This window comes from Acomys russatus, chromosome 14, assembly GCF_903995435.1.
Source record: "Acomys russatus chromosome 14, mAcoRus1.1, whole genome shotgun sequence".
Classification (NCBI taxonomy): domain Eukaryota; kingdom Metazoa; phylum Chordata; class Mammalia; order Rodentia; family Muridae; genus Acomys; species Acomys russatus.
Genome location: NC_067150.1, coordinates 17,999,498 through 18,143,676, shown reverse-complemented (window position 1 = coordinate 18,143,676; position 144,179 = coordinate 17,999,498). Strand labels below are relative to the sequence as shown.

The window sequence follows — 144,179 nt, the reverse complement described above, 5'->3', positions numbered from 1 at the left end:
TTTCTTCCTTTTTATTTTGGTTCTTTAAAGGCTTCTATCTCCAGATTTTCAGCATTTATAGTATCCTAATGTCAGGAGCCATAAGACCTTGCCTGACCTGCCCCAGTGGCTGAGAGGCCCTGCTGGCTGAAAGCCACAGCTGTCTGCATACTTGAGATAATTATTCTGCCTGGCAACCACAAAAGATGCAGCCTGACCTTGAGAAAGAGAACATTCGGTGTATCGCGACTTCTGAATAATCGCCCCACTCCACACCTGCTGTCCTTGGGCCTGGCCCAGAAGATTTTGTAACTTTCCACTGCATTCCTTCCTACCCCCCGCCCTCCCAGAAGCTTATTTTAAATTTGGATACCCCCTTACAATAAACGGCCCTCGACCAGCAACGTTTCCCTGGGCCCCTGTCTCTCTCTCGCCCAATTCTTTATTCACAGGTCGCGACCCTCCTCGCCACTCCACGAATAACTGAACCCGCGTGTCGGGGACATCCTAAAGGCTTTTCTTGATAGCCTCTTAAAATATACTTATTAGCTACAATAAAGTGGGCCCTTTCATGTGTCTCTGTGGAGTCACGAGGAAATGAAGAACTTAAAGCCCTTTTAGCCCTCTTCCCTAACTGAGAATGACATCTGGCATGACTAACCTTCAACAGCCCCTCAATTAGCCCTGGAATCAGCCAAGAGGCACGTCTGTGGACAGGTTTGTGAAGGCATTTTCAGGAAGGATTGCTGGATGAGGAAAGACCCTCTCCAAGAATAGGTGGCACCTTCTGGTGGCAATCCAGAAATAAAGGGGTTAAAGGGAAAAGAAAGGCTGTTTGCTTGCCCGCCTTCTCTTCTGGTTGAGTGAATCTGTCTAAAGGCTAATCTCAGAATCCAGAATCCAGCCTCTTCAAGTTCTAATAAGACAAAACTATCTGTCATTATGTGAAAGTCTTCCATGCCTTCAGAACCAGATTTATATTGTGGAGGGGTTCTTCTTCCTGAGTTGGTGTTACTAGATTCTCAACTGTTCCAGCCAACAGCCATTATTGAACTTACCACTTTCTATTGGTTGTAATCTATTCTGCTAAATCCCCAATTTCCTTTCTCTTCTAGTAGCTATAACTAGGATAACTTGGGACTTTAAGTTCACATTGTCTTTATTAATAATTACATTATTTATTGGCAGTATATTAAAATTATGTTATTGGCTCTATTCTATATGAAAGGTCCTAAGAGGAGGCATGCTCAAAGAAGTGTGTGTGTGTGTGTGTGTGTGTGTGTGTGTGTGTGTGTATGTGTGTGTTTTGGTTCATTGGTATGTCCAGGCACGTATGTGGAGGCCAGAGAACCACTTGTTGGAACTGGTTCTGTGCTATTTCAATGTGGATTCTGGGGCCAAGCTTAGGCTATCAGGATTGGCAGCAGGTGCCTTTACCCACTGAGCCATCCAAGTGGCCCTGAAAATATCTTAGTGATTTTATGACTGTGTTATAGTTTTGTTCAACTCAATAAAGAACTCGTTTCCCTTAAGACGTATGGTAGCATTTCTTCTAAAATCATAGAGAAGTTCTATTTTCATTTGCACTCAGTATATTAAAGAACAAAAGTTCAAATCTGAGAGAGGCTATTTTTTCCTCTCTAGGTAACTGTTTTCTCCTTCAAAGGACCAACTTTTATTATTGCTATCCTCTGATATCTGACATGTTGAAATTCCATTTTCCTGGAAAAGGATTCAAACTTCTCTTCAACTGGGGTGGAGTTTACTGAATTCCTTCTTTGTTTTGCTTTGCTTTGTGTTCAGCTCTCTGCTCTCTGCTACCCATCGATCTTGCATGCTGTGACTCTGGAATTGTTTTCAATCTGTTGTGGTTTTATTTGTGACTGTATCCTTTATCATCTACTTCCCTCTAAGTGCTGGTCCAGAAATTTCAGCACAGATTTTATCACCTTCTTGGCACTTTTCATTTTCCAACTTTCTAGTCATGGCTTGAATACTGCTTTTATTTTTTTTTTAATTTGCAATCACATTTATTTTCTGAATGTGTTTTCCTACTGTTGAGTAATAGTTGCTAAAAGCATTCTGTAACTTCTGGAATCTCACTAAAAATGTTCATTACAAAAGCAGAAATTTGTCCAGTTCCTTAGCTCTATTTCTGTTCCTTTGAGATGCTGAATCTTTTCACTAGATAGCTCTGGTTTTTATTGTCAAGTAGAGGAATATCAAGGAATGCCATAGCTATAGTGGCAATTCTACTCTGTGTTCCATGGACCGTAGTGGCAGCTGACAGAGATTTTTTGTCCTGTCACTCCTGCTCTATATGATAGGAAAGAAAACATATAAAACAAGCCCAAGTCTTAACTTTTTTGTGGAATCTAGAACCTTCAACCCTGGTATATCCCTGATATCAAAGTATCTTAACCAGGGTTTCTATTGTGATAAAACGCCATGACCAAGAGAAACTTGGAGAGAAAGTACATACTACAGCATATAGTCATCCAGGGAAGTCAGGGCGGGTACCTCAGGCAGACCCCAAGGCAGGACCCTGAGGCATGACCCTGAGGCAGGATCCCGAGGCAGGACTCCAAGGCATAACCCTGAGGCAGGACCCTGAGGCAGGACCCCAAAGCAGGACCCTGAGGCAAGGCCCTGAGGCAAGACGCCGAGGCATGACCCTGAGGCAGGGCCCTGAGGTAGGACCCTGAGGCAGGAACCTGAGAAGAGGCCATGCAGGCTGCTTACAGGCTTGTTCCTTGTGGCTTATCCAGCCTGCTTTCTTATACACTCCCATGGGCACCTATCCAGTGCTGCCACCACTCTCTGTGGGATGAACCCGCCTACATTAATCACTTAATCAAGAAAATTGCCCATGGGATTGCCCAAAGGCCAATCTTGTTCTGCAAATTCCCTCAATTAATGTTCTTTCTTCCCAAATGACTCTAGCCTGTGTCTAGTTAATGTAAAAGTTAACAGCATACAAGCTCAAGAGGTTTTAAACACTTGCCTGTATTCCACATTCCTTTCCTCTCCTTTAGGATGCTGCTATGGTTTGTGCCACTAATTCTCCACCACCACTGTCCCTTCTTAAAAAGAAAAATGTGGTATTTACTGTCCCTTTAGACCAACCAGTTTATGCTTGATATGTTTCCAAACTGGAATATTACCATTTATATGACTCTAGAATCTATATTACATTTTCCTGGTCACTTTAATGGAAATGAGTTAGAAATCAGAGTATAATAAAGATAATTACATTTTTATCCAAGTGAAGCTGCCAGGACTCTTTGCACTACTGTTGGCCCATAAGAATTGTTATCTCTCTATAACCAAAGGCATCTCATGCATGATACTTTTGCAGGATTCTTTGTGAGTCAGTCTTTTGCCACTATGGGGATTGATATATATACACATTACCTTGGTGTGGGAAGTTGGTTCATCTCTGGTGAGTGTCTTCTCAGCCATGGCAATGGTTTAGCAGGTGTTCATATAAAGCCAGAGAGAGGCAAGGGGTAAAGAGAGGATCATGATCTTCTGATAATTTTCTGATGAAAATAGCAGGGGTTCACAAGGTACATCTTCATCCTGTACTGCTTGATTTTATTGTCAACTTGTCCCAGGATAGAGTTATCTGGAAGAGGAACCTCAGCTGAGAAAACACCTCCATCAGATGGACTGTAGGCAAGCCTATAGAGGATTTTTTTTTATTAACAATTGACTTGGGAAGGTCCAACCAACTTTAGGTGGTACCACCCCTGGGAAAATGGTCCTAAGGAAGCAAACTGGGTAAGCCATTAGGCAGCACTTCTCCATGGCTTTGGCTTCAGTTCCTGTTTCCAAATTCCCTCTTGGAGTTCCTGCCTTGACCTCCCTTACTCATTGTCTTAGTCAAGGTTTCTATTGTTGCGATGGAAACACCATGACCAAAAAGCAAGCTGGGGAGGAAAGGGTTTATTTGGCTTATAGTTCCATATCATGGTCCGTCAGTGGAGGAAGTCAGGACAGGAACTCAAGCAGGGTTGGAAGCTGGAGGAAGGAACTGACCAGAGGCTATGGAGGGGTGCTGCCTACTAGCTTGATTCTCATTGCTTGCTCAACTTCCTTTCTTATAAAACCCAGGGCTACCAGTTTAGGGATGGCACCACCCACAATGGGCAGGGCCTTTCCCAGTTGATCACTGAGAAAATTCCCTACAGCTGGATCTCATGGAGATATTTCCTCAACAGGCTCTCATAACTCCAACTTATGTCAAGTTGACACAAAGCCAGCTAGCACTGTGGACTACTATTTATTATCTGGAAACATAGGATGGGATAAACCCCTCCATCCCCAAGTTGTTTTTTGTCATTGTGCTAATCACAGCAATGGGAACCCTAACTAAGGCTGTCCTATTTAAGGTATGCTTGCAGTTGAGCTAAGGGGCTCCCACTATGCCCTGTCTGTTAATAGTGCTATCACTTTAAAGGGGACCAGGCTCTCCCTACATATGGAGCTTTGGGGAGTGAGAAGGGAGATCTAACCCTTTCAAACCGCAGCAGTGGGAGTGAACTGCTGTGCCACCATGACGGCGTGACTCCATGTCTCATTCTCCTTGTATTATTTGAATTGTATTTTTGTAGCTCCTCACATGTGTTCATCTGTCAGCTCTCGGCTCCTGCTTTCATGACAAATAAGATAATTGTATTTTCTTGCTGACTTCCAAGCTGTTTAGCAGAAGTGCCAATCAGCCTCTGCACAGGCTTGCTTTTATAATTAGTTTGGAGTAGCTACCCATGCCAGTGGCATCTCAGTGTCTTCCCAAAGTGCTGTGCCATTCCCATGAGCCCAAGCTCAGCATGTTGTAAGTCCTATTTAACAGTCCCAGCTGTTGAATAATCCTGTTAAAAGTATTAGCAAATCAGTAGGATGTCCTCACATCTATCCCAATCTCCTGGTAAATGAAGACTTTCGTGGGACATGCCTTTTGGGCTAGTGTCCAATTATAAGTGAGTATATACCATGTGAGTCTTTCTGCTTCTGGGTTAACTCACTCATTATGATCACTTCTAGTCCCATCCATTTGTCCACAAATTTCAGGATTTCCTTGTTTTTAATAGGTGAGTAGTATTCCATAGTGTAAATATACAACAGTTTCTTTATTCATTTTTCAGCTGAGGGACAATTTAGGCTATTTCCAGGTTCTGGCTATTATGAATAAGGCTGCTATGAACATGGTTGGGCATATGTCCTTATTGTGTGGTGGAGCATTTTAGATTGGGATAGATGTGAGGATATCCTACTGAGACTCTAGGTAAGAGAAATATAGGAGATGGGGAAATAGAAGGAACCAGAGGGTCCTAGAAGCCTACAAGAAGAACATCATGATGAGTGGATCAGGGCCCAGGAGAGTGTGCTCAAACTATTGCACTAACCAAGGACAATACAAGTAGTAAACATTGAACCTCTACTCTGATCTACCCAATGGACAGGACATTCTCCATAGTTATGTGGAGAGTGGGGACTGACTCTGACATGAACTCTGGTGCTCCATATTTGACCACCTCCCCTCAGTGAGGAGGCCTGGTGGCACTCAAAGAAAGAATAAGCAGGCTAGCAAGATGAGACTTGATATCCTATGACCATATAGTGGGGGAGGAGGTCCCCCTCCATCCTAGACCTAGGGGAGGGGAATAAGGTGAAAAGGTGAGGGATGGAGGAATGGGAGGATACAAGTGATGGGATAACAATTTAGTTGTAATCTGAATAAATTAATAAAATTAAAATAAAAAAAAACGTATTAGCGAATCTTGCCTTTTACCCAGAATACCCTTCCTCTAGCCCAAACTGAAAAATCTTAAGACAAATAATTTCACTTGTTATTTTCTTCTCACCATTTGGAAAACTGTGAGTCAGACAGACCTCACCTTAGACAAAGAGGCTGTCTAGGCCAGGTATCTTTCATCTCTCAGAAGGATTGAACAGTAGTGAAGCGGGCGGGGGGGGGGGGGGGGGGCAGGGGGGGGGGGGGGGAGGGGAGTGGGCAGGGCTCGACAATGAGGAGGATAGACTTCTGCTGTCTTGATCCTTGGTTTCCATGGTTTGGTAGCGTCATTTGACTAAATAGGTTGAGGACAGTCAGGCTTCTTAGCAATGTGACCAAAGCCAGTTTAAACCACTGTTTGAAGTACAGTATTGCCTGTCTGTCTGTGTTGTAGTGCCCTAGGGGACTCGTTGAGCTTGTCCCCAGAGGACCAAGGAGAGACTGGAAGCTGACATTTTCAAGGCCTTCCCCACCTCGGGCAGGGCCTCCTGTCTTCTGAAGTAATTTCAACCTGTGGGGAGAGTTTTCTTTCCACATCTTGCAATGTGTGGCATAGGGGGCTCAAGTCATTTGTGCAAGGTCGCAAAGCTAGAAAGTACTCCAGTCAGGACCTGAATTTTAATTTCCCAGGTGTGTGAGCCTGTATTGCTTTTCTCTCAATTCTGTTTCATCACATTAACCCGAAGGCCAGCAAGCTATGGCCCTTAGGCCACATCTGGCCTGCTGTCTGAGACAAACACATTCAAGGTCACTCATCCCATTTATATATATATAAACTCAATGGCAAAACGAGTAGCTGCAGCCGAGAATGTATGGTTCTCAGCCTAGAAGTTCACCAGTTTCTGCATCCCTACACTGGGGCATGGGCCAATATGCTGGCCACACTTCACTGTGCACATAAAACCTTGTCATAGCTCAGGTAGGAGTAGAGAAGGTCGTTAGTGATGCGCACAATCCAAAGCCATGTTGCTCCCCCAGAGACCATCCTTCATGTAGATGTACACAGGGTAGAACAATTTGTACATGACATGCCCAGTTTTCCCTGAGGTTCCTGGGGCCCAGAGGAAAAAAAAAGACTGCTTCTAGTTAGCTTCAGGGCCAGCTAACTACAACATATATGGGTTCTGCTTCATTGTGTAGGGAGTGTTGATGACAGGAAAGAATTCCTAGGCTGGTATACAATTGTTGGATGTCCTGCGAAGGCCAGAGTGGCTCCAACTTGCCCTTTCAGTTAAATGTGGTCCCAGCCCCCCAGATGTTCAGCTGTGATTCACAACCCCAGCTACACATGGTGAGTCAGTGGAGAAGACTAAAAGCATTTGAGCACCCCCGAGAACTTCATGCCTAAGGCTGTTATCCTTATATTTAGCAGCTCATGAAGAACCTTTCAGAGTGAATATGCTAGAATATCTGTGCATGGGAGTCAGACGACAAGATTTCAGAAATCTTCCACATGGTTCCATTACACACTCGAAACTCTAAGTCACTGGTCCAGGCTGAGGTGTGGAATTCAAAGCTGAGGGATTTGATGTTTGTCCTTTACTTTCAAATATTTCACAAAAACATTATATACAAAAAAATGACATAACTTCAGACCACATATACACTCTCGTGTACACACACACACACACACACACACACACACACACACACACACACACACGCACACATCTCCCCCTGCAAAATCGCAAACATATCAGTCTCACTTTCATATTACTGACACTAATCCTGAAAACTGCCTAAGTGAGCTTTAGTTTGGCTCACCATGAGGGGATGGAGATTGGAACAGATCCGCTCATACCATGTTGGCCAGGAAGCAAAGAAGAGATTGCCGACGCTAGCTGTCTGACTTTCCTTCCCTGATTTCTCCCACTGGCCTAGGGGATGATGCCATCCACACTCAGGGCAAGTCTTCCTGCCTTTATCCCGCTCAGAATCCCTCAACGGGACAATCAGAATTTACCATTGCCTGGGTGAGTCCAGGCACAGGTGAGTCCTCCTTCACACACTCTTTCCTCTTGCCCCTGAATCTGGGTCAAGCGTGTGTGAGAATAAATTTTTATTAAACTTGTAACTTTTCTGTAAATTTAGAATCATCTCATAAACCAGAGTTTAAAACACAAATTAATAAACACTTGGTTAAAATAGTGACTGTGTTTGGAAATAGTTTAGGCGAATAATTATTATGTGCTCAACGTAAAGCCCAGCTGTAAAGGACGAAGTGGGTCTGGACTGCAAAGCTGTTTCTCCAGGCTCCTTTCCGGCACGTGCACACCCTTGACCACTAGTTGAGTTCCTGTTGTAGACTCTGCACTGCCCCCATGTGGCCAGGCATGGGCATGTTGCGTGCAGAGAACGATGTGCTAAAAAAGTGATGGGAGATCCCGGGGCTGTTTTAAATGCTTTTACTTCTCACTGTGTCCAAAGACTTTTTGCTTCCTTTTCTGCCCAGTTTGTCTCTGTGCTTTGGTCACTGTGGACAGTAATAACACCAGGCTTGACAATCCTGATTGCCTCAGCTCCTGTGCACCCATGTGGACCCGCTGACTACTTCTGCATGCCCAACCTCCTAACACCCATCAGTGGTGTTAGCTCCAAAACCATGGAGTTTCATCCGGCTATGAGTCTCGCTGCTTCTTCCCAAATTTCTCATTGCCGAATCCTTGCTTTATCTCTTCCTGTAGCTCAGAGTCCTGGTTCACTGCTTGCTGGGGATGGACTTCGAAGCAGCTGAATTCAAATTTCTCTTTCTGTAACTCCATCATGGGTACTCTAATCTACAGACGCATGCAGATGAAAGGAGCCTATATGGGAAGTGCCCGTCCATACAATTTGCCCAGCTTTCTTCAGAATTGCCTCTTCTTATTGGTCAGCCTTCTGATTTGGTATAGCGAGCCTCTGCAGAGTAGGAGGTCAGACATGATGCCCACCTGTCCTGTGAGTCTGACTGCCTCACTTTTTCCTAGTGTACCAAAGGATGAATACAGATTGCACCCACACAAATAAGGCAAAGCATGCACACCCATACACAGTGTTAACCTCACTTACTTAAGGTGAATTCTAAAACCCAATACCCTTTCATCACATAGAAAGGGAAGAAATTGAATGTTTTCCAGTGGAGTGCTAATTGACATCAGAGCCAAGACCAGCACCCGTAGCTTCCCTTCGACTCCCTACCACAGCATCTGAGGCAGTACACATCTTTACTAGAATGACTAGGGAGCATTTATATTTCACTTACGAAATAGCTGAGCTGACAGCAGATCTAAGTATTATCTAACAAATTAGTTTTGTTAATTAGAATTCAACTCAGAATGAAGTTGTACATTTTTACAGACTTTCTCGTGAGTCCATTATTAATTTCCTGAATCCATTGTTTCCTTATTCGATATAGTGCTTTTGTTTTTTCTAACGATCTGTAAGTAGCAAGCTCATTTCACAGTTGGTAGAAGCCGAAGCTCCCCCCGACAAACCCTGCCAGCAGAGTTGCTATGGTGATAAATGGTTTAAGAAAGTCTCATTTATTTGAAAATATATTTAGAAATAATTGAGCCCCTTGAGAGCAAATTGTCCTGAATTCCCTCTGTGGCAGTGGTTGGTATGTTTCCTTCCAGTGGTGGTTGATAAGTTTCCTTCACGGGACCAACAGCCTCAGAAGGAAAAGTCTCCTAATTGCTATAGCTGAGCTGTTCATATACACATCTCTTCTTTGCTGTGGTTAAGTCTTAGCCTGGCAGGACTGGTCCCAGGCCAGTAACTCTGACTTCACTACACCGTCTATGATTACGAATAGTCTCGAGTGATGAATTCTGTTGCCTGTAGTGATCATGGATTGGAATTTGATGTTGATTACACAAAATGGAGTTAAGACAGACATGGATGCCAGAGGCTTAATGCAACAAACTCTGGTAAATGCGAGACAAAAACTTAACATTATTCCAAAGAAGGAGCCCCCAAGACAGTTTGTTTGACTCAGCGATTGTCTGGCCATTCTTGCACATATCCCGAGCTAGTTCTTATTCAGGTCTCATTAACGTAGAGTTAAAATGAATACCAGAACCATTTGACACTGTGAGTAATGATTTCTTACACTGTTTCGGGACAATGGTTGCAGTGTTATCAGTTTCAAGCTTATCATAAACTTGCCTGGAAAGCACAACTATTATTATATGCTTTACAGGCGAGGAAGCTAAGTTTCAAAACAGTGGGCGATGTGCCCAACATCATAGAAATTGGTACTTGGGCTGTCAATCAAACGTGTACCATGTGGCCCTGCCTTTACATGGTTAGGGGCTGGCTAGGTTCTCTCATTCATATTCTTATAACGTGAGCAGACACCTGAACTTCATTACATCATAAAACAGGTTCTTCATCCTTAACGAACACAGAGAACCAGTAACAGCCTTGATGCCTTGAGGCTCTTAGTGATACTTTGTCAGGATAGTTTGGCATTGGTCTTGATGGTTGCTCTCTGACTAATTTCTATTATTTGTCTTACTTTACTTATCCTTCCATTCTAAAGTGACATCTTATGTGACAGGACCATTGAGTGCTGGCTTGTGTCACCAGGCATCAGGCAGCACAGCCCAGAGTTCGAAGATGTGCTCTGGAACCAGGCTGCTGTGGACAGTCCAGTGTCTGAGGAAAGTGCTTCAGTCTCCACACTGAACTGGGCATGATAATACTGCCTACCTCAGAGGGATGCTCCTTACTCTGAGGATGGAAAGCTGTTAGAAAGTGAAGCCAATGAACCCAGAGTTATGACTTATTTACTCTACAGTGAACTGGTGTCATTCAGCAAATTCAAACGCCATAAGGAAACGAATAGAAACCTTGAGGCCAACATAACCTCTGCTCTTGGCTTCCGATCATGTGACCCTCTTAGGGATTTACTTGTCACCTTCTTACTCCTATTTGAGATCATCTTAACTGTCACATGATTCATGTGCCCCAAGTTGGGCTTTGAGTTTCCCTTAAGCTGTGTATTTACCGCTCTCTCCCTGTTTTAAGAAATGGCATCACTGGTTTTACTCAAGACAGAAATTTGGGGTTGGCTTTGATTCCTCTCTTTTGCTTAGAGTAGAGCTAGAATGTTCTTCTCACCAAGAGCAGGCCATTATCACCTTGAGCCTGACCTACGCTGTAGTCACATGACACTATACCTATATGATAGTGCAGTCCAGGTTGTAGCGCCACAGCTGCTTTCTCTGCCTTTTCTCACTTTCACCAACTGTGCTATTTAAACAGAAATGGGCATATTAGAAACATGAAAGGATTTAAAGCCATTTGGCTCCTTGCTAAGCATCAAATGAAATGTGCTTTTTCCATGTTGGCCTGTGAGGCTTCCACATGGTCAGGCCACCCTCATCTTTCCAATCCCAGTTCCTGCCCTTCTCTTCTGAGGGCATGGAAGTGCAGTCATATGGGCTCCTGCATTGCAATAAATGTCAGTGTTCATTCCTATAGTGGTATCAGCCAGGATGCTGAGATAGGTATATTGCAAGTTCAAGGCTAACCTGACCACAAGACTTTGTATAAAAAAAAAATCAGAGTACCAGAATCCCATTTTTTTTAGATCCTCTTTTTCTTTCTTTCTTGTGCCAGCTACTGTTTCCCAACCATTTCATTCTGTTACATTGTCACACATGGCCACCTGGCTTCTCCTTCACTTACCACAGTGAGGCTCCCCACGCAGACTGTAGGGGCTAAGGCACCATTCTTCAGCAATATCTGTGACTGAACTGTCGGTAGCTTCTGGCTGCCCCTCCTCCCCCAAGGGGGCTTCATACTCTTTCCTTCTCCTAGGGTAAAGCCCTTCCAGAATTCATAGCTTGCTCTGTGTGGAAGCCTTTCTTGACTCATAAACCCCAGGCCCTCCTCCGCCTCCTCCACATGGAGGAGGATGATTTGTTTGCACTGGAATGAAGGTGTAACTCGGTGACAAAGTCCTCTAAATACGCTTGACAGTGACATGCTCTTTTTGGGGGGGGCGGGGGCAAGAGAGTGTCGCGTTAGTATGAGATGGACCATGTTACCTCCCTCTACTGAGTTGCTCAGGGAAATGTATTTCAAAATGAAGACGCCATCTAGAGAGTTATTTTTTTTTTTATGTTTTATTTATTCTTATTTTATGTGCATTGGCATTTTGCCTGCATGTATGTCTGAGCACCAACACCAACCTGCTTTAGTCATGGGCATGAAGAAGTAGAACTATTGTTCCTTTATGTCGCTAGGATTTGAGGGTCTTTGTTTCTTTAGCATACAGTACATAACTTATGCAAATAAATGGTATCTGAGGTTGTTACCCACATCAGCCTATCTATTACATTAGGCTAAGCATCCTGCTTGTTAGGAGACTTTTGAGCATCCTTTCACTTTCTTTTTATGGACACAGTACCTGCATCCATTCCAGGAAGCTTATTGTTATTTCACATCTAGCCTGACTCTTCTCCAAAGATGCTGTGTACGTATGTGCTTCCAGAGCTTTAGCTGCATCTCATTGCACGGCACCTGCACTTATATATGGCAACAATAACAACTGGATCTTCCTTCTGCTGGCCGTAAAGCAAATCTCAGAAATGAAGAAGAAAGCTGAAATGATCATTGGGAACTATAACCTCAATGTTCCTGAACATTTCCAAATTTGTACTGAGATGTGGCCAGCCTGCTGTTATTTGACTGCCAGCAGCGATAACTCTACGTGACAACTAAAAGAAACCGAGGTACCTAATTGCAGGCTCTAAAAGCTGCTCATGATTTCAAGATGCCAATCATTTTTTTCCTGGCCAGAACTCTTAGAAGGGATCTTTCTTTCAAATGCGTAACAATTTATGCTAGCACCTGGTCCTCTACTTAGTTGAGCATAGAACCTTCTACAAATGTTTCCCTGTGGCTCATAAAGACGTTCCTCTTCAGGATTGAGTCTCCTAAGCCTTTTTTCTATGTAAACATTGCTCAAGAGTCTAATAAGGCAAATAAAGAAGTGGCAAGCCACTTTCTTTTCCTCCTACATAATTTAATGAAAGTCGTTTCTTTTAAGTCGTCCTGGAAGTTGATTTTAGATTTATTCAAGATTTAATAAAAATTGGGAAAGTACTTCGTTTCAGCACTGTACTGGTGTGGTGGTATTTTCCAGACATTCTCAATGCAATGTAGCCACAAGCTCACCGAGTGACAATCAAGGTCATGGCTATGAGAGTGAAAGATCTCTAAGGGGACCACACTCTCAATGGTGGGTTCATTGCCCTCTAACTCTGTTTCACTGGCCTGGCTCACACTAGCTACAGGTGGGCAAGGCCCACCTGGGCCAATGGGCAAGGCTTTACAACTGCACAGCAGGGGCAGGCAGAACAGTGCTTGCCATATCACCTTCCCAGATACACCCAAGTTATATTGGAAGCACTCACTTTAATACCCTACATCAGACCCACAGAATTCCAGGCTGCAGGGACCACAGCAGGAATCTGTCATCTTACAGGATTCCTGCTGTTCTGTTGCATGGGTTGGCAGCCATCCAGGGACAGTGAGTTACTGGAAACAGTGTTGGGGCTGGAGAAAAACAGTTTCCCACTCCGGTCCTATTACGTTGGAGATATGTATGTTTGAGACATTATTCAGTCTCTCTGGTCAACTTTTCTTGGGACAACACCATCAACTCCATTAAGTTGTAGGAATGCACAGCTTGAACCATAGCATACATGATGTCAAATGCATGGTTCTTGGCATTGTGGTTGCTTGATAATTCAAATACAGACATTCGTTCAACATTTTTAATTCAACTAATATTACTTATTAGTAATACTGGGACAACTCATAACAATTATACCACACCAAATGTTGTTCACCATAATCGTCATATTGATCACTACATGTTGCGTGTTATTGTATTTACTTTGCAAAATGGAACAAAGGTACAGATAATTTTAAAATCTTACTCAAAGAAGTGAGCACTGAAGCTGAAATCAACCCTGTGTGTGAGAGCCTGCCAGCCACCATTACACACAGTGCTCTCTGGTCCCTGCACTGTGACAATCACAGTTAAGAAGCGGACAACAAAGGAAACCAGGGCTTTCAAAGAATAAAGAGGGAGAAGGAAATCCTGAAAGACTCAGGAGATAAAGTACCGAAATCTATAACCGATGTAAAACCTGCCACCTCCTCCAATTCTCACTATTCTTTGCATTACAGTTTTAAAAGAATGAAAAATAGTTACCATAGTAGTCTCATGGCATATACAAATCTCAAAATATAAGGGAACTTTCAAATATATTCTATTACATGTTCAGGTGCATCTGGTTACAGCTTCCTTAACTAGATATCTTTTAGATGAAGTGTCTCCTTGGGTAGCACTTCCGTCTTTAGAAATCATGGAATTTTAAGATGCTAGATAGTAGAGATCTTCATTTTGACAAGCGAGGAAAGTGACCTTCATGCACAGGAAGACAGGGGAAGATTCAGTGTCGGCATCACAAGGTTTACCTGTAAGAACTTTATGCTTGACTTGATTGTGGTGCAAAATGTCAACCAGAAAGATAGGGAGGCAGAACATTAAAGTGGACTTAGCATGGCAGACATTGGGACAAGAAATATATATATGAACTTGACATGGCTCAAGGACAGAGGGTAAATTTGGGGAGGAGTAAGACTGGGAAAAGAAGAGAGGTGCACAAGGAAAATTCTAAGGCCCTTTTCAATTTAACTTTTAATGTTTTGAAAATTTCATGTCTGAGAACTGTATTTACATCATTTCTACCACTCCCTCTTCCTTCTCCAACTCCTCCCATATCTCCTCCCTCCCTCCCTCTTGAATGTATGACCTCTTCTTCATTAATTACTATTATTACACATGTGTACATGTGCGCATACACACAGACAGCCTGATGAATCCATTTAATGTTGCCTTTATGTATCTCGGACAAACCACTTGTGATTGTATACCCTTATCAGAGGCTCCTTCCCAGAAAATATTGCTTTTCTATTTCTAAGCAACTGTTACTTGCCTGCAGTTCTTCATTACAGTCTTTGTCTGTTACCAAAAGAAACACTTCTGATACGGGGTGAGAAATACACTTATGTAGGCACATAAGGATAAGATTCAGGGTGGAATCAGGGTTGGGCTTTGGGAGATTTTCTCTCTTCACGTTGGCATGTGAACTGGTGTCATGTTTAGGTATTGTCCAGGTTATCAAATGTTTAAGATTTCACAGCTGAAGTTTCCCTGTCCTATACAGAAAACATCATTTTACAGCAGATACCCTGGTCCTCTGACTTTACAATCATTCTACCCCATCTACAGTGTGTTTTTCCTGGGCCTTAGGTATAGGCTTTGCATTGTTTGTAGACGTCTCAATTGGCATTAGGTACACCAAGGTCTGTAGTTTGACATATTAGGTCTGTAGTGATCTCTGTCCTGGTTTCGTTTCTATTATTGTGATAAACACCATAACCAAAATAAAATGGGGAGGGAGGTGAGTGTTTATTTGGCTCACAGGTTATAGTCTGTCATCAAAGGAAGCCAAGGCAGGAGGAGCTTAAGGCAGGGAAACGGAGGGAGAACTGAAGCAGAGACCATGAAGGAACGCTGCTTACTGGCTTGCTAGCTCACCTTTTTTATAGAACCCTGAACCACCTGGCCAGAGGTGGTGCTGTCCACAGTAGGTTGGGTCCTCCCTCATGTTCCACAACCACATTCATGGGAAATCTGATGGAGTTAGTTCCTCAACTGCTACTGCTTCTTCTTCCCAGATGCCTCTAGTTTGTGTCAAATCTACAAAGACCAAACCAGAACAGTGGTTCTCTGCTGCGAAAAGCTTTCGTTTTATGTTGTTCTTCCTGTTTGGTGAGGGGTGAAAGGTGCACTTCTCCATGTGTATAAGGCTAAGTATCTAGAATGCAGTTAGGTATTATACTGTTTTAGGGCAGGTGGCAGTGGTAGGTCTACTCTGGGTCTGTGACCTCACTAGGCATAAATTTCTTCCTATTGAAAGGGCTTAAGATCCATGGGAGAAGTATTGGTTAAGCCTAAGATATAATGTCACTATTGCACATGTGGGGACATCTTACTATGCTGTCACTGTTGTGGGTACAGCTGGGTAGGGCAACTGATTTCTTTTTCTCTCACATGGCAGCTTGCATCAAATGCTTCAGAGAGAGGCTTCCACATCCATTCCAAGTCATTACTTCCACGTCTCATGTAAAAAGCATGCCATGTCTCCAGCAACAGGGCCTCACCTTCAGGTTCCGGAGCAACCAAAGTTAAAAGCAATAACCTGTATTATTTGAGAAGCATCTTCAGTTTTCCTGACAAGCAACTCAAATGGAGATTTTTTCATGCCTGGCATTGGGGTTTTTGTTAGGGAGTATTGCCACACTACATGATATCTCTCTCTCTCTCTCTCTCTCTCTCACACACACACACACACACACACACACACACACACTCACTCACAATATGCATTTTAAGTAAACATAAAAGTTTCCATGTGGCTCCTGATGTTATAGTCCTTCTTCCTTCCAGATCCTTCTAGGTTGCTCTCCCTCCCCCGTTCCCAGTCAAATCCCCTAATTTTCCCTTCATAGCCCCTGTGTTCTACCATTCCCATCTCTAGGGCTTCTTCTCTGTCCTGTGACCACAGTCCCTTTTGATTTTCCTGGATTCTGAGGTAACTCCAGGTTTTAGATGTGTGTAATATCCTATGGTGACTGAGAGAAGCATTTGAGTCTCAGTGGGCTATGCTCCTGTTCAAAGTCAAAGGCAGTGCTGTGATTTGACTAGATAGATGCAGAGTGTGGGGAAGAGAGTCAACAGGGGAGCTCCACAACATAAGCCGAGACCACAGAATATGGAAAGTAATATGCAGGCTTGAATAATTATAACAATATTTAAGAAGATACTCTGTAGTCAGTGAGTCGGTAGGAGGAGTCACTGGTTCCTAACTCAATGAGGAGGCAGGGTCTGGATAATTGGGGTGCTCTACACAAAGCTAGGGGTGCGAGACCTCATCTAGTGCAGAATCCTGCATGGCAGGAATTGATGCTGAACTATCTGGAGGGATTTTGAGAAGTAAGTTCTGAAGGACAGACCTGACGTTTCCATTGGTTTTCCCAGATCACATGTGTATGCCACAGTGAAGTGCTTCCTTCATGCCTTCCACCTGAATGAGATGGCCAGCCCTCCCTGGCTCAAACATGGTAGATATGAACAGAACTGAGGTACCTGGTCCAACCCCAAAGCACTACATCAGCTTTGGAATGGAATGAGTGCCTGTCTCCCCAAGACCAAGTTCTCAAAGGAGACCATGTCAAACAGTTACTGCAAAAGCATTCTGTTAATGTCAGCTTCAGAAAACAGTAGTAAATTTATCCACTCCCAATGATCACAAAGAACCTGCAAGCACAGAAAAGAAACATTTACTCTCCCGAATAGGTCCCCGAGAAGGGTTTGATAGAAGTCACATCTGTTTGGAGGTTTTCAATGCTTAAAAAAAAAAGTAGGCAGAAAAGAATATTCTGGCAGAGAAAAAAAAATTATTCAAAATCCAGAGGCCAAGCAGTGAGCCCTGATTGGTTTTGTCTGGGCAACTTTCTTTCTCTGTCACATGTTCTGTTTTGGAAATAATTTACAACAGTGTCTCAATCCACTGCATTTAACTTTTATTACAATGTTTTGATTTTCATGTTAACAACTTTTAATGGTGATAAAAAGGGAAGATGTGTGTGTGTGTGTGTGTGTGTGTGTGTGTGTGTGTGTGTGTGTGTTGCATGGTAAGTGACTGAACCTAACCACTGTCCCTATGGCGCCTTTCCCCATGACTCAATGTTTTTTACAAATTACTTGCATAACAGCTGTTTGCTACGAGTTTGGGGAACTTGAGAAACTTATTTAACCTCTCTGCCCTCCAATTTTTCCATCTAGGAAATGACAGATAATGGTACCTTTGCTTCAGGCTCATTGTTAAATTTGGATACTGCAACACAAATGAAGAACATTGTAGATTGTACTCTTTACCAAGACCAGAACCATTATTAGTCTTCTGATTATAATTATTATTGAGGACCAAGGGAAAATAAATCAAAAGGAGCTGTGTAGGACATGTTATGGACGGCCAAGTTATAAGCAGATGAAGCAACAGGAGCTAGCCTTCCAAGTGGGCTGAGCCCACGGCCTCTCAGACTCTCAGTTGTCCGGGGGCATAATCCGGCAAATGTTTTTGTCAAGGATAAAAGTACCACAAAAGACAAAAGGCAGAAAATTACCTCCATCACCCAAATACGCAGGCTACTCTGCACTGGATATTTGTACATCATCTCATTTAAGCCCAGAATAATTCCACAAAGAGATGCCCCATTTGCAGATAGGCAAACCAAAGGCCCAGAATGTCCAAAGCTGAAGCCTCTAACCCCATCCTTCTCTGTGACGTGATTGTGGGCCTTTGGAGGTGGTTCTCATACTGGGCCTCGGGGTAAGCAGGGTTCGGGAGTCTCTCTAGATTTCCTACTGGGTCTAGACTTATTGGCTCTAGATCTATTAAAGTTGCATCCAATAAGAGAAATAGAATATGATGGCGGTGTTATCAAAGGACAATGGGGGAAGACGGCTATGTACAAGGACTCCAGAGTTGGTGCACAGGGTTTCGGTGAGTGGAGAAAGAGAAGATGAAAGGTCGGTTCAAAAGGGCAGGGATGAGGAGGAGCAGAGTAGAAAAGAAGGCTCACATTTGGGGAATGCTTAGGCATAGAGAGGGTGTTCTCTCGAGGGGAGAGACAGAGCGTGGATTCGTTATGAGGGTCAGCCTATAAGGAGTTTCTCTTTTAGTCCCTAACCTTTAAACATTGCAATACATGCAGGCCATTGGCAGAATGGCCCAGAAACAAATAGCTAGTCACACAGGTCTTTATCCTCTATGAAACACAAAGAGGACACCTGGGAGCAAAGGGTAGTTCTTGAGTACCTGGGAATGGGCATTTCTTCAGTTATCCGGCTTCGTTCCCATGATCTCCCACTGAAGAAGAAAAAGAAAGTCAGGCTCAGAGGGTTTACACAGTCTGCCTTGCTACAAAATCACCATGGTGGGCCATGGGCATGAAAAGAATCGTCACGTATCATATTATGCAAATGAGTTCTACTTACCGATCCTTAAGTTAAGAAATGAACACTGATGGGCTTTTGAGTGGACATTTCAGGAGCCGTCCTGTGTCGCTGTGCTCTCTCGGTACGTAGATATTTACCATTTGAACTCCTGATCCCTGTTCCTTAACTCTTGGTCCCATGATCCTTTTTTGTATCCAGCTTTGGTTCCTCTGGATTTGCCGCTGGGGCTGGTCTCCTTGATACCCAGGAAGCATCAGAGTTTCCTCTCAAGCACTGCCTCCGCTCTAAGAGGAGCACTGTGTCTGGTCCTGCTGCAGAGAGCCCTGACATCCAGTTCTCACTGACCCGAGACACCGGGCCTGCTGTTGGAAGGGACAGCCAAGTTTGACAGTGATAACCCAGCTGGTTTGGATCTGAGAACTGCTGATGGCAAGCTCCCATCTGCTCTGAATTCTCTTCCTAGTCTCATTTAAATTCTTCTTTGCCTGCTGTGATTCTAGTGTTAGGGCCTGACCCATCTTTTTCTTCTCAAGGCATAATTTGTCTTACTTCTGAGATTCTCCCCGGGGAACAATCAGGTCTTGTCCCGTCTCTGCTTCTGGCTCAAAGCATCCATCTCAGTGCCACAGTTGCTTGTGAGATCACCCTGACTCACACTCTCAACTAGGGCAAGGTCCTGGAGAGAAACAAGTGTAGAGATGGGAAGAGCCGAGCCTGAAAAGAAGAAACATTTCTCTCCCACCCCCATTTCTTTTAAATACCTGAAGATATGGGGGCTCAGGTCAGAAAGAACATTTTACTTATGGTTTAGCACTGGAGAGAACACTGCAAAGTTATTTTCTATCTAAAGGCTCTAAAATGAAGTACATTTGGGGCTCTCTTTTCTTTTTTCATAAGGTGACATTGATTGTAATTGGAAAACAAGACATGAGAGAAGCATTACTTCCGAGTAACTTTAAATTACTTTAAGAGTTGAAGACAGTGTGTTGCAAATCTCTTGATTCTAGAAATTCAAGCCGTGTAGATTATACTCCTGATTTTTGGCTACAAGGATGCAGGATGGGAAGTGGGAATAATCGTAACCACTCTGGTAGCTAACACAAGCTGAATGGGCACTATATCTCGTTGATACGTTACTTATAACGACCCAATGAATCCCCTTCCTGTTTCTGAAAGGGTTTTGAAGCTTTGATGGAGAACAAACAACTGAGCATAAATAGGAGGCATTTACTATGGAAAGCTCTTGCCCACACAGAATGGCCCTCTTGACATGAAATGCCTTCAAATATTAACTAATGTTGAGAACTGAGCCTTCAGCCATATAGGCTAATGCGCGCGCGCGCACACACACACACACACTCACAAAGTTAATTGGATTGGAAGTGCTGATTCAGGCTAAATGAAAGGAAGTAAATAAATAATAACAAAATACATTATACACAAACTGATGAGTATGTCAGAATCACAATTTATCAATTTGCAGCAAGAAACTGCTGTCAAACAAAATAGAATGTTGTGTCTGCCTGACCAGTATATTCCAGTTTTCTAGTCAACTTTGCGGGGTAAGTCACAGGATCATTATGAGGCTTTGGTGAGCTGGGGGAGCTGGACTGTTAGCCCAGCACACTGATTTCCAGACTGGGCACTTCCTTCTAGTCTGCCAAATCCTACCACCTCAGCTCTCAGTGTGCTTCACTCAGTTTTGGACCACTCTGATGATTTAAATATAAATGCTCATGTTAATTCCATCTCTCCCAACTAGGCTGTTATCTAATTCTGCAGTGCCTACAAACTAAGAATATGCTTAGTGTAAGAAATAATTAAAAATTCAAAATAATATTTTATGATGTAAAAATGGCAGGAGATTTATATGTCATTGCTCATAAACAGCCCTAAGGGATTGCAGCTATGTCTGTTAATTAGGGTTGCCTGCAGCTTTTTTGGAGTTACTGAGGCAATGAGGCAAACCAAGAGTTGTACCAGATGGTGCCTTGCAGCCAAGCTACTGACCTTTTCTGCAATCCATTATTTTGATTTTATCATCTATCTTTTTTAGAATAATTTTATTTCTCTTAATTTCTAGAGAGAGCTACATAGTGAAGTCTACCTCCATGCAAGTTTCCTCATTTTATGGGCATAACATTTTGATGAAAATCTAGAGACAGAATATAAATTCCTTTCATCACAGAGGTATAGGAGGTGTCATTGATTGAATAGCCATTATGTGCTATGAGTCTCTTATTCAGCCCTTAGAATTACTCTGTGTGTTGTTTCATTAGAGCTGTCTTAAGGATGAGGAGAGTATGCCTCAGAAGTTGTGATTTTTCTTGGGTTTACACTAATTATTAGGAGAGCTGGTACTTATGCCACGCTGCCTAACTCCAGCACCTACATTTGTCCCCTTCCCTACTAGGAAGCCTTCTAAAATTAACTAAGCCAAAAAGGTATTAGGGAGGTATAATCTTTTTATGGTGAATTAAAAATAATATCATGCTTGATTTGATCCTCTTTGTTTAGTTACCCATTGTTTAGTATTATACTTCCATAGAAATTCAGGCACAGAGCCAAGTATATTTTAGAACCTCTCACAAGATCAAGCTAGTCAAAACTCTAGCAAGGCTAAGGGAGGAGTCGCAAGAGCCCCACCCCTAGCTAAGGCACTACTGACAATTGATAGCTTCTTGGAGGGGCAGAGTCAATTCTCATTGAGGGTGTGGCTCCCTCCCTACTGAAGAATAACCACATTCAGGTGGGTGACCTCACACCCATGAATGAGTATATGAACAGCTCAAATTGGACTTGGTGGGTTGTTTACAAAGAATAAAAAAAAAGGGAACATATATAGAGACCAAACCAATGCCATTTTGTGTCCAGGGCCTGAGAACTTGACCCCACCAAAGTTTCCAGGGAGAGCCACAAATGTACAGCTAACAACCATTCCTAGGAGCTTACACCTGGGGCCAACCAATCAAAGCTACAAGTCACAGTGACCAGAACAAATGAAAATTCCCTCCTGTGGTCTGGCCCTGGTCCCCCAGCTAATCAACTTACAGGGCAACATTTCTGTACCCTCCTGACCTATTATGTATCAACAAGGCTTGGAAGCGGCTTAGAACCCCCCCTTACAGTTTTCCTTTAAAAACCCTGTTCCCCTAGCACTAGAGGCCACCATCTTCCCTCCTCATCAGGGAGCTGATGGTACAGGCTATGAGCTTGACTAATAAACAAAACCCTGTGTGGTTTGCATCCACCTGATTCCTGGTGATCTTTGGAGGTTCACAACTTGGGCAGTACACACAAGGTCAGAGGGGCAGAGAAGTAAGGGATAGCGGTAGGAAGAGTTAAGGGGAGGAATGGAGTATAAATATGATCAAAATGCATTCTCTAAAATTCTCAAACAGTAAGATATTATAAAACAGCTAAGTGATAACAAGCAATGCATGTGTGGTGGAAACTGGAAACATCACAGCCTGGCTAGATGACACAGGTGGGTTCAGGTAAGTCAATTGCTACTACCTGGGGAGTCAGGATCAGAGTTTCTAGGTTTTGGGGCTTCTAGCAGATGTTATGGGGCTAACTTTTATTCTCTACTGAACTATTTACATTTAAAACACACCTCTTTGTAGAGCAACTGTGAGACACGAGGAGCTGGCTGTGACCTCCGGAGTATGACCTCTGGAATCCAGTACCTCCTGCTCCAAAAGCCACATACTGTCTGCACATACAGGCATGACAAGATCCTACAGCTACACAGGTGGGTCCTCCGTTCCCTCTAGAGACATCCAAGGACACAGGTACTAGAAGTCAGATGTGAGGTTATAATTTCAAGCAGCTTTGTTGGGACTGAACTTCACCATCAACCTAACAGGCTTCTGGGCCCCATCGGGGTGCCATTGCCAGGTTAAAATATTTTCTGCCATTTAACATTCGTCCACCAGTTTTGACATGTCCAACCTAATCAGGCTTGTATTCTCTACTGACTTCTCCAGCCTGTTTGGTGCCCACCAAATTGGGAAGTGGTTAAGCTTACTCTGGCTTACATGCTCCCGTTTCTATATCTTGAATTTCTACAAGGTGCCTGCTAGAGTCCATCCTAGAACACAAGCAAGCAGCACTCTGCCTTGTCTGGAAGCCACGGAAGAAGTCCAATTGCTCAGTTCCCCGCTCAGTTACTTCAAATGTTTTAACAAAAAAAATAGTAAAGCCGTTTGAGCTGGAACAAATCTATTTGTTATACCTATTGAGGCAGAATTCAAAATAACTTTAAACCTTGGCCCAAATTTACTTAAAATTTCATTCCTCGTGGAACTCTACCAGGACGACTTTCAAGAAGAGATGTTTCAAAGCTCCATGTGCGGATCTAGAAAGCTCTGTCCAAATCTCTTCCCTAGTTCCCAAATAGTAGCTCCCTTCCCTTCGGGCTATCTCTGAGATGGGATGGAACAGCCACAAAACATTGCCTGCCCACGCTGGGGTGTGCACATTCCTTGCTGACCCTTTGAGTGCAGCTCACTCAGCTACGATTTCTGGCTTCCTGGTGAGGAATCAGTATTCCCCGAATAGTCATGTAGTAAAGTGAGTTCCAAACTTTCTTTATTACAGTCATCTGTGAATCACAAGCTGAAGTCAAAGGCTATCTCAGTTCTCATTAGATTTGTTTGCATAAGTGACTAGAGTTGCTTATAAGTGACTATAATAAAATTTCTACATTAGTTATTCTTTATAATGCAGATTTCTAACATATAAAAACTGTCCTAAACGTATGGAACACAACCAGATGGGAAAAATTAAACTGAATTTAAAACTCAAATTTCTTAAAAAAAAAAAAAAAAAAAGGTTTTCTCTAGAAATGGGATAACATTTATTTTGGGAGGAAACACATATTGCCCATGCATTAGCAAAACTGTGGCAATTGTCATACAGAATACCGACAGAGGTCAGTGATTGGAATACTATTGCGCATATTTCAATAGCTCAAATATTTGAAGATGGATGGGGAAAGGTAAGGCCCAAGATGCACTGTGTTTGGGAATATGGTTCTATACCTGGTCCTCACACAATAGCTCTACTGTAGAGTCACGTGTAAGAGATGTGACTCCTTGCAACGCATACATTTCCCTTCCTTATGGTTACTGACTGCAAGGTAGGAATGGGACACAATGGATATAGTTCAGCTCAAAAGTCTAGTAGACAAGGATTTCAAGGGTGCTGTCCCAGTGCACTTTGACTACCTCCCACAACTCTGCCCTCCTCTCTCTTTCACAGGAGCCTAAGCCTCCTTCAGGACGAGCAACAAGAACACTGCCAGAGATGAAATCATGGGTGGTGCCTGCAGCCAGCCAATAGAACATACTGGAAACCTGCGAGTCATTCTTTGACACCTCCCTGTCCTCGGCCACTTATATCCAGCTCAACAACTCCAGAACTCATTACCTTCCCTTCATTTCCTGACACCCTGCCCCTCTCCACTTTTAGTCAGCTATGAGCACCTTCCATTAAACGACGGTCACAGTCCAACACTTGTTCTCCCACATTCCTCCTTCTTATACCCTAACTGAAAGGGTCACACACAAGCTAAGCATTTCTAAAACCTGCATCTCTATGGTGTATCCTCGCCAGTGTCTCTGGGCTTCCAGAAAACAGAGTGTAGGGCCTTTGTTTACATGGAAAACATTTCTTCTAGACCTTGACCTTAACCTACAGAATGCATTCTCTCTCTCTCTCTCTCTCTCTCCAGAATGACAGGCAAACATGAAACAACATGGCCTCAGCACCTCTGCCCTCTGTTCGGGCCCCTCCTTAATCACCTACAGTGCTCTCCATCTCATGTCCTCTTACAGCCTCCGTTCTTCATTGATAAGATGAAACAATATAAAATTAATCATTCAGAATAAATTAAGATAACATGTGTGATACAAGTGACAGGTGCCTGAACAGACATGGATGAGCTTTTCTTATAAAAAAAAATTTCTTTTTTAGTAGTAGTAGTTGGTGGGTGGGTTTTTGGAGGTGCCAATAATAAGAAGGGGACCAAACTGCCTGAATGCAAATCTGGATCTTTCCTTATGAACTTTCTGAAGTTACATACCTCCCACTGCCTGTTTTCTTGCCTATAGAATGGCATGAGAAGTGGAGAATTTCACCTTAAAACACTGAGGACTATATGAGTGAACACAAGGAAACTCCTTAGGTCAGCACCCAGCACATGGTGTTAGCGTTCTCTCGGTGTAGATTATTTTCCATAAAAAACGGGCTCCTCACAACACTGCAAACTGACATGGAATGAGTCCCAGGATTTAGCTTTGCAGGTTTCTCAGACATGGACTATTAAGGCATTATTAGGATGTGACATTCCAGCAGTTGCAAATTTACCTGCAGCACAGCTATCTTCTGGTTGTTGGAGGAAGTCGAACAAAGACTAATGACCATTTTACCAAATAATGTTTCAGGTTGCTTTTGTTTCTTTATCAAACAAGTTAATCACATTGAACTACAGCACACACACACTGAACTACAGCACACACGCATGCACACACACATACACACACACACACACACCGAACTACAACACACACACTGAACTACAGCACATATGCTGAACTATAGCACACGTATGGCCAAAAAGCTATACCAGATCCCCTCCTATAGAAAGTGAAGCTTGCCTTTACATTTTCCTGCCACTGTCCTGTCTCCTTCAAGATGAAGAATGTGAGCCTCATCAGAAGGGATTTTCACCAGCTCTCCCCCGAGACTGAGAATGCTACCCTCTGCCAGTGATGACTCAAAATCTGCTGAGTTCCAAATGTTTTATCTCACCAAGTATAAGCCCACTTATAAATGGTTATTTCTTCTGAGTAATTTATTTTTATCAGATAAAAATAAGAACAAAGTATAAATGGGACTGTGTCCTATTACAATACACTCTAAGAGGGCACTTTGGCGATGGGTAGTGGTAAGAATGACAAAATACCTATTGTTTATGGAGTGCTTAGTATGTGCAGGGTGCTGCTTATAAATAAAATCTAATTCTTTATAACCCATGTTACATACTTTATTCAATAGAAGATGGAAATAAATCTGCAATAGCTTAAATCATTGACTTAAAGTCATGATTCTGAACTGTTCTTTCAGATCTTGTGTAAAAAAACCAACAAAGCAAGCTTCTGATAGGATTTACAGAGAGCTATGAATGGGCTCATCAGCCTGTGTGAGACTACTTGCAAACCGCCATGAGACTCAGACTTAGGGTCAGGATCTAGTACCCACATGGGGGTGTTAGCTAATGTTTTCCTCTTTTCTTCCTACTAGGCATGACATTCCTCTGCAGGGTGATAACAGGGACATGGATGTCAGTAGTATGTATCTTCTCTTGCTCGTGTCTTTTCATTTCCCCAGACTGTGCCGTAGAATAGGCTCCCAAGAAAACATCGTTATATGGCCTTAGCTGTGACATAAGCCCAAAGTCATGTCCTAGACATCAGTAAATCAAATGATATTGGTACTGACAAGAAAAGTCATAGTAGAAAAAAGTCAATTAAATTAAAAAAATTTTTTTTTGTGCTTAATAGATCTCATTTGAATTCTTTCTTCTACAAAGCAAATGGTTGAAACTCTAAAGTTGAGACTCACAAGGCTTTGAGCTGCTCTTCACAGGCAGCTTCCCCGTGCCTGCTCTCCACTGCTACCATCGTCAGAACTTCAAATGCCATCACAGAAATGAGTATCCAAATCACCTTCTGTGCTTAGCTCTGTTTTCCCCCATGAATCTGTTTGTGTCAAGGGAATAAAATTATTCACGAAAAGAGGGGGGCTTTGAATTCTGTGTTGACTCACTTACTGGCCCAGAAGTTCCACTGATTAAATTTTACTCACACACGGCCAAACTAGACTTGAATAGAAGCTAAAACCAGAAGCCCTCTACGGAAAACCTTCCTGTAGCCACCCTTTCTTCTGGGTAAAATGTTAGCAACAACCCACCTGTATCTCAGGTGCAAAGCTGGTGCTAATTGTCACGATGGGCCACATCTTTGAGGATAGCTTGGATCACTGGTGACTTTGTACAGGCAGCCTCACTCGATGGATACAGAGGAGCAGTCACAATAATGAGCCACTCTGGAAGTGCTGATAGAAGAATTGCTGAACTAATGAGTTTACTTTAAAAGACTGCATTGGTCCCAGACTTTATTAATATGTGAATACGTAACTGTGTATGTAATGCCTAAGTGTGATTCAACAAAAGTTAACTTCTTCACTGAGGCTGCACCCAACATCTGAGGCTCACTGTTGACTTCAGTGTGTGGTCAGCTTCCCATGATTCTTTGGAATGACAGTCACATTTGTGAATGATGGCAGTCTGAAAGCATACATGTAAACACTGTTTCAGAGCTTAAGTGTCTTAGTCACCATTAGGGCAACTTCAGATTTTTGGCTCTGGTCACTTATTGTTTGTGCCATGACTGGACTCTGTGAAAATCCAAATAAGCCCTGCACAGCAGTCTCCTGACATGCAGGAAGTAGCATGGGCTTTCCTCTAGGCTGTGGCTGTGGAGATTTCATTTTGTCCTTTAATTCTTGCCATGTAAAATGCCCTCTGCTAGTCATTTAATCTTGAAAACTAACAAACCCTGCAGGCTAAAGTTTACTCAGGTATAAAAAACAGATTAACTGATAGTGACCTCTTAGATTTGTTGGTGAGACTAAGTGAGAATCATGTGTCCAGGCACCAGGAAATGGCCACACACCTAATAAATTCTAGCTATTATTATCATACCATGTGACAAATTCAAAGAAGAAAATTGTGAGCTGAAGAAAATTATAGGTACATTGTAATAATTAGATAATACCACCCCCCTGAATTTATAAAAACAAGGTCTTGTAATAAAGGGTTTTGTATGAACCACAAACAGACAATTTGGTGAAACAGTATTAATATTGTCTAGGAGTGAAGTATATTATTGTAATTATTTCTTTTGTTTATTTTTCATTTCACTAGTCATTTTTGTTCTTTACAATTTCAATACATGTACACTATATATTCTAGTCACCCCCAAACTCATTCTATTTCCTTCCCACCCTTAATAGCACCCCTCCTCCCTACATATTTCTATCCTATATTTACTAGTTAGGGTTTGTATGATGTGCCACAGAGTTTAACTAGGGTTGAAACTAACTGTAAGAGTCTGGTGGGCTCACCAGTGAACATACAGCCGGACACTACACCTTTACTTTGCTCAGAATCTGTTTAGCAATAGATCAGCACTAAGTGGAGGCATCCCATGAGTCTTTTGCCCCTTTATATCTGACTGTTAGCAGGGCCAGACTTCTATGGACCTTGTACTAGCAGGTGCAAAGTAGTAAAAGACAGCTGCCATGTGTCTTTGCATTTGCTACTATTCACTGCAAAAGAGGCTTCTCTGATTGAGAGTGAGAGTGGCCTTTTCCTGTGAGTATAGACACACATATTTAGGCTGTAGTTTGATGCTATGTTTACCAGGGTCTATGACATCTTTGCCTAAAAGTTTTGGAGAAGGCTTTCAGCACGAGACACAGATTTCCTGATATGCAGCAATTTCTGCGCCCAATTAGAGAGTAGTTGGTTATTCCTATAGCAGTCATAACACTATTGCAACAATGAACACATCTCTCCTGGTGAATAGCATTGTAATTCAAATAGCTCACTGTTGGGTTAGACCATCATCACTACTTCTACACAACAGCAGCCGGTTTAGCGTCATCTGGTCATGAGTGCAAGTGAGCCAGCAGAGAGGAATCTTCCAGCCTACGGTGTGTCCATAGCAACAAGGTCTTATCAACTAGTTCTGATGGGTTAACAGGAGGGATGGAAAGAGCATGTATTTTTGGAGGGGTCTTTTGGCTAATGAATCCTATGAAAGAGCTCTTAGCTTGTCACTGGAGTTTTTGCTTAGTGATCTGTTACTTCTAGGACCAGTATTTTTTGGGTCTGGCAAGATATCTTCCTTAAAACTCTTTTATGTTTTCTTTCTTTTTAAAATTTTATTTAATTAATTTATTCAGATTACATCTCAATTGTTATCCCATCACTTGTATCCTTCTGTTCTTCCCTCCTTCCCTCTTTCACCCTATTCCTCTCCCCTATGTCTGGGACCTAGGGGGACATCCACTCCCACGATATGATCATAGGCTATCAAGTCTCATCTTGGTAGCCTGCTTATCCTTTCTCTTAATGCCACCAGGCCTCCCCACCAAGGGGAAGTGGTCAAATATGGGGCATTAGAGCTCATGTCAGAGTCAGTTCCCACTCTCCACTCAACTGTGGAGAATATCCTGTCAAGATCTAAGTAGGGGTTCAATGTTTACTACATGTGCTGTCTTTGGTAGGTGCAGTAGTTTGAGCAGAACCCTTGGGCCCAGATATGCCTGTCATGATGTTTTCACTGGTTACCGATAGGAGGTTACTGAATGATTTTCTTATTGCCTGCTTTTACTCTGAATCCCCTGTTCCCTTGACTTATAAACTTTAGTGCCTTGTATTTTGTGCTTTTCGATATTAAATGCTATTTTAGCACTGGCATTTAGCACACATTCCTGGGACACATCTGGCAGGTGTATCCATCCAGAAGCCAGAATATCTTCCTGAGTTGAAAATCAGTTAGCAACATGTGCTCTAAGAACATATTTACTTTGTTTTTCTCTCCTCTGCTCCCCGCCCCCCCCCCCCCCCCCCAGCCCTTTTTTTCCCTAGTGGAATGAAAAATAATCTTAGAAGGTGAAGGCCTACTTGATTGACTGGTGTGGTTGTTTGACTAACAATGAGCACAAAGGCTCACATATTTGAACACTGAGTCATCAAGGAGTGTCTCACTGAAGGTGGGCATTGATGTTTCACAAGCCCACACCAGGCCTAATGTCTCTCTCCTGGCTGGCAGATCAGGATGCTTCTCCAGTGCCATGCATGCTGCCATTTCCCTGCCGTGATGATGCATGAACCTCTGAATCTGTATGAAAGCCCCCAATTAAAGGTTTTCTTTTATAAGAACAGTTGAGTGGAGAGTGGGATATGACTTCCTCACGTACTCTGGTGCCTCATATTTGACCATGTCCCCTGGAGGGGGAGACCTGGTGGCACTCAGAGGAAGGACAGCAGGTTGCCAAGAAGAGACTTGATACCCTATGAGCATATACAGGGCGAGGTAATCCCCCTCAGGAACAGTCATAGGGGAGGGGAATAATGGGAAAATGGGAGGGAGGGAAGAATGGGAGGATACAAGGGATGGGATAACCATTGAGATGTAACAAGAATAAATTAATAAAAAAAATTTTAAAAAAAGAAGATAAAAAAAAAGAGTTGCCTTGAACACGGTGTCTCTGCACAGTCATAGAATACTAGCTAAGACAGAATATTCTCCACAGTTGAGTGGAGAGTGTGATATGACTTTCTCACGTACTATGGTGCCTCACATATGACCATGTCCCCTGGAGGGGGAGACCTGGTGGCACTCAGAGGAAGGACAGCAGGTAGCCAAGAAGAGACTTGATACCCTATGAGAATATATAGGGGGAGGAGGTCCCCCTCAGGAACAGTCATAGGGGAGGGGAATAATGGGAAAATGGGCGGGGGGAGGAATGGGAGGATACAAGGAATGGGATAAACATTGAGATGTAACAAGAATAAATTAATAAAAAAAAAGAAAAAGAAAAAAAAAGAATTTATATTAGAAGAAAAAAAAAAAAAAAAAAAAAAGACAACTGGCATTTCTACAACCCAGTAGTCTATATGGCCTAATTGGAGGAAATCTGCGATTCAAATAATAACATACCCATGTTGAGGATATTTTCATGTAGCACATCTGTAGACCAGCCACCCCTTTCTTTGTTCTTTTTTGAAACTGTCATAGTTCAGTAGAAATCCCATGAGCCAGGAAGATTAGATAGTTTTGTCCACTACTGCATCCCTCATGTCTAAATTGTACTTCAGACAGTAAATACATCTTCAGAGAACGAATAGGTGGACATTTTTGTGAGTTTCCTGTGGAGTCTTGTTGTAAGCCCTTGGGTATCCAAGTTCTTTATTGCTACAGGTCACATTGTCCATGAATATTTGAATAGAATTTTCTCAGATGGCCATAGCATCAAAGTAGAAGATAAAAAATAAAGCCCTTAAGCTTTCTCAGGCCAGGAGTGCTGAGAAGGTCGTACTTTCCTCATTCTCCTTCCAAACGTTTCTGACTTGCCTTTCATTTTCTATACACCTTTTTTCTACACCATTTCCTCATCTTAAACTGAATGTCCAAATGCTACTTAGTGTCCTTAACCTCAAGGACATACTTAGCAAATATAATAGGGTTTAGAGTAATAGAGTTGGACTGCACCCCCAAATCATACAGCAAACTCTAAGCACATAGTAGAAACTCCTATCTTAGAGGGCTTTCATCGTTGTCACCAATGTTCAGGCCTCCTGTTAATATTCTGGATCCTTTTTTGTCCTTAAATATCTATTCTCTTTTTTCCAGTTTGCCTCTCTTTTCCCCAACTCCTATATTTTTCGCCTATGGCTTGACCAAAGCATATCAGCCACCTACATGAGACTCTTAGCAGGGTCATCATTATCACTCAATCTTAGTGCTTCACAAAGAGGCCAGTTTACTCCAAGAACAATTCTACAATGGGCTAGGAAAGAAGCTCTCCCCTTCCCTGATTTTTTTCCCAAAAGCCTGCAATATCTTCTGTTGTCTTGGCAGTTTTGTTTGTTAGCATTTCCTTCTTGATTTCCTGCTGTCTGTTTTAATACTTTCTCAACATGGTTAAAGTCATAGCTAATGATCTTCATTTGTTTCTGTCAAAAGAGCCACTTGATATTTCCATGCCTACCTGTCTACAGTCCTGCTTTGTTTCATATCCACCTGGCCAGTGAGGTAGTCCAAACTGGAAGTGTTTTCCAAGGTCCCACTGTTGGAATTTCTTATGTGATCTTAGGTTCCCTTCTTGGACAGTTAGTCAAAGTCCACTAGATGCCTTCTCTAGTTTTCCTAGACAAATTTCATCCTGCTGCTAAGACTGGTTCTCTCCAACTTAGGAAACAAAACCTCCCAGTGATGTCAGTAATGTTTTTCTCACCTACAATCCTCATTTGTTATTGGTTTTTTTCTCTAGAGTACGGCTAATCCTAGTAGTTGAGATGTCATTTTCTTCTGCTAGACTGTGTTGGGGATGCTGAGCACAGGCCCTGTTCTCCCCTGAGAATAAACAACTTACTGACTTACTGACAACGGTCCTCTCACTGGGGTGGAAGCCCACCCCATGGAAAGAATTCATATCTGCTCAAGTCACCAAGGCTGGAGGAGTCATAGGCCCTGAGGGAAACCTGCTGATGTTCTGCTGTGGGTACACTTTCCGACTCTCCTCTTACCTGCAGACTAGTGCTTCTCTCGACCTTGGTCAGGGAATCATTTTGTAGTGGGTTGCAATGAATTCAGAAACTTATACCAAGTCAAGGGGATAAAAATAAATGTCAATTGAGTGCTCTACCCTAAAAATCGATGTTACCACTCCATGGCCCAGGGATCATTGATGAACAGTGGGTATAAAGACTGTAAGAGCAGGAAAATGGGAAAAAGTGCTGCCAACACTGTCTTCTTGACATGACATGGATTCCACACCTATGAGCTCAGTGACAGCAGTAGTGGTTTATATGCATAAGATCTGCACAAGATGGGGTCTGGTGACATTCTACCATGGACAAGAGGGGAGCTCAAAACTCCCCAGCTCCACTGAGCTGAAGGTTTTAATGGTTGCTGAAAGAAGAGGAGTGATGCTTCTCGGTGTAGCCTCTCGTAACTTGTACTTACAGAAGTAAAACAATAATCCCACACACACCCATGCAAGCAACCTTAATTAAACGCAGCGAGTACCACATTCACCCAAAGACGTGAAAGTAGCATGGGGATTGTTGGTTAGAATGGGAGGGTCTTCAGAGAAGACAATAGGGTGGATGTAATAAAAATACATTATGTATGTATAAATTTGTCAAATAATAATATTTTAAAAGTGACCACCCGTATCTACGCATCAATGCCTGGCAGACTTAGCCCTTGCCCTTCTGTTTATCTGATGCCTGTTCATAAACCAAAGAAATATTACCACTGAGATACATAATAGCAAGAACAAAGTTGTGTAATTAATTCATTTATCAAACATTTACCGTGAACTGTGGTCTGCAGTTCAATGGGGTAAGCAAGTACTGTGTGAGATTCACACCAAAAATAGATATAAATTCTGATTCTGGTAATTTCATGACACAGTAGAGGATAAAATGTGCATGGAAAGACAACAGAAACCCCAATTGTGTGGTTATAGAGATGTTAGGCAGGTGCGGATGAAGTATGCAGACACTAACTAAAAGATTGTGAATCTTCTCAATGGCCTCTCCTCACCGTGGCCACTTAATTGGAGCTTAAGCTTTGTGTGAGTCATTCCCTCTGCCTAACTATGTGATTAAGAAAACAAACACCTCTCATTAATGTTTCTGAGTCGTTCCACTCTTCTGACTGCCAAGCTCTATAAGCATGGAAGATAGAAGGAGCCTTTGAACTGCCTTTAAAAAATCCCTGGGTACAAACCTGGCATTTGATATATGTGACAGACCCTCGACTGGCATTGTTACACAGTAATTAACCCCTCTAACTTCTTCCAAGCCATCTATGTTATGAGGGCAGTAGAATTATTGTGACTAAGCTTAATTTTAAAAAGGCACCATGCATTTGAAATTAGGCACATTTTAATTCAACTAAAGAAAAAAATACACCAGGAAGAAAATTTCTACCTTGACGATATGAAAGTGAGTGTACTTGGAATGGCTTCTTTTGGATACATTTTTCTGCATCTCTCATCAAGGATAATTTTGTGTTGTGTGTATAATTTTTTTTTTACAGAGATGAAGGAAATATCTATCCTTCTAATAATATCCAGGGTACACGATGTTTTGCTCTGTTTGGGCTTTAGATGGAGACCCATCTATTTCAGGGTAGGATTGCTTTTGTGAAAAGCCCTGAACACAGAAACTCAACCAAACAAGAAGTATTTGGCAGATACTAATGTAAACACAGATAAGAAAAATGGAGGTTTTTTTTTTTTCTACCTGAAGCCCGTATTCTGGCTCTACAACACACTCATGTTCCTGATGACTAAAACCTTTTCATATAAAAACTGTCTTGTACTGATCAATCAATCAGCTTTCTTGGGAGAGGACAGGGGATTGTTAGCAAGCACCATGGTGGAGCCTTATACATTTACAAGCAGTTAAATTTGTACTCAGTTTTAGCCAAATCATTCATCATCCTTCATGACTAGAAAGAGTATCAAACAGTTTTTGGGTTTGTCTTAATTTGATTTCAGCATTCCAAGCCAGAGAGTGGTTTTTTTATTCTGAATGTGCCAAAGAAATTTAATAAAAAAAAAATTTAATAATTTGCCAATGGCTCATTCAAATATTCAATAAAGAAACTTTATCCTTATTGTTAATTTTATTTTTGACCATTTTCTTTTATATTAAAATCCTAACTGAAGACAGAGAGTAATGGACTATCATTATCTTTCAAATAACATGTGATCCATCCACAGACAAGTAAATTATCCATCCTTCTTTTTCTTCGCATTCCTCTTTACTGTTCTCTAAAACCAGATGCTGCTCAGTCTTATGTGACTACCTTTCTACCATTCTGGACTAAATGTGTATTAAAACTCCCATTTCTCTTGGTTTTCAGCCTAAGCCATATTACCTGCTGAGGCCTCCACAACATGGTTCAGGCAGGCACAAAATGGGCAGTTATCACCAGTGTGTGTGTTTGTGTGTGTGTGTATGGATATGTTTATGTGTGTGGATATGTGGATATGCATATTTGAGTGTATGTGTGTGTATGTGTATGTTTGCGTGCATATGTATCTGTGTGTTGTGTGTTTCTGTTTGTATGTGTGTGTATGTGTATGGATGTGTGTGTGCATGTGCGTGCATGCACACGTGTGTTTACAGCTCTTTTTTAATGTACATTTTAACTCTCAAATTGACCCCCAGGCTCATATTTTAAATGTTTGTTCCCCGAATAATGATACTGTCTCGTGACCTTATAAAACTTACAGGAAGTTGGGTCTCGTTGGTAGGAGTGGATTTCTAGGGGCATGAATGTGAGGTCTGTGCTCAGCCCTTACAGCCCACCTTGCCTCTGCTTCTTGTCCACTGTGCTGTGAATGCTGGCCATGCATACACACATGCCCATGAATTAGGCTGCTCCTCCCTGCCTCCTCAGCTGTGATGGGCAGTAACCCAGGAAACGCATGAGCCAAAGAACACTTTGCCTCCATTAAGTTTTTTTCTGTTGGGTATTGTGGTTACAGTGAGAGAAAAAAAAAGTAGCGAATAGATCAACTTACACAAATGGACTAAGGGTGCTCTTTCTGTAGTGGTAGCATGCTGGTAAAGAGGGGAGGGGGCATTTTCTGCCCAGACCACTAGTATAAATTGCAAAAAACAAACAAACAAACAAACAAAAAAACTTAAAACAAAAATTTAAGAGCACAGAAATTGATGCAAGGTAGGCAAAAACTTGAAGTTTATTCCAAGTAACCAATGCTTGAATATGACTGTCCTGCCCTTGCCCCATTTATCACAGTGAAAACCCAAATTTTATATGAAACAGAGAAATTGGGTTTCATAAATGCTACAACTTTAATATAGAAAAATTACATTTTGTCAATGCTAGGCACCATGAAAAGTAAGTTACTGTCATAAACCTGGATATATCTTCAGGGATTAAATGTAGCTTTGTTTCAACTGGGGGTGGTAGCGCATGTCCTTAACCCAGTGCTTGGGAGGCACAGGCAGATGGATCTCTGAGTTTGAGGCCAGCCTGGATCTATAAAGAGAGCTCCGGGACAGCCAGGGGTACATTTCAGTACCTTTCCTGCATATAGTGCAGAGAAGGGACTTCATGGTATCACTATGTACATAAGAAGAAGGAGAGACAATTTGGTTTCTTGAAACATTTATTAAATTAAATTTTCTAGTAGCATCTTCCATTCACTAGCCACATTTCCCTGTTGAGTACAGTAAAGCGAGTGATGACATGAACGTCTGATACACTAGAAAACAGTACTCAGTTAAACCTTTACATTCTGTTTATGTGATTAAACATTTGATCATACCCTACCTTCCTACAGGATGACTGGTGAGTCAGGAGGTGCGGATTACACTGTCAGAGGTATTACTAACTTGATAATGCTTCCCTTGTATACAAACATCAGAGCCATAGTTTTGAGGGTACAACTGGTCACGCAAGTTGACTCAGGTTCTTCTCAACATGGCTTATGACGTCATGGGAAATATGGGCAAATCGCCCCTCCACAGAGGATGCTTTCTTAGCCTGCTTTCATCACATCAGACTTATTCAGCACTGACCAACACAGTCAATCAGATACATCTTAATATGAGCAAACGGAGGGATAGAAATAAGTGTACATGAATAAACAGGGAGCTAGATGCATTACAGTGGGAAATGCAGGTGGGTGGTTCTGGCTGAAACTCTCCTGCAGCTCACTCTTTCACAGTGGTGTGCTGAGTCTGACCTGAGGGGGCTTCCTGGACACCCTGTTGATTCTTCCCTGAGAGGTATTACTGAGGCTGCTGAGCTTGAAACAGAACAAACTTACTCTGCAGCGCACCCCTCTGCCCCAGCATTCCTCCTTAGAGGCAACATCGCTGTAAAGAAGTATCATCACTCTTGTGTGGGGGATTTCTATAAACCATTTGGGCAAAAGCATGCATGCCCACTCTCACGCTTGTACTCTGCCCCATCACAATTCCTATACAGCTGGTAGCTGCAGATGCTGGTACACCAATGGTGTGCCATGCCTTGAGATACAGCTGCTGCTTGGGAGAGAAATGGTGTGTTTGTGGGTCTCATAAACACATCAGGAATGCTTTGTTGTTGGAAGATGCCTGTTCCATATAGAGATAAGACGGAGTCCTTGGAGAGTCATTTCTTTCCTATTTCTTCTGACTTTATAGTTTGGATCTCAGTGAACAGATCCAGGTTCCCAGATGTTATGGCAGACAGAGTAACAGCTGCTGCTAAAAAGGAGGTCCCCTAAGTGGGGCCAGGAGAACTGCAGGTAAGGGATTAGAAACCAAACTGTTCAGTTCATCATTCAGGACTGGCACTGTGACTGTGTTCTCATTGGCCACTGACATCTTGGTAGGGCCATCAAGTCCCAAAGACCAACTGTGGACTCTGCGGCTTTGTTCAGGCAGGCATTTTTCTTAGCCTCAAATGATTGATCATCTTTCCTCTGCAGCTTTTCAGCTGTCAGTGGTTTTACAGTCGTCTCCATCACTCTTTCTTTTTTCCCTCCCCCAGCCTTTTCTTCATCTGTAATAGCTTCAGCATTTTCACCATAGTATTTCTACTTATGTATCTTTGATGAAAAATTCTGGTCCTCAGAAGTTCTCTGGGAGATTGGCTTCAGGAAGTTAGTCTTGTTTTAGTATTCCTCATGTCTTGCGTGCATGGAATCTGTTCTTGTGTCTGTTGGTATAAGAGCCCCCAATATCAGCATATCTGATGCAAATAAACACATCAGTATTCTAGGAAGCCCATCAGGGAACTTTGGCATCTCAGGAGGCATAGAAACTTGTCATTTCCCCTCAGCAGTTTTTTGTTGTTGTTGTTGTTGGAGGATGTTTTTGTGCACTGTATATTCATTTAAATGCTGGTTTCTGTACCCAGAGATTTGATTGCAGGCCAGACTTTGGCACTGTAAGTATTATGAAGCATTTTCTGACTCAGTATTCTGTAAACATTGCTCTCCATCACCTTCATATTTAGGAAATAAAGAGCTGAATAGCCAATAGCTGGGAAAGAGGAAAAGGCCTAGAGAGAGAGAGAGAGTGCTTACTTCTCCGGAGACTGTGGGAGTCGCCGTCAGGTCGTGGATAAAGGAGGAGGTACCAGAACAAGACTAAGATGGCAGGCCACACTTTGGGAAGTAGGCAAGGCCAATATGGTCTTGTTAGAATAGCTCAGAATCTTCCCAGCTATTGTACCTAAAACTTATAATCAATACATATATGTCTCCGTGTCATTATTCAGAGCAAGGGCAGGCATACAGTTACACAGTTTGGGCCAGATGGGCTAATGTAGCTTCTGATAGCCAGGATGCAGGTGGATGGATCTGATGGGGCTAGGCAGGCAAGGGTACTGCGAAAGCAATGAATAGACTGAGCCCAAGAAGTGCTAAGGGAGGAGGGTAATGGGGAGGTGACTGGAACCAGAGGAAGAACAGCGGTGGCCCCAGCACTTAGGTAACAGGAAGATTTTGAAAATGAGAGACAAAATGCTTATTAAAGAACAGATAATCAATGTTGTATGGATACCCGGCCAGCTGGTAAGCTGAATAAATCTGAGGTACCCAGGGATGCTTGTCGTCCTGGAGAGACACCAGATGTGGCATTTGTCTTAAATGTGCCCTTCCTATTTAGAATAGCAATTTTTTTTACGGTTGACAATATGAAGGGCAATGTAACAACATGAATGAATAGGCCCCGTGTGCCATTGGTGGAATTTTAAAATATGCAGCAACTTCAGGAAGCCTGCTGGAGTTTACTTGAAAAGTAAAAAATACAGCCAGAGAGATTTCAGTGAGTAAAAGCAGACCTCACCAAGCCTGACAACCTGAGTTCTATCCTCAGAACCCACATGGCAGAAGGAAAAATGATACCCACAAACTGTCCTCAGATCTCTGTACAAGTGGTGTGGCATGTGTGCTGTGCCCCCCCACACACAGGGAGACTAGACGAAACATTAAAAGTTAAAGATTAACTTGTCACATCACCCAATAATTTCATTACCTAAGGTCTATGATAACCTGCACCTTCTAAACAATCTCATGCAAATGTTGACGACAGCATTACTCATAACTGAATAGGACACATTCGCTCTGGAATGACTGAACAGATGAGCAAACTGTTAACTCTCCGTGCAGTGAGCTGTTCAGCAATAAATAATAAACAGAGGTACCCAATCACAAATAAATCCAGGTGACATGCCTCATGGAAGAAGGCAGGCACAAAAATGGAAACTTCATATGATTCTATTGACATGGTATTCTATAAAAGGCCACACTGTCATGAGAGAACCACCACAGTGGCTTCCAGTGGGTGGCTTTGGTGGCTTCTCAAAACACGATTATGAACTTCCGGAGCATAACGGAAGTATTCCTAACTCCGTCAGGCTGACGGTTGCATGCTATATGCACCGCCCACATTTTCAGACCACACTTCAGATAGCTACATTTTTATATGAAAATTATACCTCTTGTAATCTATAAAATTGATTTAAAAATCCGTTTAAATTATGTGCTAATCTTTATGAATTAAAGGAAAATTCTAGAGACATGCATTTCATCTCTCACCTTATAATTTCTACGTTACTATTGATCATTCAGTTTCCGCTCATGTGTGTCCAGCTGTGTTTCAGGCTTCTGAGAACTAAGAACACGCGTGCACAGCACCAGATCAATGTGTAGACCACAGACACTGGAGTTCACAAACATTTCACATTGTGAATTTAATTTAACAAATTAAATTCTTATACAATTACTCTGGCTGCATTATTCTATGATTTGGGATTTTTGGAAGATTTTTTTCTATGCATATAAACTTTTCATTTTTAGTTCTTTGAGAATTTTGTATAGTGTGCTTAGTTCATCGTCAGCCTTCCACCAAGTCATCTCAGTCACCTACTCTTTTCTTCCCACTCAACTTTGTATCTTTTGTTTTATGTCTTCTTCTTCTTCTTCTTCTTCTTCTTCTTCTTCTTCTTCTTCTTCTTCTTCTTCTTCTTCTTCTTCTTCTTCTTCTTCTTTCTTCTTCTTCTTCTTCTTCTTCTTCTTCTTCTTTTCTATCAGGGCGAATTTGTGCTGCCCAAATAGTCTTGAATGTGTGACCTTCCACTGAAGCATGGCTTACCTATTAGGACCTTAGTTTTGCACAGGTGTTGTGCATGAGGTCACCAGTGCTGTGAGTTCACATGTAAGCATCCATATTCTGCCAAGAAGAAAAGATTTATTTTTACATTTGAAATTATGGGTATGTGTGGGTGCCCTTTGCAGGAGTTTGTACATATAACTGTGGTGCTTGTGCAGAACAGAAGAAGGCACTGGATCCTCTGGAGCTGGAGTAACAGCTATTTGTAAGCTGCTTCTTGGCGGTGCTAAGAATCCAATTCTATTCCTCTGCTAGAACGGTGAAAGCTCCTAGCTATTGAGCAATCTATCTTCTGTACTTAAAAAAACATTATTATGACATATTTGTAAAAGATTAACCTATGTTTCTACTCAAATACTTCTTGTCATTACATGGCAGCATTTGACTAGATTTCATGAATTCAATTCTCAATGGGCACCTATGAAAACTCAGGAAATAATGGCAATTGGTATGAAACACAAACCCAAGATCTACAGTCAACATACTGTTGAGCTGTGGGAATCATTTCACTAATTAAAAGAACATAAAAAGAAATGAGTATTAGACTATAAAAGGGATGGGCATATTGATTTCACTCCAGGGGAAGTAAACAAGTGCCTGTCTGAAGAATAAAGAACATATGAATTCCCACCCTGCATCTCTGCCTGAGGATCAGAAATCCTGCCTCTGGTTTTGCTAATGAAAGAACATCTCTTTCTCTGTGGCAAGGAATTTTATCTTGAAGATGTGAGATATTGTTGGCTCACTCCAAAATCCTTCACTGTTAAGCAGCAACAGAATCTGTCACTCTGAAAGCTTTGTTAGACCAACTGGCAGACCATGTCAATACTTTGCTCAGAAATGCTAAGGAAAGGGAGGGCTGCAAGGGTGGCTGAACTGAAGGAGTTTGTCATCCACACTTATTATGCTCCAAGAAGAAAAGTAAAAGCCCCTTTATAATCATCACTAATGAGCAAGTAGAAAGCCATAGAATCTGACTGTTGTAAATACTAGATCCAGTTTAAAGACTTGAAGGAGAAAATATTTTATGAATAAAGCATGATTTTTGATAACTGGAAACATGGAATTGCTACACAAGGAGAGACAAACTAAGAAGATAAACACAAACAGAAGTGAATAATATGAGAAAAGCCAGGCAGATCTGATGTCTGGCCTTAAAATCCCATCAGTAGATAAAATTCACATCTTGAATTAGGGTATAGAGGTCAGTTTTAATAAACTGGTCTATAATTCAGGAGAAATGACAAAAATAAAAGCTAAAGCTGTTCAAATGAGAGAATAATGACTGGAAATCCACCCTGAGAATATTGAATATCTCAAAAAAGAAGTCACAGTAATTTGAAGGAATAATGTAAAATGCATCTGAATAACCTTCCTGCTGGTGACAGATAGCAGACCAGGAAGAGAAGATATAAAGGGGGTCTATTGACTTGTCTGTCTTTAGATACTGAGAGAAGCTTTAGGTTACACCTGAGTTACTTTTGACTTGAAAATGTGGCAAAGTACTCAGATGTTATAAAGAAAAAAGTGTGACGGTTGCAGGAAAATGGCAATTAGAAACTGAGTCTGAGCAAACAGATGAATATGAGAGGGAAGGAAAAGAATAATGGCTGCTGTGTCATTGCATCCCTCCAATTCCCCAGCACTTGCTTTCCATAATAGCAAGGTGTGGTGAATGGACCTGGATACTTGTTGTCACTTAGAGCCACAGGTGACATTAGCCATCAGACATCACCCTCTGATGACTCTAGCAGTGAACTGCCTGCCAGAGTGGCACTGACAGTGAACTTTTCACATGACTGGACATCCTGTTACCAGCAATGCTGTCACCCCTCTTCTTCCACTCAGCCTACAGCCACTTATACTGCCCCATTGGTTAGATAAGCACCATTGTTCTGTCAGTGACAGATCATTCTGGGAGAAAAGAACTGGATGAGTGAAAAGCAAACACAGAAAGAGAAGAGAAGGGTAAGTAGAAGAAAGTGAGTATGTAAGTGTGGTCAGGAAACTTGAGTGTAAGACAGATATCTGGAGAACATAAAACCTCTTCTCTGCCTCACCCACACAAGAGAGACAAGCTACAGAACTCAGCTCCTAGCTAGCACACAAAGGCACACTAGCGAGATCTTCCACAGTCTTTTAGAGTAGTGGTTCTCAACCTGTGGGGCATGACCCATTTGAGGATTTATCAACTTTTCCACAGGGGTTGCATATCAGAGATCCTACATCTCAGATATTTACATTATGATTCATAATAGCAAAATTACAGGTGCAGAAATGAAAATAATTTTATGGGTGGGAGGATCCAAGATGGCTACACTGAATACACACCATGTCTGATCTGCAGGAGAGCAGTGACTGCACATCAACAAAGGACGGAACTGAGAACTACAAAACACCAATGCTGGTGATTCCCATGTGAGAGGGATCTACACTGTGGGGAGCATGGTTGTGTCTGGCCCAAGGACACTCTGTTAATCCACAGAAAAGTCCCTGGTTCCCTACAGGCATGTGTTCAGTCTTAAAAGTCTAGCCACTTGCTTGCTTGCTCACTGCACCTGTGCTCTGGGTATCAGACTGAACTGGAGACTAAAAGACACCAGCGTCTGTGTTTCTAGCCCACCAAACACCCTATGGCCTGGAACACAAGTGGATCTGACCTCAGGTCACCCACAGGTCCACAGAAATTTCTAAGATCTGATCTCAGGTCACCCACTTGATCCGCCTGAAGAGTTCCTTGATCTCCCCAGATGAGGAGTCTCAACCTACAGCCACTCACCTACAAGCCCACTCTCAATGGCCAATGAAGGACACCAGAAACTACCACCCAAAATATAATGGCTTCTTCAGAACCCAGTTATGCCAAATAAATCAGCCCTGGAAATTCTAACACATCTGAAACACAAAAAAAGGACCTCAAATATTTCCTAATGAAGAGGATAATGGAGGAAATGAATAAAATCTGTAAAAAATACAGTAAGATACAGTCAAATAGGTTGAGACCCTTAGAGAGGCCATGACAGAGGTATATAGAGAGGAAATGAAGAAATCACTGGAAGAAATTCAGGAAAATGCAAACAATCAGGTGAAGGAAATCAATAAAATTATTAAGATCTGAAGATGAAAATGGAAACAATAATAAAAGCATAAACTGAGGAAAGCCTGGAAAAGAGAAAACTTAGAGAAGAAAACAGAAGCATCTATAACAGAATACAAGAGATGGAGGAAAGTATCTCAGGTGTAGAGGATCCAATGGAAGAATTTGATACAACCATCAAAGAAAATGTTAAATCTAAAAAAATCCCAGCACAAAATATCTAAGAAATCAAGGACTCCTTGAAAAGACGAAACCTAAGGATAATAGGAATTGAAGAAAGAGTAGATGCCTGGCTCCAAGGCCCAAAAATATCTTCAAGAAAATCATATAAGAAAATTTCCCCAATTTAATGCATGGTACTAGCATAGAAATAGGCAGGTTGATCAGGGGAATCGAATCAAAGACCCAGAAATAAACCCATATACCTATGGACACTTGAATTTTGACAAAGAAGCCAAAAACATACAGTGGAAAAAAGAAAGCATCTTCAACAAATGGTGTTGGACTAACTGGATATCTCCATGAGGAAAACTGCAGATAGATCCATATTTAACACCCTGTACAAAACTAAAGTCCAAGTGGATTAACAACCTTAACATAAAATCAGACACACAAAATCCATTAGCACAAAAAGTGGGGAAGAGCCTTGCACTCGGTGCCACAGGATACAACTTCCAAAACAGAACACCAGTAGCTCAGGCTCTAAGATCAACAATTAATAAATGGGACCTCTTAAAATTGAAAAGCTTCTGTAAGGCAAAGGACAGTTATAAACAGAACAAAACAAGAGCCTGGGAGAAATCTTCACCACTCCACATCTGACAAAAGGCCAATATCAAAAATATATAAATAACTCAAGAAACTAAACACCACCAAATCAAGTTATCCCATTAAAATGGGGTACAGAGCTAAATAGAGAATTCTCAACAGAGGACTATTGAATGGCTAACAGAAACACCTGAAGAAATGCCCAATGTTCTTAGTTATCAACAAACTGCAAATCAAAAGGACTCTGAGATTCCATCTGTCCAAATGACTAAGATAAAAAAAATTCAAGTGCAGAACATGCTGATGAGGATGTGGAACAAGAGGAACACTCCTCCATTGCTGGTGGGAATGTAAACTTGTACAACCACTTTGGAAATCAATCTGTCACTTTCTCAGATAATTGAGAATAATTCTACCTCAAGACCCAGCTATACCACTCCTGGGAATATACCCAAAAGATGCTCCATACAACAAGGACATTTCCTCAACTATGTTCATAGCAGCTTTATTCATGATAGCCAGTATCTGGAAACAACCTGGATGTCCCTCAACTGAAGAATGGATAAAGAAACTGTGGTACATTTGCACAAGTTAATTCTACTCAGCTATTAAAAACAAGGATATCTTGAAATTTTCAGGCAAATGAGTGGAACTAGAAATAATCATCCAAAGCCAGAAAGACGTGAATGGTATATACTCACTTATAAATGGATATTAGCCCAAAATAGATGTCCTCTGAGACACTCCAGCCAGTGGGGGATCGGGACAGATGTGGGTTCTTGGTAGAGTGCAAAGAATGGTATGGAAGAGTTGGGGGTGTAAGAACCCAGAGGGTTCAAGTGTCCCACAAGGAGACCATCAAGACTGGCAGTTCTGGATCCAGTGGGGCCTGCACAAACTGATGCCCCAACCAAGGACAATGCATACAGTGAACCTAGACCTCCCGTTCAGATCTAGCCAATGGACAGCTCATTTTCCATGGTTGTGGGGGGAGCAGGAACTGCCTCTGACATGAACTTTGGTGCCACACCCCCCTGATTTCATCACTTCCCCTCAGTGGGAAGGCCTGGTGGGCAGATAGTCTGCCTGAAAACAGACTATCCAGATAAGACCTGAGGGGCTGTCATCAGCAGGTGGGGGAGGAGATCTCCTTCTTTCAGAGATATAGGGGGGCAGAAGAGGGCAGAAGAGGGAGGAAAGGTGGGAACTGGAGGATATAAGCAAGGGACTGTAATCTGAATAAAGTATAATACATTAAAAGGTTGCAGCATTAGGAAGACTGAGAACCTCGGTTTTAGAGTGTATATATGCTTTTGACATTTTGTTGAGTCCTAAGTGGCTTTATCTGTGTGGGTTTTTTTCCGAGTCCTCTCCTCTATTTTATTGGGATAAAAGTCTTCAAATTTGATAATGCTATGCTGTCTTGTCACTAGTGCTCTGTTGTATAATTTGAAGTTAGGTTTTTGTGGTACTTTCAGCAGTATTTTTTTTCTGATTTGGCTATTTGTGGTCCTTTGTGTTTCCATACACATTGAGATGTTTTTTTTTCCAGCTCTATGAAGAGCTCTTAATGGCTAGGCTCACAATTAAATGTTGAATTGATGGTGATATCATTGAATTTGTAGATTACTTTTGGCAAAACTCCATTTACATAATGTTAATTCTGCCAATTCAGGACCTTGGAAATTCTAGCATATAGTGCCTTCTGCAGCATCCTTTTTTCTAATATCTTAAGGTTTGAATGTAGATTCTTTCACTTCTTTTTTTAGATTTATTTCTAGGTATTTTTTTGTGCTCTTATGAATGGAATAATTTTCCTAATTTTTTCACTAAGTTTGATTTTGGTGTGTTTAAAAAGCTTGATTATTGTTTATAAAATATTGAATTTGTACTCTAAAATGTGGTTCAATATGTACATCAGCCCGAGAAGAATAACTTTATGTAGACTGAGCATGTTATATTTAGGATACACACACACACACACACACACACACACACACACACACACATATATGCGTGTGTAAATATATATACATGTAAATATTCATATAAATATATGAATGTAACAACAATACATTGAAAAGTGGATATGAATTTGAAAAAGAGTGAGGAGAGGTTTGGAGGGAGGAAAAGAAGAAAGAAATTATTTAGTTATATTTTAACATAAAAAAACAATCCAATGTGTAGACTTTGTCCTGGTTCATTTTGGTGTGTGAAAGCTTTTATTTGTCAGTTTAATAATAAAGCATATAAAACCTTAATTAATTGATAAAGAAAAGCAAATAAGATGCCACAATATACAGAGAAAACCTACTCTTGAAGATTAACTTGATTTCTGAACAAGAGAACTCATTCACTGCTGGTGGAGACACAAAATGATGGTTGCTTCAGCAGCCAGTGTGGCAATTACTTACAAAGTTAAGCATAACTACAACATATAGCCAGGTAATATTTATGAAAATAATTTTAAAGCACATGTCCATGACCTTTATAGGAATGCTTCTAGAGGCCTCGTCTAAACCTATCAAAGGCTGAGAGACCCAAAGGCATTAGCATCCTTAATCTTCATAGATATATAAATGGGGTTATTATTTGACAGCTTAAAGGAAATAGTCTTCAAGCTGAAAAAGACATAGGAGATTCTTAGATCTATTTATAAATGAAAGATTCTAAATATATAAAACTATATGTTATAATATTTATGTGATGTGATATTTTGTATAGGTTACATTATAGTGACAGTAGAATGGCCAGTGATTGCTATAATTATGGGATGGGTAGGAACGATGGAAGAGCTGAAGACAGTACATATTTGAGGATAGCAAAATTAAGCCACCTGATGCTGTAATATGTATTTCTCAGAAGTTACAAACCTTTGAACAGAAATAATGTGTGAGTTATTTCAGGACAGCCAAAGCTAGAGGGACCCTTTCTCAAAAAACCAAGGTGAGGGGGTGGGGAGAGAGAGAGAGAGAGAGAGAGAGAGAGAGAGAGAGAGAGAGAGGGAGAGAGAGAGAGAGATCCACTGGTGAACTAGTACAATGCCTGAAGGACTTCTGTGCTGTCTAGTTTGCATTCTTATTTACACCATAAAACCACAAGATGAGGCAAGCAAGAAAGCAAGCTGGATTTCCCAGAAGCACTTGCGGCAATTAGCTTGGAGCTTTTTTTTTTCAAAGGCATATATTATAGTCCATAGGGTAGAGGTTGGGAGGGCTGTAAGCTCTGGTGTTTGTATTGCTAAGGGAACAGCCTATTGTGTTTTAGCCATTTTTCCAGGTTCTTCTGTTCCAGAGTAGCAAAGTGAGTTCATACTTCGTAATAAACAGCACAATCAGTATTTTAAGCAAATCACTAAAAAAAAATCAATATTTAGTAATTGATCTCTTCTGCCTTATTTTACTTCAATGGACAAAACTGTGGGCATGTGTTTCACTTTCTATTGGTGTAGACCTCAGTAGCAATATCTTAATTTCTGATGCATTTTCCATGCAAAAGAATTGGAGTTTCACAGAGAATTGGATAATTCTATGACAGTGGCTGGGGTTGTACAAAGTGCAAATGAAGATGGACAAATTTATGGACTGAAAAGTAAGACTATGTTTTTTTTTTAAGGCAGAAGGAAAGAAAGAAAGAAAAGAAGGAGGGAGGAGAGAGAAGGAGGGAAGGAGATAGGAGTTACAGGTACCACCTTAGAGTTGTTGAAGCCTAGAGCTCAGCAGAACATTGGGACCTTAGGGAACACTATTGCCATCTCATTATTTTAAAAAGTGGCTCCCTGATACCCCAAAATGAGCACTCTGACGCTGGCTAAAAACATCCTGATCCACTGCAGTAATGCTGGTGAGAATTGTTTGTTTTTTATTCTTCTAGCTAATTTTTGCTTTAAAGATTTCCCTGTCTCTCGTTGCAGCCTCTGAATGAATGCTGTTTTATAAATGTCATTTTTTTATTCATGAACATTATGTACAGGAACTTCTTTAGGGATAAAGGTAACCTACAATTATAAGTCTCCAAATACTTCTGGAAGTAAGAGATATTCCATATGAAGAACAGGAAATGTAAAAGAGAAATATACACCCACAAAACTACAGCCAAACACATTATGTGGTAGTAATTACATTTGGATAGAAATCCCTGATAGAAGACCACATGCCATTCCTGAAATCTTTTTGTCAGCAGCATATGCATGTAGCACAGAGTGGCATAAACATTTGGCAGAGAAAAGATTAGGTCACCACAGGGATAGCTATGGGTAGCAATATTACTATCAATAGAAAAAGAATTAAAGATTATTTTACCCAAAATGAGAGAGTTTAATTTGCATTGATAAAGGGAAAAACTCATAGTTTAGGAAACATATATAAACTCTTAGACTGTGAAGAAGTTAAGAAGAATGAGCCCTATTACTAAGGATTTTTAGTACATACTTGTGCATAATGTGTAAAGGTGCTGTGTGCTGAGTGCTGTGACTAATCTAGCAGAAGTTGGGGGGAGGCACAAAAATATGATCAAAATACACAGCATATTTTTTTTCAATAATTTTTTAAAAAGTATTGTGACCGCCATGTAATGTTTTCTTTCTGCCAGGGCCAACACACAATATCTTTCCTTCATTACTGCAGCTATTACGTCTACATATGTATGTAATAATGGTCCAGAGACAAAATGTTGAATAAATGCCGGGGAGTTTCCCCAGGCAAAGCACCGCCCTGCCAGGCTTTAATGGTGGCTGGCTGGACTTCAAAACCTGCATGCAATTTCAATGCTCTGTTCAGACAGCAGGCACGTTAGTGTAAGCATATTTATTCCTAACACTGTGTTCTTCAAAGAAATTCTGACTTTATGAGAAATTGTAAACTAGTCAATCCAACAGTTTTAATAATAAATATGAATTTCTGTAACACAATATGAAAAAAATGTTCCTAGAATTTATTTACAATTATGTAAAGCTTAATTCATCCAAGATGAAATTATCTTAGAAATGTGCCAGAATTTGAGGTCAAAAGAAAAACCAGGAAAGAAAAAAAAGAAAAAAGAAATCATAAAACTGTACATGATGTGACTGATTGAAGTTAAAAATTCCATTCCTGGATTCAAGGTTCTAATTATTATTTTAAAAGTAATAAAACTAATACTGCAGCAAATTTTCTAAAATTATGAAAGTAAAATTTAATGAAAATGAGAGAAGGGAAATAAACATAAATTAACAAATTTTTAAAAAGTATAAGTATTTGTAAATCTAAGGACAATTAATTGAAAAGGAGAACAGAGCATAATTCTGAGAAAGAAAAGAAACGGCCCAAAGCATAAAATTATATCAATGAATATAATGGTAGAATAATTAATAATTGGCACAAATACAGCAATGAGCAGTTTGATAAGTGATTTAGAGGCAATTAAAATAATTTCTATTATGATGATCAACATTTGGTAACGGAGTCATACAATTTGAAGATAGATCATTTTGTAGCAAAATAAAAATTCCCAAAATTAAATCAATTATTTAAAAATGAGAAATTCCTCTAAAAGGAATTAGAATTGTTCCGAAGTATAGAGCAGTGGCCACTGAATGCTGCAGAGTGAGGAGGGAAGAACGCAAGTTGGAGTGGATTGTGGGTAGTAGGAACCGCTTCAAATAGTCTCTGGCACGGTAAGGAGTGTATAATTCAGTGGAGCCCATTAAATATTTCATAAAGAGCTAAAAGAAAAAGTACTCAGAGTTTCTCAGAACAAAGACACCAAAAATGCTGAAGACCATGATTTGGTCCTTACAGGTCAATACTCATGAATTAGTCATCACACCGGTCGCCCTGGAAGACATATGTTCAATTATTACACCTTGATTAAAGCACAGGACTCAAATAATTTCACAACATTGTTTCTGGAACCAATTTTTTTAAAATATAGAGAAAAATGGCACAACTGCCCACACTTCCTAAGTGTACTAATGATTCAGCCTAATCAGAACCAGAGCGTGTTATAGAATGCCTTGTGTACAGACAGGCAATATGCTTAAAAAAAAAAATCAGACATAAATTTACTTCCAAGGCTAAATCATAAAGGAGAAAATTTCTACAGTTTTGAATTTGTTTTAAGATTGTTAATAACTTAAGCATGCAGGCCTGTGCTTATTAAATCTTTTGTCATGCTGACACAAGCTAAAGTCATTTGGAAACTGGTAGCCTTAATTGAGAAAATGCCTTCAAAAATTAGCCTATACACAAACCTGTGGGGCATTTTCTTGGTCAGTGATTGGTATAGGAGGGTCTGTCCTACTGTAGCTAGTGCCACCCCTGGGCTGTAGGTCCTGGGTTGTGTAAAAATACAAGCTGCAAGGCATGGGCAGCGACTCCTCAATGGTCTCTGGTTCAGTTTCAGCCCCAACTTCCTGCAGTGATGAACAGGGACGGGAAGCAAAGCCAAGTAAACCCTTCTCCATCCAAGTTGGTTTTGGTCATGGTGTTGATTACAATAATAGAAATCAAAGTAGGACAGGGGCTATGTGTGCATTCTGCAGTGCCAGCTCTTGAGAAGGTAAGACAGGAGGGTAATGAGTCAGAGACCACCCTGAGGTACACAGCAAACAAACAAACCAAATGTAAAAAATCAGCAATAAAATGACTAAATCTTGCTTTCTGTACTATTTAAATCATTAGCTCATTGTCTGTAATATCTGAATTATTAATTCTGTGTAGCTTAGATATAGTGAATGCAGTAATGGCATGATGTCAGAAAAACCTACAGATTTCTCACTGAGTTGTCAGAGGAGTCAACTGTATATATGTTTGAGTGAGGGTAAACAAAATACCCACAAACCAGCAAACTGTAATCCGACAGCCAGTGGCCGTGTTTTCATGGGTTGAGGACAGTTCGTAGCCTTAGAATCCAGAAGTAGCAGAGGATTTATCCTCTCAGTACCCTAGGCCAGCCTTGATCTGCATGTCTAGCTAAACCTGCATAGCACGAAGCCATGTCTGGGGACAGGTAGAAATAGCAGTCAGGAATGGCAGCCTACACAGCATTGCCCCTCCTGTCCTGTTAACACAAACCTCCAAGAGGCACATGAAAAACGAGACTATAGTTTTAAAACATAGAGAATATTCTATCTTCTGTTATGGAATTTGCGTTAGCTAGTTTAGTACATAAAGATACGTGTGTGTTGAAAGAGCTGGCCATGTGAAGCAATATTGTCAGAAACCCGGATCTCCATAACTGTGTTTCTTATGAATCATGAAACAGAATATTGAAGAAAGAATTTCCATGGTTTTGTCTTTAAGAACTTTTGTTACAGCAAGGCCTTAGAACTTGCCTATTTCTGCCCCACTCAGTGCTTGGATTGCTAAAAACACCACGAGGCTTAAATTTTACATGAGTGCGTGGAATCTGGATACAGACTCTATTGATTTTCATAGCAAGCATTTTTCCCACTGACCTAATTCCCCAGTTCCTAAAAAGAGATTTTAAGGTGAGGCATCAAACTTTACTAAAGAAAACAAAAGGAAATGCAGACATACCATGCTCCTGAATGTTTAAAAGTACTATTTGTGAGTTAACAGGTTTAATGCTATTTTTAATTTAAAAATTATTCAAAGAATTCCTGAAATTTGTGGACAAATGTATTAAACTAGAAATGATCATAATGAGTGAGTTAACCCAGAAGAAGAAAGAGTCAAATGGTATATACTCACTTATATTTGGACACGAGCTCAAGGGGCATGCCCCATGAAAGTCTTCACTTACCAGGAAACTGGGACAGAGGGGAGGACATCCTATTGGGAATATAGATGAGAGAAGCATGGGAGAATGGTAAAGTAGAAGGATCTAGAGGGTCCTAGTAACCTACAAGAAGAACATTATGATAGGCAAATCTGGGCCGAGGGGTCCCGCTCAAACTAAGGCACCAGTCAAGGACAATATGTGCAGTTAAGTTCAAACCCCTACCCAGATCTAGCAAATGGACAGGACATTCTCCACAGTTGAGTGGATAGTGGGGTCTGACTTTCACATGAACTCTGGTGCCCCATATTTGATCACGTCCCTTTGATGGGGAGACCTGTTGGCACTCAGATGAAGGATAGCAGGCTACCAAGAAGAGACTTGATAGCCTATGAGCATATACAGGGGGAGGAAGTCCCCCTCAGTCCCAGTCATAGGGGAGGGGAGTAAGGGGAAAATGGGAGGGAGGAATGGGAGGATACAAAGGATGGGAGAAACATTGAGATGTAATATGAATAAATTAATAAATTGTACTTAAATTTTATTCACTTGACATCCAGATTGGAGTTTTCTCTCTCATTTTTTTCCCTGTCCCACGGTCTCTCCCTCTCCTCTGCTGTGCCCCTTCCCTAGTCATCTAAGAGGGGGAGCTCTCCTCCCTACAAACTGACCCCAGTCTATTAAGTCTCATCAGGAGTGACTGACTGCATCCTCTTCCTCTCTGGCCTGGTAAAGCAGCTCACCAAGAAGAAGTGATCAAAGAGCAGGGAACAACAGCTGGCATAGATGGTCCCTGCTCCCTTTCCAGGGGACCTATACGGAGGCTGAGCTACCCATCAGCAACATCTGAGCAGGGACCCCAGGTCATCTCCATGTGTGGCTCTTGTTTGGTGCATCAGTCTACATAGCCCCCCACGGGACCCCAGTTTGTTGACTCTGTTGGTCCTTTCCCTTCCTGTCTCCTCCAGGTCCTTCCATCCCTCTACTCTTCCATAAGACTCCTTGAATTCTACCCAAAGTTTGGCTGTGAGTCTCAGCATCAATCGATCCCCTGCTGAGTGGAGTCTTTCAGAGGACATCTATGGTTGGTTTCCATCCTATTCCCTCTCTGCAACCACTTCTACTATCTATTCTATCTGCCCTTCTGAATGAGAATTAAGTATCCTCCTTAGGGTATTCCTTGCTATTTAGCTTTTTTGGGTCTGGGAATTGTAGTATGGTTATCCTGTATTTTGTAGCTAATATCTACTTATAAGTAAGTATATACCATGCATGTCCTTTTAGGTCTGGGTTACCTTACTCAGGATGATCTTTTCCAGCTCAATACATTTGCCTGAAAATTTCATGGTGTCCTTGTTTTTAGTAGCTGAATACTATTCCATTGTATAGATGTACCATAGTTTCTTTATTCGTTCTTCAATTGAGGGACATCTGAGGTTTTTCCAGTTTCTGGCTATTACAAATAAAAATGTTATGAACATAGGTGAGCAAAAGTCCTTGTATTGTGGAACATCTTCCATGTTTATGCTGAGGAGTGGTATACCTGGGTCTTGAGAGAGAGCTGTTGCCAATTTTCTGAGAAAACTCCATATTGATTTCTGAAGTGGATGTACAAATTTGCACTCCCATCAGCAATGAAGGAGTGTTCACCTTTCTTCATATCCTTACCTGCACATGCTGCCTCTTGAATTTTTGATGTTAGCCACTCTGATGTGTGTAAAATAGAGTCTCAGACTCATTTTGATTTGCATATTCCTAATGGCTAAGGGGATTGAACATTTCTGTAACTGCTTCCCAGCCATTTAATATTCTTCTGTTGAAAGTTCTCTGTTTAACTCTGTACCTCATTTTTAATTGGATTACTTGGTTTGATGGTGTGTAGTTTCTTGAGTTCTCTCTCTCTCTCTCTCTCTCTCTCTCTCTCTCTCCTCCTCTCCCTCCCTCTCCTCGCTCTCTCTCTCTCCTCCCCTCTCTCTCGCTCTTCTCTCTCTCATATATATATATATATATAGATATATATATATATATATATATATATATATATATATATATGTCAGATGTTGATGATCTTTTCCCAGTCTGTAGGCTGTTGTTTTGTTTTATTGACAGTGTCCTTTGTTTCACAGAAGCTCTTCAGTTTCATGAGGTCCCATTTATTAATTGTTCATCTTAGAGCCTGAGCTGTTAGTGTCCTTTTTCAGGAAGTTGTTCTTCTGTGCCAATGAATTCAAGGCTCTTCTCCACTTTCTCTTCTAATAGATTTAGTGTGTCTGGTTTTATTTTGAGTTCTTTAATATTCTTAGAATTTAGTTTTGAGCAGGGTGATAAATATGGATCTACTTGTGTTTTTCTACATAGAGACATCCAGTTAGTCCAATAGATGCTATATTTTTTCCATTGCATGATTTTGGCTTCTTTATAAAAAAAATCAAGTGTTCATAGATATGTGAGTTTATTTCTGGGTCTTCAATTTGATTCCATTGATCCACCAGTCTGTTTTTATGTCAGTACCATGCAGTTTTTATTACAGTTGCTATATAGTACAACTTGAGATCAGGGATGGAGATACCTCCTGAGGATCTTTCGTTGTACAGAATTGTTTTTGCTATTCTTGGATTCTTATGAAGTTTATAATTGATCGTTCAACGTCTGTAAAGAATTGTGCTTGTAATTTGATGGAAATTGCATTAAACCTGTAGATTGCTTTTGCTAAGATGGCCGTCTTTAGTATGTTAATTCTACCTATCCATGAGCATGGAAATATTTCCATCTCCTAATATCATTTTCAATTAATTTCCTAAGACTTGAAGTTCTGTCATAAAAGTCTTTCACTTGCTTGGTTAGAGTTACACCAAGACACTTTATATTATGTATGGTTATTGTGAAGGGTGTTGTTTTCCTAATTTCTTCCTCAGCCCATTTGTCATTTGTATGCAGGAGGGCTACTGATTTTTGTAAACTTAATTTTGTATCTAGCCACTCTGCTGAAGGTGTTCTTCATCAGGTGTAGGTGTTCCCTGGTAGAATTGGGGGGGGGGTCAGTTACGTATACCTCATATCATCTGCAAATAGTGACATTTTGACTTCTTTCATTTCAATTTACACCCCCTTGATCTCCTTTAGTTTTCTGATTGATTTAGCTAGGACTTTAAGTGGTATATAGAACAGATACAGAGAGACTGGGCAGCCTTAAACTAATTCCTCATTTTAGAGAAATTTCTTTGAGTTTCTCTCCATTTAATTTGATATTAGCTATAGATTTGCTGTATGTAGACTTTATTATGTTTAGGTATGTTCCTTTTCTCTCCATGACTTTTAATTTGAATGAGTATTGGATTTTGTCAAATGCTTTTTCAGCATCTAAGGAAATGATCATGTGGGGTTTTTCTTTCAGTTTGTTTTTATAGTGGACTACATTGATGTATTTCCTTGTATTGAAGCATGCCCGAATGCCTGGGGTGAAGCCTACTTGGTGATAGTGGATCATAGTTTGATGTGTTTTTGGATTCAGTTTGTGAGTATTTTAGTGTGTATTTTTACATCAATGTTCATAAGAGTAATTGGTCTAAAACTCTCTTTGTTGGATTTTTATGAGGTTTAGGTATCAAGGTGACTGTATCCTCATAGAATGAGTTTGGTAATGTTCCTTCCATTTCTATTTTGTGGAATAGTTTGAAGAGTATCAGTATTAGCTCCTCTTTGAAGGTCTGGTAGAATTCTGCACTGAAACCATCTGGCCCTGGGAATTTTTTGGGTGAGAGTCTTTTGTTGACTGCTTCTATTTCCTTAGTGGATATAGGAATATTTAATTTGTTTATCTGATATCGAGTCAACTTTGGAAAGTGGACTCCATCAAGAAAATTATCCATTTCATGTAGGCTTTCGAATTTTGCGGCATATAGGCTTTTGAAGCAAGACCTAATGATTCTTTGGATTTCCTCAGTGTCTGTGGTTATGCCCCCCTTTTAATTTCTGATTTTGTTGATTGGATATGTCTCTCTGACTTTTAATTAGCTTGGCTATCTTGTTGATTTTCTCAAAGAACCAGCTTTAGTTTTGGTTAATTCTTTGAATTGAGCTCTTTGTTTCTAATGTATTGATTTCAGTCCTGCGTTTGATTATTTCCAGCCTTCTACTCCTCTTGAGTGTGTCTGCTTCTTTTTTTCCCCTGGGGATTTCAGGAGTGCCATTAAGTTACTTGTATGACATGTCTCCAATTTCTTATGAAGGCATTTAGTGCTATGAATATTCCTCTTAGAACTGCTTTCATTGTGCCCTATAAGTTTGCTGTGTTGTGTCTTCATTTTCATTGAATTTTAACGAAAGCCTTCACTTACCAGGAAACTGGGACAGAGGGGAAGGCATCCTATTGGGACTCTAAATGAGAGACGCATGGGAGAATAGCAAAATAAAAGGATACAGAGGGTCCTAGAAACCTACAAGTAGAACAATATGATAGGCAGATTTGGGCCCAGGGGTCTTGCTCAAACTAAGGCACCAGCCAAGGACAATACAGGAGGTAAACTTTAAACCCCTTCCCAGATCTAGCCAATGGTCAGAATATTCTCCACAGTTGAGTGGAGAGTGTGATATGACTTTCTCACGTACTCTGGTGCCTCACATTTGACCATGTCCCCTGGAGGGGGAGACCTGGTGGCACTCAGAGGAAGGACAGCTGGTTGCCAAGAAGAGACTTGATACCCTATGAGAATATAGAGGGGGAGGTAATCCCCCTCAGGAACAGACATAGGGGAGGGAAATAATGGGAAAATGGGGGGGGGGAGGAATGGGAGGATACAAGGGATGGGATAAACATTGAGATGTAACAAGAATAAATTAATAAAAAAAAGAATATGGAAGCTAAACAGGGCTCATCATTCACCTGCATACAAGAAAAATACCTCAATTACAATTATAGGCATTACCTGGGAGTAAAGGAATAGAAGAAGGTTTTCCAAGCAAACAGACCCAAGAAGCAAACTGGAGTAGCCATTCCATTATCTAATAAAATAGACTTTCAGTCAAAATTAATCAAAAGAGATGAGGAAGGATACTTCATACTCATCAAAGGAAAAGCCCACCATGGTGACATCTCAATTCAGAATATCTATGCCCCAAGTTCAAGGGCACCCACATTTGTAAAAGAAATATTAATACAAGTTAAACCATACTTTGATCCCCACAAATTAATAGTGAGAGACTACAACACCCCATTCTTGCCAAAGGACAGGTCAATGATATAGACAGTAAACAGAGAAACAACGACACTAACAGATGTCATTAATCAAATGGACCCAACGGACATCTACAAAACTGCCTATCATAATGTTCCACTCCTTGGAATATACCCAGAAGATGCTCCAGCACACAACAAGAAACTTTGCTCAACCATGTTCATAGCAGCCTTATTCATAATAGCCAGAACATGGAAACAGCCTAAGTGTCCCTCAGTAGAAGAGTGGATAAAGAAACTGTGGTATATATACACTATGGAATGCTACTCAGCTATTAAAAACAAGGAATTCCCGAAATTTGTGGAGAAATGGATTGGCTAGAAATGATCATAATGAGTGAGTTAACCCAGAAGCAGAAAGAATCAAATGGTATATACTCACTTGTATCTGCGTACTAGCCCAAGGGGCATGTCCCACGAAAGCCTTCACTTACCAGGAAACTGGGACAGAGGGGAAGGCATCCTATTGGGACTCTAAATGAGAGACGCATGGGAGAATAGCAAAATAAAAGGATACAAAGGGTCCAATTTCTTTTTAAAGGCGCTTAGTACTATGAATTTTTCTCTTAGCACTGCTTTCAATGTATCCCACAAATTTGGGTATGTTGTTTCTTCATTTTCATTGAATTTCAGAAACTCCTTGATTTCTTTCTTTATTTCTTCCCCTGACCCAGTGTCATTTAGCAGAGAGTTGTTTAGTTTCCACGTACATGTAGGCTTTTTGTTATTTCTGTTGTTGTTGAATTGCAGCCTAAGAGCATGGTGAACTGATAGGATACAAGGTATTATTTCAATCCTCTTGTATCTATTGAGGCTTGCTTTGTGACCTACGATGTGATCAATTTTGGAGAAGGTTCCATTGGGTGCAGAGAAGAAGGTGTATTCTTTCTTGTTTGGGTGAAAGGTTCTATAGATATCTGTTAGATCCATTTGACCCATGGCATTGGTTAATGATGTTATTTCTCGGCTTAGTTTCTGTTTCAATGACTTATCCTTCAGTGAGAGTGGGGTGTTGAAATCTCCTACTATTATTGTGTGGGGATCGATGTGTGGTTTAAGCTTTTTTAGGAGATCTTTTACAAATGTGGGTGCCCTTGTATTGGGAGCATAGATGTTCAGAATTGTGATTTCATCTTGGTTGACTTTACCTTTGATGAGTATGAAGTGTCCTTCCTCATCCCTTTTGATTAATTTTGGTTGAAAGTCTATTTTGTTTGATACTAAAATGGCTATGCCTGCTTGCTTCTTGTGACCATTTGCTTGGAATATTTTTTCCAACCTTTTACCCTGAGGTAATGCCTTTCATTATGGGTGAGATGTGTTTCTTGGATGCAGAAGAATGTTGGATCTTGTTTATGTACCCATTCAGTTAGTCTGTGTCTTTTTATTAAAGAATTGAGGCCATTGATGTTGAGAGATATTAATGACCAGTGACTGTTAAGAGTCTTAATTTTGATGTTGTTTCCAATTGAGCGTCTCTGTAGTTGTGTTTTTGCCATGGGATAGTTATCTATTTCCTGGGCAGTTTTGGTTGTAGCTTGACCCTTTGGGATGGAGTTTTCCTTCTAATACCTTCTGTAAAGCTGGATTTGTGGATAGGTACTGTTTGAATTTGTTTTTGTCATGGAATATTTTGTTTTCTCCATCAATGGTTATTGATAATTTTGCTGGGTAAAGTAGTCTGGCCTGGCATCTGTGGTCTCTTAGGGTTTGCAGGATCTCTGTCCAGGCCTTTCTGGCTTTTATGGTCTCTGCTGAGAAGTCAGGTGTAATTCTGATAGGTTTACCATTAAATGTTATTTGGCCCTTTTCCCTTGCAGCTTTTAATATTTTTTCTTTGTTCTGCATGTTTTGTGTTTTGATTATTATGTGGCGGGCAGTTTTTCTTTTCTGGTCAATTCTATTTGTTGTTCTGTAGGCCTCTTGTATGTTTATAGGCATTTCTTTCTTTAGATTGGGGAAATTCTCTTCTATGATTTTGTTGAGAATAGTTTCTGGGCCCTGGAGTCTGATGTCTTCTCTTTCTTCAATGCCTATTATCCTCAGATTTCTTCTTTTCATGGTGTCCTTAATTTCTTGGATGTTTTGTGTCAGGAGTTTTCCAGATTTGGCATTTTCTTTAATGGTTGATTCAATATCTGTGATTGTATCTTCTAGCCCTGAGATTCGTTCTTCCATCTCTTGGATTCTGTTATAAAAGTTCACCTTTGTGTTGCTCACCTTCTTCTCTGAGGTCTCACGTTCTTGTTTTTCTTCTGTCTGTGTGTTTATCATTGAATCCATTTTCATTTTCAGATCTTGAACTGATTTTTTGATTTCTTTCATCTGATTTTTTGTATATTCCTGAGTTTCTTCCATTGCCTCTTTATAGGTCGTCAGAGCTTGAACCGTTTTATTTATTTCTTTCATCTGGTTGTTTGCATTTTCCTGCAATTTTTCCAGTTCCACTCTATGTGCTTCTTTTATGTCTCTTACCTGTTTGTCTGCATCTTCCTGCATTTGATTACGAATTTTATTTGTTTCCTCCATTATCATCCCCATTACTAAGGATTTGAGGTCATTTTCTTGTATTTCCGTTGTGTTTGAGTTCTCTGGGTTGTTTTCTTTGGGATAGCTGGAAGCTGGAGACGCCATGTTGTTTTGGGTTTTTTTGCGTATGCCTTTTCATTGTCCTTTAGACATCTTGCAGTCTTTGTTTTCATTGGGTAGCTTCCAGAGTTGGATGGAGGGTGTCTGACGATAGATTCACTTGTTTTCTCACGATTTCCCTAGGCTGCGAGCTCAAAGCTTCACTGGTGTGGATGTTAGGAGGTTAGCCCTGTTGTTCTGGTCTCTCACAGCCAGTGATCTTCAGCCCCCCTGTGCTGTGGATCCTGCAATTGTTCTGGGTCTCTGAATGAGCGTTGGGTCAGGCCAAGGTATCCACAGCCTTCTGTGTTCCTTGCCAAGTCCAGCCAGGAACACTGGGCCCGAACCACGGGCTGAACTCAGCTAGATTCTCAGGGCCTGAACCGTCTGCCAAGCTCAGCTAGGGATTCTGGGCCCAAAATGCACACAGGGTCCAGCCAGAATTTTTGGGCTGGGACTACGCACCAAGCTCTGCTAGGGCCTTTTGGCCCAAAGTGCGTGCTGTGGTCAGTTATTGACTCAGGGCCCGAACTGACCACCAATCTCAGCCAGGAATTCTGGATTCAAACTGCACACTGTGACCAATCAGAGTCTTAGCGCTGGTGGAACCGAGCGCTCTGTACAGCCTGCACCACAGCAGGAGAGCTGCGGCTGCTCTGAGTTAGCACCAGTGTTGGAACCAAGTGCTCCACCCAGACTGTGTCACCGCAGGGGAGCTGCCACTGAGCTGAGGTGGTGCCTAGGATGGAACTGAGCACGCCACCAAGCCTGAGCCACAGCAGGAGAACTGCAGCTGCTCTGAGTTAGCGCCAATGGTGGAACCAAGTGCTCCACTCAGACTGTGTCACTGCAGGGGAGCTGCCGCTGAGCTGAGGTGGCGCCTAGGGTGGAACTGAGTGCTCAGCCAAGCCTGCGCCACAGCAGAAGAACTGCGGCTGCTCTGAGTTAGCGCCTGTGTTGGAACCAAGTGCTCCGCCCAGACTGTGTCACCGCAGGGGAGCTGTCGCTGAGCTGAGGTGCTGCCTAGTGTGGAGCTGGGCTCTCAACTAAGCCTGTGCCACAGCAGGGGGGCTGTGGCCAAAGCTGAGTTAGTGCCTCGGCAGAATTGCTTGCTGGGCTGGGCCAGTACCCGGGACTCTGGGGCCGAACTGTCTGCCGAGTCTAGTCTGGATCCGAAGGCTCCACACAACCCAAATCCTGCCCCGAGTCCCCTCTCCCACAGCAATTCCCACCAGCCACCACACCAATCGCCTCCACCGGAAGGCTATTAGCTGCAAACCTCAGCCACCGGTGCTGGTGCCACTGGTGCTGCTGCCTCTGCCGCTGCCGCTCCGATCAGAGAAAATCCACGCTCCTCCTGTGTGCAGGGGCACACAGGTCCTCCGCACCCTAGTCCCTCCGAACCGTGGAGCACTCCCGCTGCTGTGATGTTCGGCCCTCGGTGTTCCTGGCTCAGAAATCTGTGCAAATCCCTGAATTGTTCACTGGAGCCTCCAAACACAGTCCACACTGCTCGCCGCCATCTTGGATCCTCAGCTTCCATATTCTTAGTCTGTGTATTTTTTATTGGAGAGTTGAGCCCATTGATATTGAGAGATATTAATGTCCAGTGGCTGTTAGTTCCTTTTACTTTAATGTTGGCTGTGCTAGTGTGTTTGTGTGCTTGTCTATTTTAGTTTTGCTGTAGTGAAGTTGTTTATATGTTGTGTTTTATCTGGTGTTATAAGCCTCCTTGGGTGGGATTTTCCTTCTAGTATCTGCTGTATGGCTGGGTTTGTGCATAGACATGGTTTAAATTTTGTTCTGTCATAGAATATCTTGTTTTCTCCGTCTATGGTGATTGAAAGGTTTGCTGAGCATAGATGTCTGGCCTGGCATCTGTGGTCTCTGAGGGTTTGCAAGACCTCTGCCCAGGCCCTTCTGCCTTTTATGGTCACTGCTGAGGCCTCAGGTGATATTCTGATAAGTTTGCCATTGTTTATTACTTGGCCTTTTCCCCTTGTAGCTTTTAATATTTTTTCTTTGTTCTATGAATTTAGTGTTTTGATTATTATGTGGTGGAAGGATTTTCTTTTATGGTAATCTACTTGGTGTTCTATAGGCCTCTTGTATGCTTATAGGCATCTCTTTCATTAGGTTGGGAATGTTTTCTTCTATGATTTTCTTGAAAATATTTTCTGAGCCTTGGATCTAGGAATCTTCTTTTTCTTCTCTTTCTAGTATTCTTAGATTTCATTTTTTCATTATGTCTTTGATTTCTTGAATGTTTTGCACCAGGGATTTTTTTTAATATTTAATATTTTCATTGACGATACATCAATTTCTTCCATTGTATCGTCTACATCTGAGATTCTTTCTTCCATCTCTTGTATTATTTTGGGTATGCTTACCTCTGTAGTTCCTTCTTTTCTTTAAGTTATCTATCTCTGGGATTTTATTAGTTTGTACTTTTTTTATTGTTTCTATTTCCATCCTCACTTCCATTTACTGACCTAACTCCTCAGTTCCTAGAAATAAATTAAAATGAGACATTATGACATAAACCACAAACTTTACTGAAGAAAATGAAAGGAAATGTAGACATAAATATTATGCTCTTGAAAATTGAAAAAGAACTATTTGTGAGTTAACAAATTTTATGTTACTTTTTAGATTTCCAGCAGACTTGTGAAATTTATTAATTCTACCTTCAAAAACAGTAAACTCAATGTGAGATTCCAACACTTTATTTATTTATTAATCTATTTATTTATTTATTTTATGTTTATTTGTTTTGTGTGTATGTGGGGTGGTGTACATGCCATTGTGAGCTTGTGGTGGTCAGAAGACAACTTGAAAAACTCATTTTCTTTCTTCTACTTTGTTGGCTCCAGGGATTGAACTCAGGTGGTCAGCCTTGGAGGAATACCCCTTTACCTGTTGACCCATGTCATCAGTCTGACTTTATCAGTTAAATCTTGCCTTAAAATATTTATCAGTTCTAACTTTCAAGCTGAGTCTTTTGATACATATCCTAACTTGAAACTGTGACAGTGTAATATTATGAAAAATCTCTTACAGTCTGAGATACCAATGCCTCTGCAAGACCTCAAGCCACAGTTAACAATATACGTTGAGGTCACTTAAGACTGCTATCCTGCTGTGTACTCAGCCTATTTGTTTACCCTAATTTTTAGTGAACAGTGTAACAATCAACCTGACTTGCCTTGTATTTCCCTTGTAATCAATGTTTACAGCCTAAACTAACATAAAGCTATAATCTCAAATTATGTGCTTTTTTATGCCCCTGACCCAAGTAATGCATGTGTGTTTTAATAACTATTTGCTGAAAGCAGCAAACATTGATGTTGAAAGCAATCTTATAAGCTGAATTCACCATAAATGCTGAAGAGAGCATTATAGATAATACTGAACACAGTGTTTAGATACTTCTTGGTAAACAATGACGTTTGCATTGCTCTTTGTTACCTGAGTCAGTTGAGATCAGTGGGATTCATTTACTTATTCCTTTGTGAAATTATGTTAAAATTTCTTATAAAGCACTCCTCTTTCCATCCTCACATAGTGCTTTCTGTGCTGTTGGAGAACTACAGAGAGACACACATGGGCACAGAAAGACACATACAGTCCCACAACAGACAGGTGCACACAAACATATAAGGACAGACACAGACACCAGAAAAGATTCACAAGAAATCAGTCAGGGAGACATAATTCTGGGCTCATGAAGCAGACAGACAGGAAGGAAGACTCAGGGGCCATTAAGTAGAGAATTCCAGTCTGGACTTGCTCCAGGTTAAATGACATCAAAGGGAAGTGCTTTTACTTCTTTCCTTAATGTGACACTACATTATTAGTGATTCAGAGTTGATTAATAATGCATTCAAATGGACCACATGAAACTTTCAGTCTTATACTCAACATAAATGAAAGAAAAAAATCCAGATACAAACACTGCTCCCAGAGAGAGGAAAGACCAAAACAATAGCCTGCACTGGAACAGGCCACACGAAAAGAAACACAGTTAACTCACGCTGTGCTCTGTACTTGGGCAAGTGGCCGAATTTCTCTCTCTCTCTCTCTCTTTTTGTTTTTTGTTTTTTGTTTGTTTGTTTTTGTTTTTCCAGACGGGGTTTCTCTGTGTAGCCTTGGCTGTCCTGGACTCACTTTGTAGACCAGGCTGGCCTCGAACTCATAGTGATCTGCCTGCCTCTGCCTCCCGAGTGCTGGGATTAAAGGCATGCGCCACCATGCCCGGCTTCGAATTTCTCTTACCATAAGTTTTTTTCCTCTGAAAATTGGGGATGAGAGCTACATAAACAGATTCAAGTGGTGGCTGAGTCAGACAGAATCCTTAACATATCTACCAGAGCACAATGTGGAACTTAGGTTTGAGTTATCAAGTTTTATGTTGTTGAGATCTGAGGAAAATCCATGAAATGGAAGACTGACACTTCCGGCTCGTGGGTTCAATCCAAAGGCCGTCGTCTAGGTCACTACTGTGGGCCTGGGATGAAGCGCAACATCCACAGCTGTGAAAACATGTCGCCATGGGAACGGCTTATTTCTTCGTAGTCATGAAGAGAAAAAGAAATGGAAGGGAAGGCACCGTCAAACCCCCTTCAGAGACACAGCCCATCGCCCACTTCTTCCACCTCGGCCTCATCTCTCAAAGTTCTGCCAGCTTCCCACAATCTACAAATTCATCCGTGAACTAATCCTCTGGTGAAGTGGGAGCTCCCTTGAGCCAGTCACTTCTCAGAAGTCTCTGGAGACTGCTGAGAAGCATATTTATCATCCACACTTAACAGCCCTCATTGCATTTTATTTTCTTTTAAATGTCCTTTTCACTGTCTCCCTAGCCTACCTGGTCTCATTTTCTCACTTCATTTTACCATCGTGGTTCTAGCCTTTAACAGTGGAGCCTCCTCTGAGCCTCTCACTTGACGTTTCTGTAGGAGAGCAGTAAGTCCAGTGTCCTGGAAACAGTGCTGATGTCAGTGAGACAATCCTAATTAGGCTCAATGGAAATCATCACCCTGAGAGTCAGGGGCACGAGATTCAAATGCCCACCTTACAGCCACACAAAACACCTGACTGTGAAGCATCTTGCCTCTAAAATAAATGAGAGATGAGTAAAGTCAAGATATTCCATATCTGGTAATACTGCATGACTTGTAGCTGTATTGCAGGATCATTTTGATAGTGAGGGGCTAATCTGGCACAGCCATATTGAATGGGAGCAAAGAAAAGTCATACAGCCAGAATAGCTGCTTGACAACAATGCAGCAAAGCTGAGCTGCGTAATGCAGTTGCCATCACGCCATCTTTCACTGTTTCTCTTAATTTCCATGCATTGCATACTTGAGGGGCCTTCAGTTATTTGCACAAGACACCACTTAGGGCTATTGAATTGATGGGAAATTTCTAATGAATCATTTATGCCTTCTCCCAGGAGTGCTGCTTCTTAGCTTCCCTCAGCAAAATCCTAAATATGCTACCCCTTCCCCTTTAAGGAAGATATACTTATCTGGCCCTGCCTGAATGTCTTCCTTATGCCCTGGAAGCTGTGACTCAAGTAAAGATGCCTTAGCTATGCTTAAGATACTCTGACTCCAAGATACTCTTGGAACATCTGCTCCTACATTTACTCAGGAACAAAATAATCAGAACGAGGTCAACGTAAAAAGGTAAAGTAGATTTGGTTAACTACAGAAGTTGGCAGTAGATCAGATTAAAAGCTTCTTTGTACTATAGTCTCAGGTGATTAAGTAGTGTACAAAATTGGGGGCCTCAGGTGATATACCCTTCCCTGGGGAAAAGGATACAGCAACAAAGTTAGATTGGCTAGAGTTATCTCTGCCCTACACAGGGGCTTATACTGATAGACAAGGGATGATGAGGATAAAAGATAAGAGAATGAAGTACTAAGACAACCCTTTCTTAGAAAAGTTAGCTCATGCAGGGTCACTGCGGTGTCATATGACCAAGGAACAAACAGATAGCAAGATTGAACATATAAATAATTTCTAAAAATGTATAAAACATAAGAGTTGTATTACACCAGGAATTGAATAATAACTGCAGCAGCTTTGGCCTTAAGACTTTCCTTGGGCCTAATGATAATTAGCATTCTGACTATTAAAAGTTGATAATACACTACTTGGGACATGGCAATCTGCCCATGCTGGCTTAGAGATTTTCCTTCTGTCTAGTGCACTTGAAACCACAAGAGCCACAAGCTTAGAATAGGCTGTCGTGCCTTGGCAAAATATGTTTCTAGATTCTTTAAAAATGGGCTATGGGGTTGATGAGGGAAAGTTATTATAAAAGGTAACTTTGTTCTGTCACAGTTTATGAATTATGACTAAACTTATGACCAAGAGAAAGTTAAAACATATGTCTGGGGACAAAAAAATGATATGATTTATGTTTTGGAACAACATGAATCTATCCATGCCTACGGATTCCTGTATAAATAAAGAAGCACTCTGACTGCCAGTCAGTCAGGCTACAAGACTCCAACCATGCCTGACTCATTCCTTCTTTGCTGACTCCTTATCTCCTCTGTGGGACCTGGCCATTGTTGGGGCTGGCCTCTGGGACTAATCCATTGGAGCTTGACTCTATCCATCGGAGCTCATGCCTGTGAGTACACACACACACATGTGTGTGTGTGTGTGTGTGTGTGTGTGTGTGTGTGTGTGTGTGACTTCCTGTCACATCTTGAAAGCCATGATAATAATTTCACATTTCAATGATTTAGCTGAAGCTTTGATTAGCCAGAGATTTTCGCCTTTGCTGTTCTAGATGATCAGTTTTGGTAGGGACAATGGTATGATTAAAAATGTCACCATTGCTATGATATGCAGCTCCAGGGTGAAAAGTAGTGTCTACTAACTTCCTGACTAAAACCTACACAATGTACGTGGCCGCCTCAAAATAGGACCCACATTTCTTTACAGAAGTCTTCAAGTCCTCACAGAGCCTGTTGCCATGGACCTCTCTAACCTCATTTCAAATCTTTGTCCTTCTTTCTAGCACCTCAGAGACCCCAGCCTGCTTTCTGCTCCTCATATGCACACACCCACTCCCCACTGGCCTGTTCCCAGAATAACTTTCTCTGGGAGCCATCTGCTCAGCCACCCAAACTAAAGGAAGCCTTGCCTTCTTCCTGCTGCCCTCAGCTTTGCTGCCTTCCTTTCACATGTCAACCTCAGATCTTTTTCTGCTTCAGAATCTGTTTGTGTCAATTTCTTCCATTAGAAAGTGCAGCTTGTCTGTCTGTCTCACTGCTCTGTCCCCCATGCCGGCAGCAGACCTGCCACCCTGGCCACCAGGAGTTCCTTAGTGACCTGCAGTGTTAGAGGGGAGTGAGAAAATTAGAGGGACAGAAGAGCCGAGCCACGCTGTGAAATGAACATTTTGTTTTGGACTCAGGAATCTATGAGTTAATTTAATCTCAGTCAGTTACTAGCTTTGCAATTGTATGACTCTCCTAGAATTAGTTTCCTAAAATTTGTCACCTTTCTTACACCATTTAGTGGACAGTTAAGTGAGAGGAGAGGAGAAAAAATATGGATGAAGAGCTCATGTAAATGAGGTCTCCTTTTCCTCCCCCCTTGCCCCTTTTTATTTGTTAGACTAAGGTCAAAATGTGCATCTTTATGATCATCTTCAAGTACTGATTTTCTTCTTCGGAGGGTGTCAGATTCACTCATTCGGTACATACACTCTTCGCCCTCCGTCATGTGTGTCGACTCTCCTTGATTTGCAGCTGGACAGTGCTCCTTGTACTCAACCACACTTCTGCCTTCTCCAATTTAAAACCTATTCTGGCGTAGCTTTGATGGGTCTCTCATTTAAATAGTGGTTCATTCTATGCTCATAAGAAAAGGGTCATAGGGACTCACTGTTGCCTTAGAAAGAGAGAAAATCAGCCACAAGGAAAGGCCCTCTTGAGTGTTTTGAATCGTTTTTCTTTTCATCGATTAATTAGTACTTGAAAACGTGTCATCATCCAAATTTTCGTTGATTTCAGGAGCCATTACTTCACTGGGCTGTAATTTTGAGTGATAATGTCATCCTATAAGATGCCAGAGACCCTTAAATGGTCTTAATAGAGGAAGTGATGCTCGGTCATTTGGTGAACAAAGATGCAAAGCAGACCATGTTCCATTTCAGAATAATGCTGCCGTTTTCTTTGATATCTCAGGAAGACTCATTTGCTTGCTTTCAAAACAGAACTGACCTAATTTGGTAGCACCCGGGTATCCTATTTTTACATGTGTTGTTTCTTTCCTCTAGGTTTGGGGGTGGAATTGCGTGTTTGTTAATTTACTTGTCTTCTTTCATTTTCACTGATACATATACTTAAAACAATGAATGAAAGTTGATGACAGCTTTAAATGTCGATCAAAGATTTTAGCATTTAGTGTTTTATCATCACTGTTCATGTTTAACTCTCCAATTTCAGCTCTGCTTCTCTTTCTAGCTAGTCTTTTGGGGGTTGTATGTGTGTCTCTATGCACATAGGCTGTGTGTGTGTGTGTGTGCGCGCGCACGCATGCAGTCATGCATATACGGATGCATATATGGAAGACGGAGGTCAATGCTGTGCATCTGCCTCAGTCCTTTTACCTTTATTTTTTTTTAAAACAGGAATTCTCATTGAATTTTAAGTGCATATTGAGCTAGACTTGCTGGCCAAGCTGAGAACACGCCAGTTCTAGAATTATAGGTGCACGCATCAGTGTCTGTCTTTTATGTTTTTGTTAGCTATTGAACTCGGGTTCTCATACTTTCAGGGTAAGCACTTTACTGAACCATCTCCTCAGCATAGCCAGCTGTTTTGTGTGTGTGTGTGTGTGTGTGTTTGTTTTGTTATTGTTGTTGACATTTATTTTATTTATGTGTGGGAGCACACATACCACAGCCCACTCCTCAGTTCTTTGGCTAACTTTCTGTCACCCTTTGGAATAAACCATGGCTTTTGCAGAGTCCCAGGAATGCACTGCAGGGCTCAGTGCTCCCTAAATGATATGTGTTTAAAAGCCACGTTCTGGAAAGAGCAGGATGGGACATAAAGTTCCTACTTCACATTTCTTTCACTGAGATTTTTTAAAAAGTGCTATTGTGTTGTTGTTGTTGTTGTTTTGTTTTTGTTTTTGATTTTTTTTTTTTTTTTTTTTTTTTTTTTTTGTTTACTTGTGGGTTTAAAGAGATGAGCTTAATTCCATTGTACTCATGTTTTTTATTTTAATGCCTGGAAATCCTGGGGAATGCATCTTTATCTTTGAATTTGAATATTTTTAGTATCATGTGTTCAGGAACGATCATTCTACCTCAGTGTTCTAAGGTACTGAGGAGCCCTTGCTGCCTAGAGATTATTTCTTTTCATTGTAAAAAATGTTTCTGATTCACAAAATCTCTCTAACATTAATTTTTATGTATTCATTCTAGTGATGTGCATAGTATTGCTTTTCTAATAATGTCCTATTTCTCTATTATTTTCTTTTTGTTATTTATTTTACTTCTTTGTATAATTTTTACTACATTGATATTCAACCCCTTCTTTTTAAACACTTTATTAAATTTTAATTTGTGTCTAACATTTAAGTGGGCATAAGACTGTTAAAAACAATCAATTTCTGAGAAATTTATGCCCTTTCTTTCAGCTGCTTTTCCGGATTGGACAAAGCTCTTTAATTTATACTTTTCATTTTTACTTTATAGAATATCTGGTTTAATACCATTTCTAACTTTTTCATCTGCTTAAGCCTATACAATTGTGTTTGATTACTGTCTTTCTGTGGTTATTTCCTTTGTGACCTGGTTTTCTAGGGTGTTTTTCTTTTTCTTTATTTTTTTTTTATCATATTATAGTGTTTTCTACAATTTCTTCTTTAATGACATCTGTTTCTCACAGTCTAGAAAAGTCTAGGTACATTAGTGTTGTGCTTTGTTCGCTTGTTTTATTGGTGGAGGGAGGGTCCTGTGTCTCCTGATTTTGTCATCATTGCTTGTGTCACACGACTACTCCTTGTCATGATTTAAAACTCCCACTTCACTAGCAATTGTTAAGGATACCCTTCCCTTTTTTCTGACCCCAGTTCCATGTGTTTGTAATGTCAATGAATGGGTATTATTTAATCAATCATCTTTCCTTTGGATAGCATCTATTCCTTTAATTCATAGGTCTAGCTTGCATGTGGGTTCTGGTCATTTAAATCACTTTGAAATTCCTTCCCTACATTCTATGTCTGGTTCATCTGTAATACTTTTAGATTTAATTTGAATCTAATCTTTCTGGTGATTTCAAGTAACTCCCAGGCCTCTACCTTTTCCTCCTTCTCTGTCCTGTCCTTCCTGTCCTGTGACTCTCAGCCTTCCACTGTCTTCCACCTCTACCTTCCAATGGGATGAGGGGAGGATGGACATGAGGCCCAGGAATGCCCTTGATGTTTCCTGACTCCTCTTAGCTACTTTGCTGCTCTACCCCTCTGTCTTCGCATAGCACTGAGGGCATGGCTGTACATAGATAATTCAGACGTAAGGTTGTTTTATGCATTCAGAAGAGGAAGTTTTATGAAAGTGATTACCACAAAGCTTCCATTTTTATTCCAGATCACTGAAAAGTGTTCTGTGATGAAACTGAAATTGTTAACATAGCCTTGTTAACCATGTAGTCTCTTTGTGATTCGTGCCTGCAGTTTCTTAGGAACCTTTTGTTCATGTTAAGGTCATAAATACACTTTCTGTGTTTGCGTTTAAGAAAATGATTCTTTACATTTTTTTTGTTTAGGTTTTATATATTTTCTATTTATTCAATAACTTTTTCCTTCTTCTCCTTTAGAGCCCCACCCCCTTTGTACACTACTCTTCTTCCCTTCCGCACCAGTATCCAAATACCCTTGCAACACTTAAGAAGTCATCCCATCCTCCACCCACCAAAATAACCACTTGACCAAAATTTAGTGGGCACACCGATAGAATGGTGCTCTTTGGGGAGGAGGAGATTATTTTATGTTGGCGCCTCTGATCTCTGACTCTCTATAGCAGCTCCTCTACCACAGTGGTGCTCACCTACACCCAATGTACATTTGACTGCTGTTAGGGCCCAGTGGGAAGGAGAACATAGCCTCCACACAGTAGTAGCCTTCCCTTGCATTTCAAAATGCATGGAAAATGTTTATTATATTAACCATCAAAGTATAGGGAAAGAACATTAAAAAAATAGCTATAGCATTTTACTTCTCAGCCTTCCTGGGATATTTACTGAGAATAAGGGTATTATCTTATGTAGTTAACACAGCTTACTTATTGTCTTCTACAAGCTTAACATTGATATAATAATGTTACTACTTAATTTATAACCTGTATTCCATCAGTACCTGATACTGCTGTTTGTAGCATTTCACCCTCGTGGATGGAGTCACTCTCTGGCCAGGTTTCGCCTTTGTCATAGCAGTGAACCTCCTTCAGGCCTGCACAACACCACAGACCTTCCCTGTCATTTGTGATGCCAACAGAAGGCTGCACTCTTCCCTCCTCTGCCAACCAGGACACCTATACTCCTGAGCTCTCTGCTGTCTTCTCATGGCTATACCCGGCTATCTATTCACAGCTGGGACACCACTGTATGTGTCACACTGGGGGGCACAAATGGCCATTTGTCCATCATGGACAGCTTGAATTGTAAACATCTGTTTAGGGTATTTTCTGACTTCTCTGCAGTTCTCTTTCAAACAGCAAGCAGCCTGTAACATTATTTTAGATCATGAAAATATTCTGCTTCTCACTAAAATAAATTCACTCTTGATTTATGTTCAGGAATAGTTCTTTATTGATTAAATCTACCCCGGCATTCTCTTTTTATCTCCCATTTGGCACTCAGAATTCTGCTATAAAAATAAATCTTCCATCTCTCTGTGGGTGGCTAAAACAACAGAAATTCACTTTCTCACAAGTCCTGGGACTTGAAAAGTCAAAGACCAAGGTTTATAAACAACAGCCATGCAGCCATCCTTGGCAGTACACTGATGACCTCTAGCCACGTGGCTATCCCTGGTTGTACATTGATGACCTCTAGCTATGTAGCCATCCCTGGTGATAAACTGATGACATCTAGCCATGTAGCCATCCCTGGTGGTACACTGATGACCTATAGCCATGTAGCCATGCCTGATTGAACACTGATGACCTCTTATGGAGGAAGAGAGAAAGGGAAATTGAGTTTTTTGTTTTGTTTTGGTTGTTGTTGTTGTTGTTGTAGACCCTTGTCTGACTATTCACCACTCCACCATGAATAAAACATTTTTTCTTTGCTGTACTCTACATAAAGTCACATTGTGAGGTACATCTCAATCCATAGAACAGCAAATGTTTAAACCATATCAAAACAAAATTAAAAGTTTGTAATGCTATTGAGGATATTTTTGTACAGACTTTACTGTCTTTGGCCTATTTATCTATTTTGTTGTGGACTTTTTAACTTTACTTTTGAAATACTTTTATTAACCAGGTTTTTGACCTCAGAATATGCGATAGAAGATGCAAAAATTTATCCTAGCATTTAAAAAGTGGAAATTCCCTCAAAAAAGTTGGGAAAACATTAGGTTCTCAGCATCCAAAGTATGCAATCTGAAAATTTCCCATTCTCTATCTTCATTTTTTTTTAATTTTTTATTAATTATTTCTTGTTACATCTCAATGTTTATCCCATCCCTTGTATCCTCCCATTCTTCCCTCCCTCCCATTTTCCCATTATTCCCCTCCCCTATGACTGTTCCTGAGGGGGATTACCTCCCCCTGTATATGCTCATAGGGTATCAAGTCTCTTCTTGGCAACCTGCTGTCCTTCCTCTGAGTGCCACCAGGTCTCCCCCTCCAGGGGACATGGTCAAATGTGAGGCACCAGAGTACGTGAGAAAGTCATATCCCACTCTCCACTCAACTGTGGGGAATGTTCTGACCATTGGCTAGATCTGGGTAGGGGTTTAAAGTTTACGGCCTGTATTGTCCTTGGCTGGTGCCTTAGTTTGAGTGGGACTCCTGGGCCCAAATCTGCCTATCATATTGTTCTACTTGTAGGTTTCTAGGGCCCTCTGGATCCTTCTACTTTGCTATTCTCCCATGCTTCTCTCATCTAGAGTCCCAATAGGATGTCCTCCCCTCTGTCCCAGTTTCCTGGTAAGTGAAGGCTTCGTGGGACATGCCCCTTGGGCTAGTATGCAGATATAAGTGAGTATATACCATTTGATTCTTTCTGCTTCTGGGTTAATTCACTCATTATGATCATTTCTAGCTCAATCCATTTCTCCACAAATTTTGGGAATTCCTTGTTTTTAATAGCTGAGTAGTATTCCATAGTGTATAGGTACCACAGTTTCTTTATCCATTCTTCTACTGATGGACACTTAGGCTGTTTCCATGTCCTGGCTATTATGAATAAGGCTGCTATGAACATGGTTGAGCAAATTTTCTTGTTGTGTGCTGGAGCATCTTCTGGGTATATTCCATCATCTTTTGAGTTAGCTTGTTGGGGATTTTATTTTATATTTTGTTGTGCCTTCTTGTTTTAATGCAGGCAAAGTTAATTTTGTCTTTAATGTTAAAAAACTTTTCTTATAACTAAATCAGCTGCTTCTTTGTTAATGTAATTCTGTAACCTAATTTTATCTTTTTCAAATGTTGGCTTTTGGATGTCAATTTTGAGGAAGCTTTTCATGCTGGCATCATTTGCAACCCCATCTTTCCTGTGTAGATTTCCCTATGTAGTTGTAACTCTTACATAATTGCCCACCTTGAAGGTCAGGGGGATACATTATGACAGCCAGGGCTTTAGAAGCCATGAAGCCTCTGGTGCAAAAGTTCTACTCTCCTCTTATGACATAGATAGGTAGTATGCACCAGAAAATAAATAATATGTTCCAGAAAAAATTACAAAAACAAGTGTTAGACCAAATTTTGCCTGTAGGCTTATTTCCCTGACTTCTGGTCTGGGCTATTACATTAGTCTGTTTATTCATTAATGAACCACTACCATACTGCATTGGTTTTAAATGCCTTGTAGTTTATTTTCCTACCTGATAAGGTTAGTCTCTTCTCATTTTTATTTGTTCACTGACTTTGTTTGCTTTCTTGTTTTCTTCATGAAGTTTGACATGAACTTGCTAAGCTACTGTGAATGAAGGTTCCCGTATAGAAAGTACACCTCCAAGACAAAACATTCTACAAGACTGACAAGGATTGTGGCTATAGATCATATATTATAGGATCAGGACCAAATTACAATTTATCTTGGCCTATCATCAGCACTGTAAATAGCCATTCCTTATACACATTAATCCTAATATTCTGTGAATAATAGATGAATACATTTTCAAATGTATTAACTTAACAAAATCATAGTTTCCTCCAACCAAAAACTTAAGACTATTGTTAGACAACATTTGAGACCTGTGGTTGAGATTTCTCTGCTTTGCTGTAACCACCTACTTAATATCTCTACCAGTGTCTACAGAAAGCATCTTGATGTATGACTTTCTTGCCTTGTTACCATAAAAGCATAGTATACTGCTTCCACATTAGATCATGGGGGTTGGAGTGACCTGCATCTGTGTTCCCAAGCCACAGCCACTTATATTAGTCCCCAAAATAAACTCTTACCTTCCTTTAAGGTGAGAACTGTGCTCTTGTGTTGGCACTACTAAACAAAACAGAACAGAATAAAGCCACTGTCAGCATCACCACCAACAACAAAGAATTGTCATTACTAGGGTTTACTGAATGCCTATACAACTCAGTTTCAATGCTTCCTGGTGTGTTCCCTAAACTTTATCGAGTTTTGCACCTAGGACTATGTGTATTTTGTATTGAGACAGATTAAGGGATCTGTGTTTATATTAATAGATTCTCTTTTGTGGCACCAGAATGGCTGACAAAAGCAACTAAGTAGGAAAGAGTTTATTATGGCTCATGGATTGGGGGTATTCTGCATTGTGACGGGGAAGGTATGTACAGCATATGGAGTTTGAAGCAGCTGGTCACATTGCATGTAGAGTCAGGAAGCTGAGATAAATAAATGCTAGTTCTTAGATCATTTTCTCTATTGTATGCAGTCTGGAACTTCAGTGCATGGAACGGTACCAACCACACTAAGGTTTGGACTGCTGTCCCAGTTTCATTAACCTTGAAACCCCCCACTAGAGTGCCCAGAGATTTGTCACTGTTATAAATCTAAATCCTGTCTTTTTTGATAGTAAAGATTGGCCTTCACAATGTAATGACACCTTCTTTAAGGTCTTGTTATCGTAAGCAATCCTTCTGGTGTGCATGCTCCTGTAAATAAAAACTGTCCATGGTGAAACAATTATCTACCTAATCCTGGCCTAAGGGCCAGAAGGGCTGGTAGTGTGAGTTCTAGCTCTGTGGGCAGGAGACTGACACTCAATCTTGATCAGTCAAGCAGAAGACCAGTTTGAGCCTATTGACTCCTTGTTATTTTTACTCAGTCTTTTGTTCCATAAAATTCTTCAAAGATTAAAGGACCTTCCTGCATTAAAACATATAATATGTTTACTAATTCTGCAGATTCATATGTTAAACTCACATGGGCACAGCTATAGTGCTACCGGACCAAAAGACCAGTTGATACATAAGATTAGTCAGCATAGAATCACAGCCAAGTCCATTCCATTAGCAGTTAGGTCACAATTTTGGACTCTTATAGTCTTTCTAGTGCCTATGCATCTGTTGCCACCATTCCTGGCATGGCTTTCTGGCACGAGTACCATTGTATCCCTGGGTCCATGTCCAAGGAGAGGCCACTTGGTTGTAAAGATTGGATATTTAGTTTGGACCCCTTGGAAGCCAGAGTGGGAGGTGATAGCTAGAAGCCAGATTCCCCTGATGTACTTGGAGAGGCAGAGTGGCAGCTGAATTCTTCTGTGCTGTGAATACAGGAAGATAAAACAGCATAGGAGGCACTTGACAAATTGTTTTATACACATCAATGCCTTCCTTGGGTTGCCCAGGAGTTAAAAATAAATGCCTTAGCCATCACCAGAGGTTTCACATGTGGAAGAGATGTCAAATAATGTGTTCAAGACTGGACAGTATTCACTCAGCCATCTGATGACATCTCAATAGAGATGGCTCCCAGCTACCATGAGATAACATTTCTCTCAGCTCAGACATTTGTGTTCATGCCATCCTTTTTATTTATGATTATTCCTTTTCTGGATTCATTTTCTCCTATAATGCTTTGCTTTAACCATCAAGAGTAGCAAAACAGAGGTGATAGTTCCCTTTGTTCTATGACTCTGAATGAGGAACACTTCTCACCACATAGTGTTTCTGTTATTTCCATATGACCTGGTGACCCTGTTGTATGCTTCTAGAAAGCATAAGAAAAAATTGCCTCCAGAGCACAGCTTTCATTCTTAACTTTTCATCTGTCGCTACTCCCCAAATGCAGTCATTCTTCAAAGGAATGTGGGTAAAATTCCTGTACTGTGGGGTATTTCAGAATACACTGTGGGTATTTCAGTGCACATCACTTGACAACATTTAATGTTGATAGTCTTCTGAAAGACTCAAGGTGAAGTAAAGAGTCTTAGTATCCAGTACCATTTCTCAGTTCATTCTTTCCATCTGAAGTTTTGTTACTCGGTTTACAGAGCAGTACAGTCTCTAATCTGAGCAACGAATAGTGTCAAGAGTCTATGCCTTGCAAGGATGGTGTGGCTCAAAAATGTGCCTTGAGGCCAGAAGGAAGAAACTGGGATTCTATTTGGAGGCCATTTTCTGGCATGATAATGCTGACATTTATTCTCCAACAACCAAATACCATCAGGCACATCAGAAGCCCTGGTGATTCCGATATATTTGGATATGCCTTATAAATAATAAATACACACGCCAGCATCCCTGTCCAGTTCTATTAATAAAACATATGACTGTTTCTCAGCAAGTCGGAAATTTTATGATGGCTTCCACATGATGTTATCAAAGACATCTTCTTTCATATTTGAACAAACATCCTTCACCTGAAATTTTAATGAGTAGGAAGCTAAGGCCAATTTCCCCCTGTCTTAGTCAGTTTATGATGCTGCAATAAGATACTGCAGATAGGGTAATTTATAAAGAACAGTAATTTATTTCTCACAGTTCTTCTGGTTGGGATGTCAAAGATGCAGGTGTCATCAGCATGGCTATCTAATGAGTGCTTCTTTAGGCCCCGAAGATTGAGTCTTGTTGTTTCCCCCAGTGAGAACAAACCCACTGTCCTCATAGGTGAGAAAAAGCTGAGGAACAAGAGAGTCCTCCCTTCTACCTCAAACCACTTCCACTCAGCAGAGCTTGAGTGATGACTTCATAATCTCTTAAAGGCCATTCCTTTTAAGACTTTTCCATTCAAGTGGGAGGCCCATCATTCAAGCCACACAGAACTTCAGTTGGTATCTTCTGGAGAATTTTGACTTTCTGAGCATAGGCACCATGGCTAAGGGGCCCCGGATGTCATTGTGATCTAATGGAGAACTGCCTAACTTTCCAACAGAGCACCCAAATGCATACTCAAACATCATCATGCACAAGCTGCGGTGACGACAACATATGGAGCTTTATGGATAATATGCAAAGGGAGAAAGCACAGGAGCATAAAGGACCACCTGACGTTCTTCTAAACTGAGACCAAGCATAGAGTTCGACACAGACTTGAAAGGATACAGACCTTTGAGTGTAGACAGGCCCTGTGCTGAGTAGACATGCTTCAATTCATGCTGATGACTACAGTCTGTCCTAAAATATAAGGTATAAGTACATTGAAGGAAATCAGAAAAATCCATTTTACCTTCTTAATATCAAAAATCAGACCTCTGATAAATATAGCCTAATGGATGTCAGCAGATCATTAACATCACTCACCAGGCAAGTCATTTCTTTGCCCTAGAGAAGAGCAAACAAAGCATAGTTCCATATCCAGAACCGTCCCCTTTAAAAGTGTACATGTTGAATTGAAGAAAAAAGACATGTATCCTATAAGAAAACACACAAAAAATGAGGTTAAGGCTCCTAATGTGCTGCTACTAGTTGCTTTTATTGCAACCAAAAAGCAAACATTAAATGATTAGAAACACAGACGTAAATTAGAGCTTCCAAAACAAATCAATTACAGAAGAGAATCCAGGAAATGTCAAGCCATAAACAACCACAAGATTGAAAGGAAGAGAAATTTTTTAAAAATCAAATAGCCCAGTCTACTGTTGAAAATTGGCTGTTTACTTGGATCGTGTGTATTCCCGTGTGGGGAGAGGGATGGAGAGGGCACACAGGTATTGTTTTTCTCAAATGCTTCCACTAAGTTCCATCTGGCTGTCCCATGGGGCATGCTTCCTTTTCTTGCCTACAAGATGTGATCCTCCCCATTACCTTGGATCCTTTCTGTCTCTTGTTAGAGAACAGACCTCTAAGAGATAGCAAACAAACATGACAAAATGAAATATATTGAGATAAAGTAAAAAAGTCACACCAAAGTTGGACATGGCATTCGAACAGGAGGAAAAGAATCCTAAGAGCAAGCATAGGAATCAGACACCCACTTGTTCTCAAGCTTGAGATCTCCATATGAAGTAAGCTAAAACTGTAATATCTACACAGAGGACTGAGGACAGACTGGAATAGGTCCTGTGCTTGCTGCTTCAGTCTTTGTGAGCTCATATGTAACTTGCTTAGTTGATTCAGAAGGCCTTGCTCTATTGGTGTCCTCCATCACCTCTGGCTCTCACACTCTTTCTGCCTCATCTTCCATGGGGTTCCCAGGTCTCTGGAGGGAGGGATTTGATAGAAAAAAGTCCATTTAGCTTCTCTCTGTGTGTGATGTCTAGCTGTGGGTCTCTGTATTTGTTCCTATCTGCTTCAAGAAGAAGCTTCTCTGATGATCCCTAGATATGGGGTTGATCTATGGGTATAGCAGAATATCATGAGGAGTCATCTTACTGATACATTTTTTAGACCAGTAGAGTTTGGTTTTACCCTAGGTCTCTGGGCTACCTAGTACCTGGTCCTTGGTCACCCAAACTGTGTTGGGTGTAAGTTCCATCTCACGGAGTGGGCCTTAAATCAAATCAGACACTGATTGTCTACTCCCACAAGTTCTATGCCACCATTGCCCGAGCATATCTCACAGGCAAGACAAGTTGTAGGTTAAAGGTTTTGTGATTGGGTTAGTGTTTACATTTCTCTTTTGAGAGCCTCCAAAGGAACTTCTAATACCAAAGACACCAGAACATAAGGGTGAAGGCTCTATCTAGGCACCAGCTGGACTTGCATGTTGAATGAGATGTGTGTGTGTGTGTGTGTGTGTGTGTGTGTGTGTGTGTGTGTGTGTTGTCCTCAAGAATGGTGTCCAATGTCAGGCTGCAGAGAGCAGACCAGAAGCAGCCTGGATTGTTTGGGGATATTCATGTGACCCCCTTTGACCAACAACTCAATCAAATGCAACTCAATCTTGCTACTAGAAGCCTTGTTGGGTGACAAGAGATGACCAGCTGGCACTGTATGTCCCACATTATTAGGAGACTGTATTTGGATCACCTTCATATATTTTAGGAAGTTTCCAATGCACTAAGTTTCCATATCATGTCTCAAATCCCTCCCAATTTCAGATGCCACTCTTTGTATTCCATCCCTTTCTTCTATCTTCCCTTCCCTAGCTGATCCTGCTTTCCTCCTCCCTATGTACCCTCCCCAGTCTACCTGTAAAATCTATTCCATTTCTCTGTCCCAGAGAGATCCATGTGTCCACTCTAGACCCTTTATCTATACATACTTAATGGCTACTTAATGGCTAATATTCACATTTAAGTAACAACATAACATTTTTATCTTTCTGGGTCTGGGATTCATTACTCAGGATAGTTATTTTTTCTAGCTCCAACTATTTATCTTCACATTGCATGATGCCATTTCTTAAAACAATTGAGTAACACTCTGTTGTGTAAATGTACTACATCTGATTTACCAATTCTTTTGTTGAGGGACATCTAGGCTGTTTCAATTTTATGGTTATTATGAATAAAACTGCAGTGAACATGGTTGAGCAAGTGTTCTAGTGGTAGGATGGAGTTTCTTTTGGGTATATGCCCAAAAGTGGTATAGTTGGATCTTGAGGTAGATTGATTCCCAGCCTTCTGAGGAAATGCCATCCTGGTTTCAATAGTGGTTGCCCAAGTTTTCACTCCTATCAGCAATAGAGGAGTCTTCCCCTTGTTCCACATCCTCGCCAGCATGAGCTGTCATTTGGGCTTCTGATTTTTAGCAATTCTGACAGGTAAAAATTGGGACCTCAATGTAGTTTTGATTTGGATTTCTCTAATGGCTAAGGATGTTGAAATTTTCTTTTAAGTATTTTCCAGCCATTTGAGTTTCCTCTATTGAGAATTCTCTGTTTAAATCTGCACCCCATTTTTAACTGGATAATTGGGGGTAGGTATCTGGTCTTTTAAAATTTTTAATATATTTTCGATATTAGTCCTCTATCAGTTGTGGAGTTGGTAAAAATCTTTCCCCATTCTATAAGCTGTTTCATTGTCTGTTTAATGGTGCCCTTTGATTTACAGAAGCTTTTCAGTTTCATGAGGTCCAGTTTATTATTATATGTTAGTGCTTGTGCTATTGGTGTTCTGTTCAGAAAATCTTTTCCTGTGCAAGTGCATTTAGGGTTATTCCTGTCTTTCACCTCTATCAGGTCCAGTGTATCTGGTTTTGTGTTGGGGTCCTTGATTCACTTTGACTTGAGTTTAGTACCAGGTAGCAAGTATGAATCTATTTGCGTTCTTTTGCTTGCAAATATCCAGTTTAATCATTACCATTTGTTGAAGTTGCTGTTTTCCAGTGTGTATTTCTGGCTTCTTATAAAAAAATCGGTTGTCTACTGTATGTGTGTCGTTTTACATCTGGGTCTTCAATTCAAGTCCATCGATCAACATGTCTGTATTTATGCCTATACCTATTTTCTTATTGTAGCTCCCTAGTATAATCTGAAGTTAGAAGCAGTGAGATGGCCAGCAGTCTTTTTATTGTTCAGGATTGTTTTATCTATCCTGATTTTTGTTTGTTTGTGTGTGTGTTTCATATAAAACTGATAATTGTCCCTTCAAGATCTTTAAAGTCTTGCCTCAGAATGTCAAAGCAGATTGCCTTGAATCTGTAGATTGTTCTTGGTAAAGTGGCCATTTTCGTTACTTTAATCATATTGATCCGTGAGCATGGGAGATGTTACAATTTTCTGATATCTTCTACATTTTTTTCCTCAAAGACTTGTAGTTTTCATCATACAAGCATTTCATTTGCTTGGTTACAGTTACCTTAAGATATATTTTAGTATTTGATACTATTGGGAAAGGTATTGTTTCCCTGATTTCTTCCTCTGTCTTTTTTCTTTTGTATATAGAAGAGTTACTGATTTTTGTGAGTTAATTTTGTATCCAGCTACTTTGCTGAATGCTTTTTTTTCAGCTATAGGAATTACCCAGAATAATTTTTAGGGTCACTTATATACACAATCATGCCGTTTTCAAATACTGATGCTTTGATATCTTCCTTTCCAATTTGCATCCTTTTGAGCTCCTTCAGTCTTCTTAATGCTCTAGCTGAGACTTCAAGTACTATACTGAACGGATATGGAGACCATGGACAGCCTTGTCTTGTGCCTTATTTTCGTGTAATTGTTTTTAATTTTTCTTCATTTAATTTAATGTTGACTATGAGTTTTCTGGAAACTGTCTTTATTATGTTTGTTATGTCCCTTGCATCCATAATCTCTCCAGTACTTTTATCATGAAAGAGTGTTGGATTTTGTCAAAGGCCTTTTCTGTATCCAATAAGATGATCATGCGGGTTTTTTTTTTCTTTCAGCTTGTTTTATGCTGGATAACTACATTTATTGATTTCCATATATTGAACCATCCCTGTATCTCTGGGATGAAATATACTTGATCATGGTGGATGATCTTTTGATGTGTTCTGATATTTGGTTAGCAAGTATTTTACTGAGTATTTCAACATCTATGTTCACAATGGAAATTGGTCTGTAATTATATTGTTGAATCTGTATGTGGTTTGTGGATCTGGGTGACTGTGGACCTATGAAATGAATTGGTCAATGTTCCTTCTATTTCTATTGTGGGATAATTCAAGGACTGTTGAAGTTAACTCTTCTTTGAAAGTCTAGTAGAATTCTGTGTTAAAACCATTTGGCCCTGGGCTTCTTTTCTTTTTCTTTTTTCTTTTTTGGTTGGGAGGCTTTTAATGGGAGATTTTATTTTACTGGGGGTTAGAGGCCTATTTAAATTGTTTATATGATCTTGAGTTAACTTTTGTAAAGGCACCTATTGAGAAAATTATCAATCTCATTTATATTTTTAATTTTGTGAAGTACAGGGTTTTAAAGTATATTATTTTTTAAAATATATTTTATTAATTTATTTGTATTACATCTCAATTGTTATCCCATCCCTTGTATCCTCCCATTCCTCTCTCCCTCCCATCTTCCCTTTACTCCCTTCCCATATGACTGTGACTGAGGGGGACCTCCTCCCCCTGTATATGCTCATAAGGTATCAAGTCTCTTCTTGGTAGCCTGCTATCCTTTCTCTGAGTGCCTCCAGGCCTCCTCATCCAGGGGACGTGGTCAAATATGGGGCACCAGAGTTTGTGTGAAAGTCAGTTCCCCACTCTCCACTCAACTGTGGAGAACGTCCTGTCCATTGGCTAGATCTGGGTAGGGGTTCAAAGTTTACTGCACATATTGTCCTTGGTTGGTGCCATAGTTTGAGCAGGACCCCTGGGCTAAAATCCACCCATCATAATGTTCTTCTTGTAGGTTTCTAGGGAGAATGGGAAAATAGAAGGATCCAGAGGGTCCTAGAAACCTAAAGTATGTTCTTATGTGTCTCTGGCTTTCTTGGGTGTCTGTTTTTATATCCTCCTTTTCATTTCTGATTTTGTTATTTTAGATCTTCTTTCTCTACCTGTTAGTTAATTTGCATAGGGTTTTTCCATTTTGTTCATTTTCTCAAAGAACTAGATCTTTGCTTTATTGACTATTTGTATTGTTCTCTTAGTTTTACTTTATTGATTTCAGCTATGAGTTTGGTTATTTCTTGCCATCTATTCCTCTTGAGTGTGGTTTCTTCATTTTGTTCTAGAACTTTCAAGTGTGATGTTGAGTTACTAGTATGAGATCTCTCCAGCTTTTTGTTTTTGTTTTTAATATAGGCACCTAGGGCTATGAACTTGCCACTTAAGAACCTCTTATGTTGTGTCCCATAGGTTTGGTGGCTAAAAGGTGAATATCTGTGGGATCCACAGGAGATGGGAGTGGGTCTTCACAGAAGGCTGCCACAGGTGTTCTTTGCAGAGCTGGGGATGAGACTGAGCAATCAGATCTGGGGGAACAGAAGGAGAAGAAAAATTGCAGCCTGGTTTCATGCAGGCCTGTTGGATCTCTTTGTCTGGATTAATCTCAGAGTATTTCTTTGACTTTTAGAAAAGAAATGGAAGGAAAGTACTATTTTCTTTAGTTGATTGAGGACTACTTGTTTATTTGATTGTTTGTTTTTATAAATTAAGACTTTGTAAAGGGCAGAGGTAAGACATCTCCCACCACCACTGAAGAACTTGCGTTAAACTGATGGAAAAGAACATTTAAATATCAGGGTTTAGACCTCATTGTCTCCAATTAGGAACAGGGTCAGGTTTTTTTTTGTTTTGTTTTGTTTTTTTTTTTTTTTTACATTTTGACTTCCCTTTCTATGTTATCTCTCTCATAAATCTTGAAAGGGTACTGTTGGAGTGCTGGGGAACAGTTGCAGAACTTCCTTGTGTTTTCTCATATATTTACCTATCAATGTGCCTGCCCAGGGTGGAAAATTGAGCAAACTACCTCATGATCTAGCACAGAAATGGCCTGCCCTTAATTACACCTTGGCTACTTGGCTACTCCCTCCACTTCCATTGTTGAATAAATAAGGACCAAAAAAAAAAAAAAAAAAAAAAAACTTGATAAGGTGAGGTAACCAGTAACCAGATTTGGAGGGTTTGCAATTGGTAGTCAGTAGACAGAAATATGCCCAGGAAGATTAAAAATAGTCCTTCAAAGCAATGGTTTTCAGAGTCAATCAGCTGATGCTCCCATATAATCTCAGTTATGTCTGAGTGAATCAACATCTTGATAGTATCTCTATTTTCTATCCCAGGAATTCCTTCAACAATATGAAGGTTCTCATCCACTATAAAAATTGGTCTTGATTCCTCCTTGCTCATCTTTTTCCTGAGGGTCCATAGCCTTTAGCTTCTCAGTAGGTATGTACTTGACTCACTTAACAAGCAAAATTTGCAGAAAAAAAATGGATGGATCTAGCATTATAAGATTAAGAGGGGCCACATAAAATCTCAGGAAGGGAAAAAGAAAATATTCTGCCCTCATAGGTGTCATCCAGCCAATGTGGCATGTGAACAGATACATGTGTGGGTGTAACTGCCCTCATAGGTGTAATCCAGCCAATGTGGCATGTGAACAGATACATGTGTGGGTGTAACTGCCCTCATAGGTGTAATCCAGCCAATGTGGCATGTGAACAGATACATGTGTGGGTGTAACTGCCCTCATAGGTGTAATCCAGCCGATGGGGCATGTGAACAGATACATGTGTGGGTGTAACTACCTCATAGGTGTCATCCAGCCAATGTGGCATGTGAACAGATACATGTGTGGGTGTAACTGCCCTCATAGGTGTAACCCAGCCAATGTGGCATGTGAACAGATACATGTGTGGGTGTAACTGCCCTCATAGGTGTCATCCAGCCAATGTGGCATGTGAACAGATACATGTGTGGGTGTAACTGCCCTCATAGGTGTCATCCAGCCAATGTGGCATGTGAACAGATACATGTGTGGGTGTAACTGCCCTCATAGGTGTAATCCAGCCAATGGGGCATGTGAACAGATACATGTGTGGGTGTAACTGCCCTCATAGGTGTAATCCAGCCAATGTGGCATGTGAACAGAAACATGTGTGGGTGTAACTGCCCTCATAGGTGTAACCCAGCCAATGTGGCATGTGAACAGATACATGTGTGGGTGTAACTGCCCTCATAGGTGTCATCCAGCCAATGTGGCATGTGAACAGATACATGTGTGGGTGTAACTGCCCTCATAGGTGTCATCCAGCCAATGTGGCATGTGAACAGATACATGTGTGGGTGTAACTGCCCTCATAGGTGTAATCCAGCCAATGGGGCATGTGAACAGATACATGTGTGGGTGTAACTGCCCTCATAGGTGTCATCCAGCCAATGTGGCATGTGAACAGATACATGTGTGGGTGTAACATAACAAGTACAAAGGAGAACAAGAAAGGCCTGTTAGGGAAGGAGGAAGGACTGAATATAGACAATAAATACAACTTATGAAAGGGGATAAAAAGCTAACTGTTTTTCAACCTCTAAGTCTGTTGTGGATTTTCCATTTATAGTAGCAGATAAATATATGAAATACATTCAGAAGTTAAAGCATAAACTCCAATATGAAGCTCCATAGCTTCTCCCTTGAACAGTTTCTATAACTGTAAAAAGCTTACTGAAGCGAATAGTCAGGATATATCAGATAACTACAGAGAAACAAAAAGACATATTTAATTCAATGGTTTGCATTCTTAAAGCACATACATAAAAAAGCCTTTGAAAATAGGAACATATAGAGGGCTAGGTAGCTAATTTCGTGTCAATATGATACAAGACAGAGTCATTTTAGAAAAGGGAACTTGGACTGAGAAAATATTGCCACCAGCTTGCGCTGTGGGCACACCTGTAGAGCATTTTCTTGATGATGAACATGGGAGGACTCAGATCACTGTGGGTGATTCTGCCCCTGGCCTAGTGGTCCTGGGTGCTGTAGGAAGGATGGTTAATACAATAGTTTGAGCAGAACCCCTGCACCCCAATCCAGCTGTCATGATGTTCTTCTTGTAGGTTTCTAGGACCCTGTGGATCCTTCTATTTCCCCATCTCCTATATTTCTCTTACCTAGAATCCCAGTAGGATGTCCTCACATTTATCCCAATCTCCTCGTAAGTGAAGACTTTTGTGGGGCATGCCTTTTGGGCTAGTGCCCAATTATAAGGGAGTATATACCATGTGAGTTTTTCTGCTTCTGGGTTAACTCACTCAGTATGATCATTTCTAGTTCCATCCATCTACCCAATGGACAGGATATTCTCCACAGTTATGTGGAGAGCAGGGTCTGACTCTGCCATGAACTCTGGTGCTCCATATTTGACCACCTCCCCTTGGTGGGGAGGCCTGGTGGCACTCAAAGAAAGAATAAGCAGGCTACCAAGATGAGACATGATAGCCTATGACCATATAGTGGGGGAGGAGGTCCCCCTTGGTCATAAACCTAGGGGAGGGAAATAGGGTGAAAGCAGGAGGGAGGGAGGAATGAGAGGATACAAGTGATGGGATAACAATTTAGTTGTAATCTGAATAAATTAATTAAATAAAATCTAAAAAAAGAAGGATGGTTAAGTAACCATGAGGAGCAAGCCCATAATATGCAGCACTCCTTCATGGCCTCTGCTTTAGTTCCTGCTTCTGGATTCCTTCCTGAGTTCCTGCTTTAATGGCCTTCAGTGACGGACTGTTACTTGGGAGTTTACAATAAAACAAACCCAAATTACTTTTGGTTTTGGTGTTTTGTATCACAGCAGGAGAAACCCTTACTAAGATAAGGGCGATCATAATAATTTCTCTGGTCCAAGGAATTTTATAAGGGATAAAGAACATACATACTTCAGTCATCAGCCATGTGTGAGGCCTCCCTAATCTTTCTGGCTGTGTTATCAGAAGAACAGATATGGCCAGAACTGAAGAGTTTATCTGTCCTTGCTCTGAACAGCACATGCCCCATTCCTGTATCCTCACCCCTTTCTCCCTGGAGTGGAGACTTCATTGAGACCCAAGAAACAAGAGATTACTGGATTAATGCAACCAATAAATAAATTGCTAATAATAAGTAGTAAACTAAAGTTAAAGGATCACTTACTGTACTTAGACTGGGGAGCCATGGCCAGTTAAGGGTAGAGAATTGAGTTAGCCCAATCCTTTCAGTCATACACACAGAAGTTCCTGACTGTCTAAACACCCCCTGAAAGGTCTATCACACTTTAGGCTCAAATACTCTTCAAAAATGATCACAGTGAAGCACTCTCCTCTGCTCTCCTGTCAGTTCCTCAGAGGAAGAGAAGAAAGAGGAAGGCAATCAATGCTGTGGCTGAGGGGACATGCTGGAAGAAGCTTTGCCACACGTCTTATACCCCACTTCTTCTTCTCCAAAATGAAACTGTGTGATAGTCCAGGATCTCACTCACATTAAAAACACAAACATTTGATAACTCCCAAAAGAAGAAAACACCCTTTCTTTAAAAAAAAAATCATTCAAATTGCTTGTCTCAGGCTTCCCTTCAAAGTGTCTGTCAGTGTAGACTGGGAAGACCACTCCATGCAGTTAGCTTTATCCTAAACTGAGCAATGCTAATAAAAAGACAGAGTATACACATATTGATACAGGGATGGATCTGAGCACATTAAACTAAGTTGCCTATCCATTACTATTTATGATTTAACTTGGGGTGGGATGGGGCAAGCATGAGATGGCTTGCTTTTTTGCCCGAGTACCCTCCCCAAGCCTCATACAGCCACATTTTGGGGCTGCACATGATTTTTGTGATGTGACTCAGTGCAATGCACACCCACTTTAAAGGGGGGAACAAGACAGATTTCTCTCTTTCAGAATTGAAAGACACCCTTTAGAATGTTGCCCTGTATTTACAAGCATTTTATATCTATTTCTTCCACTTCGAACACAGTGACCTTATTTCTGAGTGACACAGTCCTTCCATTTCTAGGAGGTCTAGGATGAATGTGAAATCATATTCTGGCATCTTAACCCCCAGGGCCTGGGAATATGCTCATATTTGGAGATGAGCTGTATAAGGAGATAATTAACTGAGATGATTGACAGAGGGAAAGAACTGTGAAGATGCAGGAAGGGTATGGTGCCCTTTATTCAGAGACCTCAGCAGCAACCAGCCTGGCCACACCTTTACCTCTGGCTGACAGCCTCTGGATCCAGGACATTTTAAAAGTCTACTGGTTAAGCTGTCTGGTGTGCGGTAATTTGACATGTGCTTTTTACATATTAATGTTCCAGAGAATTAATTAGCTCCAATTTGTGTTTTTGCATACTCTTTACCTGTGTAGTTCTTCATATTTTTAATAACAAATGCTATTAATATTAAAATCTATGATTGGCACTGATGAAACATTTAATAGTGTTTTTAAGAAGCTGGAAGCATAGACTGCAGGGGCTAAGACTTGCTTTATAAAAAAGTACTAATATGATGATGAAACAATGAAACAATGCTGTATCACAGAGTAAAGAAAATGACAGAATACTGGGGGTTGACAGCTTTGGCAGAAGAGATTTCCCAACAACCCAGTATTGACTGTGTCTTATCATTAATGGTCATGCAGATCTATAATGAAAAGAAACAATCTGGGCAAGGAAAAATAGAAAGTGTGCAGTTTGAGGAGGAAAAGAGCACCAGGAAGTTTAATGGATCTACATCCTGTGTTCAAGGTGATGCACAGATTAAGGAAAAACTTGATGCTAAATGAAAGAGAGGGAGTGGTGTCCTCAGAACAGGACCCCACCCAGAGAAGCTTCCATCTTGTGAAAAGAAATTAAAGACAAGTTTAGGGATTGGTGTGCTGGTCCACTCCTTTAATCCCAGCAGTCAGGAGGAAGAGCCACACCCATCTCTGAGTTTGAGGCCAGCTTGGACACTGAGCCTAGCCTGAGCATCTGATCTCAAAGCCCACTTCCACAGACACACTTTTTCCAATAAAACCATACACACTCCAAAAGGGCCACATTCCTAATAGGTCACTCCCTATTGGCCTAGAGGCACCATTTTCACTCAAGCCACCACATTCCACTCTCTGCCTTCCATATAGTTCCAGGACAGCCAAGCTTAGGCAGTGAAGGAAACCATGGAAAACAGAAAGTTGGTGAAGATGTATTTGAACAACGTCCCATGTTCCATCCCCAGAACGCAGTAGAACTTGGCAGCTTTGACCACGTGTTCTGGCCTTAGAGTCAAGGACACAAAAAAGGGGTTTTGTCACCTCCATGACTAAGGAAAGCTACTGAAGCCAACAGGTCAGGGGTGTCTCCGCATGGAGGCCCAGAGAGGCTGTTGGGTAAAGCTGTAAAGGTGAAGCCTACATTGCCATGGAAACCCCAAGATGTTGGAGATGCCAGAGCAGTGGATACCTGCCAAGGAGAGATGCTAACAGGGAGTACAATCCTTCCAAGAGAGAAGTGTGTTGCAGTCAACAAAGCTGAAAGGAGCTGGAGATTTGAAGAGTGCTTTCACATGAAATATGAAGATGCAGATTTGGAGTCTGCCCAGCTAATTTTTTGTCTTGCTTTGGTCCAGTATTTCCCCATTATGCTCTCTTTCCTCCCCTTTGGCACGGTAATTTATACCCTATGCCTTTATATGTTAGAAGTATGTGATCTGTTTCCTTCTTTTTTTCTGGTGAATAATTTTTTTATTTCTGCTTTTCTGTTGTCTTTTTTTTTTCATTTTTTTTTCTTTAAGCTCTTGTATTTACAATTGCATTACCTTCTAGTTTTTCTCTCTTCCTTTTTAATTTTTTTAAAAAAAATTTATTATAATTTATTCACATTACATCCTGATTGTAATCCCCTCCTTCTTGCTCTTATCTTCCTGTTCCCACCCTCCTTCCTTCTTCTGACCTATTCCCCTCCCCTAGGCCTCTGGCAGGTGTGGTCCTCCTCCCTGACTGTCCAACCACAGCCTATCAGGTCTCATCTGCCAGACCCAGAAAAACACACATGGTATATACTCACTTATAAGTAGATATTAACCCAAGATAGATGGATGGGGGATGGGGATGAGTGGCTGCCAGGAGCTCCACAAGGAGACTATCAAGGCTGTGAAATCTGGACCCAGGGGGTCCTGCGTAAACTGATGCACCAAACAAGGACATTTCAAGCACAGAACCTAGACCCTGTGTTCAGCTGTAGTTGATGGACAGTTCATTCTCCATGTGAGGAACGGGACGGGGTAGCAGGAGACTGCCTCTGACACAAATTCTGTTGCCCTGCATTTGCTCACTGTCCCTTGGTAGAGAGGCCCTATGGAAACAGAGAGGAAGGGGGATACAGGCCATCCAGGTGATCTGCTTCTTATTTGGTTTTACAGGAGATTACAGTCAAGAGATTATGTGAGTCTCAGAAAAGACTGAACTGATACTGTAATAGATTATGGGGACTTTTGAAGTCAGATTAAATTCATTTTGCATGATGGTACAGCTACCAGTGCATGGAGGCCAGGGAGAGGAATGTGGTGGCTTGAATGAAATGGCCCCTGTGGGCCCATCAGGAGTGGCACTATTAGGAGGCATGGTTTTATTGAAACAAGGTTGTCTGTGTGGGCGAGCTTTAAGCTAGGCCCAGTGTCACTCTCTCTTCCTGCTGCTTGCTAATCTGGATGTAGAACTCTCAGCTACCTCTCCAGCACCATGTCTGCCTGCGTGCCACCATGCTCCCCTCCAGGATGATAATGGACTAAACTCTGAATCCATAAGCCAGCCTCAATTAAATGTTTTTCTCTCTAAGAGTTGTTGTGGTCAAAGTGTCTCTTCACATCAATAGAAGTCCTAACTAAGACACTCAAGATCAACACAGGATGCCTGAATGATTAACGGGAACGAGCTTTAGCACAAAACATAGAGGGAAGTCTATGTGTTCCTAGCTGCCTATGGAGAAGCCTTGAGGTGTCGAAGGCATATTCTGTCACTTTCTAACCCTCCTGAAGGAGGACATGCGGCATACACTGTGGGTCTGCACGTGGGCTGCCTGACCACGGTCCCCTTTTGTGGTCATAGGAAGCCAAGTCTTCACCTTAACATTTAGATAGAGCGCTGAGTGAGTGCTTAGGGGACACTGTGAAGTTCACAGTAGTAGGACTTGAGCACACCGAGGTAAGACTTGGGGCTTTTAAGCTGTCACTGTAACTATTACTGATGCATAGAAAAGTCCCCAATTTTGTATGTCTGCATTTTGTAATTAAGCAAATTTATGTCACGAAATATAATAACTTTGATTTTTGTTGTGTTTATTTTCCTGGCTCATACTAATCTATCATTAAATTATAGGCAAAAAAAATTTTAAAGGGTACAACATTTAAAAAGACCACAAAATGTAAATTTGCTTCTGTATTTCTCATATTTCATCTCATTTCTTTGTTTCCATATTGTGCAGGCCTTGTGCCTGAACAGGAAATGACTAGAATTACAGGCCTGATTATTGCAGGGTTTTTTAGTTTGGGGAAACCCTTCCAGTATGAGAACAGACAGACAGACAGACAGACAGACAGACAGAAAAGCACCTGTATCGTCCATTGCCCAGTCAGATCGATGACTATCAGCTCCTTGTGGCTCTTCCTGGAAGCTTGTTTTGAGGCTGCACGTGGTATTTTGAGAGAACATACTAGGATAGAAAGCATTTTCACCTTACACCTGAAAAATTTTTAATTTTATTAAATATACAGATAATATAAAATTCAATTTGTCATCAGGATTTTTTATTCATTTATTCATACTACATCTCAATGGTTATCCCATCCCTTCTATCCTCCCATTCCTCCCTCCCTCCCATTTCCCCCTTACTCCCCTCCCCTATGACTGTGACTGAGGGGGGACCTCCTCCCCCTGTATATGCTCATAGGCTATCAAGTCTCTTCTTGGTAGCCTGCTATCCTTCCTCTCTGAGTGCCGCCGGGCCTCCCTATCAAGGGGACGTGGTCAAATATGGGGCACCCGAGTTCGTGTGAAAGTCAGTCCCCGCTCTCCAAATTTAGGGTGGATACTGAATTTCTGCATGCCCTTGTTTGGAATCTCTTATTTTGATTGACAGTTCAGAATTTTTGCCTTTGATCTACTGGCGAGATTTGATAGGAAAACGGATGTTGTACTCTTTTAACCATGTTTCTGTGACGCAATAGAGCCTGTACCAGCCACTGAGAGCCTTTCCTTTCTGCATACAGCTAGATCTAATACAGGAGTCGTTTATGTTACCTTTTGTATCTTAACCGTATCTGCTTGGTTTCAAATCTGAGATATTTTTAAAAGCTTTATTCATTTATTTTATGTATATGAGTGCACTATCTGCGTGTACACCTGCATAGATGATTATGAGCCGCCATGTGGTTGCTGGGAATTGAACTCAGGACCTCTGGAAGAAAGGACAGTTCTCTTAACCTCTGAGCCATCTCTCCAGCCCCAAATCTGAGTTATCTTACATATGTAAAATGAAGGTATATTTTCTTGTGCTCTGGAACTGTTACATGTCATATGAGGAGGATTATACAATTCTTAAAATTTTAGGTCTATTTGTAAATGGTTTATTTTTTAAAAACAAGTTATCAACAACTTTTTAAAGGGTTTTTTAGGGTTTCCTCATTGGCATATTTCCTAATGTAAGTTTTCTCTTGTTTCTTGGGTCACTTCATCTTAGCTCAGTCTTCCAGAAGGCTTAGAATAGAACCAGTATATGGACTCTTAGCTGCCCTCCATTCTTGGATTTATCTGATTTATCCTTTCTTTTAATTACTGTTCTTTCTTTGAATTGTTGTGACATAATTTTACTTTTGGAAAAAAATCTATGGGTTCACTTCTGGTTTGTTTAGGATGAAACTACTGGTGATGTACATAATTTGGAAGATCCTACTCTGGATGTCTTTGGCTTACTGTAACTTCTCTCATATAATAATTTTGAACATTAAAGGGTGTGTTTTCAGAGATAATTATATGATTGTTCGCCATGAGTAAGTGTTACATATCAGGAGAAGTGTGGGCTATAAAAATATGTATGGATATCTACCATGCACTACAAACTTTTAGGGCATTTTTCATATTTAATGTGCCTTACCCACCATAGTGCCTTGCACATATGAGCAAGCTCTGATGGGCATCTAAAATCAAATGTGTAATTTTTCTTTAAAAAGAAAAGAATAGCCTCTTTGCTTTGCATTTAAAGCACTTAATGATTTTTCTCTCACATAACAAACATTAATTCAACAGCAAAACAAACCGTACATCTTCTCAGATTATTTCTGAGTTATGCTAAAAAAAATTTAAAACTCAAGAATTTTGTTGATGAGAAGAACACAGGATGAATGATAGCAAAAGTTTATTACCATTTTAAGACACAGTTTATTATAGGCATAAATCTTCTGCAAACAGCTCTGGTGCCCTTGATTCAGAAGCCTCTTTCCCAGCAGAGGAAACATGTGGCACTGACTCTGTCCCTCATGGACTCTCCACATACCACAAAGGATGAGGAAGACATCTGGAGAAGCCAGACCCTTCTTCTCACAGCAAGAGCTGTTATTATAATTCCTCATAGCTTCAGAGGGCATGGCAGCACCCAGTGCCTCTGGTCCAGCCACACCAGTAACTGCTTCTAACCGCCCTCTGTCTCTGCTTTATGATTACAAACTGTAGGGAACACTTTCCTCCCCTCCATTTTCCTTTTCAGTTCTTCCACAAAACAAGTTATCATGCTAAATTGCAAGTGACATTTTCTGCATGAAACAACAAGTGTGCTCTGGTAAGCATGTTTAATATTAATTTGGACTTCACCCAACACCCCAGGCAGAGCCGGCCCTTTCGCTTGCCCACTACAATGCTCACCAAGCTGCACTGGGGAGGAGGTGGTGTTTCAAGCTCATTTTCAAGGAATGAACAACTCAAAGATTTATATTGATTATGTTTGTCTTTGTTTCGCAATGTGTTTTCTAATTCCTTCCTTACCAATACATCTCCTACCAATATGAAGTGCACAACTCACAGGAAGCAAACAATCCGGAGCTTTATCAAATAAGTATGAAGGGAATTGAAAGCAAAACTATTCCACAATTTAACAAGTCCATTAAGCCCTTTAGTCAGTATCTCCTTGGTCCATGTGACCCTGCACATCTGGCCTCATCCTAGAAGTCTTGAACTGGTTCTAGTTGAATATGAATATCCTAAACTTTGTTTTTCAGTGCTGTAATTGAAACCTTTTCTTCTTCCACTTAAACTGACTTAATTGTCATCAGCCAAAACCCTGAATGACTTAGCAGGTTAGTGCACCCACACTGTTATCATTTTACAGCTTTGCTAGAATTTAGGTCACCACAAGATGTTCTATCCACAGCACATACATGCGCACAGCACAGAACAAAATGCCATCACCCTACATAACAAATGTAGGCCCAGTAACAAATGCTGTTGCTGGCGAGTTCCATGTGCTAATGAGAGAGAAAAAGAAGAATGCAAGCTACAGAGATTGTAAGCCTTCATGCAAACTACGTTGAGCACATCCTCCGTCATACCTTACGACCTTCCTATTCCTTGCCGCTCCCATCAGTCCCCTCTGTTCCCTGGAAAGTTTGGTTTCTACTTTCATAACATCTGTACATATGAGTTTACAAATCTCTAAGGCAGTGGTTCTCAACATTCCTAATCTGTGGATCTTTAATACAGTTCCTCATGTTGTGGTTAAGTGCCCCCAACCACAAAATTATTTTTGTTACTATTTCATAATTTTAATTTCGATATTATTGTGAATTGTAGTATAAATACTTTGTGTTTTATGATAGTTTTAGTGACCCCTCAACACCCAACAGGGTCGTAACCCATAGGTTGAGAACCACTGCTCTAAAGTTTAGGACAAACAAATGAAAAAGATTATGTTCTGTCTATCTCAGACTGGCTTGATCATTCAATGTTATTATATCCAATTGCATCCACTGTTCTTCAAATGATATAACTTGATTCCTTATAGTAAAAAATCTATTATGTATTAATAGGTATATTAGTTTGTGAAGTATATTATTATATATACCATGCTTTTTCAATCCATTCTCCTGTTTTGGACACTGATGCTAGTTACATAATCTAGCTATTATGAATAGTTGCCTCAATAAACATTGATGCTACATTTCTCTGTGGTATGTTAACCAGGGGAACTATATCTGGGTCAACTGGTAAGTGTATATTTAGGCTTCTGAGGAGTCCTTGCATTGCTTTCTATACTGCTGCAATGGCTCATGTTCCAAGCAGCAGTGTACAAGAGCTTCTTTGGCTTATATCCCAGCCACTGTTTGTTGGGACTTGTTTTCTTGATGGGTGCCCTTCTGACAAGGATGAGAGGGAATCTTGATGGAGCTCTCACTTGCATGACTCCGGTGTCTGGTGATGCATCCTTTTATATATTTCTTGGCCATTTGTTTTCTATATTTAAGAAGTGTCTCTTAATTTCCTGAGCCTATTTGTTGGTTAGGTTGTTTGTTTAGTTTGTAGAGTTCTTAGTATCTTTTAGATATTAATTATCTGTCAGATATATAGCTAGCAAATGTTTTCTACCATTCTGTAGCTTCTTTCTTTGCCTGATTAATTGTTTCCTTCACTACACAGAAGGCTTTCAATTTCATATGGTGAATCCCATATGTTAAATGTTGGCACTAAGCAAATGGAGTCCTACCCTGAATGTGCTTGCCTCTGCTGAAGTGTTTTTCATCTTTTATCCTCTATTCATTTTAGAGTTTCAGACCTTATATTAAGGTTGTTGAGTTGTTTGGAGATGGTTTTGAACACAGTAAGAGATGTGTATTACACTTTATTCTTCTATGTGGATATCCATTTCCCCACCACCAATTACTGAAGACAGATGTTATCTTTTCTCCAATGTATATATTTGGTATCTTCATACCATCAGACAATCATCTTTTTTTTTTTTTTTTTTAGTGTAGAAAAGACACTCATGAATCAGTAAAAAGATTGAAATTCCAGTTACCCAAATGATGTCTGATCCTGAAATGTTAAAGTTTCTTCATGCTGTCAATGAAGATGTCAACACTGAGAGTAAACAAAGCTATGCAGATGAGCCTTCCACATATTCCAGTTGATGTGGGATTTAAAAATATACAGCAAAAGCAGCTCAAGTGCTCCTGCACCCAACAGGTGCACAGTGGGCAGCAACTGCACAGAGAGAAGGCCAAGTCCCCCAGGGTGACCAGGTAAAAATAGCATAAACAACAGTGACAAGGGGACGCTCTGTGCTCAGGCCCTAGGAGGACTGTAATGAAGGGCGGGAGGCACAGGGGAACAGAAAGGGGAGACAAGGCATGGGGACTGAGGAATCCAGGCAACAGCTGCATGCAGATCATTGTATTTTTTTTTTCAGCGTTCCTCTGTGTGTGACCCTTTTCATAACAAGATGTTGGGAATAGAAATTATTGCTCAAACCATTATGGTTGAAAGGAAAGTAATAAAAAAGAAATATAAGTAAGAGACTTGAAACACGTTTTCAAGATTCTAAATGAATTGAAGAAATGCATGTCAAAGCACACATTGTAGGATCTGGGGCCAGGAAGAGAACTCAGTGTGTAGACACTTACTGCCAAGCCTAACAACCGTGGAAGAGTTGACTATAGTATTTGACTTCTGATCTCCACATGCATGCCCTTACACATATATGTCAGTATGTACACAAATACACACACATGTACATGTATGTGCATGCACACACATTAAATATATATATTTACATACACATATATAATACTTGTTATATATTTACACATTGTATTATAATAATATATTGTGTTATATGCATCAATATATTATATTTTATTATTCATATGTGCATATATAATACATGTAATATGTATGCTATGCAATATATAATATATAAATATGTATTATATGTATAAGTAATATATTGTATTACATGCATAAGTATAATTACTTATTATGTATGTAATATATAATTTATATAATATAAAACAATATATATCTGTACATATTCATTGTATATGTAAATTATATAACTTACATATAATACATATTACATATATAGATATGTATAAATATCTTTCTTTTTTTACAAATTTATTTATTTATTCACTTTATACCCTGATCATAGCCCCTTCCCTCCTCTCCTCCTGGTCCTACCCTCTTTCCCGCTTTCTCCTCTTCCCCCTTCTTTACTCCTCAGAAAAGGGAGCCCTCCTCACCAACCAAAACCAGCAAGCCCATCAAGTCACATCCTCACTGAGCTCATCCTTTCCCCACCCCTTTGCCTGGTAAGGCAGCCCTGCCAGGTGGAAAAGATCAAATAGCATGTAACAGAGTCCATGTCGGAGATAGTGCCCACTCCCCTTACTATGGTGCCTATATAAGGCCCAAGCTGCCCATTGGCTTAGATCTAGTCCATGCAAGGTCCTTAGTTGATGGTTCAGTCTCCACTAACCCCTCTGAGCCCTGGTTAGTGTGGCTTTGTTGGTCTTCTTGTTGGGCTTCTGTTCTCTCTAGATCCTTTCTCCTCGTCTCTCCACTCTTCCACAAGATCCCTCTCACTCTGCCCAGTGTTTGGCTGTGTATCTCAGCATGTTTTAATCTGGTGCTGGGTGCAGCCTCTCAGAGGACAGCTGTGCTAGGCTCCTTTCTGCAAGCATAGCAGAATATCATTAATAGTGTCAGGGGTTGGCTCTCTCTCACGGAGTGGGTCTCAGGTTGGGCCAGGCATTAGTTGGACATTCCCTCAATCTCTGCTCTATCTTTATCCCTGTACATCTTGTAGGCAAGGTAAATTTTGGGCCCAAGTTGTTGTAGGTGGGTTGGTGTTCCCCTCCCTCTACTGGGAATCCTATCTAGGTAGAGACTGTCCTCTTCAGTCTCCATTACTTCTGCTACCAGGAATCTCAGCTAGAGTCACCTCACATTCTCACAGAACTCTACTCAGTCTTAGGTCTCCAGCTTTTCACAAAGGTGATATGATTTTTATAAGTTGTATTATTGGATTACAAACCCACAATACTTGTAAAAGAAAAATCCCAAATATGAAAATTAAATAAATAGAGTTGAGTACCTAGTTAAAGAAAAAAAAAAAAAACCTACACACCGCTGCTGCCATTGGAGAAAAAAGTCACTTCTACACATAATGCTGGGAAATAACCGCATGGGTGTGAAAACTATAGAATTTGCCATGGAAAAACAATCAGGAGTGACTGCCAACTCCTTCTCAGATATACCACACTATATAATTGCTAGAATAGGGTCAGAGAGAGCTGACAGGCAGGTGATGTCTTCTCCAAGACTAGAGAACTGTAGTAGTAGCATAAGCTAAAAAAAAAAAAAAAAAAAAGATTAATGGGCAGCAGATATGTGAAGCAGAGCTGGGTGCACTGCAGGCAGAGAGACAGGCATGTCACCATTACTAAATCTGTGCTGCACAGAAGCCTGAGGCTGTTTCTCTAAGGGAGCCTGGAGTGACAAATCTGAACAGTATATGGAAGGTGTCGCTACTGCTGCCGCCTAAGCCAGTCAACACCGTAACAAAACACCCTAACAAGTTAAGGGAGAATGGGTTCATTTTGGTTCACAATATGAGGCACAGTTCTCCACAGTAGAACAGTCCTGAGATGAACTGGCTGCATTCATCCACACTCAGGGAGCAAAAGTCAGTGAGTGAACATTCCTGTTAAGCTTGCTTTCTCCTTCCTATTCAGCCCAGGACCTCATCTCATGGAAGAAAGCTGCCCACAGTTGAGTGGAGTATGTCCATTTCAGTTTAAATATTTCAGATAATTTCCCATAGGTATGTCTAGAGACCAACCTAACCTCTATAACTTCACAGGAATACCCTCAGGCCTGTGTCCTAGATAATTCTAGAATTCCAGCAATGAAAAGTCTAGCTGCAGGCACCACCCTTCAAAATGCGGAGAACAAGTGATTGTGTGGTACCTAGTCGCTACTGACACATCCACAACATAATTCACACACGTAAGGCTCAGGAATCATTTTGGAAGATGGAGGAGAAAAATTGCAAGAGCCAAGGCAACAGGATGTTAGCTGAGAGATTGGGTCTCCTAGAAATGTTACACCCATGAAAATACACTCATGGAGTCTCTTCAACATGTTAATATGAAGGGGAGAAAGCGCACACTGTCTTAACCCTAGACAAAGAGCTACAAATAATGAAGGAATGCTGAGAACAGGAGAAACATTCTTCCAATACACTCAATTGGTTATTCAATAATAAATAGTCTTTAAACCATATACATATAAGAAACATTCTACAAACTGAGTATGAGGTACTTATGCATTTAGCAGTGCATGTGCATGTATGTATGTACTCATATGTATCAACAGTTAAAGGAAAGGAAGCCATGAAATTGAAAAAGAGAGCAAAGAATTACAAGGAGAGGGAGAGAAGAAAGGAAATAGGCAAATAATGCAACTATGTTATAACTCCTAAAAATTATACACAATAAACAAAAAAGAGAGAGAATGACCTCCGCTCACCAATTAAGAGATGCAGAATAATAGATGATATTAAATACCTAGATCTATCTATTGTCTCTAAGAAACATATATTATTGACAGTGACCTGGATCTGAGAGTCAACAGATGACAATCAAACTACCAAGCAAATGGAAACCAGCTGGCACAGCGACTCTAATATAGATTTCAAACCAAATCTATTCAGAAGAGAAAGGGAATCCTAAGATATTATATGTTATTGAAGTGCATAATTCATCAAGAATATATCTCAAATTGTAAAAATATATGCATCACATCCTGGAGTGCCAAATTCATAAAACAAACAAAGGTCTTGAAATAGAAAAGAGATCTGATATAATAATAGTGGGAGACCTTAAAATCCCAGTCTCATCAAATAAGTATGACAAATGAAAACTCAACAAAGAGTCTGCAGATTTAAACTACACCATGGACCACTTGGACTCAAATACTCACATCAGCAATAAACAGGCATTATACTCAGAAATGTTCAGAGCCTTCTCCAATATTGACCACATGTATGAAACCAAGGAAGTCTTACATACAGAATAATTAAATTATTATATTTTATTAGGTGATACTGAAAAAATACTATAAAAAACCGGCAATAGAAACCTCAGATGACACACACGTTCTTGGAGACCGAATGACAATGAACAAAGGTTAGCATAAAGATCTGAAAGAAACATTTTAAGTTCTTGAAATCAAATAAAAAGCATAACAAGTCATCATAATATCTGGGTTATGACCAAAATAGCTTAAAAGGTAGGTTTATGTTTATGTGTTCTTGCATGAAATAAGTCAGTGGATCAAATAAATAACCTAATCTTTACCTCAAGGACTTAGAAAATTAGGAAAAACTCAAAATGCAGTAAAAGGCATGAAATAATACATGCCAGGGAAGAAATTAATGAAATATGGTGTGACATATAAATTAACTTATAGAAAGAAATTAGATGATAATACCAATAGATTAAAAAAAGGTAATTCTTGGTAGCCTGCTATCCTTCCTCCGAGTGCCACCAGGTCTCCCCCTCCAGGGGACATGGTCAAATGTGAGGCACCAGAGTATGTGAGAAAGTCATACCCCACTCTCCACTCAACTGTGGAGAATGTTCTGCCCATTGGATAGATCTGGGTAGGGGCTTAAAGTTTACCACCTGTATTGTCCTTGGCTGGTGCATTAGTATGAGCGGGACACCTGGGCCCAAATCTCCTATCATAATGTTCTACTTGTAGGTTTCTAGGACCCTCTGGATCCTTCTACTTTGCGATTCTCCCATGCTTCTCTCATCTAGAGTCCCAATAGGATGTCCTCCCCTCTGTCCCAGTTTCCTGGTAAGTGAAGGCTTTCATGGGACATGCCCCTTGGGCTAGTATGCAGATATATACAGGGGGAGGAAATCCCCCTCAGGAACAGTCATAGGGGAGGGGAATAAGGGGAAAATGGGAGGGAGGGAAGAATGGGAGGATACAAGGGATGGGATAGCCATTGAGATGTAACAAGAATAAATTAGTAAAAAAAGGTAATTGACAATTTTCAATATAGCATCTAAGTAAAAGACCTGCAAATACTAGGAACAAAAGGAACATATGTCAACATAAATTTTATGTTCAACAAAGCTATATTGAGTCCACATTATACAACATAGAGAAGAAATGAGAGCATTTCCTCTAAAAATTTGGAAAGACTAAAAATGCCCCATTCTCTCCACTCCTATTCAGCATTGTGATTGGCATCTTTAACAGAACAATAAGCAAAAAATCAAACAGGAAAAGAAACTCCTATTTTCATTATTTGCACACATCTTTAGTGTATACTTGAAGACTCTTAAGAATTTCATCAAAACCATATAGATCCGATAAACTCTTGTAACCAAGTAGCAGAACACAAAATCAATAGATTTTCTATCACACTAGCCACCTTGCTGTGAAAAATTTGGAGGGGGAATATCTTGTTCATAGTCACTTAAAAATAATGTATAAGAATAATCCTAACTATAGAGGTGAAATACAATGAAAGTCCTAAGACACCAAAGAAAGAAATGTTAGGAGACAGTGGAAAACCGAAAAACCACTCATGAGCCTAGATTGGCAGAATTAATGTTTTGAAAAGGTGATTACGTTACTAAAGCGGTCTGCAGATTCAGTGCGATACCCATCAGGCTCTGATGTTGCACTTCAGAGAAAGCAGCAATTGTAAAATTCAGATGGAAACAGAGATCGATATAAATAGCCAGAGCACTCGTCAGTAGAAAGAGCACTGCTGCCAGCCTAGTGTCCAATTCCAAATTATACACCGCATGGCCAGCGTAACACAGAAGGCATGGCACCAGCACAAAGCCATACACGTAGGTCAGTGGGAAGGAACAGACCACCCCGAAATGATCCCACAAAGTTACACAAAGGTGTCAAAAGGCTTCTACAAATGATGAGCCTGGTAATGGAGATATCCACCGTAGAAGAACTGAAATTAGCTCCAAATCTCTGAACCTGATAAGAATCACCTTGACGATAGAACAAAGGCTTTGTTTAATACCTCAAACAACACAAGAGCTGTAGCCAAAGAGGAGAAAAACACTTTGAAGTGTCAGCATAATCAAGGAGTGTTTGAAAAGGCCATGGAGAGTAAAAGGAAACAAGCCTGTAAATGATAAATGGCATTGCATGAAATTTAACAACTTTTGTCTAGCAAAGGAAAAAAAAAAATTAATCAAGTGAGAAGCTATGAAACAGAAAAAGATTTGCTAACTGTATGTCTGACAGGGGCTTAATATCCGAAATTGATTAAAAAGCAAAAAATGAAGCACTAAAATCAAATGTCTTAATTAATACACTGGGTACTTTACTGAATAGGCAAGTTTCAGAGGAAGAAATAAAAATGGTTGATAAGCATTCAGAGAAATGTTCAGCATTATAGCCATCAGCTAAGTGCAACTTAAAACTCGTTTGAGATATCCCCCAAATCCCAGTAAGAATAGCTATCATCATGAAAACAATTACACAATGCTGGTGATGACATGAGGAACTAGAAACCGTTACGCATTGCTGATCAGCATGTGAGTTGGTATAGGTACTATGGAAATCAAAGAGAAGGTATCTTACAAACAAAACAAAAACCCCAATACTATAACTACCATTTTGCCAAACTATACCAGTCTTAGATATTTGCACAAAGGACTTTGAGGGATACTTGCACATACGTTGTTTTTGTTGCAGTGACAACAATAATCATGATATTAAACTAGTATCAATGACCACCAATAAATGAATGGATAATAAAATGTGGTACATAGATACAATGGAATTTTGTACAGGCATAAAGAAAAATGCAATTGTCAAATTTGTAGGCAAATGAACTAAACTAGAAATCTACAGTATGTTAAGCAAGATAAACCAGTCTCAAAAAGACAAATATGACACAACTTTTTCATACTTGAATTTATATTCATGTGTGTGTGTGTGTGTGTGTGTGTGTGTGTGTGTGTGTGTATTGAAAATATACAAGGAGTTCATCAGAGGATGGGATAGATCTTACAGGAAAAGAAGTGTGGAGAAAAAAATATAAAATGGAATCTATATGACCTAGAAATAAAAAAGAGACCACTGAGGACAGGAAAGGGGCACAGTGAAAGAAGGGTAGTAGATGTAATAAAAAAACAAGAAAAGGAGAGAAATGAGAAAAAGCATGGGTGGGAAAATGGCTCAGAAATCCATTAATTTTTTTTAGAGTTGTTATTTATTTATTTAATCACTTTCACAGCCTGATCCCAGCCCCCTCTCTCCTCTTCATCCCAGTCACATTCTCATGCCCCTCTCTTTGCAGTCCCCCCTCCTCCTTCTCAGAGAAATAGAGGACACTATGGGCTACCAACCTGGAACATCAAGTCACAACAGGAATAAACTTATCTTCTCCCACTGAGGGCAGACAAGGCAGCCCAGCTAGGGAACAGGGATCCAAAGGCAGGGTCAGAGACAGCCTCTCCCGTCATTGTTAGGGGACCCACCTGATAACCCAGCTGTACATCTGTTACACATGTGTAGGAAGTCTAGGTGAGGCCCATGGATGCTCTTTGGTTGGTGGTTCAGTCTCTGTGAGGCTCCATGGGCCCAGGTTAGTTGACTCTGTAGGTCTTCTTGTGGTCACCTTGACCCCTATGGCTTCCTCTATCCTTCATCCCACTCTTACACAGAACTCCCAGAGCTCAGTCTATTGTTTGGCTGCAGGTCTCTGCATCTGTTTGTATAGTTTGTAGGATTTCTGTTGTTTTTGTTGTTGTTCAAGTCTAGTTTCAATTCACAATGGTCTGTTAAAATACAAGATGTTCTTTCAGTTTTTGTTTCTATTGAGGCTTTCTTTGTGACCAACTATGTGGTCAGTTTTGGAGAAGATTCTCTGAGGTGCTGAGAAGAAGGTATATTATTTTCTGTTTGGATGGAATGTTCTGTATATGTCTGTTAGTTCCATTTGATTCATAATGTCCTTACTTTTATTTTTTCTTTGTTTAGTTTCTGTCTCAATGATCTGCCCATTGGCGAGAGAGGGATGTTGAAGTCTCCTACTATTAATGTGTGGGGTTTGATGTGTGATTTAGGATTTAGTAATATTTCTTTTATGAATGTGGGTGCTCTTGAATTTGGGACATATATGTTCAGAACTGAGAAGCCATATTGCTGGATTATTCCTTTGATGGGTATGAAGTGTCCTTCCCCATCTCTTTCGATTGGTTTTGATTAAAAGTCCATTTTTTTAGGTATTAGAATGACTACTATGACTACTCCAGCTTAATTCTTGGGTCCATTTGCTTGGAAAACCTTTTTCTAGCCCTTTCCTTGAATTAATGTTTATCTTTGTTTCTGATAAATGTTTCTTGTATGCAGCAGAGTGATGGATCCTGTTTATGCATCCGTTCTGTTAGCCATGTCTTTTTATTTGGGAATTGAGCCCATTGATGTTGAGAGATATTAATGCCCAGTGATTGTTAATTTCTGTTATTTTAATGTTGATGGTATTTGGGTGTCTGTGTATATGACTCTGTGTGTGTGTGTGTGTGTGTGTGCGCGCGCGTGCGCGCGCTTGCCTATTTTTAGCTTTTGCTGGTGTGAAATTACCTATTTCCTGTGTTTTCTTGGGTGTGGCTATCCTCTTAGGGTGAGAGATTTCCTTTTAGTATTTTCTGTAGCGTTGGATTTGTGGATAGATACAGTTTAATTTAGTTTGGCTTAGAATATCTTGTTTTCTCTTATCTATTTTTTGGGGGGTATAGTAGTCTGGCTTTGCATATGTGGTCTCTTAGAGGCTGCAAGACATCTGCCCAGGCCCTTCTAACTTTTATAGTCTCTGCTGAATAGTCAGGTGTAATTCTGATAGGTCTGCCTTTGTAAGTTACTTGGCCCTTTTTCCTTGCAGCTTTTAATATTCTTTGTTCTCCATGTTTAGTGTTTTGATTATTATATGGGGGAGGATTTTCTCTTCTGGTCCATGCATGGTGTCCTGCATACTTCTTGTATGCTTATAGGCATTTCTTTCTTTAGGCTGGGGATGTTTTCTTCTATGATTTTTTGAAGATATTTTTCTGGTCCTTGGAGCTGGGATTCTTTGCCTTCTTCTATTTTTATTATTTACACATTAGTTATTTTCATAGTATCTCAGATTTCCTAGATTATTTGTGTCAGAAATTTCTTATATTTAACATCTTCTTTGATTGATCTACTGATTTCTTCAATTATATCTTCTCTGCCTGAGATTCTTTCTCTTGAATTATGTTGGTGATGCTTATATCTATTATTCATCTTCTCTCCTGGGTATTATGTCTCTAGGATTCCCTCAATTTGTTTTTCTTCATTGTTTCTACTCCTATTTTCAGCATTTGAACAGTTTTATTCATTTCTTTCACCTGTTTAATTGTTTTTTCTCGTATTTCTGTAAGTGATTTATTTATTTCCTCTTTAAAGGACTCTTCTTGTTTTATTGTATTTTCCTGTATTTCTTTTCTTTCTTCTTTTTGTTGTTGTTGTTGTTGTTATTGTTTGTTTGTTTGTTTTTCAGACAAAGTTTCTGTGTGTAGCCTTAGCTGTCCTGGACTTGCTTTGTAGACCAGGCCGGCCTTGAACTCACAGCAATCTGCACTGCCTCTGCCCCCCTAGAATTCATTAAGGGATTTCTTCATTTCTTCTTTAAAGTCCTCTATCAACCTTATACAGTTGGATTTAAGGTCATCCTCTTCTGCTTTGGCTATGATTGAATATCCAGAACTCTCTGTAGCAGAGGATAGCTGGGTTCTTGTGGTGCCTTTTGCCTTGGATCTTGTTGCTTCTTCTTATTCTGGCCTTTAGTCATCTGGCTGTCCTCAGTGTTGGTTCCAGTTGCTGTGCCTCAGGTGGACCTAAATGTTCTTGAGGACCTGCATGCCTTTTCTCGCTCTGCTGGCTATGCCCTACTGGTGGTTCTGCTGGCTTTGCCCTGAGTGTATCAGGCAGATGGGGAAGAGGTGGAAGGGATCTATGCTGAATGTTGCTTGGGCCCCCATAAGCCTTCAAGGAATGGTATGTGATTGGGTTTTGGGGGCCCAATTGCAGCTCACTTCTGCTTGCTCTGCTGGCTGTACCTCAAGTAGATCAAGCAGGTAGGAAATAGGCAGAGAGAGCTCTAAGCCGAATGTTGCTGGGGCCCCCACAGGCCTTGGAATCGTAACCCAATATTTTGTATACTATCTTTAAAACTAATTTAGCTAGAGAGATTACTTAATAGACTGTTCTTATGAAGAAAGAACATCCTAATTGTTAAAATTTATCAATAAAGAAAAATTGCTAGCTCAGAGAGGCAGAAAAGGCACCCAGATGACCTTCCTACTCAGCTCATGTGCCAGAATAAAAAAGCCCTTTCTTTATCTCTACATTGTCTTAAGTACCATTCAACCCAAATGTCTCTTTTTTCTACTTCTTGTGCGTCTCTCTATCCATCCTCCAGACTTTCTCTCACTCTCTATGGTTTTTCCCCCCTCATATTCGCATCTTGTCAATCTGGTTGCTTGCTCTGCCTTTTGAACTAAGGTTAACTTTATTTAATCCTGTTTACAGAAAACACTTGGATTAAAGGTGTATGTGCTAAGGCAAAAACTGGGCCATCCCACAATTAGAACAGGTTTTTACAGTCTGCTACCTTGGAGTTTATAAGGGGACCAAATAGCCTGCAAAACTGTAGTGCTAGCTGTTCTTCCAGAGGACCCTGTTTGGTTCCCATCACCAATGAGGGCTGGATAACATCCTACTGTAACATCAGATGCGGGAGATCTGGTGCCTTCTTCCGGCCTCTCTGAATACACTAACCCAGCCAGGTACACATCACACAATGCAAACAAATGTTAAAATAAATTTTAATGAAGTATTAAATGAACAAGAACAAAGTAGATTATAGATACTATATGTATTTAATTAATATATATCACTTCAATGATGTTTTATTAGGCATGTTTGGATTGTGTTTTTAAATATATTGTTCTTTTTTTTTTTGAGAATTTCAATACACACATTTCTGTTTGCTTGAGTGAGGTGTTCCACTTATTCTCAAGTATTTGAAGCTTGGTTCCAAGATGGTGATGCCGTTTGGGGAGGTTTAGGCATGTTTTTTGCTGGACAAAGTCTGTCTCTGGAGGATGGATTTAAAGTTTCAGAGCCTCATGCCATTCTTGGTTCCTGTTTTCTGCCCCATGCTTACAGTTTAGGATGTGAGCCCTCAGCTCCTGCTGCATTTTCTGGGTCTCCTGCTTGCTTCCCTGCTTCCTTGCCATCATGGACTCTTAGCCCTCTAGAACTGTAATTCCAAATAAACTCTTCCTTATAGAAGTTACCTTGTCCATGGTGTTTTATCACAGCAATAGAGAAATAACCAATACAAAAATATGTTGTTTGATCAAATATACCTCCATCTCCTCTTCCACTTATTTCCTCCTTATTTCTCCATCAGCTTTCCCTCAAACTTCATGTTGTACTTAAAAAAAAATTACTGAGTCTACCTAGTACTATCAGTATGTGCATGGGTGCAGAACCATCTACATAAGCAGCTTTCAGGGTCTGCATCCCTGTCTAGTAGATGTCAGTTGCCACTAGCTCCTCAAATAGGTAGGGGAGAGGCTCAAGCATCACATTAACCATATGTACTGGGATTTTGGCTGGCTTGATCTTGTGTAGGTCTTTTGCTTTCAGTCATAGCCTGTGTGAACTCATGTGCACCTGACACTTTTGTGTCTGGAAAACACTTTCTCTGCAGTTATCCAGAACTTCTGGCTCTTACAATCGTTCTGTCCTGCCTCTTTTGCAAGATCCTTATATTTTTCTTAATCAATTATGACTGTTAGTTTTTCTGGAGACAGTAGTATAAAGCCAGCACCAGATGTTTCCTTCAGTCTTGCAACATTCCATCATGTAGAGAAGCTCCTTGAGACAGAAGGTAAACAACTCAAAGTACCTTCAGGAAGTCCCCGAAACTGACTAGATTCACTAAGACACTGTATTCCAAGAATAAACAATAAATACCTTTGGGTGTCACTCTCAGATGAGCAAAGCTCCATAAAAAACTCTGAGGTCAGACTAGCCGCCTGAAAGAAGAAACAAGACAAACTGCTTGGACGTTTAGACCAACTGAGTCACTTGGGAAGGACTTTCTCCAACCTGTTGAGCTGCCTGAAGACTACAGCTTACCAGGTTCCCTGTTCTTGTGAGATGTCACCAGTTCTGGGGTGGGCTCCAGTGATACACCTAATTTTGAGTCATTTCTGCTCCTGCAACACCTCAACCATATTTCCACAGGTAACTCAATAAAGCAAGTAGCTCAGCAAGTTTGATTTTGGTGGTATCCATCCTTTCATTTGGTCTGTTGTGGGTTCCCTATCTAAGGTGAGTAGATGTGCTATTTTGTCTCCCCAGGAAAATCCTGTTACACAACGCATCTGTAGTCTTTCAGAACTTGTAGTAAATGGGCTTAATATACAGTCTTGTATATATAAATTTTGTTCCATAATAAATACACACACATACACACACACACACACACACACACACACATCATTGAAACAAGACACAAGGGTGGGTTAATGTATTTGAACTGTAATCACAGCACTAAGGACACTGAAATGGGAGCATTGTATGAGTTTCCAGTCATAATTGACTACAGAATGATAATCTGTCTACACAAACAACTAAAAATAGAAACCACATACAAACAAAAACAATAGTCACTAAATCTCTCTTAGTTTAATTCTTGATTTGTTAATGGAGCTTTCACATGGGCCTTCTTTTGGAATCATTTACAACTTGATCCATTTTTTCTATTTTCTTTTTTTTAACATAATACATCTTTATTTTTTAATATTTTATTAATTTATTCAAATAAATCTCAATTGTTAGCCCATCCCTTGTATCCTCCCATTCTTCCCTCCTTCCCGCTTCCCCCCTACTCCCCTCCCCTATGTCTGTGACTGAGGCAGACCTCCTCCCCCTGTATATGCTCATAGGGTATCAAGTCTCTTCTTGGTGACCTGTTATCCTTCCTCTGTGTGCCACCAGACCTCCCCATCAATGGGATGTGGTCAAAAATGGGGCACCAAAGTTTGTATGAAAGTCAGACCTCACTCTCCACTCAACCGTGGAGAATGTTCTGTCCATCAGCTAGGTCTGGGTAGGGGTTTGAAGTTTCCTGCCTATATTTTCCTTGGTTGGTGCCATAGTTTGAGCAGGACCCTAAGACCCAGATCTGCTCATCATAATGTTCTTCTTGTAGGTTTCCAGGACCCTGTGGATCCTCCTATTTCCCCATTCTCCCATGCTTCTCTCACCTACAGTCCCAATAGGAAGTCCTCCCGTCTGACCCACTTTCCTGGTAAGTAAAGTCTTTCATGGGACATGCCCCTTGGGCTAGTATCTCGATATAAGTGAGTATATACCATTTGTCTCTTTTTGCTTCTGGATGAACTCACTCATTATGATAATTTCTAGTTCATTCCATTTGTCCACAAATTTCTTAAAGAATTTCTTCAGGTTTTGTTTAAAAGTTTTTATTGCAAGAAAATTCCACAGATCCCTGTGCCTTGTGGACTGTCTGGACAATCAGGCTCTCCTTGTAAACTGCTCCCAGGAGTTGTTTCCTTACCAAGCAAGCACACTGTGATGTGTTGGAAACATTGTATTGGTGCTGCCCCAGTAGTCCCAAAAGTCTTAGCTTTGCCATCACAAGTTCAGAGATAAAGAGTAAAAAGACAGAGCAGAAATGGAAGCGTTCAAGAGCTGCCTGAGTTTCTACCTCCTCCAACAGGCTAATGGTGAAGAACAAATGAGGAATTAATTGAGTCTAACACCTATTAGCCACATTTCTATTGCCTCTAATTTCCTAACTCTCTATGTAGGGGCACCAAAGAAATACCGTCTCTGGTATAGACTAGACATATGTACCACATGTTCTTCAAAGGACTAAGATGAGGCATTTACCTTGTTCAAGTGTCCCATTAGAAAACAAAGAGCAGAGCCACCGCAAATCCCTGTGAACTCCAGTCCCATAAAATGCACATGTGACTCTTCTTCTCCTCCCTCCTGTTCTTTTATTCCCATGCCTCCCCTGCTTTTTTTTTTTTAAGGAAAATCCTGTTTATCCTGGCTCATTCATCTCCCAGAAACATCCTCACATGGATGAGGCTACCAAGTGTTGAGTAGTCAGACCTATTCTGCCTGCAGGGAAGGGGTACCCTGGCATCGACTCCCTTTTTAAATTTTATGTAATTTGTAAACTTTGTAAACCCACTAGGCAGGAAAGTGACCAGACCCCTGCTCGAGGAGCTCTAGCAGTCACACCCTTCCCCCAGACCTCTCTAACTTTCATAACAGTGTTTCCAGCCTCTGTAACTGCCACAAAGGTCATCTCCAGGCCCTGAATGGGTCCTTTTCCAGATTATGTTAGTTTTAGGTGAAAAATCTGAACAAAACCCCACCAACCCCTGAGCTTCCCACAGAAACCCACCAATCCCTAATCTCCCTCAGCCTCCACACTTGAAATCCCACCAGTCCTCACCCTGGAAATCTCTGCCCTAGAAAGTTCTGTTTCCTAAGAAATTCTGTATAAAGGTTGTGTCTGCTCAGTTCCCTGCTGTCCTTCTCCAGGAGCGGGAGCAGCCAACCCTGGATTTGCCCCTCCACACCCTGAACCTTTCCAGTACATCTCTTTTTATTAGTTTTTGCTGCCTTTTGTGACTCTCTCATTGGAAGAAACCAAATGCGATGGAGAGAAGAGAAGAAGCAAAGAAGTAGAGCGGGGCTGAGGCTCCTGAGCACCTCAGATGAGCTGTGGGTATCCTCCCCCTGGAGCCTGCAACACTGAAGACGTGGGACTAAGCCTCCTGAGCTTCTTGGCTCAGCCGGGAATACACCCTCCCCTGGGAGCTGCAACACATTTACTAAAGAGGCCCCTTCTTAGAGCTGTGTGGTTCCTGGCTTCATGTATCTCTAGATGCCTTTCCATTGGGACACTGCCCCACCTCAGAGCTGTGTAGTCCCTGGGCTCCCTAGTTCCAGGACACCCTTCCATCTGAGGAGGAAAGGCAACATCAAGAAACTCTCAGTTGATGGGCAAAAGTAATTACGTCTGTCTCACTAGTATTTACTATATTGTAAATCCCTTTATGGTTCATTTTGGGCAACTCCTATTGATAATAACTGGGTCTGAGGCAGTTTCTGAAATTCTTTAACCAAGAGTTAACAATTGCAGTGAACGTGACAATATAGGTTGCTCTCTTACTCTCAGTCCCTTTCCATCTCTTAAAAACCACTCTTCCTGAGCACCACAGAACCCTTGTACTGTTGTGTTAATTCATATGATTGACTTATGTCTGTCATAAGCTGATCTGATTATGTTCTCTCTCTGTCTCTGTCTCTGTCTCTGTCTCTGTCTCTGTCTCTGTCTCTGTCTCTGTCTCTCTCTCTCTCTCTCTCTCTCTCTCGAGATGTCTGAATTTACTCTGTTTCTTAGAATGAAAGACAGACAAAATTATTGTCCTGAGCTCATAATAAACTAAGAGATAGCTGGACAATGTATAGTCAGGTCCATCCTAACTGATAGGTTGTATACTCTTGTAAGTTTCAGACCCTGTTAACCTTAGACCCTGCCAACCTTCGTCATTTTGAACTTGCCATGAACTTACATAATGGATACATAGATAAGAAATGTTTAGATTTAAAGCATGTAACCTGTTGTATTTTAGAATTCATCTGCTTTTGTGATTAATTGTACTCTTCTGACTATGAGGTAATTCCCTTTTCTCAGAAGTATATATATGGGCTACAATAAATGTGAGCAGGAGAACAAAGGAGAAGAAAAAAAGGAGAAAAGGAGAAAAGGAGAAAAGGAAGGAGAACGAGAGAGAAAAAGGAGGAAAAGGAGAAAAGGAAGGAGAACGAGAGAGAAGTGAAGGGGAACAAAGGAGAAAATGAAGGAGAAACAGAGGGGAGAGAATGAGGGACAACAGAGGAGAAAAGATTGAGCAGCTTAACTTCAGTTGAAGTTAAAACGCCTGACTTCATCCACCTTTTCTCCTGGTCCTCTTCTCTTGAACGTATGTGTGTGAGTGGTTTATTTTCTATCTCTCTCTCTTACTTCTTATTTCTTTATAGATTAGCAAATAAGTTAGCAGACTCAGGGGCATCAGCCTTCTACGGCTAATAAGCCTAAGTTTACACCAACTTATTGGAGATCTCCGCAAAGAGGCCTATTTACAGATCAAAGAGCCTCCTTTTATGACCCCATGCATTTTCTAGCAGAAGCCGCTTTTTACAGCCTCAGCCATAGGAAAAAAAGGTGTCAGTTTAAGTTCTCCTCAGCCGCAGTACAGCCAGTCCCTAGAGAAGAAACCTTGGGCTCTTTTCCCTTCTCCTCCTCCTTTTTCTTCTTCAATCCTGATCAGTTGCCTGAGCCATCAGCTCTGGTCACCCAAGAGATAAAGTAAACTAGAAGGGCATCCGCAATCCAACACCAGAGAAACTACCCTGGACCCTCTCCAGAGCACTAGCCGGGCATTAACAAAAAGGTAAGATAGAATTCCCATACAGCATAGAAAATGGTCCAACCTTTTTCTTTGGCCCTTCTGAATGAAAATTCAGCAGTGTTTCATGGATAGGGATATAGTGACAGCTCATAGGGTCTGGCAGAGCAGAAGCCATCATTAAATCAGGGATTCTACATATCTGTGTTAAGTTATCACTTCCACATGTGATGAGAGAGAGAGAGAGACAGAGAGAGAGAGAGAGAGAAAGAGAGAGAGAGAGAGAGAGCTCACAGGGTCATTACACAGTGCCACAGCATGGCAGTCTAAACAGCAGTAACAATGGCTTTCTAGGCAACCATATTTATACAAAGAACACATTATACTACAAGGCCTGAGTTCATCTGCTTGGTCTCTCGAATTATAATACTTTCGGCTCATTCTATTTCTATATTACTTTTCATTTTACTCAGTATTAGATGAGACTGCCAGAGGGATTTAGACATGGTAAAGACATTTATACATGCATAATTATAATTCCATAATGTGATATAGACTTGTTTTTGATATTAATTAAAACAATCTCAAACTCCATCCAGCCTTCAAAAACCAATGCCCTTTAGGAGAACTATAATAATGCTTGGGAAACCTCCCAAATAATTATAATCCATAATGATAATTCAAATAGGAAGCAAACCCAGGTCCTCTGGAAGAGCAAGAAGGTTACTGAACCACTTTTTTTCATACAGTGTTATTTATAAGTATAAACAATTAAAACAGCTTTGAGGCCACAGCTCATTGATTCTAAATAATCCATTCTTACTTATTCTTTTATTTGTGGTAATGAGTATTCTAGCTGTAAAACAAATACCTACAATACATATTTAGTATTTGATTACCTTAAAGAGTAACTGTACATAGGAGAAAAGTCAAAAGTCATTTATGATAAACAAATGGAAAAGGTATATGGGACATATTCATAAAAGAGATAATATGAATGAATCTTCATCATAAAATGAACTAATACATAGCAATAAATGGACTGGAGTGTCCTAATAAATCATGTGGATGACTAATCTGTCTGACACATATTTTCTGCTGTGCAAATATTTTCAGTGAATAACAGAAAAATGCAGCTGACTAAAGAATAAATAAGGAAGATCAGTAAATTTGACCACAAAATCAAGGCCAGACATTTAAGAAATGCAAAGCAACAAAATGCCATTTTAATTTGTTGACAAAATCAGAAGCAATGATGTCTAATTATTAAAAAATTTTTAAATGTGAACCCATTAAGAAGGAATTGAATTATGTATCAGCAATTCTAAAAATATAAACATAATTATTTAACCCACAAATTTCCGTTGTATGGATAAGGAGCTCATTTAAAGAGAAAAATACAGATATTTTAAAATATTTTATTTTATTTTAAGTGCTTGTGTGTGTGTGTGTGTTCATCCAGGGCAGATCTCTCAGATCTGGGGTTTCAGACAACTTTGAGTTATTTAATGTGGGAGGCAGGAACCAACACAAGTCCCGTGGAAGAGCAGGAAGGCCACTGAGCCTCTTTTTTCATACAGTGTTATTTATAAGTATGAACAAAGCAGTTATTTTGCCAAATAAGTTATTGATTAAATACTCTATGGTTAGCCTATATAATTGAATACTATGGTCTACTAGTTCCATCAGACTTACAGTCCATGGGTCATTAATATTTCAAAGTAGCTATGAATTCCTGAAAGTATTTACAGATCATAACGTCATGGTGCAATGTAGAAAACTGAGGTACCGATGGTTATACTAAAATGTTATTAAAACTGGATGTGCTTGATAGCTTATTGACTGAAAAGGTTGTTTGCAAAGCATTATGTAGCATATTCCACACACATTCATTTGTTATCTATTATTTTAATTGACACTATAATCTAACATTTGGGGGCAAAATATGATGAATACACATATATATTGATATATTGTGGAATGAACAATTTAGGATGCTTAGCATATTTATTACCTGTACATTCAGCATTTTGTGATGAGACCGTTTTAAAATCTCTCTTTTGGCTACTTTGAAATGTACAATAAGCGTGTTAATAATATCTGTTATTCATTTTCAATTGCATCAGCAGCCTGCCATGCAGGAGAAGCAGAGGCACTTTTTTCTTACCTATTCGTAACTTGCATCCCCTCTCCATAATCTCTTGTAACCACTATATACTTTCAACATTTACACACTGAGTCATCACAACTGCACATGACTGAGAACATGCAGCAGATCTGTATGTGTCTACTGTGGCTACGGAGGATTTACTTTGCATTCGTATCCTATAAGGACAGTGCTCAATCAGGCCGGAAAATGCTTGCAATGAAACGTGTGCTAAGGCTCTTTGAAAACAAATCTGGCCACAGAGGGAATGGGAATACAGACTCAGCATGTGACCAAAGGAGGTGCTGAAATGTGTCCACTGCAATTTTGCTATCTCCTTAAGGGACCCAAAATTCACTGTGCTGAGCAGAAAGAGACAACATAGCAATGTGGGGTGCTTCCCAGATTCCCGGTGGGATACATCAAGTGTGAGCATAAGAAGCAAAGAAACCTTGGCTTTTCAGTAGCATAGGAAGATTACACTTTTACAACCCTGCAGAGGTAGAAATCGCCACAATGATTTTTTAAAAATAATGTTTATTAAGCTTTTGTTACAGGTGGTGGATCTAGGGGAAGCCAGAGATGATGACACCAACAGAAACCAATAGCAGAAATATATCACACTCCTGATAGAGAGGAATAAAATACAAGTATTAGAAAAATTATCTGAAATTCCCAAAATGTCCAGGAAGGATAAGTTTAAATAAAAGGCAGTGGTAGCTAGACTGACTAAAACTATCATTTTGACGCTATTCTTAGAGGAATATAGTTCACACAGATGCTGTATATAGCCTCTATCCAGCATGTACAATGCCATGGAGATCATTCTTGTCACAATTAATTAACAATAAGTTGTGAGTACATGTGTCATTTAAACTCAGGTTGATAAAGCAGGACACTTAGAATTTATACTTGAGAGATTAAAGGTCCCCAATTTATCTTCCTAATTGATTATTTACATTACTCCATCAAATGTTAACTTTTTTGATAAAAGTTCAATGTAAGCTGTAACTTCATCATTTCCTTCATGTTATGACCAGAAACACACTGGAATGGGGAGTAAGCATGTAAGATGGGAAAAAATGAAATTTGGTTACAATGAAGAGCTGCCAAGAATTAAAAATAGCGCTAGGTGCATCTTCCTTCAAGTGGCAGACTCTGTTGTAGCTTCTTACGTGGTGATAGCACATGGGTTCACTTCAGCATGGTGCAGCAGAGCTGATGCTGCACAAGTGTAAGCTTAGCTTGATCAGAGCAAGGGCATTTCCTCCCATATGCAGGGTCTGGAGCATCTGTGTAAGAACTTCATCTAAGATACAGGACATACAGAGGGCCTGAAATGACTCAGATAAGGAGAAGGGCTTTCAAGCCATCACTCAAGCACTGGTTATTACAGTGAAGTCTTGGTACCATCTAGGGAATCCTGGGCTTATTCCAAGTAAAAAAACAAATGGAGAGAATAAACTGCACTCACAGCAAGCAAACAAGTCCTATCAAAAGCAAATGTCTATGCACATATGCACAGTTACAAAGAGACACCCACATAGGTGAAGGGGATTCAGAAACTAAACTTCAAGCCCCCTAGGAAAGTTTGGATCTTTCACATGCTTTCATTGTATGAGGCATATCTATGTTCCCTCTTGAGGGTCAGGTCAACCTGAACACAGAAGAGGGAGCCGACAGCCCACAGCATAATGAAAGCTGAGACATGTCCAGGACCCATCTTATATGTATATATACCTGGCGAGTCATCTGGAAATGAGACCACGCAGTTAAGAAAAAATTTTCCATCCTGACATGCCTATGTCCTGGGTAAAGCCAGAAATCTGTCATTTCACTGTGTAGCTCTAGGTCTATCTGTCAGCATGCCTGATGTGTCATCAGTCTCATGATCCATCCATGCTTTGTAGTTGTACATGGGAGAGTAGATCATGTTAGGTTGAATTAGGGCTTTCTAATTGTTTTATCTTGGAAATTAAGAACGACACAAAGGAATGTGTGGTGATGTCAAGTTACAAGGGGTAGCTTTGTTGGCTTATCTTGGTTGTAAATTGGACTGGCCTGGGAATCAATTCAAAGGCAAGCAGCTGGGCACTCTTGTGAGGAATCTTCCTGATTGGGTTATCTGAAGTGAAAAGGCTCAGCTGAAGTATAGATGGCACCTTCTTGTGGCAACCTGTCTTAGAGGGCTATGAAGGGATATCATGACCAAGGCAACTCTGATAAAGAAAAACATTTCATTGGGATTGGCTTACAGTTTCAGAGGTTTAGTCCATTATCATCATGGTGAGAATCTTGGCAGCATTCAGGTAGACATGGTGCTGAAGGAATTGAGAGTTCTACCTCTTGATCCTCAGGCAACAGAAGGGGACTGTGTTTCATACTGGCCAGACATGAGCATATATGAAAGCTCAAAGTCCCCCTTCACAGTCACACACTTTCTCCAACAAGGTCACACTTCCTAATAGTGCCATTCCCTATCAACCAAGCAGTCAAACCACCATTCAGCCCATATAAAAGAAGCTGGAAATAAGAAATTTCTTTTGTCTGCATGACTTAATTCATTCTACCAGTTTATTTATTCTTGTTGACTGGCTGTGCCATATTCCTTCACTGCTATAAGAACTACTTTAGGCTTTCTACACATCTTGAATGCTAGCAGTGCTCTAGGAATCCTCCAGGCCCTCAGCATCAGATTGGGATAGCCAAGACAACCAGACTTATGTAAAAATTAAATACACACACACACACACACACACACACACACACACACACACACACAGAGTCATCCTTTCATTTTTGTTATTTTCTTCTAGAGAACCCTGACTATACAGCCACGTGAAGCAGAAAACCTTCTCAGTTAGAGACTTGCCTTTATTCCTAATCTATAAAACTATGGGCTACAGTAAGACAGGGCAGTTGGTTTAGCTATAATTTATCAGTTTGTAACAGAGTATGTTAATTACTTTACTATTGCTGAGACAGAATATATGACAAAGCAATTTAAGAAGAAAAGAGTTTACTTTGGGTTTTAGGTCAAGGGTAGAGTCTATCATAATGGAGAAACCATAGAGACAGGTGTTTTAGGTGACTAATCATATTGCATCCAGAGTCAGGAAGGAGAGAAGTAAATACTTGTGCCCAGCCCCCTTTCTCCCCTTAACTTAGTCAGACGCCCACATGATGTGGGTCTTCCCACACCAAATAACTTAATATATAAAAGTCTCCCAAAGAACCCAACAGTCCCACCTCCCATTGTCACCATATCCCTGACCACAACTCCAACAGAAGTCCCAGCTCTATCCAGAACTATAGGCAAGACCTCACTTGCAGACTGCCAGCACTTCCTCAGAATCACCAAAAATTTCCTCACCAGCCCTCCAATCACCATATGTTACCCCAAAACTCCAGTAGAAGACCTTTGCTATATCAGAGACCATGCACATACCCAGAAACCCAAGTAATCCCCATTTATTGGATTGCCAACAACTCCTCAGAGCCAACCCAGCCTTCCCCTAAGAGCCCTTTCAACACCACATCCCAGCCCACAACTCTGGAAGAAACACCTTGCTCTACTAGAGGTCACTTCCATTCCCAGAACTCCAGAACCCCTATGGTGTCCACATAGCCCACCAAAACCCCAGATGAGGCACTCTATGAACCAGAGGACTTGCTGGTCACAAGAACCACAGGAAACTCAAACCAGAAGGCCAGAAATGAAAGAGAAACCAAAGGGAAAAACACCCATACAGCAAAGAAAAATATAGAAATTGGCAACAAAACTTATAATTATACTGAACTCAGATGTCTAGAGACCAGTATAAAATCACAAGCAACAACAGCCAGGGTGATATGTCATCACCAGAGACCAGCTCTCCTACTACAACAATCCCTGCATAGTCTAACACAGCTGAAGCACAACAAAATGACCTTAAGACCAATTTTGTGAAGATTATAGAGGTCCTTAAAGAAATCCAGGAAAACACAAAGAAATAATAGCAGGGAATGAATAAATCCTTAAAGAAAGCCAAGAAAAACAAACAGCTGAAGGAAGTGAATAAAACTGTTCAAAACCTGAAAATTGAAATGGAAGCAATAAAGGTAGCACAAACTGAGGGAATCCTGGAGATGGAAAATCTAGGTAAGCAAACAAGAACTACAGATGCAAGCATCACCAATAGAATGTAAAATATGGGGGAGAGACTCTCAAGCATAGGAAATATGATTAAAGAAATTGATACATTACATTGGTTAGAGAAAATGTTAAATCTAAAAATTTACTAGCACAAGACATCCAGGAAATCAGGGACACTGTGAAATGACTCAACATAAGAATAATAAGAACTGAAGGGGAAGAATCTCAGCTCAAAAGTTCAGAAAATATTTTTAATGTATTACAATTTATTTATATTACATTACGATTTTTTTTCAGAAAACACTTTTTTTTATTAATTTATTCTTGTTACATCTCAATGTTTATCCCATCCCTTGTATCCTCCCATTCCCCCCCCCACTTTCCCATTATTCCCCTCCCCTATGACTGTTCCTGAGGGGGATTATCTCCCCCTACATATTCTCATAGGGTAGAACAATATGATAGGCAGATTTGGGCCCAGGGGTCCCGCTCAAACTAAGGCACCAGCCAAGGACAATACAGGAGGTAAACTTTAAACCCCTTCCCAGATCTGGCCAATGGTCAGAATATTCTCCACAGTTGAGTGGAGAGTGTGATATGACTTTCTCACATACTATGGTGCCTCACATTTGACCATGTCCCCTGGAGGGGGAGACCTGGTGGCACTCAGAGGAAGGACAGCAGGTAGCCAAGAAGAGACTTGATACATTCCGATTTTTAACCCCTTACTCGTGTCTTTCATTCCCCACCTTCCCTTGCTCTTCCACCATATTTGCCTTCCCTAGATCTCTGACAAAAGAGGTCCTCCCCTGCAACCTATTGACCATAGCTTATCAGGTCTCATTTAGATAGCCTGCTTTGCCTTCTTCTATGTGCCTCCAGGTCTCCCCACAAAGAGGAAGTGGTCAAATTGGGGGCACCAGAGTTCATGTCAGAAGCAGTCTGCACTTGCCCCACACTGAGAATGAGCTGTCCATTGGCTATATCTGAACAAGGGGTCATTTTCCTTAGTGCAACAGTTTGTAGAGGCCACCCTGGGTCCAGGTCCACCAACCTTGATGCTCACATCGTGGAACTCCTGAACTCCTTGGGACCTTCCAGTGCCCCTCTCTTCAATACCACTCTTAGAACTCTGACCAGAGTCCCAGCATCTGTCCTGTTCCCTCACTGGGTTGAGTCTGTAAGAGCACATCTATTTTGAGCTAATATCCACTTATGTGGGACTACACTATATGTGTCTTTCTGGGTCTGGGTTATCTCACTCAGGATGATCTTTTCTAGTTTCATCCATTTGCCTGCAAATTTTAAGATTTCCTTGTTTTTAATAGCTGAGTAGAATGTAATTGTAGTTTCTTTATTCATTCTTCAGTTGAGATACATATATGTTATTTCCATATTCCGGATATTATGAATAAAGCTGTTATCAACATAGTTTATTCATCTTGGGTATGTCTGCTTTTTTCCACTAGGGATTCTGGATGTGCAATTAAGTTGCTTGTATGAGATGTTTCCAATCTATTTATGAAGACACTTAGTGCTGTGAACTTTCAATGTGTCCCAAAGATTTGGGTATGCTCCTGCTCTAGTTTCATTGAATTTAGGAAGGCTCTAATTTCTTTCTTTATGTGTTCTCTGACCCAGTTATCATTGAGCAGAGAGTTCTTCAGCTTCTAAGTGTGTATAGGGTTTTTGTTATTTCTGTTATTGATGTACAGCTTTAGTCAATGGTATCTGACAGGACACAAGGTATTATTTCAATCTTCTTGTATCTTTTGAGGCTTGCTTTGTGCCCTACTACATGGTCAATTTTGGAGAAGGTCCCATGAGATGCTGAGAAGGTATAACCTTTTGTATTTGGGTGAAATGTTCTGTAGATATCTTTTAGGTCCATTTGATCCATGACATCTGTAACAGTCATATTTTCTCAGTCTAGCTTATGTTTCCTTTACCTACCCTTTGCTTAGAAGGGGAGTGTTGAAGTCTTCCACTATTATTTTGTGAGGACTGATGTGTGGTTTAAGATTTGTTAATGTTTCTTTTACAAATGTGTATGTCCTTGTATTTGGGGCATAGATGTTCAGAATTGTGATGTCATCTGGTTGAGTTTTCCTTTGGTGAGTATGAAGTGTCCTTCTTCATCTCTTTTGATTAATTTTGCTTAAAAGTCTATTTTAGTAGATATTAGAGTGGCTATTCCAACTTGCTTCTTGTGATCATTTGCTTGTGATCATTGCTAGACCTTCTTCTAGCAATTTACTCTCATGTAATGTCTATCTTTGTGGCTGAGGTGTGTTTCTTGTAAGCAGCAGAATGCTGGGTCCTGTTTTATCCATTCTGTTAGTCTATGTGTGGAGGAATGCTGAGTGAATGTGCCAACCAACAATAAAGCACTGTTTAGCCAATCAGCTGGGCAGAAGGACAGGAAGTGGAAGGCAGGACTTCCTGGAGCAAGGAGGAAAGTTTGAGGGTTGAAGGAGGCCCATGGGTTATACTAGCAAGTGCTTGGAATATATGTATGTTATAAGGTTTTAGAGTAGTTTGTTTAGCTGATGAGTAGATTAGAATCAGTTTAGACTCTGTTTGTGGTAGTGTGTTTTGGTAAAGTGAGTTTATCTACTTCCTGTGTTTTTCTGGGTGAAGTTAGCCTGCTTGGGTTGGAGCTTTCCTTTTAGGATCTTCTGTAGGGCTGTATTTTTGGATAGTCACTGTTTAAATTTGTATTTGTCATGGAATATCTTGTCTTCTTCATCTATGGTTATTGAAATTTTTGCTGGGTGTAGTAGTCTGGACTGCCATATATGGTCTCTTAGGGTTTGCATGACATCTTCTCAGGCCCTTCTGACTTTTATGGTCCCTGTTGAAAAATCAAGTGTTCTCCTTTTAGCTTTGCCATTGGATGTTACTTGGCCTTCTTCCATTTGCACTTTTAATATTTTTCTTTGTTCTGCACATTACTATTTTGATTATTGTGTGGCAGGAAGACTTTTTCGTGGTCTACTTTCTTTGGTTTTCTCTAGGCCTATTGTATGTTTATAAGCATCTCTTCATTTAAATTGGGGAAATTTTTCTTCTATGATTTTGTTGAAAATATTTTCTGGGCTTTGGAACTGGACATCGTCTCTTCCCCCAATTCCTGTTATTTTTGGTTTCATCTTTTCATGGAATCCTTAATTTGTTGGATGTGTTATGTCAGGAATTTTTTAGATTTATCATTTTCTTTGATGGTTGCATCACAGTCTTCCACTGTATCTTCTACATCTGAGATTTTTTCCACCATCTCTTATAGTCTGTTGGCAATGCTTACCTTTGCAGTTCCTGTTTTCTTCTTTAAGTTATCTTTTTCCAGGTTTTCTTCAGTTTGTGCTTTTATCATTGTTTCCATTTTCATCTTTAGATCTTAAGCTATTTATTTATTTATTTATTTATTTATTTATTTATTTCACCTGATTGTATTTTCCTGAATTTCTTCCAGGGATTTCTGCATTCTCTATCTCTAGGTCTCTGTCATGGCCTTTCTAAGGGCTTCAATATGTTTGGCTATATCTTTCTGTATTTGTTTATGGATTTTATTCATTTTCTCCATTATAATCTTCATTAGGAAAGATTTGAAGTCATTTTCTTGTATTTCAGTTATGTTAAAGTTTCCAGGGCTGATTGCTTTGGGAATAACTGGGTTCTAGAGGTACCATATTATTTTGGCTTTTGTTGTTCATGTTTTCTCACTGGCCTTACCCATCTTGCTGTCTCTGGAATTGGGTGGTAGTTCTTGGTATCATTTGAGGGCAGCTCATAAGTTAGAAGCTTTAGGTTGAAACCCTTCACCTCAGGGAACACTTCAGGTGGATCAGGATAATGACCTGAGGTCAGGCTTGGGAACTTTCAGTGGACCACCAGTTATCCTAAAGTCAGATCTATATATGTTTTATACCGTGGTGTCTCTTTGGCAGGGAGACTCAGACACAGTTCAGTCTGAGACATAGAGCTTAGGTGCTATGTTCCACTGACTGGTGTGTGGCTAGACTATGGAGCCTTCTCTATGGCAGTTCCCTGTGGAGTCTGAGTACCAGGAGGACAGTGATTACAGAGAAAGAAAGTGTCACATTGCTGACTCTGAAAATCCAGCTTCTGATCATATTTTCCTGAAAAAGGAGAGAATCCTGGCTGCTAAACCCACATGGTGCCACCCTCAGACTTTCAGGTTACTCCCACAATCCTGAGGACAACTCCAGATTCCAGAGATGCACAGGTTCAGCCTATCGTTCACACCTCTACTAGTTGTCTTGAGGAGGCATCAGGACCACACAGATTAGAAACCCACATCCTAATATCCTGTCCATAGGTACAACTGGGACACAACAAACAGAGAAGAGTTATAGGCTACTTGAGGAGATCCAGCCCCCAGTCCATGACCTCAGGCTCACCCTGCATGCCCAAAAAGCATAGTTGCCCTAGAAACAACAGCCAATGGCAAAGACAACTAGATGGATAAAGCCCTGTTAATGAATATAATCAACAAAAATTGAGCAATATTGCACATCTAGAACCCAACTTCTTGATACAGCAAGCTCTTGATATCCTAATACACCTGAAATACATAGAAACAAGTTTAAATCTATGCTGATGAACATGATAGTGCCTTTAAAGATGAAATAAATCAATTAAAGAAATACAGAAAAATACAATCAAACATGTGAAGGAAATGAATAAAATGATTCAAGACCTGAAAATGGAAATAGAATCAATAAAGAAAACACAAATCCTACAGATGGAAAACTTAAGGAAGAGAACAGAAATCAAAGAGGTAAGCATCACCAATAGGATTCAAGATATGGAAGAAAGAATCTCAGGCAGAGAAGACACAATTGAAGAAAATGATACATTTGTCAAAGAAAACAATAAATCAAAAATTCCTAACACAAAACATCCAAGAAATAAAGAATACCATGAAAAGATGAAACCTAAGAATAAGAGGAATAGAAAAAAGAGATTACCAGTTCCAAGGGCCGGAAAATATCTTCAACAAAATCATAAAAGATATTTTTCCCAACCTATAGAAAGAGACACCTTTAATCATACAAGAGGCTTACGGAACACCAAATAGATTAGATGAGAAATGATATTCTTCCTACTACATTATTATGTGGTAGCACTAAATATACAGAACAAAGAAAGAGTACTAAAGGTTGCAAGTGAAAAAGACCAAGTAACATACAAGGCAGACCTACTAAAATTACAGAAAATGTAAAAGCCAAAAGGGAATGGGCAGACCCTAAGAGACCACAGCTAGCAGCCCGGACTAGTATACCTAGGAGAGATTTCAATAACCATAAATAGAGAAAACAAGGTATTCCATGACAAAACAAAATTTAAATCATATCTATGCACAAACACAGCCCTACAAAAGATACTAGAAGGAAAACTCTAACCTAAGAAGATTAACTACACCCAAGAAAACACAGGCTATAAATAACTTCACTACAGCATAACCAAAAGAAGTCAAGCACACAAACACTACCACCACCAACATAATGTAAAATAAACCAACAGTCCTTGGTTATTAATATTTCTCAAGACCAATGGACTGAGCTCTCCAATATAAGGACAACACAAGCTAACAGAATGGGTGTTTTAACAGACACAACGTTCTTCTGCAAACAAGAAACACACCTCAGCAACAAAGACAGACATTAACTTAGAGTATAAAGCTGGGAAAAGGTTTTCCAAGCAAATGGACCCGAAAAGCAAGCTTGAATAACCATTCTAATACCTAACAAAATGGATATTCAATCAAAATTAGTCAAAAGAGGTGGGGAAGAACATTTCATACTCATCAAAGGAAAAACACCAAGAGGATATTTCAATCATGAATCTTTATGCCCAAATACAAGTGCACTCACATTTGCAAAAGAAACATTATTATTAAGGCTTAAATCATACATTGATCTCCACACAAATATAGTAGGAGACTTCAACACTTCACTCTCACCAATGAACAGATTATCAAGACAAAACCTAGATATAATAATAGATAGATAGATAGATAGAAATATAAATAGGTAGAAATAATAAAACTAACAGATATCATGAAGCAAGTGGACGCAACAGATAACTACAGAATGTTATATCCAAACACAAAAGAATATACTTTCTTTACATCACTACATGGAGCCTTCTCCAAAATCAACCATATAGTTGGTCACAAAGCAAATTGCAACCAATACAAGAAAGTTTAATTAATTAACCCATTGTACTTCATCAGATCACCATGGATTAAAGCTGGACTTCGACAACAATAGAAATAACAAAAATCCTACACACTCATGAAAGCTGAACAACTCCCTACTCAATGACAAATAGGTCAAGGAAGAAATAAAGAAAGAAATTAAAGGCTTCCTAAAATTAGATGAAAATGAAACCACAATATACCCAAACTTTTGTGACACAATGAAATCAGTGCTGAGGAAATTTCTTAGCCTAAGTGCCTTCATAAGTAACTTGGAGAGATTTCATACTAGCAGCACCTCATCTGAAATATCTATATTAAAAAAACACACCTGATAGGAATAGATGGCAGGATAAAATCAAACTCAGGGCTGAAATCAATAAATTAGAAACAAAGAGAACAACACAAACAATCAACAAAACCAAGAGCTGGTCCTTTGAGAAAATCAACAAGATAGACAAAACCTTACCCAAACTAATTAAAAGGCAGAAAGACAATATCCTATAGACATAAGGTTATTGTGTAATTTAAGTGCTAATTTCTGTAATCCTTGTCCTGAGACTCTCTGGTCTCAATGTTGTGTAAGCCCTGCTCCCTCATTATCCCATGGTATGCCAATAAAGCAGCTTACAGTCAATCGCAGAGAAGAGGAGAGAATAGGGCTGGACTTCCTGCCAGTTAGGGGAGGAGGAGTAAGAGGAAGAAGTAGGGAATTCAGCCATGGGAGATGTCCAAGTTATATCCCTGAGAAGAAACTGGAACAGGAAAACTATAAAGTGCAAGTATCTGAGAGATGTAAGCTGGGAGGAAGCCAAATTAGCTAAGAGGGTTAATAATAGAGTAATAACTGTTCAGTTCTTATGTTGTGATGCTTATCATTAAATAAATATAAAATAGTATCAATTATCTGTGTGATAGGCAGATTTAGATGGAAATTAAGAAAAAATAGTTTTATAAAAATAACTTTAATAATAACCAAATCAGTAAAATCAGAATGAAAACAGGGACATAAAAACAGGCACTAAGGATATAAAAAATTATTAGGTCTTACTTCAAAAGACTGTGCTCTTCAAAATTGCAATTCAGACAATTTTCTTGCTATGTTAATCCTACCTATTCATGGGCATGGACATATTTCCATCTCCTTGATATTTTCTTCAATTCTTTTATTCAGATATTTGAAGTTTTTTCATATAAGTCTTTGACTTTATTGGTTAGAATTACACCAAGGCACTTTATATTATTTTTGGCTATTGTCAAGAGTATAGTTTCTTCCTAAATCAGTAAACAAAGATCTGGTGATCAAAATAAATACTCCAATATCTCCCAAGGAAATAGAAGCAATCACTAAAAGTTTCTCACTTCCCTCAAAGAAGAGCTAATACTAATACTCTTCAAACTATTCCACAAAATCAAAAAAGAAGGAACACTGCCAACCTCAATCTATAAAGTCACAGGCAACCTGATACCTAAACCACAAAAAGACCCCAAAAATGAGAATTTCAGACAAATTTCCCTTATGAACATCAATGCAAAAATACCCAACAAAATACTTGAAAACTGAATGCAAGAGTACACAAAGAACATTATTCCACATGATCAAGTAGGACTCAAACCAGGAATTCAGGGATGGTCTGAAGTATGTAAATGTATAAACTTTATCCACAATATAGACAAAATAAAAGAAAAACCATATGATAATTTCATTAACTACCAAAAAATCATTTGATAATATCTAACACTCCTTCATGTTAAAAGCTATGGAAAGATCAGGGACACAAGGCACATACCTAGACACAATAAAGGCAATATACACAAAGGTTATAGCCAACATAAAATTAAATGCATAGCAACTTATAGTAATCCCACTGAAGTTAGGGACAAGACAAATCTGCCCATAACTCTTCAATAGAGTACTTGAAATTGAAAAGGAAGAAGTTAAAATATCAATATTCACAGGTGATATGATAGTATACATAAGTGACCCCCAAAATTTCACCAGAGAACTGCCTCAGCTCATAAACTCCTTCAGCAAAGTGTCTGGGTACAAGATTATTTTTTAAATCAGTATCCCTCCTGTATACAAATGGCAAAGTACTAAGAAAAAATTCAAGAAACTATACTCTTCATAATAGCCACAAATAATATAAACTGCCTTGGTGTAATTCTAACCAATAAAGTCAAAGACATATGAAAAAGTCTTCAAATATCTGAATAAAAGAATTGAAGAAGATATCAAGGAGGTGCAAATATGTCCATGCCCATGAATAGGTAGGATTAACATAGCAAATATGGCCATCCTATCAAAAGTAATCTTCAGAATCAATGCAATCCCCCTCAAAATACCAACACAACTTTTTAAGACCCTGAAAGAGCAATTCTCAACTTCATATGGAAAAACAAAAACCCAGAAGAACTAAACAATCCTATAAAATAAAAGAACTTCTAGAGGTATCTCCATCCCTGATTTCAAGCTGTACTACAGAGCAGTAGTAATAAAATATGCATGGTACTGGCATAGAAACATAATAGTAGTTTAATGGAATAAAATTGAAGACCCAGAAATAAACCCACACACCTATGAATGCCCAATTTTTGACAAAGGAGCCAAATCCATACAATAGAAAAAAGAAAACACTTTCAACAAATGGTGCTGGTCTAACTGGATATCTACATGTAGAAAATGCAAATTGATCTATTTTTATCACCCTGCACAAAACTCAGGTCCAAGTGAATCAAAGACCTCAATATAATACAAGATACACTTAAATCTTTTAGAAGAGAAAGTGGGGGAAAGCCTTGAACTCACTGGCACAAGAGACAACTTCCTAAACAGAACAGAAACGGCTCAGGCTCTAAGAGCAACAATTAATAAATGGGACCTTGTAAAACTGAATAGCTTCTGTAACGTGAAGGACACTGTCAATAGGACAAAACCAGTCTTCAGATTTGGAAAAGATCTTCACCAATCCCACATCTGACAAAAGGATAATATCCAAAATTTATAAAGAACTCAAGAAAGTAAATACCAAACAACAAAATAATCTGCTTTAAAAATGGGAGACAAAGCTAAATAGAGAATTCTTAAACAGAGAAATATCAAATGTCCAAGAAGCACTCAAAGAAATGCTCAACATCCTTAGTCATTGGGAAATGCAAATTAAAAGGACTCTGAGATTCCATCTTACACCTATCCAAATGGCTAAGATAAAAAAGTAATGTGACAGCACCTGTTGGTGAAGACGTGGAGCAAGGGGAACACTCCTCATTGCTGGTGGGAGTGTAAACTTGTACAACTAACTTAGAAATCAATTTGGTGCTTTCTTAGAAGACTGGGAATAGCTCTACCTCAAGACCCAGCTATACCATTTCTGGGAATATTCCCAAATGATGTTCTACTGTATAATATTGACACTTGCTCAACTATGTTCATAGCACCTTTATTCATAACAACCAGAATCTGAAAACAATCTAGATGTCCCCCAACTGAAGAATGGATGAAGAAATAGTGGTACATTTACACAATGGAATACTACTGTTATTAAAAACAAGGAAATCATGAAATTTTCAGGCAAATGGATGGAACTAGGAAAGATCATCCTGAGTGAGGTAGCCCAAACCTAGAAAGACACTCATGGCATGTATTCACTTATAAGCGAATTTGAGCTATTAGTTCGAGATAAACACTATAATTCACAGACCCAAAGAAGATAAATAACAAGGAGGACCCCGGGGAGGATGCTTAAACCTCATTCAGAAGGGGAAATATAATACACAGATGTAGTAGTAGAAAAGATGGAACAGGTAGGGGAGGGAGTGCAGAGAGAAATGAGGGTGGAGATCAGGCCTGAAGAGATTGGGGACTGGAGTACAGAGGGCCTGCAGAGAGAAAATAAACCAGGGACAAGGACATCTCTGTGACAAACTGGAGACCTAAGACAGGTCATGTTTCTTGGAAGATATGAGGGTGACTATAGCTGAGACTCCTAGTAGCAGGGGTCATAGAGACTGAAGAGGACACACACTAACTAGACAGGACTCCAAATGGTGTAAGGGGAACCCTTAGCCACCCAGAAAAACTTTGACCCAAAATTTACCCTGCTCACAAGATGTGCAGGGATAAAGATAGCACAGAGATTGAGAGAATGTCCAACAATGTCTGGCCCAATCTGAGATGCACCTCATGGAAGAGAGCCAATCCTTGACACTATTAATGATATTCTTTTATGCTCATAGCCAGGAGCCTAGCATAGCTCTCCTCTGAAAGCGTCCACCTAGCAGTGGATTGAAACAGATGCTGAGACTGACAGCCAAACACTAGGCAAAGTATAAGGAGTCTTGTGGAAAAGTGAGGGGGTGGGATGCGAGGGATAGAAGGACCTGGAAGGACAGGAGCTCCATAAAAAATACCAACAGAGCAAACTAACCAGGGCCCAGAGGATCTTGTGGAGACTGAAGCACCAACAAAGGACCATGCATAGTCTAGACCTAGTCCCCCTACACAGATGTAGTCGATGGGCAGATCAGGCTTCATGTGGGCCCCCTAGTAAGGGGAGCAGCAGCTGCCTCTGACATGGACTCTATTGTCTACTTTTGGATCAGTCCTCCCTGGTGGGGTTGCCTCACCAGACCACAGGGTAAGAGGACTTGCTTAATCCTGATGTGACTTTATGAACTGGGGTGTGTGTGTGCGCACCCCCTGTTTTCTGAGGAATAGGGGTAGAGGCAGGAGAGACAAGGAAGGGAAGTTGGAACCAGGAGGAAAGGAGGGAGGGACTACAATCAGGATGTGATGTGAATAACTAAATTAATTAATTAAAAAATTATACTGTAAACCAGGCATGGTGGCACACACTTTTAATCCCACACTTGGGAGGCAGAGACAGGCAGATCACTGTGAGTTCGAGGCCAGCCTGGTCTACAAAACAAATCTAGGACAGCCAAGGCTAACACAGAGAGACTTTGTCTCGAAAAATCAAAAAAAAAATTATCCTGAGTGAGGTGACCCAGACCCAGGAAGACAAACATGGTATATGCTCACTTATAAGTGGATATTACAATCCACAAGCCTACAAAGACTAAATAAAAAGAAGGCCTCTAGACTGGGACACATGAATCTCCCTGGGATGGGGAAATAGAATAGATTTCAAGAATGGATTGGAAGTGGGTGAGGATGGGAACAGGATGGAGAGGGTGGAGGTGGAGAGGGTATGTATAAAGAGAATACTAGGAAAGACAAGTGGAATTGGAGGCATTTTGAGGGTGAGGTATAAACCTAATATAGTGGAAACTCCCTGTAATCTATGCGGGTGACCTTAGTGAAGACTTCTACTAATGGGGGCGAAGTATCCTGAACTAACCATCTTCTCTAACCAGTCAAGGCTACCAGTGGAGGTATTAAGACACCAACCCAACAAAAAAAAAAAGTGTTTGACCTACAATGTGTCCTGCCTGCAAGATATGCCAGGGTAAAAGTGGCCCAGAACTTTAGAAAGTGGCCAACCAATGATTTGTGCAATTTGAGACCCATGCCTGGATAGAGAGTCCATGACTGACACTGCCTGGAGGACCAGGAACCAGAAGCTGGATAGCCCAGAGACCTAGGATAGAACCAGATATGCTTGGCCATATCTTCTACTGCTGCTGCTACTACTGCTGCTGCTGCTACTACTACTACTACTACTCATCAAGTTCAATGAATGTTCCCTAATGATAATCTGCTATACTTATAGACAGACCATGGAGCCTAGCATAATTATCCTCAGAGAGGCTTCATCCAGTAACTGATGGGAGCAGATACAAAGACCCACAACCAACCATTAGGCAGAGTTCTGAAATCCTGTGCAATAGGCAGAGGAAGAATTGTAGGAGCTGAGGGCTGGGGAGAGTGAGTCATGGGTACCACAAAAAACTTACAGAGTCAACTAATCAGGGTTAATAGGGTTTCACAGAGACTGAACAGATGATGAGGGAGCCTGCATGGGCCTGACCTAGGTCCTCTGCATATATGTTACGGTCATGTAACTTGGTGTTCTTGAGGGAATCCTAACAGTGTGAGCAGGGGTGTCTTTGATTCATTTTCCTGCTTTTGAGACTCTTTTCCTCCTATTGTGTGGCCTTATCCAGACTTAGTACGACGGAATGTTTCTTGTCTCATTGCAACTTGATATGCTATTTGGTTGCTATTCCTGGAAGGTGCGCCCCTTTTTCTGGAAGGGAAATGGAGGAGTAGATCTAGGGGAGAGGGGAAGTGGAAAAGATGGCTCAGAGGAGAGGACGAAAGATCAGTTGTGGTCTGGATGTAGTATATGAAAGAATAATAATAATAAAAAAAATAAATGAAATGAGAAAGGGGAGAGTTGGAAATGAATCCTGGCGACAAAATTATTTAAACTGACCATAGTACGAGAGATGGTTCAGGGGAATTTTAGTGTCAAGAAAGCAGGATGAATGGTTGCTCATATGGCTTTGGTTTCCCTAGTTTCGGAATTTTCTGGAAGGCCTGTTAATTTCCACTCAGAGTGGATGCTCTGAGAACCTGTTACTCCAACAAGACATCATGGAGAGATCCAGGTAAATGTTTCTCTTCTGTTTCTTTTCTTTGCTATTTTCTTAGCACTGGAAAATACTGGGATGATTCCTACATCAGCTGCCTGACTTTGCCCTCTCAGAAGACAGGGATTGATAGAGAAGACCTGTAGATAGAAGATTCTGGCCTCCAGGGAGAGTTCAAAGAGAAAAGTGCTGAGGAAGGGTCAAGATAGAGAAGCATGGGAGAATAGCAAAGTAGAAGGATCCAGAGGGTCCTAGAAACCTACAAGTAGAACATGATAGTCAGATTTGGGCCCATGGGTCCCACTCAAACTAAGGCATCAGCCAAGGACAATACAGGTGGTAAACTTTAAACCCCTACCCAGATCTAGCCAATGGGCAGAACATTCTCAACAGTTGAGTAGAGAGTGGGGTATGACTTTCACACATACTCTGGTGCCTCATATTTGACCATATCCCCTGGAGGGGGAGACCTGGTAGCACTCAGAGGAAGGATAGCAGGTTACCAAGAAGAGACTTGATACCCTATGAGCATATACAGGGGGAGGAAATCCCCCTCAGGAACAGTCATAGGGGAGGGGAATAAGGGGAAAATGGGAGGGAGGGAAGAATGGGAGGATACAAGGGATGGGATAACCATTGAGATGTAACAAGAATAAACTAATAAAAAATTAAAAAAAAAAAGAAACTGGGCTCAGAATTAAACAAAGAACTCTCAACAGAGGAATATCAAATGGCTGAGAAACACTTAAAGAAATGCTCAAAGTCATTAGTCATCAGATAAATGCAAACCAAAACAACTCTGAGATTCCATCTTACACCCATCAGAATGGCCAAGATCAAAAACTCAAGTGACAGCACATGCTGGCAAGGATGTAGAAAAAGGGGAACACTCCTTCATTGCTGGTGGGAGTGCAAAGTTGTATAACCACTTTGGAAATCAATATGGTGATTTCTCAGAATACTGGGAATAGGGCTACCTCAATAGCTAGCTATTCCACTCCTTAGAATATACCGAGAAGGTGCTCCACCACACAACAAGGACATATGCCCAACCATGTTCATAACAGCCTTATTCATAATAGCCAGAACCTGGAAACAAGCTAAATGTCCCTCAATTGAAGAATGGATAAAGAAACTGTGCTACATTTACACTATGGAATACTACTCAGCTATTAAAATCAAGGAAATCCTGAAATTTGTGGGCAAATGGATGGAACTAGAGTTGATCATACTGACTGAGTTAACCCAGCTGCAGAAAGACTCACATGGTATATACTCACTTATAATTTGATACTAGCCCAACAAGGATGCCTCCTGAAGGTCTTCACTTACCAGGAGATTGGGACAGATGCGGGGACTGCCTACTAGGACTCTAGGTGAGAGAAGCATGGGATAATGGAGAAATAGAAGGATCCAGAGGGTCCTAGAAACCTACAAGAAGAACATCACGATGGGCAGATCTGGACCCAGAGGATTCTACTCAAACTACTGCACCAATAAAGGACAATACATGCAATAAATATTGAACTTCTACTCAGATTTAGCCAATGGACAGAACATTCTCCACAGTTATGTGGAGAGTGGGAACTGACTCTGACATGAACTCTGGTGCCCCATATTTGACCACTTCCCCTTGGTGAGGAAGCCTGGTAGCACTCAAAGAAAGGATAGGCAGGCTCCCAAGATGAGACTTGATAAGCTGTGACCATATAGTGGGGAGGAGGTCCCCTTCTGTCACAGACCTAGGGGAGGGGAATAGGATGAAAAAGGGAGGGAGGAATGGGAGAATACAAGTGAAGGGATAACAATTGAGATGTAATCTGAATAAATTAATTTAAAAACAAAAGAAAATAAGAGACTTATAGTAATTTTCTCCTGGTTTTGTTCCTATTTCTGTCATCAAAGTTGTGAGCAAAAGCAACTTGAGAAGTAAAGTGTTTATTTCACCTTACAGTTTACAATAAATAGATGTTTGTGGTTTTCAGATTTAAAAGCTCTGTAACAGTCCTGCTTGGGGTCACAGTTCAGCTCCTGAGTCTGTTCTGCATCCTTGATCAGTCAGTACTGGCTTGATTACAGTAAATTTTTGTTTTCTGTATTGGCTTGGTGTTTGAGTCATGTTGGATCTAAGTTGACTCCACATTACAGGTACAATGTAGCCAGATTCTTTATACAAACACAACCTGTATGACATCTAGCTTAATACCCGATGGACTACTTGGTCTCCTTTGAAAGCTCATAAGTCAGTCTTCCACTGTCCACATTTCATTTGGCCTCTTCTGGTCTTCCTGACTCCCACCAGAATGGCTCATAAACCTCTGCTCATTCCAGGGCTTTTCTAGCCAAAAGTTACAAAAATCCCACAGTCCTTTTACAAACATGTTTCAAAGGTCTCGAATAACATTGTCAAATCAATGGCCCACTACTTGGTATCAACTTTTTGTATTAGTTGCTTTCCTCGCTGGTGTGACCATATATCTGGCAAAAGCAACTCAAGGAAAGAACTGTTTAATTTGGCTCACTGTTCACAGGTGTAGGCCATCGTCATAATGAGAAGGTCACTACATAAGGCAATGACATGACTGTTCGTACAGCTCTCACAATTAAGAAACAGAAACCTACGGAGTCGGCTGTCCAGCCCCTTCTCTGCCTTCTATTCAGTCCAGTGACATCAGCCCTTAGAATGCTGCTGCCCACATTGAGGATTACTCTTCCCACCTCAGTGGACCTAATCTAGAAAATCCCTCACATATTTGCTAAGACATTGATTTCTACGATGATTCTAAAGCCTGCCGAATTGGGAATCAGGATTAACCATGGCACACAGCAACAGGTAAGTAGAGCAAGATTATAGAGTCTCTGTCAATAGAACTTTTGCTGTAACCATCATCTGTTCACTCAACCTACTCAGTTTCTTTGTGCAGTGTCGGCCTTGGAGAACATAGGGCTTATTTCCTGGATAATGCCGTAAGTTTGTCAGCAAGAAGCATAAGAATATATCCATCTCAGTCTAATGTTTTCTAATTCTATGTTTCTGGACCTCTAGTGAACAAATAGATGATGGAGGACAGGCAGCTGAAGAAGGGGATGACAGAACAAAAACCTAGTATGTTCCAGGTGAACTTTCTGCCTCCAAGCTTTCTACCACAGCTGGAGACAGAGATAAAAGGCTGAGCCTACAGAGCATATTTCATATTTAAGCTGTAATAAGCTTCATCGGGAGCAGCAAATGAAGTGTCCTTAACAGGGCTCCTTTGACCACTAATTGCCTGAAAGAAAAATCTCCTGACATTTGTGTTACTTTACACCCAGCATTACCAAGTGGGTGGCCCTATCTTGCTTTCTCATTGAGACTCTACTCATCTATGGTTCAAATATGTTCTTGGCTTATTAAAGAATGTGATTCTATTTTATAAGACTGAGCAAAAGAATCCAACGATCTCCTCACTTCTTTATCATGTTCTTTGCTTATTATGCCTTTTTTTTTTTTTGTTATCTGAAAATAGTCACTATCTATACAGATTGCATCATTAGCTGAAAATTAAAATAATACTTGCTGTTAAAGTACCTCAGCATCATTGTTGGGCTCCAAAAGGATAATGTGGATGGAAACTCTTTGTAAACTTTAAAATGTTATACATGTACAATCTACCATCATTATAATTATTATTAGGGAATTAGTAAAGTGTAGGTAATCCTGGACGGTGTGTACTATGTGTCTGATCTCAGGTTGTTCATACCATTAGCACATTTCCAGAAGAATCTTGGACTGTCTATTTCACTCAATATCAGTACTTTTTATCCCTAATTTCTTTCTTTTTTTTTTTTAATTAATTTATTCTTGTTACATCTCAATGTTTATCCCATCCCTTGTATCCTCCCATTCCTCCCCCCCTCCACCCCCCCGTTTTCCCATTATTCCCCTCCCCTATGACTGTTCCTGGGGGGGATTACCTCCCCCTGTATATTCTCATAGGGTATCAAGTCTCTTCTTGGCAACCTGCTGTCCTTCCTCTGAGTGCCACCAGGTCTCCCCTTCCAGGGGACATGGTCAAATGTGAGGCACCAGAGTACGTGAGAAAGTCATATCACACTCTCCACTCAACTGTGGAGAATATTCTGACCATTGGCTAGATCTGGGAAGGGGTTTAAAGTTTACCTCCTGTATTGTCCTTGGCTGGTGCCTTAGTTTGAGCAGGACCCCTAGGCCCAAATCTGCCCATCATATTGTTCTACTTGTAGATTTCTAGGACCCTCTGGATCCTTTTATTTTGCTATTCTCCCATGCGTCTCTCATTTAGAGTCCCAATAGGATGCCTTTCCCTCTGTCCCAGTTTCCTGGTAAGTGAAGGCTTTCGTGGGACATGCCTCTTGGGCTAGTATGCAGATATAAGTGAGTATATACCATTTGATTCTTTCTGCTTCTGGGTTAACTCACTCACTATTATCATTTCTAGCTCAATCCATTTATCCACAAATTTCGGAAATTCCTTGTTTTTAATAGGTGAGTAGTATTCCATAGTGTATATGTACCACAGTTTCTTTATCCACTCTTCTACTGAGGGACACTTAGGCTGTTTCCATGTTCTGGCTATTATGAATAAGGCTGCTATGAACATGGTTGAGCAAATTTTCTTGTTGTGTGCTGGAGCATCTTCTGGGTATACTCCAAGGAGTGGAATAGCTGGGTCTTGAGGAAGCCCTATTCCCATTTTTCTGAGATAGCACCGGATAGATTTCCAAAGTGGCTGTACTAGTTTGCATTCCCACCAGCAATGAAGGAGTGTTCCTCTCTCCCCACATCCTCGCCAGCATGTGGTGTCGCTTGAGTTTTTGATCTTAGCCATTCTGATGGGTGTAAGATGGAATCTCAGAGTTGTTTTGATTTTCATTTCCCTGATGAGTAAGGAGGTTGAGCATTTCTTTAAGTGTTTCTCAGCCATTTGATACTCCTCTGTTGAGAATTCTCTGTTTAGTTCCAAGCCCCATTTCTCTATTGGGTTATTCGGTTTGATGGTGTTTAATTTCTTGAGTTCTTTATATATTTTGGATATTAGACCTTTATCCCTAATTTCTTAATACATATAACTTTTGGTCTTCCCGTTCTTTAACAACATGGCTGTGGTCTTTGAGAGACTATGCTGAAATAGTAAGATAGTGAAGGGCTGCTATCACTGCTGACGTGAATTCATAATACAGCTGTTATTAGAGGGACAAATGACTCTAGTCAATACTTTATCTGCACATTCCCTGACATCTGCATCTACCTTGAAGAAAAATCTTTGGATATTAGAGGTGTGGGCTCCCTATTTGACCTACAAGTCCCCCCTCACCAGCTTCTCTCTGCCCTCGCAGTATTGCCTGCTTGAACTTCACCAGTGAGCATCCGATTGGTTTCTGCCATTCCAAGGTCCTAGAAAGTAATGACATAAGAGAGAATGAGAGAAGGCTTCGGGTGAGGAGAGAAAATTTTTTCAGAATACCAACTTCCTCTCAGTTACTCAACTTTCTGTATAAATATTAAGGTAGAATGTCATGATACCTTATTTTTATAAATGATAAAACACCACATACCCAGGACAACAATAAGGAACAACTGATAAGCAATCTGATAAAAAAGAAAAAGAAAAACTTACCATCTATGCAATTATCAATAAATTTGGTAAAAATATATTATTCAAAATATGAAAGGAGAAAAATACCCTATAGTGCAGCACAACATATGTGTTACTCAGAGTTCTGCATGGCATAGAGGCATGTTGCTCTGTCAAAACAACATTAACATTGTGGCAGCTATTCAGGGAATGGCCAGGAAACTCCCTATTGTGCCTGGACTCAGCTTGTCAGGGTCCTGCATACTATACAGGTGTACTCCTGTGTACACAGATCACAATCAATTCCTTAACCGCATTGCTGACCCCACCCCAACTGTGATGCTTTCCTTTTGGTTTGAATCATTGATTTGGCTTGTAGTTCCTGTTTTTGTTGTTCCTATAGCTTCCTTATGTTTTTTAAAAGCTTTTCTGCAACCAATTGTTTCTATACCAGTTGTGTAAAGAGATAATGTGTGGTCTGAGTTCTTAGGTACTGGTAATTAAAATAGAACAGAATGGAGAACTTGCGATTGTCGTGGTCATGACTTTGAGTGAAACCAGACTAATAGTAAAGTAAAGCCAACATAACTAATCTATCTTTGGAGCTTATTGATGCTCCATATGCTCTGACATTGTGGAAAGATACAAGTCCGCCAATATGATTGGCAAAGCTCAACTCATAAGATTTGTTGGATTTCTTAACACAGAGAATGCACCATGAAAAATATTGTCATATCTAAACTTAAAGTTATAAAGAGCTCAAATTTGGTCTGTACATGTCTCCTTAGATCATCTAGAACAGTCTTCTTGAGAAATTTTCATGGCTTGGGTTCAAACATCTGTCTGCCACTTAATGAGTGAATCAGAAAACAGCTTTTCTATCTCTAGTAGGTTTTTCCAATGAGATCATAACTCTGGATGACAGCTCAGCTGAAGTTTCATGAGAGGCTTTGAAAAGATAGCTAACTCAGTTTTGCCTGAATTACTAACCCCAAGAAACCATGAGTTTGTAAGTGTTTTAAGATGCAAGACTTTGGGGAGTAATGTGATTATCCTGCATGTATTTGGAACCAATCATATTATTGTCTTTTACATATTATCATAATTTGAATGCACCAAGTAATTCCTGATAATATCATCAACAAGATCCCCCAGAGGGGATATGTATCAGTAAGCTGAAAACTTTTATAAGGTTCATTTGTTCAACAAACAAACCAACAAACAAAAAAGGATCATATTTGAATATCAGAATTCCCCTGACTTGTTAAATACCCAAAATTCTTTGAATGAACTTAGAGTTATTGTCTATGAGTGGCAATAGGAAGATTTGTGTTCTTGAGGATTTAAAAGAAATGGAGTTTCTTAGCTTTGAGAGGTGACACAAAGGTTACAGTTTCTTTTCCAGTAAAGCCCCAAAGGACTTCAGTCCATCCAGGGTGATAAACATTGAGATCCCCAAGGCCATGAGATGGATGTGTGTGATGGTTGATGCCTGACAGGATGTAAATCATTTAGGACAGCCTTCAGACATGCTCATGATGGAGTGCCTACAGTAGAAGAATCAAGGGGGCAGAATTCACATCACTGCAGGCCACCGTGTCACAAGCTGGGATACTAAACTAAATAAAATGAAGGACATGAGCTGAGCTCCAGCATTCTGCTTTGCTGTTTGTGTCCTTTCAATTCTTATGAAGACACCAAGACCTTGAAAACATCAGGTCCAGAAGAGGAGCATCAGCAACAAAGGAATTCCTTTGGTCATAGCTAAGTTTCAAGGACAAAACAACTTCCTTCTGGGACCAGGGAACAATGGTGTTCTAGGAAAAGTCAGAGGTATGAAAGACACTTCAGGCGTTGGACTATTGAAAGAACCTAACTTTTTGTGGGAGTTTGTGATGAGAGCCACACAAAAAAGTTGATCCTGGTGGGTCCAGGGGAGTGATTTAAGGGCTTCTTGTAGGTGAGAGATTTGACATTTAGAAAGCCTTCTGCAAAAATAAAAGCAAGTAAACAAGGAAGAAACGAGATAGAGACAGGAGACCTGGAAAGCCTTGGACAGCAGGTGGCCTCAGAACAAAGGCAGCAGAATGGAGAGTGAAGAAGTCAAGAAGTCTTGAGTAGAGACTCAAAGGAAGTTTTCTTATGGTGGAGGAGGGGAGGCTAAGGCTGAGGAGTGGCCTCAAGACCATTCAGCAGAAGGTAAAGTGTGAACAACAAGACTCTGACTTGAGGGTCAAGTTGGAATAGTCCTATTTCATTGCTGTTGTTTGGGTTTTGGTGTGTTTTGAGACAGAGTGGACTTAGCCAGGTTTAGCCTGTGTCTTGTACATTTCCTGCATCAGCCTTCTCAGCACTGAGGCTGCCAGCGTGTGACACCACAGTAAGCTGTGTCTGAATAGATCTGATGGCTACTTGGTTCTTAACTGTAGAGTAGGGCCATTTAAACCTGAGCACCAAGAGCCACAGCCAGCATTTTTTATGGCTGTTGGCCGTAGTCTTAGGGCATGTCAGCCAGCTTCAGTTCTGTGTTGGAACTGTTTTGCAAGAATGTCCTCTGAACTTTTCTTTCTTCCTCCAAGGATCAGGGACAAAACAAGTGTGGCATAACTTGTGATGGGTACAGTCAATAAGGAAACAAGGAAATTTCTGCCACTTAATAATATGTGCAAATGAATGTTAATTACAGCCAAATGAAAACCATGGGGCTCAAAAAGAGCCCACCATTGGAGGGTAGCAGCAGGATCTCTGATGAGGATCTCTGCCACATCTGAGGCATCTCTGGAAAGAATCTGGTGTGTGGCCCTAGCCTGATGTTACAAAGCAAAGGACAAGGACAACTGAGAGCCTCATTCACTTGGCTCTGTTTGCCCTGAATTACTTGCTGTACAGGGAACACGGTCCCCGCACTTCCTGGTGTTTAGTGTTGACAAGAATTGTAAGTACACAATACATCATCAGCCTGGGAATGTCAAGGATGTTAGAAGGAAAGAAACACTGCAATTAGAAGTCTAATTGGCAGGGTAAACAGAAACAGTTCTCTGGGGGGTGTTCTGTCTCATTTGCCTTAGGTAGCTAACTTGTTACAGGCACTAAGAGGCAATTATTTGATTCAATAAATTATTCCCACTCCAACTTGTAGATGACTATGCATAAAATGTGTTTATTTTTGAATTGGCCAGAAAATTTTACCTTATGTTTCTAATTGGTAACAGCTGTGAGAATTGCCCTGTGAGTCTGCTGACTCTGAACTATCAAGAGCATTTACCAGGGCTCAAATCGTAAAAGATTCTGAGTCACTGCAGATGACCGCACACTGAAACTGGCCTGCAAGGTCTGATAGATCTACTGTGTAGCTGACTTTTTGATGCTGTCAGAAAATATGTCTGAACTATGGGTAGTTCATGAACTTGATTCTTTGGATACTTATTCATGTTTTGAATGTTACTAACATTTTTTATGAATACTAGGGTTTTAAAAGTATGGCCTTCTGAGGAGGTTTGCAAATTGCCCAGAATACAGAAAGCAAGGATAAGTGATTAATGTAGTATTTCTTTCCTCACATAGAGTGTGTGAATGCTAGCTATAAAATGCCCATCATTTGTCATTCTCTTTCTCATTCCCTGAAGGTATTCATCAAATCCAACTTCTTTCTTAAAGACCAAGGCTGGACTGTAGCCTTTTCTCTGTAGAAATAGAACTTGGTCTTGTCTTGCCTCGCAATAGTCCTGTTCACCTAGCAACAAGCTGTGGACAGGACATGTCTGTTCCTAAACCATGAAACCTGAAGGGCTCTGCCAAGGTCACCTTTCACACAGCATTACCAAACCCAGATGTAAGAGGTATTGATCCTAAACACTGCCTTTGGTAATTTTTATAGTGTATACAGCAAAAAAAAAATTCATATGTAACCAAGATCTGTAAATATAAGAACTTTAATGGGGAATTGAATGCAGGTTAACGTTCTATCTTACTCTCCTGACAGAACCCTTAGTGAAGTACACTGCGTTCACCATTTCAGACTGCGGTTGTCTGAGCACTGAGGCCAGTAAGTCAGGGCTCAGAGACTCATCATGATTATACTGTCATCTTAAAGTGCAGGTAGTGGCTATTCCCCAGCCTCCTGACATTCTCTTCTTTGTCACTTGTCAGTATTTGCAACTAAGGGAAGTGCTTATTCTCTGCTTCCTGGACTCTAGGCTTCTTTGACCACGTGACGACTGCACAAGTGGCCTTAGTCCGTCTTGTGAACTCAGGATGTAGGAGGACTGGCAGCAGCTTTCTGCATAGGATGCTCATCCTGGTCTCAAAGTCAGAATCTCTGAAATGAGTTCAAGATGTGTGGATAGGCCAGATGGAGGTGATAGTGTCAACATGACCAGCTCTCTCAGGCAGACAGGAAGAACAGTCAGCCCCATGTATTATTCATCTCATCCGTTCCAGTTCTGTTCATCATCTCATTTTCTACAGCCAAAACCAATAGCACACTGAGTAGAAGAGACTGTAAGCTGAGCCTCTCTTGACTAGGCACTTTGAAAGTAAAATGTTGTTTATGATCCCTGCCTAAGTTTTTGAGTGGCTTATTACAGCAACAGATAATTGAAGCTCTGATTATATACTACCCTGGAGAGCCTCTCTCTTACGTTCCCTTGGAACTAAATTTACTGAAAGATAAATGTGTGATTGCAGCTCTGGTTGAATTTTCTAAGATCTAATTCTAAACTCCCATAAAAATCATCCTTTAATCATATTCTTTATGCCAAGTTATCCTTTTGATTCAATTTTCACTGAGACCGCTTGGACAAAGCTTCCATTGGCTTGTTTGTTTTGTTGTAAGCCTAAAATAGACCTAGACATCTGCTATATAAACTGGGTTTGCATGTTTGGTAGAAAGACAAAGTAAGCAGAGTTTCCAGGCTTTGAAACGCTGAATTAGAGACTCTCAGCCTGCTTTTTTTGAAAGTTACATTTTAATTAATTGTTTTACTGTATGTGGAGGGATATGAGTGGTAGTATATGTGTGGGTCAGAGGATAAGTTGGTTCTGTCCTTTGGCCATGTAGGTCCCTGAGCATTGAACATGGTTCTTTAGGCTTGGCCTTAGGAGCCTTTAACCTAAGAAAGCATCTTGTTCACTGTCTCCGTGACTCTGTGTATATGTCCTTAGCACAAAGACCAGTGTGTGCTTACTATATCTAGAAAGGCCTTCACTTAACTTGCATGGGGTTCTCCTACAACTGGAATCAGTCATCTCTGTGGTTATCAATGTATTCCCACTGTATCTACCAACAGTCACTTATGCGCAGACAGCAATGTTTTTGTTTTTGCTTTTTTTTTTTTTTTTTTTTTTTTGAATTTCAGATTTTTGTTTTTTGTTTAGTGGCTCAAGTCCATCTTATAGCTTCCCATTTTGACTAAGCAATTCTTAAACTAAATGCTAAGTCTGTCTAAATAATTTACATGTTTATCTTAAAATAATACGTACGCGAAGCAAAGTGCTTTAAAAATAAAGAGCAGAAAAGAAACAAGTGTTTGCTCAGCTTGAAAATAGACTGGAGATTGGTTAATGGTAGAAAATTACTCAAGAAAAAAATAAATCAACCACTTACGGCCTTTCTTTCCCCCACTTCTCTTCATGTATTTTTGGAATACATGTATACAAACAATAGCAGCTAGCGCTCCTCTCTTTTCTGAGCAAGCTGTTAGAGCCTGGTGCCCTGCTTTCCACACTGAGCCTGCTTATTTCCACAATACTCTCATGAGGTGGATGCTAGGATTGTTTGCTTCTGTTTTGCTGGTAAAGAATTCAGAACAGGGAAAGTTTAAATAACTCGCAGAGGCTGATTAAAGCTAGTGAGCTATGGAAATGGGGTTTAAACAGAAGTCTCTATGCCGTGAGTTCAAGCAGCTAAAAGAGACAATAGTGGACATCTTGTCAAAAGAAAACAAGAGCCTACCAATCACTGCAAGGCACTGTGTTCCTCTGAGAAAAGGTGGAGTCGTATATTCCAATGTCAAATGCTAATTCCAGTCAAGTAAAGCAAGAAGGAGCATAACCACTCTTCTTATACACTATAAATATAAGAAAAGAGCTGAAAATTCTGTCATCATATCATATACCCTGAGTAACATGCTTGTCAGAATTTCCTTAAATTATACACTTACAAGTTACATTCATGAACATGTGTGCACTATACGTCTATGTAAATGCATAGTGATAATACAGAGGTATATATGCGTGTATACCAAATGTGTCAAACATCTACATATTCCTTATGTGTACTGCATATGTAAAGATAATGTGTTGGTTTGTGTTTTGTTGTCTTGACACAAGAAAAACCTATCTGAGAAGAAGGAAGCAGGCACCTTAATTGAAGGGTTATCTCCATCAGGCTGCCTGAAGGTAAGTCTGTGAGGCTTTTCGTTTTTCATGATGCAGGAGACCTAATGTGGCTAGATCTGTACCAGGACAGATGGCCCTGGGTGGTATAGGAAAGCAAGATAAGCAAGCATAGGAAACAAGCCTGTAAGCAGCATGCCTCCATGTCCTCTGCATCAGCCCATGCCCCCAGGTTCCTGCCTGGAGTTCCTGCACTGACTTCCTTTCTTTAGTCTGTAAGCTGTAAGTCCTTTCCTCTAAAAGTTCCCTTCAGTCTTGCCTTTTATCACAGCAATAGAAAGCAACCTAAGACAGGTAAGAAAACTGAGGATAATCTAAATGTGCCATTAAAGCATCCCCTTGCTCACCTCTTCAAGACCCCTAGGCTTTGCTACAGATCCACACAGCAGTTGTTCATAAGTCCGTGCAAGTTTCCTCTGGGTGCAAGTGACCTTGCTTATCTTTGATCCTTATTACTTCCTATGGTTGGGATCTCTGAGGCTATCAGCACTCACAAATAAGTGTGGTAAAGCACATACTCTGCCTAGCAGCCTGGCCAGTGAGGGCTGGCAGGTGTGAGGCTCTGAGGATCCAGAGATGCACACCCTAAGGTTTCTCAGAGGTTCATTTTCTGAGGAGGCCAGTCATATTCTGGGAAAACCAGACAAGCAAGCAGAAAACTTCACAGTCTTTGTTCCTGTTCTAATATCCCTAATATGGCCTTTTCTCTCTGCAACCACATTTAAACTAGCTACCAGTAAATATTCACCACAGGTTCTTCTTTTGAAGGCATTAAACTAAGGCAGGCAATAGTTAACTTGTATTTTTTATCCAATTATTTGTTTCATTGATATAATATCATAAAAAAAACACCCAAAACCTCCACATGTAATTGCCTGTCAGGGGCCATTGTTTCAGTTTACAGCTTTTGAAAATAAAAGAACTGTCTGTAGTAAGAACAGGTTTTCAGGCTGGAAAACATTTATTGCAGGCCAGGAGTGGTCTACTGATTCAAGTCAATAAAGCAGTGATTTATGTCTCTATGTCAGGAAAACAAATTGAAATCATTCCAAGACATATATCCCACTTTCAAGAAAAAAAAATCATGCAGTATCATATACAAGTCCTGGTAGAGACATGATGACTTTTAAAGGGCATGGGCCTTTATTAAGTATTCAGCATATCTCAGAAATATGAATAGGGCGGTATTGACTTACACCAGATGTAAAACAAAAAATGATGGATGACTGTGCTGTGATGTGTGTGATCACACTGCTGTGTGACAGCATCTTTCTTTT

The 144,179-nt window shown here is 40.4% G+C and overlaps 1 pseudogene; it reads right to left on the bottom strand.

Annotated features, from left to right (window-relative positions):
• Positions 1 to 36,507: 36,507 nt before the first annotated feature.
• Positions 36,508 to 121,507, bottom strand: LOC127198761 (stromal membrane-associated protein 1-like; annotated as a pseudogene).
• Between the last annotated feature and the right edge of the window lie 22,672 nt (positions 121,508 to 144,179).